The sequence below is a fragment of the Orcinus orca genome, chromosome 16, assembly GCF_937001465.1.
Source record: "Orcinus orca chromosome 16, mOrcOrc1.1, whole genome shotgun sequence".
Lineage (NCBI taxonomy): Eukaryota > Metazoa > Chordata > Mammalia > Artiodactyla > Delphinidae > Orcinus > Orcinus orca.
The window spans coordinates 82,130,623-82,242,905 of NC_064574.1; the positions used below are offsets into that span (position 1 = coordinate 82,130,623).

The 112,283-nt window shown below is 42.6% G+C and overlaps 1 protein-coding gene across 5 annotated transcripts; it reads left to right on the forward strand.

The window, feature by feature from the left end:
• Nucleotides 1-10,454: 10,454 nt before the first annotated feature.
• Nucleotides 10,455-111,888, forward strand: SMURF1 (SMAD specific E3 ubiquitin protein ligase 1). Of its 5 annotated transcripts, XM_004268918.4 has the most exons (19): nucleotides 10,561-10,858; nucleotides 83,335-83,373; nucleotides 84,522-84,630; nucleotides 86,291-86,424; nucleotides 86,581-86,646; nucleotides 87,891-87,966; nucleotides 89,454-89,695; nucleotides 90,407-90,491; nucleotides 91,133-91,210; nucleotides 92,127-92,273; nucleotides 93,305-93,503; nucleotides 94,928-95,031; nucleotides 100,825-100,939; nucleotides 102,069-102,247; nucleotides 103,205-103,342; nucleotides 104,288-104,408; nucleotides 105,358-105,559; nucleotides 107,008-107,092; nucleotides 108,619-111,888. In XM_004268918.4, the coding sequence occupies exons 1-19, from the start codon at nucleotides 10,804-10,806 to the stop codon at nucleotides 108,716-108,718; spliced, it is 2,274 nt and encodes a 757-aa protein (XP_004268966.1). In that variant the 5' UTR covers nucleotides 10,561-10,803; the 3' UTR covers nucleotides 108,719-111,888. The 5 variants fall into 5 exon arrangements, with proteins under 5 accessions (XP_033282479.1, XP_033282480.1, XP_004268966.1 ...); XM_033426588.2 differs by lacking the exon at nucleotides 91,133-91,210 and having other exon boundaries at nucleotides 10,455-10,858; XM_033426589.2 differs by lacking the exon at nucleotides 91,133-91,210 and having other exon boundaries at nucleotides 10,455-10,858; nucleotides 107,017-107,092.
• Nucleotides 111,889-112,283: the final 395 nt, after the last annotated feature.

Here is a 112,283-nt window from a genome sequence, read left to right on the forward strand (position 1 = left end):
TTAGCTATTGCTTCCAAGAAGCAAAAATAGGATGCTGTTTAAAAAAAACCCAAGAACAAAAAGTACTCTTAGAAATTAAAAATACGTAGTAGAAATGAAAAACTCAACAGTAGGGTTGGAAGATGAAGTTGAGGAAATCTCTCATAAAGTAGGGCAAAATGATGAAGATAAAAAAGGTTATATAAATCTTGGAATCCAGGAGGTCCAAAATCTGAATAGAGCTATTCCAGAAGTAGAGAATGAAAAAATAGAGAAGAAAATTATCACAGAAATAATTCGAGTATTTCCCAAAGCAGAAGGAAACATTTCCAAACTGAAAGGATCCAGCAAGGGGTCCAGAAAAATGCATGAAAATTAACCGATGCCTAAAGCACATCACTGTGAAATTTCAAAACTCTGGTAAAAGAAAAGATCCTACAAATTTCCAGAGAGTAAAAATAAATCATGTATAAAAGATCAAGAATCAGAATGACTTTCTTCTTACTCAGCTGCTGGTCATGAAACCTTTTATCAGACCCAGTCAGCTAATCTATTCATGGGAGAATCCTAATGGGAACGCATAGATGTATATATATAAGAAATCTGAACCAACTGTTCAGAAAAATTAACCCAGGCTCCTGTTGTTAAATTTGCATGATCAAGCACAAGAAGAAAATCAGCATGATGAAACAGAAAGGCCAAGGTGAATGAAACAACAACTTTCGCTCGAAGACATATAATTCAGAGAAGGTAGGGGGAATTAAATCTCTAATTTATATTCTCAACAGATTTGAGAAGCTAGATATTGCAACCATAAAACAAGAAGATTGTGTGAACCAGAAGCAATCTGAGAAATTGAATGATTACCAGGAAAAAAAATCCAAGAGAGTGGTTTGAAGATAAAGATAAGGAAATCTTTCAGACTACTGACCAGAAAGTTACAGAGAGATGAAAAAGTTGGGAGAAAAATAAGAGACAGGATCGATTCAGGAGGCCCATCATCTGAGTACATGGAGTTCCAAAAAAAAAAAAAGACAAAGGAGAAAACACAGGGAAAGACATTACCAGAGATATCATGAAAGAAAACTTATCAGAATTGAAGGAATCTCTAGGTTGAAGGGCTCACTGGATGCCAAGCAGAATAAATAAGAAAAAGACCAATACCTACATTCAATGCTGTGAAATTTCAGAACGCCAAGAATAAACAGAAGATCTTTGTGTGTGGGGGGAGGGGGCAGAGAATCATAACATTTAACAATTATTAAAAATTAGGGGAATTTTTATTGTTTATAAAGTCCTGGTCATTACCTGCACATTCAGTTAAATAAATACACTTAGGAAACCAAAATCCCTCTCTGGAAGCTTGCAGGTTTAGACACAAATGCCCCTAGATTAAGAACAATCACAGGACACCTTAACAGAGTATTTTTATAGACATGTTCCATACCAGTAATGCTGATAATAACAGTATGTTATTGGTATTATATCTATTTTATAGATGAAGAAGTTGAAGTTCAGAGATTTAAGGGAATCACCCAGGATCCCACAGCCAGCAAACAAGGGAATATTTAAACCCACTCTGCTGATACCAAGTCTAATCCAGCTCATCTGCCTAACGTGGTGATTGCCAGGGACTTAATTGCTCTGGGGTTTATCCTGGTTCTTACATGCCTTGGGTTTTTAGTTCTCCACGCATTTTGAGGGAAGGAAGCTCTGATGATTGTTAAACAATTCATGGCAAGTCTCTAGTTTTGAGGAAAGGTGGGGAAAGAAATGTTGGGGTGATCAAGAAATTAGAATCCAAAGGAGGCTAGAAAGTGATTTTCATGGGACTTCTCTAGAAGGATTTCTGAGGAGCATAGCCACCCTAATAACCCTGGTAGACTGTAGACATGGGCTTTCTCTTTGACCATGGCCATAAATCTGCCTTCTGAACTAAAAATACTCTTCTATCTAAATCCGAGGAGTGGGAATTCCCTGGCGATCCAGTGGTTAAAACTTGGCTTTCACTGCTGAGGGCCCGGGTTCAATACCTGGTCAGGGAACTAAGATCCCGCAAGCTGTGTGCGGCAAAACGAACAAACAAAAAAACCAAAACAGCAACAACAACAAAAAAAAAACGCGGGAGTTTTCTCATCTGAGTGATCAGGGGCCAAAGCAGCAACTCTTTCTTTGAACTTCCAGACCAGGTCTTCCCAGTAGAAGAGAAATAGCTCTTTGGCAAAACAATCTAGCGCTACCCAAATACCATATTCCAGGCCAATGGCAGGTTCATAGCTTTCCTAAGTCATTCACTGTTGGCGCCGATCCCCTCTCACCCTCTTATCCCACCCACTTAGATACGAAGTATTCTGCAAAAGATTGCATTCAGGGGATGGAAACTCCTTCAGGGAAAGGATGTGTCAGCCAGATGAGTTCCATGAAACATCTCTAATGATACTTAGCCTCACCCTTTTTCCAACACAAGCTTCTCCTAAGACCAGCCCATTAGTATCAAAACATTCCATCCGGATGCAATGTGGTTTATTTAGGATAACATTCAAGTCTCTTAATTTTCATCCATGAGTTGAGAATCTAACCGGAATCCGTAAATTCAACTGCAGTAAGGGCAGTCTGTTTTCTTTGCAGCGAGTACTTTCCAGAGCGAACATCAAACTGTTTTCCCACTTGATTCCAAGGACTCTCACTTTTAAAAGAGACGTATGACAGCCTTGTCCTGTGCTCAGTTAAGACATCACGGACTTTGCTCTCTGAGCAAATTGCAACGTCTACATTGATTATACCTCTAAGTGACAACCTGAGATGAAAATTCACGGCAGAAATAGACGTGGCTTGTTGAGAAAGCTGCTCAAGACTTTTAAAAAGAAGCAAATGTTGGGGGGCTGCCTTATGAGAAATAAAGTTACCAGCCATACCTCCCAAGTATACTTATTTATTTTTTTAGCGGTACGTGGGCTTCTCGCTGTTGTGGCATCTCCCGTTGCGGAGCACAGGCTCCGGACGCGCTGGCTCAGCGGCCATGGCTCACGGGCCCAGCCGCTCCGCGGCACGTGGGATCTTTCCGGACCAGGGCATGAACTCGTGTTCCCTGCATCGGCAGGCGGACGCTCAACCACTGCGCCACCAGGGAAGCCCTCCAGTTTGTTTTAAATCACGGACTTCCTTTCTTCTTGTTAGGCTGTCTCCATCTTCCCATGAGTCAGCGTGTGCTTGGGGAATCAAAAAGCGAGCTCTAAATTATTTGTATCCGTTTAATCAAATAAGAGGGAATGTTAATCTGTGGCTCTCCTTCCCCCTTGTGTTCCTGAGGCAGACATTAGGCTTTTGGGGGCTGTTCAGTTCTCTTTCTATTAGGGAGAAAGAACCTACTGTGTATAGTTTGGGCAGGAGGCAGCACTCCAGTTCCCACTATGCAGGTAAAAGGGGCTTCGTTTTTCCTTCTCACTGTCCCCAGACAGCCAGGCTTTAAACTCAACCAGCTGGGAACTCCTTCTAGAGCTTATAATCTTTTAAAAAAATTTTTTATTGGAGTATGGTTGATTTACAATGTTATGTTAGTTTCAGGTGTGCAGCAAAGTGAATCAATCATACACATACATATATCTACTCGTTTTAAGATTCTTTTCCCATATAGGCCATTATGGAGTATTGAGTAGAGTTCCCTGTGCTATACAGTAGGTCCTTATTAGTTATCTATTTTACATATAGTAGTGTGTATATTTCAATCCTAATCTCCCAATTTATCCCTCCCCCTGGTAACCATACGTTTGTTTTCTGCATCTGTTACTCTCTTAGAGCTTATATTCTTGAGAGATAAGGACAGATGGCATTAATTCCTAGGGGATCAGGGGTGGCATCCTGGCCACACTGTTTCTGATAAAAGAATCTGCTTCTTGGCTGTTCAGATGTGTTGATCATGGCCCATTGTTTAATCACATTGTTTATAGAGCTACTCTATAAACAAAATTACATTTTTAAATGAATAATAGCAGTTCAATTATTTTCTCATTTTCACTCATGACCTTACCTGTTTCTGAACACGGACTGTGGGGTTCAGCTATGATCTTTAAAGAAAGACTTTGGAATTATTTTTCCGCAGTTGCCCCTAATTACTTGGCTGCATCTATTTGAAGAAATAATCTATATCTCAAATAATTCCACAGCCATAAAACAACTACACACCTATCAGGATGGCTAAAAGGAAAAATAACACCACCAAATGCTGGCAAGAATGCAGAGGAGCATTGCTGGTAGGTACGTGAAATGCTACAGCCACTCTGGAAAAGAGTTTGGTAGTTTCTTATAAAACTGAACATGTAATTTCTTTATCACTCAGCAATTATACTCTAGGATAGCTATCCCAGAGAAATGAAAACTTCTGTTCACATAAATACCTGTACACAAATGTCCATAGTAGTTTATTTGTAATAGCCAAAAATTGGAGTTAGCTCAGGTGTCCTTCAAAGGATGATTGGTTAAACAAACGGTGATACATCCATACTGTAGAACACTACATAGTAATAAAAAGGAGGGAACTATTGATACATGTAACTACCTGGATGACCCTCCAGGGAATTATGCTGCATGAGAAAAAACTATCCCTGACGATTACATTCTATATGATTCCATTTAGGTAACGTTCTAAAATTGACAACATTTAAAAATGGAGGACAGGGGCTTCCCTGGTGGCGCAGTGGTTGGGAGTCCGCCTGCTGATGCGGGGGACGCGGGTTCGTGCCCCGGTCCGGGAGGATCCCACGTGCCGCGGAGCGGCTGGGCCTGAGAGCCATGGCCGCTGGGCCTGCGCGTCCGGAGCCTGTGCTCCGCAACGGGAGAGGCCACAGCAGTGAGAGGACCGCGTACCGCAAAAAAAAAAAAAAAAAAAAAAAAAAAAATGGAGGACAGATTACTGGTTACCAGGTGTTGAGAGTGGGACAAAAGGTGTGGGTACAAAAGGGCAACATGAGGGATCCATGTGGCATTGGAACTGTTCAGTATTTTGACCATGGTGGTGGATACTTGAACCTACACATGTTAAAACTGTATAAAATTTAATACACACACACACATCAGTATAAGTAAAACTGGGAAAATCTAAATATCACTGGATTTTATCAATGTCAGTACCCTGGTTGTGATATTATATTGAATACTACGAGTTTGCAAAATGTTACCATCAGGGGAAACTGGCAAAGTGTCCAAAGGATCTCTCTGTATTATTTCTTACAACTGCATGTGAATCTACAATTATCTCAATAAAAATTTCAATTAGAAAAAACAAGTAAAAAACCTTACCAATGATAATAATGTACTAAGACTTGCATCAAGTTTAGGTTGTAATTTAGAGAAAGATCCTAAAGGCTTCTGGGCGTAAAAGAATAAATAAATGTGCTAATTAAACATGATTTTATACACCCTGTTGTTTTAAAAATCTGATGTTTAGGTGAAAAGTAAAAGAATACTAGATGCCAGATCTACGAAAGACCTTAAAGTCCAGTCTGATCTAGCCACTGGCCTCAGAGGCAACAGCTCAGGTCCAGACGCGTCCTCAAGAGGCTTTTTTTTTTTTTTTTTTTTTTTGCGGTACGCGGGCCTCTCACTGTTGTGGCCTCTCCCGCTGCGGAGCACAGGCTCCGGACGCGCAGGCTCAGCGGCCATGGCTCACGGGTCCAGCCGCTCCGCGGCATGTGGGATCTTTCCGGACCGGGGCTTGAACCCGTATCCCCTGCATCGGCAGGCGGACTCTCAACCACTGCGCCACCAAGGAAGCCCCAAGAGGCATTTTTTATAGCTGTCTGTACTCCCACAAGGGATCCTCTGCACAGTATTCCAAACAGATTTCCCTAGGGTAATAGAACTTGCAGGTTTGGAGCAAAGACTAGCACATGCATTTTACATGTACTAATAAGAACTACCATTTACCGAGTGCCTGCTGTATTAGACTGCTAAATCTACACCCAAGATTTAATTTAAGCCTCATGATAACTTTGAGTGAGAGGTATTTTTATCTCCATTTTACAGATGAGCAAAGTGAGACTTGGAGATTTAATTAACTTGCTCTGGCACCAGCTGGTAATAGGATGAAGCTAGGGTAAATTGTAGGTCTGTGTGGATTATAGCTGCCCTCTTTTCAGCATACCCACTGCCTTCAAAAGGAGCTACTGCTCTGCAGAACACATACATATTGGATATTCCCAATGCTATTTGCTTGGTCGTTGCCTTTAGGTTAGGAGTTCTTAATCTAGGGGCGATGGGAACATACAGGATATACAAATTGGCTTCAGGAGATCATGAACCCACTGAAATGGGATGCAAAATTTGGTGTGTATTTGCCCATATGAAATTTTCTGGAGAAAGGTTCCATTGCTGCCGTCAGATTCCCAAGAGGTTTGGGACTCAAAAAGAGGTTAAGAACTGCTGCAGCTAGATCCAAAGAGATTTTTTCCCCGGCTGGAAAACCTTTCAAATGCCCAATAACACTGACTCAGGGAAGTGATACATCTGGGGCAATAAAATCAGCTACTAAATCCTACACAGAAAGCAGGGTCAAAACTACATTTTGTAAAGTCATTGCAAAGAGGATACTTGCAGAGACACTGAATTCCATCTCTGCCTCAGCAGAATTGTTTGACATTTCCCATCTATTTGTTCCAGATATCTTTAGTATAGTCATCCCTCCCTATCTGTGGATGATTGGTTCCAGGACCTCCTGCAGATATCAAAATTTTCAGATGCTCAAGGCCCTTATACAAAATGACGTAGTATTTGCATATAACCTACGCATATCCTCCGGTATACTTTATTTATTTATTTCTTTTGCGGTACGCTGGCCTCTCACTGTTGTGGCCTCTCCCATTGCGGAGCACAGGCTCCGGACGCGCAGGCTCAGCAGCCATGGCTCACGGGCCCAGCCGCTCCGCGGCATTTGGGATCCTCCCGGACTGGGGCACGAACCCGCGTCCCCTGCATCGGCAGGTGGACTCCCAACCACTGCGCCACCAGGGAAGCCCTTTATTTATTTTTTAACATGTTTATTGGAGTATAATTGCTTTACAATGGTGTGTTAGTTTCTGCTTTATAACAAAGTGAATCAGCTATACATATACATATATCCCCATATCTCCTTCCTCTTGCGTCTCCCTCCCACCCTCCCTATCCCACCCCTCTGAGTGGTCACAAAGCACCGAGCTGATCTCCCTGGGCTATGTGGCTGCTTCCCACTAGCTATCTGTTTTACATTTGGTAGTGTATATATGTCCATGCCACTCTCTCACTTCGTCCCAGCTTCCCCTTCCCCTTCCCTATGTCCTCAAGTCCATTCTCTATGTCTGTGTCTTTATTCCTGTCCTGCCCCTTGGTTCTTCAGAACTAATTTTTTTTTTTTTTTTTTTTTAGATTCCATATATATGTGTTAGCTTACGGTATTTGTTTTTCCCTTTCTGACTTACTTCACTCTGTATGACAGACTCTAGGTCCATCCACCTCACTACAAATAACTCAATTTCGTTTCTTTTTATGGCTGAGTAATATTCCATTGTATATATGTACCACATCTTCTTTATCCATTCATCTGTCGATGGACACTTAGGTTGCTTCCATGTCCTGGCTATTGTAAATAGAGCTGCAGTGAACATTGTGGTACATGACTCTTTTTGAATTATGGTTTTCTCAGGGTATATGCCCAGTAGTGGGGATTGCTGGGTCATACAGTAGTTCTATTTTTAGTTTTTTAAGGAACCTCCATACTGTTCTCCGTAGTGGCTGTATCAATTTACATTCCCACCAACAGTGCAAGAGGGTTCCCTTCTCTCCACACCCTCTCCAGCATTTATTGTTTGTAGATTTTTTGATGATGGCCATTCTGACTGGTGTGAGGTGATACCTCATTGTACTCCTGTATATTTTAAATCATCTCTAGATTACTTATAACACCAAATACAATGTAAATGCTATGTAAATAGTTGCTGGTGCAGAGGAGTTTTGGTTTGGGGAACTTTCTGGAATTTTTCTTTCCAAGTATTTTCGATCAGAGATTGGTTGAATCCACAGATGCAGAACCCGTGGATACAGAGGGCTGACAGAATTTTTGACACATCTGATACAGAATGAAAGGGTATCAAGGTACATCTTAAATTCAGTATAAGGGCTTGCCTACAGCCTTAACACAAAATTGTGGGTGATAATTTTTTTTTTTGTGGTACGTGGGCCTCTCACTGTTGTGGCCTCTCCCCCTGCGGAGCACAGGCTCTGGACGCGCAGCGTCCATGGCTCACGGGACCAGCCGCTCCGCGGCATGTGGGATCTTCCCGGACCGGGGCACGAACCCGTGTCCCCTGCATTAGCAGGCGGACTCTCAACCACTGCGCCACCAGGGAAGCCCGGGTGATGATTTTTAAGTGGGCAAATATCTTTTATCATCTCTATCAACTTTTAATGGAGTAGGGTGTAAGGAGAGAAGATCCAGCAGCTACATGACTGCACTTACGCTGAAAACTGCGCTGGGAAATGCATTCACTTTCTTGCCTTTGCGCATGCTGTTCCCTCGGTCTATAATGCCCTTCCCCACCTCTTTGCCCAACAAACTTGAGCTTAAACTTGCCTCTAAAGCCCTAGATCAAGATCTTCTGTGACTCTTCTAAGCTATTCCCATCTCTCTCCTGCCAAGTAGAATGGTCCTATTCCTAGCCTCTGTGCACATCTCTATCACTGTATCATTATCAGTTCTTGTCTGCTTCATCCAACCAACAGAGCCTCGGAAGTGCTGGAGCTCTGACTTATTTATGTTCCTTGTCCCTAGCCATGTATTACTTGTTAATGATAAATGAAATGCAATCCAGTAACCTCCAGAAGTGGTCTGACTCAGCTGTTGAGGAAACAAGAAAAGGCCCAGACATCTAGGAGGGTAAGAAAACAATGAGGTTAAGAAATGAAAGGTTTTCAGGTAAGAAACAGCTGAGGTAAGAACAGGGGCCCACACTCAGGTAAGCAGAGAAAAAAAGACGTTTAGTCTGGTTTACAGAGAAGAGACTTCTTGAATATGCGAACAAAGCAGAGGGAAAAATACTGACCGGACTGAAAGAAGAATGGGGATTACTCGAGGCATTGCAGGCTCTAAATGGATTGATTCAGATCCAGGACCTCAGTGACAATCACCTCAAAGAGAAACAGAGCTGGATTCTGGATCTACTGCTCTGTTGACTCAACATAGTTTGTATTCTTGGATATTTCACTAGAATCAAAGTCTGAGCTGCAAGGGGCCATAGAAACGATCTAGGCCTGTCCTTTTATGTCACTGACTGAGGCTGGGAGAGGCAGCCTTGAATCCAGCCCAGGAGAGAGTCTTGAGCTCAGCCTGAGCAGGTGGACATGTCAAGGGGCTCCAGGAAGAGGGATCTATTCTGAAGACTGTGACCCCAAGACAGGTCTCTGGCTGCAAGGGATGGCTGCAAGGGCTCAGAGCCTGGTTTCCTTAGGACACAAACCAAAAACGGCATTCAAAGAATCAGGTAGTTGGTCAAAAACAAGACTGATAAACAAACCCAGCTTTTCCTCTCTATCAACACAGTATTTCCTCTCTGTAATGGGTTAACAAACAGAGGAGTTTGTTTGCTGGAGAAAGCATAACGGGCTTTTAGTTCTACCCTGCGACTGTGGGAGAAGTGTTAACAGAAGGCAGGGAAACACAGGCCGTAAAGCTGCCTTTTTGCTTGGCTAAACTGTATGCAGATTGGATAATGACAAACATCTTATCTACCTCTTTATCCATCTCTCGCATCTTGTTTACCTTGTCCATATATGGCACTTTCTGCGATTCTGGCAACTTTGTTATGGGTCAATAGAGCGCACTAGTTGCCCAGAACACACCTAGGGGACTTTGTCTCTTTGAGAAGTCCCTCCCTTGAAATTGCGTTGTCTAGACGCTCTTTACTAAAAGTAAATAAACTGGGATTGCATGCCTATTCGTGCAAAGTGCTTGGCGTAGTAACAGGCCACGGTTTCCTGTAAGCCCCCCTTCAACAGCTCTCAGGAGCTCGGAGCCTTGAGTGAGAGACCTGGAAAATCGATTCCGTTCTCTGAACCTCAACGTCCGCATCGGCAAACCGGTTCCCTTCGAGAATGTGGCGAAGCCCAAAGGCGACCACGCGCTGGCCCAGCCGTCCCGCCCGCCTAGGTGTGTGCCCGGCGCTCGCTCCCGGCCCCGCGGCTCTGCACACCGCGCCGGGTTCCGCGGGCCTCCGAAACGCTCGGCCCCAGCACCCGATCTCCTCCTCCCGCCTCCCGGTCTGACGGGTGCCGGGAACCCGGCCACCGGCTCCGGACCCTTGGCGCCCTGGGCTGAGCGGGCGACGCAGCCGCGCGGCGCGCCTCGCCCAGACATCCCCGCGGGCGCGCGCACGCACGCAGGCGTGGGGGCTGCACGACCCGGGCGCGCGCAGGGCCGGGCCGGCACGACGGCGGGAGCGCGCGCGGCTCCGGGAGGCGGTGGCGGCGGCGGAAGCGGCGAGGGCGGCTGGCGTCCGGCTCTGAGGTGGTGGTGGCGGTGGCGGCGGCGGCCGCGGCGGCGGCGGCGGCGGCGGCGGCGGCGGCTCCGGACTGGGCTCGGCTGGGAGCGAGCGAGGGTCGGGGGCGCCGGGTCGAGAGCCGATCCCCCGGCTCGACCAGCCGCCAGCCGCCCGGACGCCTGGGCCGCGGAGTTCGTGTCCCGGCTCGGACCCCGGCGCTCAGCCCGGAGCCGTAACCTTGAGGCGGCGGCGGCGGGGCCGGGCCGGGCCGGGCCGGGGGGCGGCAGCGCTGGATCCGCGGCTGCCCGATCGTTGGCGGGAGATGTCGAACCCCGGGACGCGCAGGAACGGCTCCAGCATCAAGATCCGTCTGACAGGTACGGCCGGCGGGAGGCCCCCGCCGACACCCGGCGCCCACTCGCACCCCGCACGGCCCCTCATCAGCCCCGGAATTTCCCGCAGGGCGCCCTGGGGAAGTGGCCCTCCCCCACGCCGGCCGTTGTCCCAGGACCTGGTCGCCCCCCTCGGCGAGTGCCCCTCGCTGCTCCCTCCGGCCCCGCCCCCTCGCTTCTCCCCGGCCCCGCCCCCTCGCTTCTCACCCCCCCCACCCGCCCTCTCGCTTCCCTTCTTTCCCCCCCACCTGCCCTCTCCTCTCGCTTCCCCCCTCCTGGCCCCGCCCCCTCACTTCTCCCCTCTTGGACCCCCTCCGTCTCCCTCCCCTCCATTCCTCTCGCTCCCTTCCTTCTCCTTCTAGCCCCTCGCTTCTCCTCTCCTGGCCCCGCCCCCCGCTTCTCAACCCCTTCCTCCCTCAGGATTTCTTCCCTCTCCCCTCACCTGCCCCCTCTCTTTTCCCTCTCAGTCCCTCCCCTCGCTTCTCGCCACCTTCCCATTCTCTGGCTCTTCCCTATCTCTCCCCCCACCTGCCCCTCGCTTCTCCCCTCCGGGCCTTGCCTCTCGCTTCTCCCTCCAGGTCTCTCCCCCAACCACCCACTGACTTCTCACCCCATCCCTCATCCGTTCTCTTGCTTTCCCCACCCCCCACTTGCCCCCTAGCTTCTCCCCTCCGGGCCCCGCCCCTTTCTTCTCTTCAGCCCCGCCCCCTCACTTTCCCCTAAACTCCGCCCCTCATTTTCTACCTAGTCCCGCCCCCGCTTATCTCCCAGCCCCGCCCCCTTGCTTCTGTCTGGCGGCCTCCACCCTTTCCTTCAGCCTCGAATTCCTGAATCCTATCTCGTAGCTTCTCCCAGTCCTGTTCTCACTTCCCCTCTGGTCCAGACCTGTTCAGTCTAGTCCACTTCCTTTCTCTCTCAGGCCAGGCCACTACCTACTCTTGACTGTGCTTCTTCAGTTCTTTCCTTTACCGTCACCCCTCTCCCACCCGCCAGCATCCTTGAAAAACCTCCCCCCCACCCCGCCGCCCGCACCCCACGCACACTCTGGAGGCTTTGGCAGCTGCACTAACGCAGACTCCTTGATTCACTCTCATTGAGTCTTCAATGAAATGCCCGTGTCTCCTAGGTGGCTCATAGTGCAACCTTCAAGGGTGAGCGCGAAGCTCTGCTCTGGGCATGCGACGTGGTGGTTCGGGTGTGTGTAGCTGCCAGCGGTGTCTGTCGGCTTGCCCCTCGCTAGCGGGCTCCAGAGATCCTGGACCAGTCTGCACCCTCATCTGCTCTTTCTCGCTCTCCCCATTCCTGCGGGTCTGCTGCCCCGTCTTCCGGTTTAAATTCACACCTGAGGCCAGATTGTAGTGTTACAAATACGGTTCTGCTGGGGGACTTTCCAAACGTGAATATTTCCCGCTCTGGAAAGGAAATAAGAAGTTCAGGCTAATCCCTGTTGGGGATTTTCCCCTGGATTTTTCTGTTCAGTGACTGGTCTGATGATGACTTAAAAGTCAGTCTGGTCAGATTCTTTGAAAAAGAGAATGATCATTTTGGACACTTTATGGCAAATGCATGGCCCTCAATTATTGGTGAAATCCCTGAAAACAGCAATGGGTGATTTTTTTTTTCAAACGAAAATTTCCTCTGAGAGTTCTTAGTTGTTGCATGATCCATTTTTTGTTTCAAGGAAGGGGAAATAGTTTTTTTTGTATAAAGATGTCAGATCAGGTTATGACCAGATAATAAAATCAGATCAATGATTTGGACCCAAACCCAGACTCTGGTTTTGTAAGTGACAAGTATATCCCAGGGATCTTTGTTTCTGGAGAAACATAATTCTTTATTCCAGGGCTGGTAGGAAACTCTCACTCACTATAGATACAGTATATACATTCTTATTTTTATGGTTACATAAAAGCCACGTTTTTGACTTTGTAATGCTTGTAAAACTTTAATTACTGACAACTTTCATTTGGTTCTCATTTACAGTGTAATCTATAATTGACATCAGATTAGTTTCAGTTTTCTTGTTAAAAGCAGAAGTAACTGATTTTGTGAGTTGGGGTAGAAATGTGATTAATGTTTTAGAAGGACTAGGTTTTAATTACAACGTTTGTGTCAGGTGTATTTATATATTAATCAAGCCTAGTTGGCAGGTCTGGATGTAAGCCTTTTCCTCCTGTAGTGGAGGTTTTGTCCTTCCTCCCAAATTATTTTTGGACTCAGAAGTTTAGATGTCATAGATGCAGAAATGCTTTAAAGAGTTTTTGGATGGTGTTTGCTATCGCAGGATCAGGTGATGAGTGTTCTTTCCAAAACTCCTTTTCCCTTTCCCCCAGCTGACGTTACTCATGATCTAACGGGCTTTGTGAGTGTGGTCCTCCCTGCAGCAAGGTTGAGAATTTAGCGTTGATTGCAGACACACTTGATGCCAGTTGTCTGATGAACGTTAATTTCGTGGAAACGTCAGAACTAGATATTTTGTTGGCGGTAGAATAGGTTTTGGCCTCATCTTTGAGCTTGTCGGGGGGAGTTTGAAATCTCTGCACTTCTGGCGTCTTGGGAAGCCATCTTTCAAGAGGTGTGTACTTTTGTTACAGGTTTCAGAGTTTATTTCTCTGTGCGATATTTGAAAAAATGATTTTTTAAAACGAGGGCTGTTCTAACCAGTCCGCGAATACCACACAGGGCACAGTTCAATGGAAAGTATGAAGATGTTGGATTATGAAAGAGTATTTAGAACTTTGGTGTCCACAGTTGTATTAGGCGGTTGGTGGGCTTAGAATTAGGAGACTTGATTCTGGTAAGATCAGCCATTAACTGCATGATATAGAACAAATTATTTAACCTTTCTGGGTTCTCAGTTTCCTAATATATAAAACGAGATTTCAACTCCATTATAACGTTCTTTCCTTCTCAAGGATATGTCAGTTTGTCTGCCGATTTATTCCAAATTACCGTTTGCTTATGCTTGCTTTTGTTAAGTCTCAGTCCTGATATTCAGAATTTGTGTTAAAACACAGCCCTCCTGTTTGATTTATGTCAAGCATTACTTTTGTGTATTGGTTACATTTATGATTTCTTTTTTTCCCCTTCCTCTGGAGCCCTTTCTGTTTTTGAAAACTATTGGGTCGTATGTTGCACTGCTTTGGAAAGCTGGCCTAAACTAGTAGAAGAATGTGTGAGTCTTTATATTGAAATGACTATGATTTTAATGAGTGTCTTTGTGGTATTTTAACAGGAAAATCATTTTAAAATGGTTTCAGTAGGTTTGGAGCATAATATGTACAAAATCAAGTGATCTTGGTTGAAGAGCATTATCTTGCAGACATTGTAGAGTCCCCTGGCAAATCAAACACTTTGGAAACATATTTTATTTTAAATTCAAGCAGGATTTGCAAAAACTTTGTTCTTACATGGTGCACATATGAATCCCAGATACATTATTTAGGTCACTTTGGTAAAAATGGAATTTTGAGCTCAGGGTTCCACAGTGCTCTTCAAACAAATCAAATTTTATTCTAATGTTAACCAGTTAGTTGAAATACCAAATGCCTAAACTTTTTCTTTGGTGCTTTTATGCCTTGAAATACTCTCATATTTCCTTGTGTTTTTATATTTTTTGGAGTGTTGACTGTATATTGGGAAGGGAGAAAAATTCTAATTCCAAGTAGAGAAGGGGAAACCTTCTTGATAGCCTATGGAAATAGAAACTATTTTTAGAGTTATAGCACATGTAATGTAAGGCTGACTTGTTTTTGGCATCCAGATGATCCAGCTTGGAGAGAAGTAGTTTGTAGTCATAACTGTTTATAACATTAATTGATCAATCACAGGTGACCTAATTGATTTGAAATAGGTTTTTCTTAAGAAAGATTAAGAAATCTGTGAAGATGTTGCCTGTGTCAATTTGTACCTGACTTATGTAAGGTGGGCAGAACTCTTGTTTTAACAACTGGAACTGTGATAAGAAGGAATAAGTCGTCACTAGTTACCCAACATTCACCCTCCACCTGAGTTTGCCTAACATTTTCCTTAGCATCGGCCTCAAGTTCATGCAGGTGCAGCCAAGGTACTTCTTTGAGCCGAATCATCTAAGGATGTGGGATGGGCTAGATCAAATGCTACTGCAAAACTTATACTGCAGTTGTACTTTAAAAGCAATAACCCTCTGCCAAGTACACGTTCTGGTATTGATTTTTTGGGGAAAATGTTTATTTGGCTGCTTGGGGTCTTAGTGGCAGCACACGCGGCATCGAGCACGGAGTCTTAACCACTGGACCACCAGGGAAGTTCCTCTCGTGTTGATTTTGTGATTTGGTCACATCTGTGCTGTCTTAAGAAAAACCTTTTTTTCCCCCCCTCAAATCCATTAAAAAAGAATCTTCTTGACCCACCTAACTGGCTTGAGAAATGAACTATTTCATATGCTCTATCTCTCTGTATTTTTCTAGTAGTTGTGATTTATCAAACTAGCATTTTTTATTTCAATCCTATTTCTTTGTCAGTTCAAAAACTCCTATTTTTGCAAACATGAAAGTTGTGTCTGAACTTCAGGTTTTTTCTTCTCTTCTGCAGATTTTCCTTTTCTGTTTGGTCACATTGGCCGGTTCTAATGTGGAACATTGGGTGACGGGGAGGGTCCTGGGGCCTGAGTCACTTGTGAAGAAGTATTTCCTCCTGAATTAAAAAAGAAAGAAAGACTGACCCATAATATTTCAACATCAGCTCACTGATCCAGTTCACTAGCCTGGCTGTTCTGTAACATGTTTGTGGGCACTGGTTAAAAGTTAAAATAGCTGAATCGTGCATTTTATTGAGTACTCAGAGCAAAAAGGAAGTTCAAAAAACCTTCTAAAATGGATGAAATAATTTGGTGCCTGTGCCATGCTCTGATTTTCTGGGTGAGAAACCCTAACATTTAGGATTCTCGAATCAATTTTTTGTTATTTCAAAACCATTTCAGTGACTAAATGTTTTTAAACAAAGAGTTAGTAAAAAATACGTGGGTTTGTTATGTTTGTTTTTTGTCACCGAACAACTCAAATGACTAGTTTGCTTGTTTTGTAAGTGACTTTTATTGAGAGAAAGCCCCTCACTTAAATTGGCTTGTTGTCGCCGCATCTAGCTGCCCAAAGTCCCTAAGGCCATTCTAGTTGAGAGCTGTCGAGCTCTCTCGAAAAAAACCAAAAGCTCATAACCCTGTGAATCAGACATATCTTCTTTTTAAAATGTTAGAATTCCTGTTGTGTCTACAGATGAAATCGAATCCATTTAGATACTTAAACTAAGTGAAATGGTGTTTCCATATTTCTAGATTAAAGGGAAAAAAATCCTCTTATTGTCTTAAAACAAGGCTTAAATAATGTACAATCAGTGCGTCTGGTGATGGCCCCACTCTGTAATTCCAGCTGTGTTCACCTCCATTGCAGCTGAAAGGAATTCTAATTGGCTGAGGAATGTCGGCAGCATCATGTATCACGGAGAACGGACCTATTATGCTGGCTGCTGGGTGATGCATTTCAGATGTTTTAGGCTCCTGAGTCCAACTTGGAGGTTGCTTACAGGGAGTCTGGAAGAGAATGTTGTGAAGCTGTAGCGGGGGTGAGGGGGTTGTAGAAGGCAGCCTGCTTTCTTCTTTGTACATTGGGCATCTGCTCAATTCTCTAAAGGCCTTGGTGCTTTCTTGTGGCTTAACCACCGGATTGGGACTCAGAAGGTCTGATTTTATTTCTAACTCCCAAAAGTGCCACAGTGAAGAAAGGGGGTGGGTGGAGTTATAATCTATTTGTGACTCAGTCTTCCTATCTGTAATGGGAAGTACCTGCCTTTTTATATCAGGCGAGGACTTGATATGGATTAAATATTTTGATGAGTAGTTTTGAATTATTTCTAGAGTAGACAGTGTAAATCCAAAGTCATAGATTCCTGTTATTTCTTATTCGTAAATAATCACGTAAGTGCTAAAGCTAGTGATGTATTTGACACTGAAGAAAATCAATGGAATCTATTGATAAACATGGAAAAATAATACTCAAGAATGAACTGTTAAATTCTCTATGCATTCAGAAAGTTCCTTAGAGAAGTCACGAGCCAAAGCCAGCATCATTTTTTTTTTTTTTTTTTTGCGGTACACGGGCCTCTCACTGTTGTGGCCTCTCCCGTTGCGGAGCACAGGCTCCGGACGCGCAGGCTCAGCGGCCATGGCTCACGGGCCCAGCTGCTCCGCGGCATGTGGGATCTTCCCGGACCGGGGCACGAACCCGTGTTCCCTGCATCGGCAGGCGGACTCTCAACCACTGCGCCACCAGGGAAGCCCGAGCATCATTTTTAATTGTGAAACCTTGGAAGCATTCCCATTAAAATCAGGAGTAACAGGGATGTACACTGTTACAATTGTTATGAACCAGAGAAAGACATCAGAAAGCAAAATTCCTATTATTTGCAGGCAGTATGATTTTATATCTTTTAAAATCCAAAAGAAGCAGCTGAAAAAGTTATAAACCATAAAAAAACTTTAGTAGTTGGATAGAAAATTTCTCCATGGAAAAATAAAATGGATAAAAATCGATAGCCAAAGACAAACTAGGAAAAACAATTTGTAATCTATATATTATGAAAGTCAAGCTTGTTTAATATATAAAGAGCTTTCACAATCAATTAGAAAAAGGCCAATAACCTATTTGGCAAAGGATGCGGACAAGTCACAGAAAAGAATGAAAATGGATTTCAAGCATGTGAAGACACTCAGCCCTATTCATTCCAAACAAAATACCAATTAAAACTAAGGGTGAGGAACTTCCCTGGTGGCTCAGTGGTTAAGAATCCACCTGCCAGTGCAGGGGACACAGGTTCGAGCCCTGGTCTGGGAATATCCCACATGCTGCGGAGCAACTAAGCCCGTGCACCACAACTACTGAGTCTACGCTCTAGAGCCCGCGAGCCACAACTACTGAGCCCGTGCACCACAACTACCAAAGCCCGCGCACCTAGAGTCCGTGCTTCAAAACAAGAGAAGCTACCGCAATGAGAAGCCCGTGCACCGCAACTAGAGAAAAGCCCGTGCGCAGCAGCGAAGACCGAACACAGCCAAAACAAACAAACAAAAAACAAAAAAACTAAGGGTGAAACAGTTTGTCATCTAGCAGATTGGCAGAGACTAGAGTTTGAAAATATGTCATGATGACAAAGGTGTGGAAAAGCAGAAACTTTTACACTGTTGGTTGAGAATATAAATTGGTACAATGTAGTAAGAAGGGCAGTCTGGTATCAGATAATAAATGTATACATCCTTTGATCTGACAATTTTGCCCTTAGGAATTTTTCTTACAGATATATTCACACACTTATGTAAAGGCTTATGTGCAAAGTCATTGTAGCACTGTTTGAAACTGTAAAAGACTGAAAACAAATATGCATTAATAGAGAACTAGTTAAATCAATTATGGTATATCCCCAGGGAGGTGTAGCTGTTTAAAAGAATAAGACAGTGCTTTGTGTTCTGATATGGAATATTCTCCAAGGTGTGTTATTGAGTGGGGGAAAAGCATGATTCAGAAGAGTGGAAATTGTACATACTATTTGAGTAATAAAACAAAATAAAGATAAAAGGGAAACTTATAGATCTATCTGCATAGATATCCCTGGAAGGATTCTGTCGAAATATTGATTGTGATTTCCTCTGGGGAGGAAAACTGGGGTTGAGGGTCCAGATGGGAGAGAGAGACTTGGTTTTATTGTATTCCTTTTACTATTTCATCTCCCCTCCTGCCCCCTTTCTCCCCCCCACCCCTTGAGCGTGTATTGCTTTTCAACAATTAAAAATGTTAAAAACAAACGAAAAAAGAATCTACAACTCTTAAGAAGAAAAGAGTTTCTTAGAGCAACTAGTATATTAATTGCTAATTGTAATTGTTTTCAAATGTAGGTGTTCTGAAAATGCAGATTGTGCCAAATGTATTTTAAAGGGCTAAAATAGCATCTAAGGGTATATATCCATGTTTATATGTATTTCCTCACTAAAGAGTAAAATACATTGCATTGCAGGTCTGAACAGACATTTTTCCAGAGAATATGTTCATTCTGATACTGAGAATACTCCCCCAAAACAAATGCCCTTGTTCTAGCATATTAAAAACTTATTCCAGCCTGAATGATTCTTTCCAGATTCAGGAATCTAATCCTACTTAGACCTACTTTTTATAGAGAGCCTTTTGAAAGACTGGGGTCTTGATTCTGAATAATAGTGCTGGTTTATATCATTTATTTGGAATGTCACTTGGGGTTATCTCTGACCTGTTTTTGTAAAATAACCTCCTCCCTAAAGTGGGATAAAAATGTTGACTTGCATAAGCCAGCAATAATAATTTGGTATATTTCCCAAGTATTTATAATCAATAGGTTTATTTTGAACTTTTAAAAAGACCTGTTTGTTAATTTTAGTGATGCCTAAAAAAGAAATATTGATATCTGACTCTGTAGAAGTAGACAAAGTTATAGCCACATGTAATTTGTTGCCTTTTTATTCTCTTAGATCTTTGGGATCAAAATCTTAGTTTTACTGTATTGTATTTCTACATATATTACCTACAAATCATAGGTCTGATGATTGCTTGATTGGTGTTCGTACGTATGAGTAGTAGTAATGCCTTATATTGTACGGTGTTTCATAGTTTCCAGAGTTCTCATAAACATTTCCTCACCTGAGGCAAGATACAAGCCAGCCTCAAAAAGTTTTTTGGTTTGTTGTTTTTTTAAATGTGTTTTTGTTTCTAGGTTAAAAAAATAGCATGCAATTTGTTTTAGTCTTTAAAAACACATTTTACAGGAGAGAGAGGATAGTTTCTCTCATCCTAAATGGATAATCATTTCACGGGCCGATACAAAAATTCTCAGAAGCACGCTTAATCCAACTCTAATAAATTCGTATGCTTTACAATAATCAATACTCATGTGCAGAAGGCCTGCATGTACTCATGGGATGTGGATTTAACTCTTCTTAGTCTTTACTGAGGATAATCCACACTCACAAAATTAGGCAAGTTTTCTTTGGGGGTGCGGTAAGGTAGCATTTTTTTCTCCACAGTTATTTGAGGTTGGAAACATGACATTCTTCTTCTCCCCCAAACATGCCTAGTAGACTAAGCTTAACGTGTCCAAAACAGTCTTCTTGATCCCCTCTCCCCAGAAACCTTTCTCTCTAACAGTCATCCCCACTTCATTAAATCTACCCAGTTGCCCAAACCAAAAAACGAGCCTCATTGTCATTCTTCGTATCTAATTTATCCTCAAGTCCTCTCATTTCTGTTACCACAGTTTATCTGGAATGTGTCTGCTCTGGAATGTGTCTCCCCTTCATGTCCATTGCCCTCATCCTAGTTCCAGCTGCCACCATCATCAACTCTTGCTTGGACAGCTGCTGCTTGCCCTTTTTTATTCTAGTGTTACTTGTAACCAAAACCCTCCGGCTGCAGTATTAGTTATTTCTCTATTTCAACGATGTTAAATAATTTATGATAAAAGTCCTTGCTTGGGGAAATCCTCAAGTGGAGACGGAAAGAGACTGGCTGACATTGCCCTTCCTCCCGGCCAGTGTGGCTCCTTCACTCCTGCTTCTATGTTCACTGCCTCCGGCTTCAGCTCCAGGTGCCTTGGTGAGGATGTCCAGTTGTCTTTGTCAGGGTTACATGGAGCTTCTCTTGGTCTGATGATTGAGGGATGGCCAGTGACAAGTTGAATTGTGTACTACGGTGGAGCTGGATCAGGAAACCCAGTTGAAGACTATGATTTGAAAGAGTGAAGAATGGGAAACATATAGTCTCTATGGTCCAGAGCACATGTTATGTTCTCCTGTACAAGAAAAGCACGTTGGCTTCCTCTGGATAACTCACAATTTGATCATCCCCTGCAGTCATTCCCAAGATGCTCTGACCCTAGTCTGGCCCATCTTTGTGATGTCTTCAACCATTCGGCTGTTCAGACCAAAAACTTCGGTGCCTTCCTTGGTTTTCTTCTCTCTCGTCCTCTAGAAGTTGTCAGCTCTGCCTCATGTACCATCTCCTGCACCTTTCTACTACTCTCCATCTTCACTTTTACCGCCCTAGTCCCAGGCATCGTCACCTCTCGTTGGATGCTTGCAATAGTCTTCCAAACGGTCTCCCTGCTTCTGTATATTAAAATATCATATACATACAGAAAAAGGCAGTGTACGGTTTGTTGATATCTTATAAGCCGAACACACTTGTGTAACTATATCTTAGATCAGCGGTTCTCAACTGGGGAGTAATTTGGCCCACCAAGGGACTTTTGGCAATGTCTAGAGACATTTTTGCTCATTACTACTTTGTGGGTGTTACTAGCACGTAGTGGATAAAGGCCAGGAATGCTGCCAAACATCCTACAATGCACCAAACAGACCCCCACAGCAAAGAATTATCCAGTCCAAAATGTCAGTAGTGCTGGAGAAACTCTGATCTAGATGAAGAAGTAGAATATTACCAGTGTCTGGAATACCCACAAGCTACCTTCCCAGTTTCTACCCCCCACCCCCAAAGATAGTCACTGTCCTGTTGTAACAGCCTGCTTTTGAACTTCACGTTAATGGCTCCATACAGTAGGCATTCTTTTGTGACTGACCTCTTCAACATTGCATTTGTGAAATTCACCCATATTGTTGTGTGGTTGTACATTATTCATCCTTTTCGCGGTAGAGTATTATGTCAAACTAAATATAATTGATCCCTTTACCAGTTGACGGGCAATTGGGTAATTTCTAGTTTTGGCTGTTACGAATAGTGCTGCTATAAACATCTGAGTGTGCGTCTTCTGGTGAGAATATATATGCATTTCTGTTAGGTATACTTAGGAACGGATTTGCTGGGTCATATGGAGTAGGCATATGTTCAACTTTAACAAAACTGCCAAACAGTTTTCCAAAGTGGTTGCACCAGTTTACATTCCCACGGGCAGTGTGAGAGTTCCAGTTGCTCCGTATTGTTGCCAATCTTGGTCTTTTCTTTTTTCTTTTAACCCTTTTGGTGAGTGCAGCATAATATCACATTTTGATTCTGCTTCTGCTTTCACTTTTCTCCAATCCATATCTTAAATGGAAGCCTAAGACATCTTTTCTTTTTAACTTTTTTTTTCTTTCTTTTTTTTTTTAGGTAAGGTAGAGCTTTGGTGTAAGCATCATAAGCTAAGGTTTTTTTCCTCTCCCAAGAAACAATTTTCACACCCTTCTAGGCAATATTATCCTGTTGAGAATGAATGACCTACCCTAGTGTGTGTCAGAATCACCTGTGAGTTGTTAAATTTCAGATTGCTAGGGCCACCCTCAGCCACTGGCAAATATATGTTTATATTAAAAAATCTAGGTCTGTATTTGGATGTAATGTGAAAAAGGTAAATTTTTTAGTCAGAAACCTTAAAATCTTGTTTCTATGAATAATTTCTAATTTATACGTAGGTAATATTTTGTCTACATACCAGGTTTCCTTCCTGAGATCTCCTGTGTAGGTTCAGACTTGTTTTCTTTGCAAATAACTAGTACTGTATTAACATAATATTAACAGAGAATCGTATAGACTAATATATTACAGACCTAAATTCAATATTTTTGGTCCAAAAAGAAATAGATGCACACGCTTCACACAATTGCCACGTGAGTTCTATTTAATCTTTTATTATCATAAACACATTTGTTCTCCCTAAAGCCCCAAATAAAGTGACTTGCATTTTGTGAGTCAAATATTATGAGTTTTATCTTAGGATTTGTTTAAATGTGATTTAGTCATGCTTTTAGCTTTCTTATTTATTTACTTACCTAAATTGAGGTATAATTGGCATATAACACTGTATCAATTTCAGGCGTACAATATAATGATTTGATATTTGTAGACACTGTGAAATGATCACCACAGTAAGTCTAGTTAACATCCATCACCTTACACAGTTACAAAAAAAATGTTTTGATGAGAACTTTTAAGATCTCCTCTCTTAGCAACTTTCAAATTTGCAAAATATTTTTAAACTTTTAATTGAAGTAACTGTAGATTCATAGGAAGTTGCAAAGAAATGTACAGGGAGGTCTGTGTACCCTTTACTATGCCTCCCCCATTTTTAACATCATGCATACCTATGGTATGATATCAAAACAAACTGACAGTCAGCATTGGTACAATCCCCAGGTCAAATTTCACCAATTGTATGTGCAGATTTGTATAACCAGCACCACAATCGAGATGCAGACCTGTGCTGTGTTGTCCTTGGTGCTCTCCCTTTAAAGGCACATCCACCCCTCCCTCATCCCTGGGACCCCTGGCAATCACTACTCTGTTTGCCATCTCAAACTCTTTTCAAAGCAGAAATTAGATCATGTCATTCCCTTCTTTAAAGTCCTCCAGTGGCTTCCTACTCAGAATAAAATCAAACTCCCTGTGTGATCCTGCCCCAGCTGCCTCTCTGGCCTCGTCTGTGTCATTTTCTCCCTTTGTTCTCGAGGCTGCAGACACCCAGCCGTAAAACATGGCAAGCTTGTTCCTGCTTTAGGGATTTTGCATGAATTATTCCTTTATTTTTCTCTTTTCTTCCTCTTCTTCTGCATCTTCGTTGTTGTCTTCTTTCTTAATGAAATGCTCGAATGCTCTTCCCTTGATTGTTTTTTTTCCATGGTTGGTCCTTCTTGTCATTCAATTCCCAGTCCAAGTGTCACCTCCTCAGGAAGGCCTTTCCTGGCCACCCCATTGAAGTAGCTCCCTCACTGTCACAGCAGCCTTACTTCCTAACCAGCAATCATCACTTCATGATATTTTTGTTGGGTGTTGGTATAACAGCTAGCTGTCTAGTCGACCAGATTTTCTCTCTGCTCCTAGTATGTAAGTTCCATGAAGCCCGCGGCCTTGCTTACAGAGGTCTTGTTTATGTCTGTGTTCCCACTGAATGTTGCTTGGTACACAGCGGTGTTCACAAACAACTCGCTGGTTTGAATTAATGACCTTCTTGTAGATTGGGTTCCATGGCCACATCTGAGTTGGACACTGGAGGAGACCCCTCTTGGGGGCAGAGTTTGTGGGCTGCTTCTTTTTGGCCACAGAGTGAGATAGTGGCTGGGAACTGGGCAATCAGAGCCTGCTGTCAGCTCAGCTTGGGAGGTCTGTGACCATATGACACCCCAAAACCTAGTCTGCTCCTGGACTTTGGGCAATTCCAGGGGTTTGAACCAAGGCCTGAAATGTTCCCAAGTCTAGAATTTGGCCCATCTTCATAACGTTTGGTTTCCTCATTTTCTCCTTTGCTTTTCCCTCAGGGCTGTTGGAAATAAGTGGTTGGATGGAGGGACATCATGAATTTGTCCCTTGCCCATGGGATGTTTTGCAGTAACATCTCGAATGATGTTTCCCATTTTCAGGCTGAGAATACCTCACAAGGGTGTTTGGGGGATGCCTGGGGGTCAGGATTCTTTTGCCCACCCTACCCCACAGTCTTATCTCTTGCCAAGGCTACCACTTCTCTCCCTCTCTTTATCCTGTTTTCTCTCTTCAAATCTCTCGGTCCCCTTGGATTGCGATTTGAAGCAGAAAGGCCCTCTTTTAGCAAAGGCATATTTTCCCCCCTTTTCGTTTTGTCTCCTCAAAGATCCTTACTAAATGCTGTGAGTAGTCGGAACCTTGCATCTTTCCTATTGAGTGCCTTAATGTTCCTTGTAGTCTTGGTGGGCACAACAGGCCGCAGCCTGATGGTTTCTTTTCTCAAAAATAGTTAAATGCTCAGGCTGGGTTCATGAGGTGTTCATTGAATTTTACCCTGTCTCCTTTCTTCAGCCAATTTCACATTTTTACTTCTGTCTTGTATTTACAATACCACACTTCCTGATACTGATTTTTTATTAGTTTTAAAAAACAGAATGCTTTCAGATGTAAGTAGCAGACAACCTAGCTTAAATTGTCTCAATAGAAAGAATTTCCTTCAGTAAATTAACAGCAAAGTGCAAAAGTAGTTCCAGTGGCATGGCAAGGACCTGGTTTTCCCATTTCTCAGTGCTGTGACCTCAGACCGTTCTTGGCTGTCCCTTCCCCTTGTGTTCCAAAGGTAGGACGTGGCTACCAGCAGCTCCCATGGCTATTTGCTTCTGGCTTTAACTAGCAGAGACGTTAAGAGAACACTTCCCCAGTAACTCATGCCTAGAGTAGAAGTTCTGGAGTTGAATCTTCTTGTCTGATTGGCCTAATTTGGGTCATGTGTCCATCTCTGAGCCAACCACTGGCTAGGATGATGGGAATTAGGGTCCATCTTGGAATCCAGTAATGGCGTTAGTCTCACCAAACATATAGGACTAGGACATTTGAGGGAACAGGAAAAGAAATGCTAGGAAGGCAACCAACAAATAAGTAGACAATACCATTTAATGAACTTCTGAAAAAAAGAATGCCCTCTTTGTAGTAGTGTGAATTAAAAGATGTATTTTTGTAGAAGTGCCACACATTTTTGCCAGGTGTTAGGAATGGTAGCTTTATATGTGAACTTACCCCAACAAATTTCATTGTCGATTTGTATTATAGAATGTTTCTGGTTTGTTGTATAGTGTTGTTTTATCTGGGACTATTTCAATACTGATTTAAATAAAATTTAGGTACAGAACATAGGAATACATTCTTATATCATTTCTCTAGAGTTAATAGAATATTTTTAAGGAAGAAAAATACATGTTAATTATAAATTGAATTCAGGATGTATAAAAAGAGAAAAAATTGGTTTTTATGCAAGAGTATAATTTTTCTCAGAAAGGTGATTACCAACCCTTATAATAAAGGCTTTGTATTAATAATTAATATCTGTTCTTGATATCTGGAGCTCTGTATTTTTACTCCTATATTCCTTAAAAAAAAAAAGTGCTTAGAAGATGCTTGGCTGGGCTTCGAACCCATGCTCCAAGGAATGGTTGGGTCTCTCAGACCCTCAAGCTCTTCCCTCTGTGGAGTCAGTGAGGCCGGGTGGTTAAGAGCTGGACTGGAGCCAACCTGTGCCTTTAGACAAGTGACCTCATCTCTTAGTTTCCCCAGCTATAAAAATGGGGAAAATAATTGAAGCCACATCAGAGTATTGTGAGTATTAAATAAAATAATCCACATGCAGTGTCTGGTACACAGTCAGTGTTCAATACATGTTAGCTAATATTAACATTGTCGTATTTTGGTGACTCTAAGATGACTTTGATTGAAAGTCACACCATTGTTTTATATACCACTAAAAAAGAAACACCAGTATTTACACTACAATATGATTCATTTGAAGATTTCAGAGATGTTAAAATATGAAGAAATGTGTCTTAGAATCAATGATATATGGTATCATGGCTGCCTCTGACTTGAAAGTCCTATAAATTGTTTGTATACCCACAATAATGCCATCTGTCTTCAGTTTAAACATAACACAGTGGGATCTAAAGTTTCCTGTCCTTTTTGTTTTTGTCCTAAACATATATTGTATTTGGTCTCACATGTTGCAATATTGGCAATTTCATAATTACTAATTCATTACGTAGGTTGAATAGCGGATGCTACAAGACCCACCATAGGCTTTGCAAACTTGGGTTATTTGCTTTTCATCAGTGATTTAGAAAGAAATTTGAGATACATTTTTGGAATCATTAATATTGGTTGAATAAACCTATTTGGAAGCTCAAGGCAGGTTAAGTGATAGTGCACATTACCTTCTAGAAAAGCACAAGTTGTAGGCAGAAAGCCAACTTAGGAAAGCGCCTCTGGTACACCCAAACACATTCAGTTTAGAAAGAGTAATATTGCTGTTTGAAAGAAATGTGTGGTAGTTGATTTTCCACTAAAATATAAATGCGGACAGTATATTGTAGAACTTGAGAGACAGTCACAGACTATTTAAGCACCAACTTGGTGTAGTAAAAAGTAGCTATGTACTATGCTTAGCATAAATTTAGAAGTAAAACCCGTAAGGATATCACATAACTCGATAGAGTGCTATTTCTCTTGGAAATTCTCTGGTATTTAGAGTGTTGTGAATGGGGTAGTATAAGCCTATTTTTTTTTTTTAAGGCCTGTTTTTGATATTAAAATTGAAATGAATGATAGAAGTCTTTTCGGAGACTCAACCTGTTTACTTATTGCATTATTTATGGCTTCATCAGCTGAATGTCAGCAGGATTCTACTCTTGTTGATGACAACTGAGTGAGTGGAGCAGATGTGCTGTTGGGTTACCTTGTCACAGCCCTAGAGGCAGTCCCCTGGCACATCTGGCACATGAAGTATTTAAATGTTATTTGAGGGTGTTGATCATGACTGGCAAAGACTGTATCTCAGTGCAGTCCATATTTTAATGCATTCTGAAACAGCAGTGTTCTTCTCTTTCAGGGAACCCAGGAGCCTTTGTTTGCTGTATTTTGTATAGAATTCAGCGTAACAGTACCAAAAATAACACTTTTATTTTAGAAAAGGAGGTTTACTTTAGAAAATAAAGGTACCTAAATTGAAATAACAGGAAAATTATTTCCAAAAGCAGACATTTGATCGGCTTCAGTACTTTTCTCATCACCTACATAGTAGTGATGTTTATATTTAGAATAGAGAGAAGCCAGTGCAAGATCTCTCAGCAAGGCTTTCCTAAAGGATGTGATTATGTCAGTGTTACTCCAGGTGTTTAATTTCAGGCAGTGTGAGTCAAGGATCTGGTGTTTCTTATGTTAGAATAGATTGGACTTGATTCAGAAAGAAAAAATCCCCAAACAACCCATTAATTTGAAGTGTATAAATCACAGCCTAAAAATGATTTTAGTTAGAGTTTTAAAATAGATGACCCATGCATGTAATAGAAGAGGGTACCCATTAAAAAAGCCTTTTCCGGGGCTTCCCTGGTGGCGCAGTGGTTGAGAGTCCGCCTGCCGATGCAGGGGACACGGGTTCGTGCCCCGGTCCGCGAAGATCCCACATGCCGCGGAGCGGCTGGGCCCGTGAGCCATGGCCACTGAGCCTGCGCGTCCGGAGCCTGTGCTCCGCAACGGGAGAGGCCACAACAGCGAGAGGCCCGCGTACCGCAAAAAAAAAAAAAAAAAAAAAAAAAAAAAAAAAATATATATATATATATATATAAAATAAAATAAAATAAAATAAAATAGTGATAGTAAGGAATAAACCTCTGTTTCTACATCATATCAGCCTCTCCTGATGGATGTAGCCTGGTTCTTAACAGCTCTGAAATGCATAACACTTGAAGGAACCCAGTTCAGGGTATTTGATAGTTTGTTAAAGAATAAAAGGGCTTCTAATTAAAGAATCATCTTTTTAAATAACCAAATACCAGAGAAAAACATTTTACCCCAGTGTATTACTACAAAATGCAGCATATCTATCTCTGTAGTATTTTTTTTGAGGAATATATAACTATTGAAATATATGAAGAAGAAATATGCATTTTATTATTTTAATGAGGCTTGATTATTTAACATTGAAGCCCATAATTTTCACATTCGAATTTGATGTTGATTTTCTAGTCAGATTACTTCTAAAGGAAGATAAGCCTCAAGCCATCTATACTAGCTTTACTCATTGTTAAGCATGATGCTTAAGGATGAGAGAGGCGTTGCAGAAATATAGTCATCTCTGCCAGGAACCTAACAGTACCTAGGGAAGTGAGACGTTCTCTAGAAACAGTTAAGCTCTGTAGGAAAAGTGCCAGATTGAACAGGAAGCTCCTTGTGGGCCAGAGAAGTGCAGCTGCTGGGGAGGCCCAATTTGAAGTGGCTCTGGAAAGATCTGGATGGGGAGAGGGACCATGCGGTAATAGCACATGCAGAAACAGGTGGAATGGAGCAAGAGAGTGGCCTTTCTGAAGGTCAGACTGAAGTAAGAGATGCCGGACGGGTGGGCCTGGAGGACTCAGGCTGCAGTGGCAGCCTGGATGCAGGTGGGGTCTGGGTAGCAGTGGTCAGATGTCAAGAGAGGTTTGATCAGGAAGTGAGTTGATAAATTCTAATTTCTGAGGCCTGCTGTGTACAAGGGACTCTTATGCACAGAGGGCAGCACGGGATCCAGTGAATGGACTAGGTGGTGGCTGAGAGCCTAGGTGAGGGAGGCCTGGGTTCCAGTCCTGGCTTTGCCACTTTCTTGCTGTGGAAAGTGCTGGGAAGGGTGTTCAGGGTAAGTGCTTAGAGAATATTAGTTGTGATGCCAACTGCCGCTGCAGCTTAGGAAGGAACTTGGTAACAGTGAGAACTGTCTAATGAGGGAATAATTAGAGGGGCCTCATTCTTTGGAGGCCCCTTCACAAAGTAGTGAGTGCTGAGTTACAGTGTTTATGCAAGTGCTGGATGATAGTCTTTCTAGGGTGCTTGATGAAGGATCCTTCGTTGGGGCCAGGTTTAGACTACATGGTCTTCAGAGTTTCTTTTAACCAATGTTTATTGAATAACTACTATGTGCTAGGTTGTCTGGCAAGTAGCATAGTGGACGTTCCAAAGGGTTAGAGGCCAGAGGAACGAAATACATACTGTTTATGCAGTCTCTGCATTGTTCCAAAGCTGACATCAGATTCCCTACTTAGCCCTAGAAAAACCTTCCCAGCCAGAGGAGATACGAAGGGGCTGTGAAGGGAGTGGAGTGTTGTAAGTTCTAAATGATGCTGGATTCCCTGGCGGTCCAGTGGTTAGGACTCGGCAGTGGGCGCTTTCACTGCCGGGGCTGGGGTTCAAACCCTGGTTCCCCCAAGCCTCGCGGCGCGGCCAAACAAACAAAAATACACTAAATGAGGTTGGGCATCCTGATAAAATGCTGTGGGCATTCAGGTGTTTGTGTGGTGGGTTTTTAAGAAAATTTGTTTGTTTTTTGGACACTGGGCCTCCTTCCATTTACAGTCGGGTACTGTTTAAAATCTTTTTGCAGGCAAAGGAGGTCAAACGTAAAGCACACAGGAGGGAATTGCACCTTGGTAGGGGGCAGACCCCGTGGAAGGTCCTGTCCTGTTTCCCTTCTCATAGCTCTGCCCTGGATCACATAGGCTGGGGCTGGGCAACCTTCACTGCCAAAGTTTGGAATCTGTCCCCAAATATTCTAGAATGCGTGTCTGCCAAGCGCTGGCTTTAAAGCGTCAGTGTTGGGATGTCATTCTTTGGAATGCCTCTTCTGTCCTGTGGCCTTTCTTATAGAAGTGAGGTCAGGTATGCAAACTGCGTGCCGTGGAACTAGGGAGATCCCCGTGCTCAGAGTATGGCTTTTGGAGCACAGCTGACCTGGGTTTCAGTTCCAGCTTTGCTGCTCAGGAGCTGGGTGACCCTAGGGAATAATAATCAAGCTATCTGTCCATTACTGGCTTTTTACTACTTGCCAGGCGGACACTATGCTAAGCAGTTTTCATGAGGTCTGTTTCCTCCTCTCAATAAACTTACCAGGGAGGTACGAGTCTTGTCCCCATTTTGGAGATGGTGGAGTGCAGAGAAGTCAGCCAAGCCAGTTCGACTACATACCAGTGGCCTTGGGCAAATCACACCTTTCATCTTTTAGCTGCAGACTGTACCCACCTCCTAAGGTTGTTGCCAAGAGGAAATGAAGTAACCAGGTGCCCAGTGTGTGGTAGGGGCTACCTCCCTAAGGCTTCACTGAGGATCTAGTAACCGCACTAAAGTCTAATTGCTCTGTTACTTTGCATCTTACTTTACAAGTTGGTGTCAACGTTGTTTCTGAATCCGGTTCTTTTCCTGTTTGTTTCCAAATTAAGGCCTTCGTTAAACATCACTCCGTGAGGAACTCCCACCTTCCACTGACCTTCCCGGAAAGCGATCACTTCAGGGGTTGTTATATGGAGGGGGAGATGGCCCTGGCGTTATTGTGACACAGATGAGTAACAATGTAAAAAGCAAAGAGTATATTTGTTCTCCCCAAATTTCCACCACCTCTTACCAACCTAAGATTTCTTTTTTATTAGCCGTTTCCTCCTTGGCCTATACCCCTATTGATTATTCACTAAACAGCAGCATCAACTGTGCGTTATTATTAGTTATCACATATATATTACTGAAATGTTACTCTGTTATTACGATTCCACGGAAAAAATAAGTTTCTGGTGACTTCCAGAAGCTTGCACATTCTTGGTTTAGGCTAACCCAGTGCTGTTTTTCTAATTGGTTTGGCCCCCAGGTCTCCCCACCACCCTCTCTCTGTGAAAGAACTTGGCATTCTGTTCAGTGTCATGGAGCTGGTGTCGCTCTGAGATCGAGCGTTCTGTGGTTTCACGTAATCTGTCTATGAACTCACGAACCAAGTGTAGGAGAGAATTTGCCAGTACGGATAACTGTTGGGTCTTGGAGACATTTTGAACAGCACCCAAACACAACACCAGAGGTGGTCCAAAAGACACAAGAGAAATGATGTGAAATGCTGATTCTGTAAAAAAGATGTATGGTGAATGTCAGTGTGACCGAGTCAGCCTTTTTAGTAGTGCAGGGACCAGGACATTAACATTTCAAAAACACTAGAAAAACGGGTCATTCTAGTTGTTTTCATTGTGTCCTAACAGTATCAAGCCTCTACTGAGGTGACACCGTAAAAGAAACATGCCCAGTGGCACAGAGAGTGGGGATTTCTTCCCCTCCCCTCCCTCCTTCCCGCAGGGAGTAGGTACTGTTGGGAGCTCTTTTGAACAGTAATTTCCCCCTGAAGTTCGAGGAGCTTTCCTTGGGTGTGGTGCTTCCCTCCACCATTTGTATAGTTTCCAGCCTGCTATGATTTTATCTCTCAGCAATGTTCCAGGAGGTTTTAGTGAAAATATAAAATTGCCAAACCGCCTATCAAATGGAGTTTGAAAAGAGACCTCTTGGGAAAGGACAGACTGAGTATTCTAAGTGGTCTACGATCCAAAGCATTTCCTGGGTTGAGTGTTTATCAAGGCTGAGCTTTACTTCCAAACTAAGCTTGAGAAGAATCTGGGACTGCTTCCCAGCTGATTGGGGGCGGGGAGAAGAGGAGGATGCAAATCTGAAGGAACGAAGGAAATCTCACTCTCTGTTTGTCTCTTACACAGTTATCTGCCGAAATCTGTCTAGAGATATGGCTTGCAGAATAGAACCAGTTTTGGAGCATGAAGTAGGATGAGGCTGTTAAATGTTAATTTTAAAATTATATATAATATTTTAATTTTATTTTGGGAATGGAACATTGGAGAAGATTAGCTTTTAAATGGCTCAGCCTTACTCTTCAAGGTTAAAAAAAATGCATAGAAAAGAGCATTATCTCCCTGTTAATTGTTAATCTCAAATCATACCAGTTTTGTTTTCTTTCTTTTTTTTTTTGTTTTCGTTTTTTGCTGTGTCTCTTATCATCTTAGAGTTCAAGGTCTAAATTGACACATTTGGGAAGAGTAAGGTGTTGGGAAAGTAGTACTGGTAAGTAAGTAGATGGTTTTTCCTTCCTGTCTGACTCAGTGTTAGAGAACTTGTTTTCAGACAATATATTGATTTCAATACCTCGATGCCAGATTATATCATGACAGACATCCTGATATATAGAGTAGTTTATTGCTCTCTTAGTAGAAATCTTATAAAGAAAACCTGTCTCCCTTGTTTTACTGTTTCTTTCCCTACAGAAGTTTTTGTAGTCACTACTCCTTTATCGAGAATTAAGATGTTGGTGGTACCAGAAGAAAACTTCTTTGGGCTGATTAGTTCCAGCTTCACTTCCCTCAAGGGTGACACATTTTTCTGTATTTTAAAGTTGTTTAACCCCCCACCCCCACCCCCCGCTATGCTGCTGGGCATGTGGGTTCCCTAGCTGAAGAGGCTGGCATTCTTGGTGAAAGACTTCAATCTAAATTTAGCTGCTTTTCAGAGGTTTCATAGAATACTTCCTTAAATGAAGTCACAGACTACAAAAGCTGCTGCTACGTGGGGCTTCCAGGTTTGTTATTTTTTTCTGCTCTAGAAATAAAGAAGCAGGGCAGGAAGGACCAGCTCTCACTCCCAGCTGCTCCAGGAGGTTCTGCCGTTGTAGCCAGAATCACTAGCAGCCTCTGTAATGAACTTAAAGATGAGAAGATTTGGTGGTAATCTGACAGAAATGGGAAACAGTCATGAGTCTCAGGGAGTCTGGGTGAAACAAGCCCTTTGTTTGGGTTGTATTGTAGGTTGTGGGTGGTAGTGGACACCGATAGGACTTCTTTTTGTCTGACACCTGTCAATGTACCTGGAGACTCTTTAGCCGTGAATTAAAGCAGTATACTTACTTCGGGGGGTTAGGTGATACAACTGGAAGATCTTCAGAATCAGGAGAAAGAGTTGAAAATAGGCCTTTGGACTGTAATTGTAATCATGGGTGTTTTATACAATCTGTCTTTCTTCTGGAATTACAGAAAAGGTCTTTTCAGGAAGGTTCCTTTCGGTATGGAGAGCTCCCTTACCTGTCAGTGCCTGAGGAGCCCAGGTTGAGATCTTAAGTGGGAGGAAAAAGGAGCCCAGGTTTCCTGCCCCGAGGGAGTCAGGGGTCCTAAGGACGGCTTGTTGTCACAGACTCAAACAGCCTTTCAACTTCTTATGTAAGCATCACGCTGTTTATATAATCTTCCATTTGGGAAATGTGTAATTACACTCTAAAAAAGTATTCCGATATCTGTCATTGTTAGATAACCACTTGTAGAATCTCATTCCCAGTTGTTTTCCACCCCCAGCATGGATCAACAACCTTTCCATAAGCATATTTTCATTATATAAGCACCCCTTTATTTAAATTTGTATTCTTTTAAAAAGGTTAATTTGTTTTCTTGGGGGAAAGGTAATATATAATGTGCACTTTCAAATTGCACAAGAGGGCTTGCTTTGAAAAGGACGGTCCTCCACACCTACCCCTGCCCTCAAATTCTCTTCCCCAGGGACAGTTCACCAGTAACAAGTTCGTGTGAATGTTTGCAAAGACATGTTAGGTAAAAATGCTTACATGTATATTCTTCCTCTACCCTGCCCCTACCCACCTTTTTCAAAGGGAGACCATATTGTTCACAGTCTTGCGTTTTTCACTAAATACCACACCTTGGAGAGCTTCCCATATCAGTATAGAGAGAGTTGCCTCATTCTTTTTTTTTTAATTGAAGTAAAATTCACTGTGTGTGATTCAGTGGCTTTTAGTACGTTACGTGTTGTCCAAGCATCACCCCAAAAAGAAACCCAGTACCCATTAAGCAGTCATTCTCCATTCCCCCAACCCTAGCCCTGACAACAACTAATCTGCTTGTTGGCTAAGACTTTGCCTATTCTGGGCATTTTATGGAATCACACAATATGTGGCCCTTTGTGTCTGGCTTCTTTCACTTGGCGTAATGTTTTTCGGGTTTAGTCATGTTGTAGTGTATGTCAACACTTCATTCATTTTCATGGCAGAATAATATTTCATTGTATGGATGTAGTATATTTTGTTTACCTATTCATTGGTTGATGGACATTTGGATTGTGCCCGTTTTTTGGCTATTCTGAATAATGCTGCTGTGAACATTCGTGTCCAAGTTTCTGTGTGACCACGTGTTTCAGTGCTTTTCGGTATATACTTAGGAGTAGAAATGCTGGGTCATATGCAATTCTATATTTAAATTTTAAGGAACTGGTAAACTGTTTTCCACAGTGATTGCATAATTTTACCATCCCACCAGCAGTGTGTGAGCGTTCCAATTTCTCCATATCCTAGCCAACATATGAATTTTAGGATGAGCGTGTCCATTTCTGTAAAAAAGGCAGTTGAGGTTTTGATAGGAATGCCTTTGAATCTGTAGATGCATTTTGGGGATTGTTGCCATCTTAACATTAAATATTAAAGTCCATAAACATGGAATTTTTCCTATTTATTTAGTTCTCTTAAAAATTTTTATAACAATGTATTGTAGTTTTCAGTGTACGGGTCTTGCACTTCTTTGGTTAAATTTATTGCTAACTATTCTTTCTAATGCTAATGTGAATGGAATTGTCTTCTTAATTTTATTTTTGGATGTCCATTGCTGGTGTATAGAAGTACAACTGATATTAGAATGCTGATCTTATCTTCTGCAATTTTGCAGAGCTCATTTATTACCTCTAATAGTTTTTATGTGGATTCTTTAGAGTTTTCTGTATATAAGGTTATGTCATTTCTAAAGAGAGTTTTACTTCTTCCTTTCCAATCCGATGCCCTTTATCTGGCAAGAGCAGCCATTCTAGTCTTATTCCTGTTATTAGGGGGAAACCATTCAGTCTTTGACCACTAAGTATGATGTTAGCTGTGGGTTTTTCATAGATGCCCTTTATCTAGTTGAGCAAGTTCCCTTCTGTTCCTAGTTTATTGAGTATTTTTGTTTGTTTGTTTTATCATGAAAGGGTATTGGAATTTGTCGAATGCTTTTTTTTCTGCATCAATTCAGATGATGTTGCCTTTTTCATTTTATTCTTTTAATATATTACATGGATTGATTTTTTTTTAATTTATTTTATTTATTTATTGGCTGTGTCAGGTCTTCGTTGCTGCGCGCGGGCTTCAGTAGTTGTGGCTCTTGGGCTCTAGAGCGCAGGCTCAGTAGCTGTGGTGCACGGGCTTAGCTGCTCCGCGGCACGTGGGATCCTCCCGGTCCAGGGCTCGAACCCATAACCCCTGCATTGGCAGGCGGATTCTTAACCACTGCGCCACCAGGGAAGCCCTGGATTGATTTTTGATTGTTGAACCATCTTTGCATTTCTGTGATAAAACTCACTTGGATATGGTTATAATCCCTTTAATACACTGCTGTATTTAATTTGCTCGAATTTCATTGAGGATTATTTGCAGCTATATTCACAAGGGATATTAGTCTGTGATGTCTTTGTCTGACTTTGGTATCAGGGTGATACTGGCCTCACGGAATGAATAAATACCATAAATTCTTCTATTTTTGGAAGAATTTATAAAGGTTGCTGTTAATTTTTCTTTAAATGTTTGGTAGAGTTTACCAGTGAAGCCATCAGGTCCTGGGGCTTTCCTTTTTTGGAAGTTTTTTGATTACTGAATCAATCTCTTGACTAGTTTTAGTTCTATTCAGACTTACTGTTTCTTCTTGGGCAGTTTTTTTTTTTTTTTTTTTTTTTTGCGGTACGCGGGCCTCTCACTGCTGTGGCCTCTCCCGTTGCGGAGCACAGGCTCCGGACGCGCAGGCTCAGCGGCCATGGCTCACGGGCCCAGCCGCTCCGCGGCATGTGGGATCTTCCCGAACCGGGTCACGAACCCGCGTCCCCTACATCAGCAGGCGGACTCTCAACCACTGCGCCACCAGGGAAGCCCCTTGGGCAGTTTTGATGGTTTATGTGTTTTTAAGGATTTGTTCATTTCCTTAGGTTGTCTAATTTGTTGGCATACGATTGTTCATACTATTCTCTTATAATCCTTTTTATTTCTGTAAGATTGGTAGGAATGACCCCAGTTTCATTCCTCATTTTAGTGATTTGAGTCATCTCTCTTTTTTCCATGGTCAGTCTAGATAAAGGTTTGTTGCTCTTGTTGATCTTTTCAAAGAACAAACGTTTGGTCTTATTGATTCTCTCTACTGTTTTATACTCTATTTTGCTTATCTCTGCTCTAATCTTTATTATTTCCTTCTGCCTGCTTTGGGTTTAATTTGCTCTTTTTCTACTTCCTTTAGATGGAAGATTAGGTTATTAATTTGAGATCCTCCTTTTTCAATGTAGGCATTCAAACTATAAGTTTCCCTCTGCAGTGCTTTTGCTGCATCTCATACATTTTGATGTGTTGTATTTTCATTCATCTCAAAGTATTTTCTAATTTACCTGGTGATTTTTTTCTTGACACACTTTTTTTTTTTAAGTGTGTTGTTTAATTTCAACGTATTTGTGAATTCCAGATTTCCTTCCTTTATTGATTTCCAGTTTCATTCCACTGTGGTTGTAGAAGATACTTGGAATTGTTCCAGTCTTTTAAAATTTATTGAGATTTGTTTTGTGGCCTAATATATGGACTGCCCAGGAGAATGCTCCACATGCACTTGAGAAGAATGCGTTTTCTGCCATTCTTGGATGGAATATTCTATATATGTCTGTTAGGTCTAGTTGGTTTACAGTGTTAAGTCTCCTGTTTTCTTGTTGACCTTCTGTCTAGTTGTTCTATCCATTACTGAAAGTGGGGTATTGATGCCTCCAACTATTGTTGTAGAACTTTCTATTTCTCCCTTCAGCTCTGTCAGTTTTTCCTTCATATATGTGGGGCTCCATTGTTAGGTGCATATATATTTATAATTGTTACATCTTGATGAATTGACTCTTTTATCACTATATAAGGTCTTTCTTTGTCCCTTGTAACAATTTTTTCTCTTAACGTCTGTATTGTCTGATACTAACATAGCTGATACTACAGCTGTCTTTGGTTACTGTTAGCATGGAATGTCTTTTTCTGTCCTTTCGCTTTCAACTTATTCATGTATTTGGATCTAAAATGATTCTCTTGTATGGGAATTCCCTGGTGGTCCAGTGGTTGGGACTCGGTGCTTTCACTGCCCTGGCCTGGGTTCAATCACTGGTTGGGGAACTAAGATCCCAAAAGCCATGTGGGGCAGCAAAAAAGAAAAAAGAGAAGGAAAAAGAAGAGTCTCTTGTGGACAACATATAGTTGGATCATGTTTTGGTGACCACTCTGTTCATCTTTGCCTTTTAATTGAAGAATTTTTTAAAATTAATTAATTTATTTTTGGCTGTTTTGGTTCTTTGTTGCTGTGTGTGGCTTTCTCTAGTTGCGGCGAGCGGGGGCTACTCTTTGTTGCGGTGCACGGGCTTCTCACTGCGGTGGCTTCTCTTGTTGCAGAGCACGGGCTCTAGGCATGTGGGCTTCAGTAGTTGTGGCACATGGGCTCAGTAGTTGTGGCACATGGACTTAGTTGCTCCACGGCATGTGGGATCTTCCCGGACCAGGGCTCGTGTCCCCTGCATGGGGATTCTTAACTGAGCCACCAGGGAAGCCCCTGAAGAGTTTAACACATTTACATTTATCTACTTGCTGATAAAGAAAGCTTTCTACCGTTTTGATATTTGTTTTCTGTATGTCTTATGTAGTTTTTTGGTTTGTGTTAAATCAGTTGGATCTCTCTGATGGACATGTAGGATGTCTCTAGTCTTATGCTTTTACACATGATTCTGCACTGAATGTCCTTGAATATGTGTCATCTTACACATCTGCAGGCATATCTGTGGGCAAATGTCTGCAACTGGAAATCCAGTTGCTGTTGGAGTGATGCTGACAGAAATAGGAAAACAGGAAGGAAGCGCTTTTTTCTTCCTTTCATCTTTTAGCCTCTCTCTAGGATTTCCCTTTGGCAGAAATGAACAGGGAGCCAGCCAGCATGGGGTCCTGGAAATGTAGATTACAGAGCTCCAGCCCCAGCTTCACAGAGTAGAGTATAGCAGAACGGGCTTAGAGAGGATAGAAGATGGGTAAACAGTTGCACATAAGAAATCATCCTGTTCCCTTAACATCTTATTTCCAAATGTACAGACTGATTTCTAACTTCTTAAAATTCAATTAATTTTTTAATATCATGTTAGGATAAATCAATCTCATAAATTACAGATCACATCACAGACTTGTTAATCTTGTTATTCTGAATCCTATCCCTGGTTCTTACTAACCTTCTCTCTTGATTCAAGGTGTGAATATTACTTTAGACTTGGAGTTTTGTCTTTTGTGACTGAATTGAAAAAATGACTCTGAAAAGTGTTATGCATCTAATGCTACTGTGCCCCTTTTCAAATCAGGGATGAGGAAGAATGCTGTCAGTTCCTGCATTAGTTTATTGGCCGAGCAATATATTTCAAGTCTCAGCCATATTTTACTTTCCTTTTCCCCCTGTTCCTATTATTCTGCCATTATCAAATACAGGCATACCTCAGAGACATTGTGGGTTTGGTTCTAGACCACTGCAATAAAAGTGGATATCGAATAAAGTGAGTCACGTGAACTTTTTGGTTTCCCAGTGCATATAAAAGTTATGTTTATACTGTACTGTAGTCTATTAACTGCAATAGCATTACGTCTAAATAAACAATGTCATACCTTAATTAAAAATACCTTATTGCTAAAAAATGTTAACCATCATCTGAGCCTTCAGTGAGTCACAGTAACATCAAAGATCACTGATTACAGATCACCATAACATATATGATAATAATGAAAAAGTTTGAAATATTGTGAGAATGACCAAAATGTGACACAGAGACACAAAGTGAGCAAATGCTGTAGGAAAAATGGCGCCGATAGACTTGCTTGACGCAGGGCTGCCGTAAACCTTCAATCTGTAAAAACAGGCAGAATCTGTGAAGTGCCGTAAGGCAAAGCACAATAAAACAAGGTATGTCTGTAGCTTGCCTGAGGAGGTGACTTACTGCACGTTTTGGCGTCTAGAGCACAGCAGAAATAATCTCTTAGACCTGGAAAAAAGTTTCATCTGGTGGGAGTATTCTAGAGTAACCATGCTTTCCGCTTCTGCCTGGAGCAATTCTGCTTAACCTTTTGTTTAAACCTATTGTCCTAGCATAGTTAGGTACATAATAGTACCTTTTCTTTTTCTAAAATGGGCTCCCATTTGGTTGATAGGGTCACTTGATATAAAACTTACCTGACTGGTGATCAAGCCAATTTCTCTGGTATTGTTCTATTCTTAGAAATTCTGAAACTTAACTCCTCAGATGTTTGGCTTCGTCATAGATCACCATGCGAAGAAGTCATACAGAGGGAGGCTCAAGTCTGGGGTCGGGATTAACATAGGGCCTGAGGCTAAAGGTGTATGTAGGTACATAGGCATAACATGTACAAGGTCTTCAACATATGTGCTTTGGCAGGACGTACACCCGTACATCCAAATACATGCACATCTCTATAAAGAGATTTTCCTGTCTTCAGTGTATTAATCCTTTAAAAATTGAAAGTCTTGGGCTTCCCTGGCGGCGCAGTGGCTGAGAGTCCGCCTGCCGATGTAGGGGACACGGGTTCGTGCCCCTGTTCGGGAAGATCCCACATGCCGCGGAGGGGCTGGGCCCGTGAGCCATGGCCGCTGAGCCTGCGCGTCCGGAGCCTGTGCTCCGCAACAGGAGAGGCCACAGCAGTGAGAGGCCCGTGTACCGCAAAAAAAAAAAAAAAAAAAGTAAGTCTTGAGTGCAGGGGCATATCAGGGAATACCTGGTATGGGCCAGTTGTGAAGACTCCACGCAGCAACAGTGGCCCGTGTTGTTTAGGTTGTGAGCAGCGTGTGAGTTCCATTATGGTTTGACCAGGTCTGCTTTCCTGGTGCCTTTCACATATTTTCAAGGGATTTTCTTAAACTTTTCAGTGAGTTTGGAGATGTCTGTTATGAATGATTTTTTTAAAATTAATTTATTAATTCATTTTTGGCTGCATTGGGTCTTCGTTGCTGCACGCGGGCTTCCTCTAGTTGCAGCGAGCGGGGTCTCCTCTTCGTTGCGGTGCGCGGGCTTCTCAGTGCGGTGGCTTCTCTTGTTGCGGAGCGTGCGCTCTAGGTGTGTGAGCTTCAGTAGTTGTGGCACTTGGGCTTCCGTAGTCGTGGCTCTCAGGCTGTAGAGCTCAGGCTCAGTAGCTGTGGCGCACGAGCTTAGTTGCTCTGCGGCATGTGGGATCCTCCTGGACCAGGGCTCGAACCCGTGTCCCCTGCATGGGCAGGCAGATTCTTAACTACTGTGCCACAAGGGAAGTTCCCTGAATCAGTTTTTTAAAAGAGAGGAATGACTTTCATTTTTTTAATTGAAGCATGGTTAATTTACAATGTTGTGTTAGTTTCAAGTGTACAGCAAAGTGATTCATATATATATGTGTATGTATGTGTGTGTGTGTGTGTATATATATTCTTTTTCAGATTCTTTTCCATTATAGGTTATTACAAGATACAGAGTATAATTCCCTGTGCTATATGGTAGGTCCTTGTTTCCTTGTTATTTACTATTTTATATGTAGTAGTGTGTATATGTTAATCCCCAACTCCTAATTTACCTCCCCCCCAAAGAAAAATGACTTTTGAAAGTGTTCTCATATAGGCAAATTAGGTTAACAACCTCGTTCTTCATCCTTTTCACAGTTTGGGGATATTTGTCACGTATTTTCTGGGTCAGCTATGGATAAATGCAAATGAGCTTGCTGTTGAGGTGTAATAAAATGTCTCACTCCCCTGATGTGGTTCCTAATACTCAAGAGAGCAAGTGAGATTTTCTTAAGGGTACTTTTTTCTCTGGGAAGACCATTTGATGCCACTTTGGAATTGGCTTTGGGAAGGCTGGGACCAGCTTAACATTGCTTCCTTCCTATAACTGCCCTGTATGGCACAGGGCAGCCCTGCAGCCAGGACAGAATGATCCTTTCCAACTGGGACTGTTGGAAGCCATTATCCACCTTCCTCTGTGTCTGAGAACAGTTGTCTTCCTGTTGTTGTGTTCGGTGCGAGGGATTTCCAGGAACTCCTTATGAGTCTGGATCATGAGGAATCAACCAAGCCCAATCAGGAAGATCACAATGTAGGTTTCATATTTTTTAAAGTAAGGCTTTCGTTTCCAGGAAAGAATGCATGCTTTGAGATGCTCCCACCGAGGGTTCCTCGTGGCAGGGGAGTTAATGGGTCACCCAGTGAGGGTGGGGAGAGCCCTTTCTGTGTTTGATGTGCAGGTGGTGTGGGCAGTGGGTTGTCTTTGTTAAATCCTGTTCCTTTTGGTGACACAGGACTGCACCTTTACCATAAACCGATCACAGAATCTAAGTAGATTATTTCCATGTGGTTAATAACTATAACTACATTTGGATTTCTCCCTACCATTTCCCACAATTACTTATCCAATCTGGGAAAAATACAAAGGGAATGATATGTCATCTTCACTGCAGTGATGAGCAGGTAACAAAAAACATGCCAAGAGCTTCTTAGCTTTGATTTAATCCACAAATCACTTGAGGAAAACCATCTGAAGGAAGAAAAGAGATCTCAGAAGGCAATGGATTCATCACTCGGGGGCTGGCCACCAGCCTGCTTTGCCTAAAGTGAAGACCCTCTGCTGGCTGGCTCTGGCGGCAGCCGGAGTGTAGGCTTTTTCCTTGTGGTTCGTGTGACCTTGTGTTCCCAATATTTACCAAATATTTGGAATAGTTTTCCAAAAAGTTTCCTCCTTGATTTCCCACAGTGTGCACGTTCAGACCATAGAAGCACCTACTGAGATAAAATTTCACAAATGAGAGTCTCCTAATGATAGGTTTTTAGATTTAGATTTACAGGGGCTTAGAGTAGTGTAACGATAGCCTAAGTTTTTCTAAGTCTTTGATAGTTTCCATTTGCTTCCTTAGATAATCCGTCTTGACGGAGAAGTCTTCACAACCTTGATTTATTTCCTTAACTTCAGTAGTCATGAATCGAGCATCTACTTCTTGCAATAACTTTTTTCTATACAGTGGAGGATACCAAACAATAGAAGGGAGTTGATCAGACGTAGTCCCTGCTTTCTAGACTCTTACATGGGGAGGGGAGGGAGGGGGAGGAAAACTAGCAGATTGTAATACATGTTCCACTGGAGGTAAACAGAATCACAAGTATATTGGGGGCCAGCAAATTCATTCCATCTGGATGGGCTTGAGGAAGCTTTGTGGAGGATGTGGCATTCAAACTTGGCATTGCGTTACTGGATGGAAATAGGTAGAAGGGTGAGGGGGTGGGAGGGCATTTAAAGTAATGGAAATAGCTTGAGTGAAGGCTTAGAAGCGGAACAGCACTTGGCATTTGTTTGTGGGGAGGGGGATGATGAGTTCTGTGTGTGGGATCCTAGTCTTGGCCAGAGAAGCTACAGTAGAAGACGGGGTATTTATTGGAGTCCATATGTGTGGTAAGTATCCTCTTGCTGTTTAAGTACCAACGATGACACATAATAATAAAAATGTAGGGGCTTCCCTGGTGGCGCAGTGGTTGAGAGTCCGCCTGCTGAAGCAGGGGACGTGGGTTCGTGCTCCCGTCCGGGAAGATACCACGTGCCGCGGAGCGGCTGGGCCCGTGGGCCATGGCCGCTGAGCCTGCGCGTCCGGAGCCTGGGCTCCGCAACGGGAGAGGCCACAACAGTGAGAGGCCCGCGTACTGCAAATAAATAAATAATAATAAAAATGCAATATTTGAGCAGAACTCAAACATCTGTCATTATAAGACAGAAATCAAGATGCAGTAAATATGGTGGTTAAGGACACAAGATTTTTTATTTATTTATTTATTTATTTATGACTGCGTTGGGTCTTCGTTGCTGCACACGGGCTTTCTCTAGTTGCAGCAAGTGGGGGTCTACTGTCCGTTGTGATGCGAGGGCTTCTCATTGCAGTGGCTTCTCTCGTTGCGGAGCACGGGCTTTAGGCGCGCGGGCTCAGTAGTTGTGGCTCGCGGGCTCTAGAGCGCAGGCTCAGTAGTGGTGGCGCACAGGCTTACTTGTTCTGTGGCATGTGGGATCTTCCCGGACCAGGGCTCGAACCCGTGTCCCCTGCATTGGCAGGCGGATTCTTAACCACTGGGCCACCGGAGAAGTCGCAAGGACACAAGATTTTGAAGCTGGATTGCCTGAGTTTGAATCCTGAATAGCTGTGTGACCTTGGGCAAGTTACTCAATCTTTCTGATGCCTCAGTTTCCTCACACATAACATGGGGATAATAGTACCTACTTACAGATTTATTGCAAGGATTAAATGGCTAACATGTAAAGTATTTACGACAGTGCCTGGCATACAGTAGAGTGGTATATAAGTATTAGCGACTAGTAGTAGTAATAGTAGTAGTACTGTGATGATAACATTAGTATCTTTTTAAAATTAATTTATTTTTGGCTGCGTTGGGTCTTCATTACTGCACGCAGGCGAGCGGGGGCTACTCTTTATTGTGGTGCGTGGGCTTCTCATTGCGGTGGCTTCTCTTGTTGCAGAGCATGGGGTCTAGGCGCGTGGGCTTCAGTAGCTGTGGCTTGCGGGCTCAGTAGCTGTGGCACACGGGCTTAGTTGCTCCACGGCATGTGGGGTCTTCCCGGACCAGGGATCGAACCTGCATCCCATGAATAGGCAGGCAGATTCTTAACCACTGCGCCACCAGGGAGGTCCCTGATAGCATTAGTATTTGGGTATAATGTGCAATTTGAGTTTTTTCCTCTGAGAAAGATTAGATTAGCCTTTCTGTAGGTGATATATTCTGTGTAATTTTGCATTAGTGAAGTTGTAGCATCCTAGGCCTGTAAGTGCACGAAGACGCTTGTGAAGTCTTTATTTACTGGAATAAAAATGTCTGTCTGAGAACCTGGGTGCTTCGCATTGCAGCTGTCTAGTTACCGACTGCTTCCTGGGACATAGCCTCTTGTGAAGGTTGGTTGGTTGTGTAGCTTATTGTTTGTGTGTGTGCAATGGAATAATAAGGAAGAGAATGATGTTGTGTGTATATGTAAAGTGTTTTGGTTACAAGCAACAGAAACTGAGTTGGGCTAATTTAAGCATCAGATAATTTATTAGAAGGCTGCTGAGAACTCCTAGAATGGCTAGAAGGCTAAGCACCCAACTTGAGAAAAGGCAAGAACTGAGTAGCCTGGGTGTTCAGGAAGCACGACAGCCATTTCATAGGCAGATAGCCTGGTCTGTGTGCAGCCCTCGTCAATGTCACTGAGATTTAAGACATCCACCTTCCACTCCTTCCATCTCCTCATGTAAGTGCCCCCTTATAATAGCAAAAAATTGGAAACAGTTTAAATATCTGGAGAGAGGGATCAGAATACATTATAGAACAGCCATGTAATGGAATGCGTTGTGACCCTTAAACATTTTATAGAAGAATATTTACTGACATGGAAACTGTCATACATTCTATTAAGTGAAAATGGCAGGTAGCAAAACTGTATGGGTAGGATAATTATATTTAAAAATTCAGTGAAGTAGCTGCTATTATTATTCCTATTTGTCAGACGGGCACAGGGATAGTAAGTGGAAGAGGCAGGATTTAAACCTGGGAGCTCAGAACTAAGTGGCACTTAGCCACTTCATTGCATGCTCTCTGACAAGGACACACTCCAATTGAAAACAGTCATAAGGGTTGTGGCTAGGTGGTGAGGTTATAGGTGATTTTATTATTTACTCTGACTTCTGCGATGAGCATATGTTACTTCTGTAGTGACCAAACTGACTCTTAAGTTATTATAAAAATTCTAAAGTTTTAGAAGACTTTTCTTCCAGTTATGTGTCCAGAGATGTCCACTGTAAATATGTTACAGGTATGTTACAAGAAATCTCAAAAGTTATCTCCAGCAATTTGTGAATTCCCTCTTTGAACTTGTATGTGTTATACAGTGTGTGTTTACCATTAATAGAACAAGTGATTACCATCATCAAAACCAGAAAACATTATTGGGATTTTAGACTCAGCATTGCTGCATTTTCAGGATTATATCAAAGCATCGATAACATAGTTTGTGTTTTAAATGGAAGATTTAAATCTGTGAAGCTTTTTAAGGTTTGTGTTTGTCACGTCTTGGCACGAGTTTCTCGTTTGTAGTCTGGTTATGAAAAGACTCCAGTTTCCATATGTATATTTAAAATACTCTGAGTCATGGATTCAGTTGAGTAATAGACATTATATCCGTATCAGATTTCTGCTTTGTCATACCTTAACATGAAGGCCATGCATTTATTTTAGTCCTTGGAATAGCAAACATTGAATTGGCAAACTGGGATTAGTTTTAAATACTCTTCCCCATGTTTTTTTGATTACTTTCCAAAAATTACTTTGTTGGAATGAAAATTGATATTCAATTTCACAGGAAGTCAGGGAAAGGGCCCATGTGTACATGCACACAGGCATATATATATGGTGCTGGGTGGTGTGGGCATAGTTGTTAGAAAATTAAAAGCAAATGTCTCCCATTTCCTCATCCTTTTTAATAAGTCTCAACTCAAATCTCAAACCAGATTGATTGTGAGATGTCATTATATGCACCACTAAAAGAGAAAAAATGCTGTGAATTAAATGACAGTGCTTTTTTATTATCTATAATTTTTATTTATACTATTGAAGGAGAGACTTAAGTATAGATTTTTTATCATGTTGTATTCTGCATTATAATTAAAAAGTATAAGTAAAGTAGATTAAAGAATTCCTAAAATATCATCACATTCAGTGTTTACCTCTTCTGAGTGAACTGTTTGACCCAGAGTCAACAATATTTGTGTATTTCTACATGCTAGCCATAAGGAGTGTTGGCAATGGAACTTTTTTGGAAGAGTGGTCCATTCTTTTTTGTTTTCCTCCCTCCCTCCCTCCCTCATTTATTTATTTGAGGTATAGTTGATTTACAATGTTGTGCCAGTATCTGCTATACAGCAAAGTGACTCAGTTTTACACATATATACATTCTTTTTTTTTTTTAATTTTATTTATTTATTTATTTATTTATTTATTTATGGCTGTGTTGGGTCTTCGTTTCTGTGCGAGGGCTTTCTCTAGCTGCGGAGAGCTGGGGCCACTCTTCATCGCGGTGCGCCGGCCTCTCACTGTCGCGGCCTCTCTTGTTGCAGAGCACAAGCTCCAGACGCGCAGGCTCAGTAGTGTGGCTCACGGGCCTAGTTGCTCCACGGCATGTGGGACCTTCCCAGACCAGGGCTCGAACCCGTGTCCTCTGCATTGGCAGGCAGATTCTCAACCACTGCGCCACCAGGGAAGCCCTATACATTCTTTTTGAAATATTCTTTTCCATTACTCCTCCTGGTTTATCCCAGGAGATTGGATATAGTTCCCTGTGCTATACAGTAGGACCTTGTTTATCCATTCTAAATGTAATAGTTTGCATCTACCAACTGCAAATTCCCAGCGCATATCTCTCCTTCTCCCCTCCCCCTTGGCAACCACAAGAAGAGTGGTCCATTCTTATGTCTAAGTTTTTAAAAACCACATTATTGAGATAAAATTCACATACCATACAATTCTCCCATTTAAGTGTGAAATTCAGTGCATTTTAGTATATTATTAATTAAAAACTGTGGTAAAATGTATATAACAAAAGTTAAGTATACAGTTCAGTGGCAACCATCACCACTGTCACCACTCTCTCTTTCCAAAACTTTTTTTAATCACCTCAAACCATTAAGTAATACCATTTCATTTCCCCCTCTCCCAACCCCCCCGGGAACCTCTAATTTACTTTCTGTCTCTCTGAATTTGCCCAGTCTAAATATTTCTTAAAAGTGGAACCATATATTATTTGTCATCTTGTATGTGGCTTCTTTCACTTAGCATAATATTTTCAAGGTTCGTTCATGTTGTAGCATGTGTCAGAATTCCCTTTTATTTTATGACTGAATAATATTTCATTGTATGAATATACTGTAATTTGTTTATCCATTAGTCAGTTGATGGAAACTTGGGCTATTTCCACATTTTAGCTGTTGTGACTAGTACTACCATGAACATGGGAGTGCAAGTATGATTTGAGTCCCCGCTTTCCATTCCTTTGTGTATATATACCTAGGAGTAGAATTGCTGGGTCATACGGTAATTCTATGTTTAGCTTTCTGTTATCTCTCTAAGTATTAATGCTGTTACTTCTGATCTCCACACACACATGGGTAATGACAACTACATCCTAGTTGTCACTGGCTGATTGTAAGTGCATCTCAACTTCAGAGACATTAAAATGCAGGTCTTAGAATTGATATAAATATTGTATTTTGATATTCTGTAAAGCTGAGTGCCTTTAAGGATATGGTGGGTCAACATGCCTGTATTAGAAGATTTTCATCTGAATATATTCTTAAAAATCATTAAAAATAATACGAGTTTCCCATTATAAAGGAATATATCCTCTTTGTACAATATTTGGGAAAAAACAGAAAAATATGAAGAAAAAAGTAACCTGCCCATTCTTCTCTCTCTCACCCAGAAATACTATTATTAACCTTTTACTGATTTTGTTTCAAATTTTTTTTCCGAGCATATATGTTTTAGTTAATATTCTTTATCGTTAGAATCCCTGACAAAAGTAATATACACTCAATTTTTAAATTATAGAATTATTTGCTATAGAAAGTGAAAGCTGCCTGCCTATCCTACCCCTGCCCCACACCGTCCCGCTATTAACCCATGACTATTGATTACAGAGTGAGGAATGTGAGCCTACAGATTTTGTTCTAGGCCTAGATCAACATTTATTGCTGTCATTTTGTCGTCACCATATTCTACTGTCATGGGATCATACTAATGTTTTCTAATTTGTTTTTCATATTAGAAACAGATCTATATGTAGGGAAATCTAGCAACTTCACTTTACTTTATTCTCAAAATTTCTATTTAAAAAAAGTTAATACCTTGCATGTGGTAATAAATAAAATAATAAAGAAGCACAAAAGAGATTAGGCTGAAAAATGGACAATATCGTGCTTCCCTGGTGGCGTAGTGGCTGAGAGTCCGCCTGCCAATGCAGGGGACGCGGGTTCGTGCCCTAGTCCGGGAAGATCCCACATGCCGCGGAGCGGCTGGGCCCGTGAGCCATGGCCGCTGAGCCTGCGCGATTGACAATATCTTTCCCTTCCTTTCTCCTCTTTGAGTTTTCTATTTTTAGTTCCTTTGGTTTCTCCACATAATACAGTATACTTCTCAATGTCTACTTATTTTTGCAGAACAGTGTAGCTACGCTGTGAGAACTTCCAGGTTTGCATAGACTCGGTTTAAAGGTAGCAGGTGTCTGTAGTTTTAGCTTTTGTATGATTGTCCTCCACCCACTTTTGTTTATAAGTATCACATCTGCACATTAGACCAGGGTATAGTCCCTGCTCCATTATTGAATTTCTACCAGATCTTTTCCTCCCTAGTCCTAGGTTTCTTTAACCAGTGACTCCAGGAAGATAGCACCCTTCCCGTCATATGGCATGCCTTTGTTGTAATATTCACATGACTATTGAGTAGACATTTTCTCTTTCAAAACTCTTTAGAGACAGATGTATAGGATGTTAGTAATATATACAAAGAACAGAAAAATATTGAGATGATTCCATTAAAACATCAGCGAGATTTTAGAATTAGATATAGACATTTCAAGTTACTGTTTATAGAAGATCATATTTTGCCTAAATTTTGTGTAGATTATAGATTTAAATGGGATCAGAATCCTAGTATGTGCCTGTAAAAGGCAACTTGTGATGCCGTATTACAAATTTCCAAATGTACACCATAATATCATATTTTATTTACCCCCCATAATAGCATATTAAAAGTCTTTGAACTTGCCTAGATATGGAAATGCAAAATGAGATAAACTAAATTATTCTGTGTTTTTGTATATATCATTTTTTTCTCCTTTAGTGTGAGATTAAAATCTCTGGACCTTCAGATGTGGAATTGCTACCCCCATTTACAGAAATTGATTGTACCTCATACAATAGATTAAATATATGTATTGTGTTTCAGTTTGAAATTTAATTGTGCCTGTCTCCTGTAGTGTATTTATTTGTATGTCTGAACTTCCGATCCAAATGTGAGCCAGGAACATGGTACCTTAGTTTTTAAATTAGTGGAAACTGCATGTCACATTGATGCGACATTCTTATCACTATCCCCCACCCTGGACCCCAGATTTCTTCAGGACATAACAATAGCATTGCTCCTCAACAAGAATCAAGTTCACTGGTAACTTTTCAGAAGATCGAACTGAATTCTAAAATGGAAATAAATGGCTGAAAATTTTATTGAGTGAGATTAAAAACTTCTTCCTCTAATTACTAAAAAAAAAAGTCTCAAAATCACTTTACTAAGTAAAGAGTTCTTTTTCCTACCAGGTTTATCTCTGGCCATTGTTTCTTGGATCTGGATTTAAAATTCGATGCGGATTGTTTTATATCTCTCTCTGACTTTGAAAATTCTTGTTGCTTCACAGGGTGTGGCTGAATTTCATCTCTTCCTCATCCCATATCAGGAAATCTTCTGTTTAAGCCTCAGTTTGATCATTGATAGAATGTTTCTAGTATTAACTTCTAAACTATGGCTATGAGTTAATGATTGTTGTTCTAACAAAGATATAAAACATATTCAAATAAATGTGCTCCTTTATACACATCACCTGGGAAGGCTGGATATATATTTCTATAATGTTGGGCTCAGAACTTGCAATTTGCATTTTTATATTGAGGCTCTTGTTGCTCTCTTCCTTTTTTTTACTAAAGTGCAACATCTTTCCAGGACTAAATTCACAGATTTCCTGCCATCTGGCCTGTTGCTAACCTCAGTATATTTAAGTGACTATTTGATATTTATAAGCCTCAGTTATTAATAATGATCCTGGACCAATTGTTTAAAACAAAAGGCAAATAAAACTCTTTGAGATTTAAGCATAATTTGCTTCAAACCCTCTGAACACAGGAAATAAACGGCTGTACTTCCATTCTGTCCCAACTGATTAAGTTGTTACAGCCCATGTCTTTACCACGTACTTTTCTCCCCCTTTGTTGTTATTTAGCCCACATGCCTGAATAGCTCTGGACTTTGTAAAAACGGACTGTTGATCAAACTGAAGAGCTTAGCTTGGCAGTTTTAAAATAGATTTTATCCTATATATTTAGAAAGAGTATAACATGTTGGCATTATTTAAGGTTAAAAATCTTTCCTAGAGTCATATCTCTGTGCTGTTCACCTCACCTTTGTGATGATTTTTTGGTTCCGTATTCTTCCAAATAAATCTTAAATTGATTGTTTATAGAAGGGAAAACAACCCATCAACACAGATGCCAATTTAGTTCATAAACAATAGGTGGGTACCATCAGATATATATAAAACAGCTTTACTGAGATATAATTCAGTACCATAAAATCCACCTTTTAAAAGGAAAAAGCATGCAATTCAGTGGCCTTTGGTATATTCATGGCATTGTACAACCATCACCACTATCTTATTTTTGAACATTTTCATCACTCTAAAAAGAAACCCTGTACCTGTTAGCAATCACTCCCTATATCCCCTCCCCCCAGCCCCTGAAATCTATTTTTACCTTTTCTGGGCATTTCATATCGAGGGAATCATACAACGTGTGGTCTTTTTTTTTTTTTTTCATTTAGCATAATGTTTTCAAGGTTCATCCATGTCGCAGTATGTATCAGCAGTCCATTCCTTTTTTTTTGCCAAATGATAGAATAATATTTCATTGTATGGATATGCCATATTTTGTTAGTTCATTCATCATTTGAATTGTTTTTACTTTGGGGCTATTATAAATAATGCTGCTAATGAAAATTCATGCACAAGTTTTTATGTTGACATACATTTTCAATTCTCTTGGGTATACACCTAAGTGTGGAATTGCTGGGTCATATGCAACTCAATGTTCAACATTCTGATGAACCGCCAAACCCTTTTCCAAAGTGGCCGAACCATTGTACAATCCCACCAGTGATGTTAAAGTGTTCCGATTTCTCCATATTCTCACCAGTACTTGTTAATGTCATATTTATTGTAGCCATCCTAATGGTTATGAAGTAGTATCTAAATGTGGTTTTGATCTGCATTTCTCTGATGAACATCTTTTCCTGTACTTATTGACCATTTGTATATTTTCTTTTGAGAAATGGCTCTTCAGATCCTTTGCCCATTTTTAAATTGGTTGTCTTTTTATTGTTGATTTGTAAGAGTTCTTTATATATTCTGTATACAGTTCTCTTATATATTTTCAAATAATTTTGAAGTATTCTGTGGATTATCTTTTTACTTATAGTGTCCTCATACACAGAAGTTTTAAATTTTGATCAAGTACAATTTATATATTATTTCTTTTGTCACTTTTGGCATCTAAAAATTTGTATCTAAATAACCACTGGCAAAACCTAAGGTACCTCATAAATATTCAGTCCTATTTTTCTTCTAAGAGTTTTATAGTTTAACTCTTGCATTGAAGTCCATGATCCAACCATTTTGAGTTAATTTTTGTGTCTGGTATGAGGGAAGGCTCCAACTTCATTGTTTTGTGTGTGGATATTCAGGTATCCCAGCACAATTTGTTGAAAGGACTATGGTCTCCCCATTGAATTATGTTGGCACTCTTGTCCTAAATCAATTGACATAAATGTAAAGGTTTATTTGTGGGCTCCCAATTCTAGTCCATTGATCTATATATACGTCTACCTTATGCCAGTACCACACTGTCCTGATTACCATGGCTTTTGAAATTGATGTGAGTCTCCAGTGTTGTTCTGTTTTTCAAGATTGTTTTGGCTTCTAGGTCCATTGAATTCCCATATAAATTTTAGGCTCAGCTTGTCAATTTATGCAAAAAAAAAAAGCTGGAATTTTGATAGCAATTACAATCAATAGTAGATTGCATTCAACTTCTGGAACAGGTCTTAGTTATTGGGAATATGCATAGGAGATTTGTATCTTGGTGCAAGTCCAAGTTTTTTGAAGAAACACTGAACTGGCATTATCTATGTATTAAACCCTTTCCTTGGTTTCATTATTAAAAATATAGATGTGGCATCCTCTGGTCAGGATATTTGCTTTGCAGGTTTTTTAACTCTTCCCACCAATATTTTGAGACAGTGAAAATGTGATAAAACAAAGGCGGAAAATTTGTGAGAAGCAGCGTTCTTCAAGGTCTTAGCTATATATTAGAATGGTGTGAAAGGCATTGTCAGAGTGTACACCATGTGGCTTCTTCTTTTTTTTTTTTCCTTATCTTGAGAAAGGATTTTATGCCTTAGAAAGCAGGAAAGCACTTCATAAGAAATTTAGGTCTTTTTCTCTTAGAGTCAGTTTAGTTCAACATTATCTTCTCTTACTATACCCAAGGCACTGTGCTAGCTGCCGCAGGGGGAGGGAAAAGTAGAATAAGACCTCCTTAGACTTTTCAAACAAACTCCATATAGGTCAGTCTTCCTGCCTCCTGCCTCTCCCCTTTCCTTCTCATTTTCTACTCCAGTACCAGAGTTTATAGCTTCCTAACAAAGTCTGGCTCCTGGTTGCCCAGGTTCTAAAGTCTAAATTCCTGAGCCTTGCAGATAAGACCTTTTTCAGTCTGGCTGTAGCCTTTCCTCTTGCTCCTCAACCAAGCATCCCATAGAAGCACACACTTTGCCCTGAATGCACCGTGCCTCCCAAACATGTCTTCATGTATGTTCCTTCTCTATAGAGTCCCCTCCCCCTGCCCCTCCTGCTCTGCAGAGGCCAGTCCCCCTTCTCATCTTCCTATAGCAGTGTCTTCAGAACCTTATTTGTATTACCCATTTTCTTGTCTTTGCTGCTGCTAAAGAGGCAGAGACTCAATCATCTCTACTTCTCCAATGGCACAGGGTTTGGCCATTGACATCTTATTTAAGGTAATTGCTGATTCATTAACATTTAACTCATGGCCAACCCCTGTGTAAGTCATCCTGGATGAAGCTCATCTAACACACGTGATTTTTCTGTAAGGCACATCACCTTCTTGAGTTTAGGAACACTAGATAGCACTTCAACACTATACCTCGGGGCTATTTTAAATAGCAAACTCACCAACAAAAGCACAAAAGTATGAAAATGTGGCACTAAATAGACCACAGAAAGGACACTTGTATATATTGATAGTATGACACTTGAAACAAGAAGGCAAAATATCACCTGTTCAACCTCAGCTGGGAATGTGCACACTGGGTGACAAGTTACTGCTCATGTCACTCTGCGTGTGTCTATGAATGACAAGAAAAGGGCCACAAGTATTGATTTTGGGGTCACAAGCATATTTTAACAAGTAGGCGCATTCGCAAATACCGAATTCACGAATAATGAGGATTAGCTGTACTTGAAAGGTTAGGATTGGAGTCTTGACCCCACCACTTAATAGATGTATTATCTTTTTAAAAAAATTTCTTTTATTGAAGTATAGTTGCTTTACAATGTTGTGTTAATTCCTACTGTACAGCAAAGTAATTCAGTTATACATATATATATTCTTTTCTGTTATGGTTTATCACAGGATATTGAAAATAGTTCCCTGTGCTGTACAGTAGGACCTTGTTTATCCATCCTATAGATAGTAGTTTGCATCTGCTAATCCCAAACTCCCACTCCATCCCTCCTCCCCCTTGGCAACCACAAGTCTGTTCTCTGTGAGTCTGTTTCCATTTCATAGATAAGTTCATTTGTGTCTTTTAGATTCCACATATAAGTGATATCATATGGTATGTGTCTTTCTCTTTCTGACTTACTTCACTCAGTATGATAATCTCTAGGTCCATCCATGTTGCTGCAAATGGCATTATTTCATTCTTTTTTTATGGCTGAGTAATATTCCATTGTATGTATGTACCACATCTTCTTTATCCATTCCTCTGTCAGTGGACATTTAGGTTGTTTCCATGTCTTGGCTATTGTGAATAGTTCTTCTATGAACATAGGGGTGCATGTATCTTTTTAAATTATAGTTTTGTCTGGTTATGTGCCCAGAAGTGGGATTGCTGGATCATATGGTAGCCCTATTTTTAGTTTTTGAGGAACCTCCATACTGTTCTCCATAATGGCTGTACCAATTTACATTCCCACCGACAGTGTAGGAGGGTTCCCTTTTCTCCACACCTTCTCCAGCATTTGTTATTTGAAGACTTTTTAATGATGGCCATTCTGACCGGTGTGAGGTGGTATGTACCGCATTGTAGTTTTGATTTGCATTTCTCTAATAATTAGTGATGCTGAACATCTTTTCATGTGCCCGCTGGCCATCTGTATTAGACGTATTATCTTAAGCAAGTTACTTAACCTCCCTATTTCTCTTTCCATGTTTGTAAAATGGAGATAAATATAACCTACATCAGAAGTGTGTGAACTTCAGTGAGTAAGGTCACTGTCACATTGGGAGACATAGAGTAAGTCCTTGATAAGTGCTAGTGGTGTTAGTAATAGTTATTAAGATAGGTTAATAATAATAGCAGGTGTCTTTATTGAGTACATCCAGGTGAGGCTGGAAGGTGGTTAGGCAAAGAGGAGTGCACTTGAGGGAGGAAGGTTATACCTGTTGTCCAGAGGTGGAGAAATCAAGGGCAGAGGTAGAGCCCAGAGTGATCCAAGTGATCATACCTTAGATTGGGGTAGAAGTCAAGGGCGGCTAGAAAGAGTAGGCCTTAGCTAGGGTTCAGCTGGAATGGGGATCTGGGCAAGGAACATTTTGGTTTTGAGGAAGGTGGTGAATTTGAGACTCTTTGCTATCAGGTGCTTGTGTCGGTCATCTTCCTGGCCGTCCAAAACTGAACTTGTAAAGAACGGCACTTAAATTTGCTTTCCTGTATGTATTTCTGACCTTCTTAGGTCCTAACGTCTATAGGAAAGTTAGCATTTTGTGAGTGCTCTCTGTTTCTAAAGTTCTCCAAATGACTGGCTTGAGAGTGTTCTTTGCCTCAAAGTCTTACTTATTCCAGACAGGGGTCCTTTTTCCCGGTGGTTTTAGGGAAGGGCTTCTCATACTCACACAGTGTTTTGTAGGTGAAATGAACTGGGAGCCATCCCGGCTCTTGGAGAGCCCTAACTGGCCCTTTGGTAAGTGGAGGTCTTCCAGTGGCACTTTCTGCTCCCCGCTCCCAACAGCGGCAGAGGGGTTTTTCTGAGCCAAAACTCAGCAGAGTGCTTTGAATGCCCAGAAGCTCAGAGACACACATGGAAGTTTTCTATCATTTTCTACTTGTAACCTGCAAACATTTTTCAGTAGACTACAACACAGATTGCTATGAAGATCGAAAGGAAGGCTTCTTGGTGTTCTTGGGGGACGATTATTTCTTACATCTGGTTCAGGTTTGGTGGGTATGTGCTGCATGAGTTTCACTGAATTTTGTTTGTATTTAACATACATAGAAATAAATGAATAAGTAGTCAGAAGCCAGGGTAGTGTTTTGGGGCTATGTTTTTCTGACTCCATGAATCCCCAAGAAGTTTGTCCACTGAGGTTATTATGTATGTACAGTCAGTACTACTGTGCATTTGGAGCAGGTGCTGGCAACCTTCTGAAAGGCCCAGACAGTAAATATTTTATGCTTTGCTGGCCAAGAGTTGGTCTCTGTTGCAACTCTTCAGTTCTACCATTGTAGCCACAGACACTGAGTAAACATACGGGTGTGGCTGTGTTCCAATAAAACTTTATTTACAGAAACAGGCAGTAGGCCTGTTCACAAAATTTGGCCTCCAGACCATAGTTTGCCAGTTTCTGATCTAGAGCATAGCTGTTATTTAAGACCTTCATAACATCTTTATAGGATTAAAGCCTAGTAGATTTTTGTGAATGTGGCATTTTAAAGTTGGCATTATAACCTTGGGCAGTGAAAATAATGTTATATAGAAAACCTATCATCTCTTACGAATTCCATTTTAAGAAAAAGATTCTAATACCAGGGTATTAAGTTCATTGAACCGTTTTTGGTGAGTGGTGAAATTAAATACCAGGAACTCTGACAGCTTGCACATATCATATTAGTTTTTCTTCTAGCACAAGTTGTGCATTTAATGAAAAATTTGGGAGGTATTTAATATATTAGGACAGAAGGTGGAGAATGCTAATTTATTTCCCTCCTATAATGTAGTGCAGTCTCTCTCCCCCTCTTCCCCTTTCCTTTTTTCCCTCTCCCCATCACCCCTATGTGCTGGGTTAGAGGGGTTGCCTGTAAGGGGGTGTGGATTTATGTGGGAGGAAGAGACAAGGGGTCCTGACAGCAAGATGTCCCCACCTCCAACCCTGAGAGAGCTTTAGGCTGTAGGGGAAGAAAGGGGCAGGTTTCCAGCTCTCAACCTGTGATAAGTTGTTTCATCTCCACGGTGGTTTAATCATGATCACTTAGTAGAAGATCCATTTCTGAAGAGCTGTGTTTTCATGCCCCCTGCTCAAAACACTTGAGATGACAGCCAGAGCTCAAGCCACCTGGTCTAGACCACAGAGAAGGCAGGGTGTGTGTTCAGCTGCTGCTGGGAAAAATGGCGCAGGGTCAAGGAGCATCAGCAGTTATCCCCCGGTTTCCCACCACCGCTTTCCAAACTGACTTTTACTAATTCATGTCCATGAACATGTGTGTGTGTGGTTTTTTTTTGTTTTTTAGTTGCCAGGCTTCATAAATTCATGGTTTGGTTTTTTTTTTTTTATTGAAGTATAGTTGACTTACAACGTTGTGTTAATTTCTGCTGTACAGCGAAGTGATTGAGTTCTACATATATACATTCTTTTTCATATTCTTTTCTATTACGGTTTATCACAGGATATTGAATATAGTTCTCAGTGCTTTGTTTTTTTTTTTTTCTCTTCAGGGTGTAAGTCCTTTTATATGCTATCATGTGAAGGCCACACATCCTTTAAGCATTTTGGATAATATTATAATAGGAAGAATGAGCCTCTTTCTGCTGCACACATACTCTCCTGTTGGAGATTTAAGTTGAGTGAGCAGAGAATAGTAGTGTGATAAAAAGATCCATGCAGGTAGGTTTGCAGAAAAGTTAACCCCAAATCCTATCACAGGTGAGTAACAGACTGAAAACAGACTTTTGATGGTGTCTGTGCAAACCTCGAGTTAAGTGGATCAATGCTAGTTTACTTTCCAACATTCTTTTTTATTTTTATTTTTAAAATAAATTTATTTTTGGCTGCTTTGGGTCTTCGTTGCTGCGCGCGGGCTTTCTCTAGTTGCGGTGAGCGGGGTCTACTCTTTATTGCCGTGCGCGGGCTTCTCATTGCGGTGCTTTCTCTTGTTGTGGAGCACGGGCTCTAGGTGTGCGGGCTTCAATAGTTGCGGTTCGTGGGCTCTAGAGCGCAGCCTCAGTAGTTGTGGCGCACGGGCTTAGTTGCTCCGCGGCATGTGGGATCCTCCCGGACCAGGGCTCGAACCCGTGTCCCCTGCATTGGCAGGCGGATTCTTAACCATTGAGCCACCACGGAAGCCCTTTCCAACATTATATTGAAGAATAGTGTAAAAATCTGAAAGGCTTCTGAAGACAAAAAAACTAATCAATTGTATTTTAAAGATTCAATCTGTATCTGTGTCTAGGTCCTCCCAGCGAAATGCAAGCAATTGACACACGAATCCCGGGTATGCCTCCTCGCCCCTGCCAGCCCGCTCTGATCTGACAATATTTCCTCTCCATAAATCCAAAACCTACCCATCCTTTGAAACCCACTTGTCTCACTTACACAAACAAAAACCACCTTTCTTAGCATTCCCACAATAATATTGTGTTTCGCTGAATTCTTGTGATCTGTCTGTACAGCTCATTTTGAAATCTGATTCCATGTGGTGTTTATTGAGCGAGATGTTAATCTTAGATTCATTTCTGTCGTGGATCCTGCTTTCAGTTTAAAATCTGTTTGGAGAGGTATATAAGTAACTAATAAAAAATGTAAGTAACTCAACAGGGCAGTAAACGATAGGGGACAGATGATAGGAGATGGGAGACTTGAACTGGAAGCAGAGATGTGGACGGATGAAGAGGAGGAGGAGGGCAGTGGGAGGGTCTCAAGCAAAGCAGAGCGTTAAAAGAATCACGAGGGGGAGGGGCAGTGGGGGAGGGGTGGATGGGGAGTTTGGGATTAACAGATGCAAACTATTATATAGAGAACGGATAAACAAGTTCCTACTGTATTACACAGGAAACTATTTTCAATATCCTGTGATAAACCATAATGGAAAAGAATATGAAAAAGAATATATATATGTATAACTGAATCACTTTGCTGGACAGCAGAAATTAACACAGCATTGTAAATCAATTATACTTCAATAAAATAATTTTTTTAAAAAAGCTTGAGAGAGGGCTTCCCTGGTGGCGCAGTGGTTGAGAGTCTGCCTGCCGATGCAGGGGACGCGGGTTCGTGCCCCGGTCCGGGAGGATCCCACGTGCCGCGGAGCGGCTGGGCCCGTGAGCCATGGCCGCTGAGCCTGCGCGTCCGGAGCCTGTGCTCCGCAACGGGAGAGGCCACAGCAGTGAGAGGCCCGCGTACCGCAAAAAAAAAAAAAAAAAAAAAAGCTTCAGAGAGATCTGGAAGACAGTACAGTAGTCTGACCGAAGGGGAAGAGCTTTATGGGCCGGACGGGTGATAAGACCAGAAAGCGGGTAGGACAGGATTATGGAAAGCTTTACATGCTAGATGCTAGGAGTTTATACTTTCTTTCTCTCTCTCTCACTCTCTCTTTCTTTTTGCGGGGGCAGGGTGGACGGGGAGGACTTTATATTTTTATTTTGTAAGCAGTGCTGAGCTCAGAGGTTTATGTGTGTGTGGGGTACTAGTGTTTCATTCATTTAGCCAACAAATAATTATTTCATGATTAAAATGAATTCTAGAAAAGAGATGCCAGAGCCTATTGTCATAACCCAGACAGGAGACAAGAGTGGCTTGGAATTAGCAGCAGCAGCGGGACTGGAAAGAACAGATTTCAAAGATATGACAAAGGATGAATTGATATGACTTGATGAGTAATGAACAAAAGGGATCTGCTTTGCACTATTGTTTGTTTTTCTTGTTGATTTATTGTGTCTGTTGAGCTAGTTTAAAGAATTTATTGACACTTGTTATTCCACACAATGTGGCATTTTAAAACAGTGTCCTATAACTCCCTAATAAGATAAAGCTAAGACTGCAGGGTATGTCTTATGAGGAACAAATACCACTTCCATTAGTCCTCAAATCACTATTGCATTTAATTTTTTAATTGATATATAGTTATCATACCATCAACTTTACCCTTTCAAGTGTATGGTTTAGTGTTTTCAGTATGTCGTGGAGTTGTATAACCAATTACCATCTAATTTTAGGATATTTTCATCACCCCCAAAAGGAACCCCCACATACTTTAGCAGTCACCCCTATTCCTCTCTTTATCCCCAGCCTCTGGAAACCACTAATCTACTTTCTGTCTCTATAGGTGTCCGTTCAGGCTGCTATAACAAAATGCCATAAAATTGAATGGCTTATAAACAACAGAAATCTATTTCTCATAATTCTGGAGTCTCGGAAGTGGCACCAGCAGACTTGGTGTCTGGTGAAGGCCCAATTCCTGGTTCATAGATGGCCGTCTTCTCACTATGTCCTTCTGTGGCTGAAGGGGCAAAGGAGCTCTCTTTTATTTTATTAGGGCACTAATCCCATTCACGAGGGCTCCACCCATGACCTAATCACCTCCCAAAGGCCTCACCTCCAAATACCATCACACTGGGTGTTAAGATTTAACGTGTGAATTTTGAGGGAACACAAACATTCAGTCTGTAGCAATGGATTTGCTTATTCTGGACACTTCGTATAAATGGGATCATGCAATATATGGTACTTTATGTCTGGCTTCTTTCACTTATAAAATGTTCAGGGTGTATCTGTGCTGTAGCATAGATTATATATCAGTGCTTCTTTTTATGGATGAATAATATTCCATTGTATGGCTGTACCACATTTTATTTATCTATTCATCAGATTATGGACATTTGGGTTGTTTCTACTTGTTGGCTATTAAGAATAGCGCTGCCATGAACATTCGTGAACAAGATTCTGTGTGGCCATATGTTTTCAAGTCTCTTGAGCATACCTAGTAGTGGAATTGCTTGTTCATACGGCAACTCTATGCTTAACATTTTGAGGAACTTCCAAACTGTATTCCACAGTGACTGTACCATTTTACATTCCCGCCATCAACGTATGAGTGTTTTAGTTTCTCTACATCCTTGCCAACCCTTGCATTTGTCTTATCTTTTTTATTTTAGCCATCTTAGTGGGTGTGAAGTGGTATCTCATTGTAGTTTTTATATGTATCACCCTGATGGTTACTGGTGTTGAGCATCTTTTATGGGCTTATTGGCCATTTGTATATTTTCTTTGGAGAAATGTCAGTTCAGATCCTTTGCCTATATTTTAATTGGGTTGTCTTTTTATTGTTGGTTTGTAGGAGTTCTTTATATATTCTGAATACAGGTCCCTTACCAGATTTTATAAATACTTGATTTGTATATATCTTCTCCCATTCTGTAGTTTGTCTTTTCACTTTCTTTTTTTTCCTTTTTTTATTTTTTTTGCGGTACGCGGGCCTCTCCCTGTTGTGGCCTCTCCCGTTGCGGAGCACAGGCTCCGGACGCGCAGGCTCAGCGGCCATGGCTCACGGGCCCAGCCACTCCGCGGCATGTGGGACCTTCCCAGACCGGGGCACGAACCCGTGTCCCCTGCATCAGCAGGCGGACTCTCAACCACTGCGCCATCAGGGAAGCCCTCACTTTCTTGATAGTATCTTTTGAAGCAGAAAAGTTTTTAATTTCAGTGAAGTCCAACTTACCTATTTTTTCTTTTGTTGCTTGTGGGTTTGATGCTACATCTAAGCAACCACTGCTTTGTCCCAGATGTGAAGATTTATTTAATCAGGGCTATGACTTCTTCTAACTTTCATATATAATGTGAGGTAGGGGTCAAACTTCATTCTCTTGCATGTGGCTACTCAGTTGTCCCAGCACCATTTGTTGAGAAGACTGCTGTCTTCCCATTGTAGTGGCTTGGCACCACTGTTAAATCTGAATTTTCATAAGTTTGACAATACATTCATGAAATAAGGTGCAGACGTCAATTGTTTTACCATATTGACTTTAAGTAAAAATGATTATTTATTGGGTTTGAATCTTACAGAGCTTGCTTCAGTTAGTGGTTATTGCGGATTTGGAGAGCATTGGGACTTTTTCAAGCAACAGCACGAGAACTGCTGTTAGTGTCATGAAACTTGTGTTCCTTTCCAAAGCCACAGGATTGTAGTCAGGAGATGTTATGGCACGAATCTCCCTGTGTTTATGGGTTGGCTTGGCGTTACCCCGATTTCTTCTGATCTTTCTGATAATTTTATGGATTGCTTCAATGAGGATAACTTCAAAGAATTTAGTTTTGGAATTTTCACCAGTGTAGTAAGAGTTCAGGGCTCGTAAGGTGCTAGTGGTGTCCAGTTCTGGCTCCATGTAAACTGCAGGTGGGTGGCACCATGATGGCTAGGTTTGCTGTGGGTTGCACACTTAGGAACTGGGCACTTGCATCCACTACAGTAGACACAAATCCAATAAATGACGTAACCTGGACTAGCCTCGAACCCAGGTTGCATGCTTTATGGGACAAGGTTGGGGTTAGAGAGCTTGGGATACATGAGCCTCTTTCTCCTCCGTAGCTCCCAGTACACTGCGAATCACCCATCTGGCTTAACTGATGGCTGCCACTAAACAGAAAGGCCACCCATTGTCTTCTAAATGGATGATAAGAATTTTCATTAAAGTTACTTTAAACATTAGGTAGTATTACTTCCCAAGGAAAGCAGTATGGCTGCTCAAAATAACTTTGAGTATATTTAAGCCCAATTTGTAAGACATAGAAATGTGAAAAAATAAAAAAACAATGCAAGGGCCACAGACAGGGAGAAAATGTTTGCAAGGGATATGTCTGATTGATAAAAGGACTGATAATCCAAAATAATAAAACTCTTTTATTTTTTCTTTTTCTTTTTTAAAAATTGAGTTATAGTTGATTTATAATATTAGTTTCAGGTGTACAGAGAACGCTTAAAACTCAACAGTAAGAAAACAACCCACTCACCCGCCCAATTAAGAAATAGGCAGAAGACCCGAACAGACATCTCACCAAAGAAGATATACAGGTGGCAAATAGGTGTATGAAAAGATGCACCACATCACATGCATCAGGACAATGCAAATTAAAGCAACGATGAGATACCACGACACACCTATGAGAATGGCCAAAATCCCAAAACACTGACAACATCAAATGCTGGCGAGGATGTGGAAGGATAGGAACTCTCATTCATTGCTAGTGGGAATGCAAAATGGTACAGTCACTTTAGACTATAGTTTGACAGTTTTTTTGCAACACTAAACATACTCTTGCCACATAATTCAGGAGTTGTGCTCCTTGGTATTTAACCAAAGGAGTTGAAAACTTATGTCCACAACAAAAACCTGCACGTGGATGTGATGAAATAAAATTATTTTTAAGGCAGGACAAGAAAAATTTTAAACATAAAATTCTCTCTCTGCCCTTTTGAGCCACTGCCCCCTCCCCTTTAGTGAGCATTGTGCATCTGCATTACACATTAACTAGATCCCCTTAGAAGACACCGGAATGCCTACTCGCCAAAACAAAAAGCAATTTCCCCTGGCGCCAGCAAGGTAACTCCTTAGGAGATAACAGTCCTTTCTCAATCCTGTAAGGCAGGGGTCCCCAACCTCTGCGCCGCACAGCAGGAGGTGAGTGGAGGGCGAGCGTGTGAAGCTTCATCTGCCGCTCCCCATCGCTCGCATCACCGCCTGAACCATCTCCCCACCCCCGTCCATGGAAAAATTGTCTTCCATGAAACCGGACCCTGGTGCCAAACAGGTTGGGGACCGCTGCTGTAAGGGGTCACAGTAACCCACGACTGGCCTTGTTGGACTATGAAACTGTCAATATGTTATTGATGTGTAACCCTTCATCTCAAAAACTTATATAACTGTGCCTTGACCTCTAAAAGGTGGAACAGTCCTCATAGCTTTCTGAAAGACTGTCTCTTGGGTTATAATTCTCAGGTTGGCTCAAACCAAATTGTCTGTTTCTTTCTTAGATTGACTATTGATTAATTCTTTTGTTGACAGATGTTTATTACAGTTTTATTCATAATTGCCAGAACTTGAAAGCAACCGTGGTCCATCCAGACCATGGAATATTATTCAGTACTAAAAGGAAATGAATTATCAAGTCATGAAAAGACAAGGAGGAACCTTAAATGCATATTACTAAGTGAAAGAAACCAATCTGAATAGGCTACGTACTGTATGATTCCAACCATATGATATTCTGAAAGAGACAGCACTATAGAGGTAGTTAAAAACATCAGTGATTGCCAGGAATTAGCGGGGAGGAAAAGATGAATAAGCGAAACAGAATTTTTCGGGCAGTGAAACTGTTCTGTGTGATGCTATGATGGTGTGTACGTCCAACTCCGCAGGATGTACAGCACTGACAGTGAACTCTAAGGTAAACTATGGACTTGGGGTGATAATGATGTGTCTGTGTGGGTTCATCCATTGTAATAAAGATGGCACTCTGGTGAGGGATGTTGATGGTGGGGAAGGCTGAGTCAGGGAGAATATGGGAAATCTCTCTACCTCCCACTCAATTTGGCTGTGAACCCAAAACTGCTCTAAAGACTAAAGTCTACTTTAAAAATACAGTTCAGGGTGGTACAGATATGTGTCAAAGGCAGGAAGTCCTTTAGAAGTTCAGAGAAAGGAGAAATCACTGATGGCCTAACAGGGAAAAAATAAGATTTGAGCTGTAACCCAAAGAATGAGTAGAATTTCAATGACCAGACAGTGGTTCATTGTGTGCAGTCTTGGGCAGGTTACTTCTTAGACCCTTAGTTTCTTCCTGGGGCTTGTGGAAGGATTACAGGAGGTTGCATAGGTGACGTGCTTAGGACAGAGTCTAGCATGAAATAAGAAGTAGAGCTCTCAGCGGGTATTGACTGGACACCTACTCTGGGCCATGCACTATTTTTTTTATTTGTTTTTTTGTTTTTGAATTTTTATTTTTTTATTGAAGTATAGTTGATGTACAATGTTTCAGTTGTACAGCAAAGTGATTATATATATGTAATATATATATTCTCTTTCAGATTCTTTTCCATTATAGGTTATTTTAAGATACTGAATATCATTCCCAACGTTTGTGTATTTTATATATAGTAGTGTGTATCTGTTAATTCCAAATTCCAGATTTATCCTTCCCCCCACCTTCCCCTTTGGTAACCGTAAGTTTGTTTTCTATGTCTGGTGAGTCTGTTTCTATTTTGTAAATAAGTTCATTTGTGTCATTTTTTAAAAAAAATTCCACATATAAGTGATAGCATATGATATTTGTCTTTGACTTACTTCTCTTAGTATGATAATCTCTAGTTCCATCTGTGTTGTTGCAGATGGCATTATTTCATTCTTTTTTATGGCTGAGTAGTACTCCATTGTGTGTGTGTGTGTGTGTGTGTGTGTGTGTGTGTGTGTGTGTGTATATATATGTCACATCTTCTTTATCCATTCATCTGTTGATGGACATTTAGGTTGCTTCCATGTCTTGACTATTGTAAATCATGCACTATTGTTGAACCCACATTCTGGCTCCGAAAAATACTGCTTAGATGTCCCAGAAAGAGGACAGCATGCCACAGGAAGAAAGGCCCAGAGGCAAAAATTGCTACGTGGTGGTCTGGGTCAGGTTCAGTAAAACCATACTTGGGTGATAAATTTGGTAAAGTAGCTCAAGAGAAATTTTATTTTGTGTTTTGAACTCCAAAGAAAGCAGTCTGTGCAGTGGAGACCCTTGAGATATTATCAAAAAGGATTTTGATAATGTTTTAAGAATAATTTGGGTTTGGGTCAACATAGGAAGCAGGGATTTCGGTTGAGACTATTCCAATAATTTTGAAATCATTGTAGCAGTCTTTAGTTGGTTTGTTTAATGGGCAGGTTTTTTGTCGATCTAAAATGTACTTGATCAACATTATAAAAGTAAACAGAGGTGTTTTTTGTTGTTGCTGTTGTTTTTTTCTTTCCCTAGTTTAATATTATGGCAATCAGACTTTGTTTCAGACTAATTTAATGGGAGTTAAGATTTCCAAGTGAATCATCAGTCTTAAGCACTGTCTTTTTGACATTGGCCTAGGGAAATGGACCCTCTTTCCTATTGGGATAAATGAAAAAGTACAAAATGCAAAGGATTTATCTACTCAATAGGGTTCTCTCTGTCTCTCTCTGAGTAACGTCTTTAGTGGGATAGAATTCACATATCATAAAATCTATCCATTTTAGTGTATCATTCAGTGGTTTTTAGTATATTCACAGACTTGTGTAACCACCACCACAGTCAATTGTAGAACTTTTTATGACCCCAAAAAGAAACCCTGTACCCCTTAGCTGTCACCCCCAAATCCCCTCATTTCAACCCCCTTTGCAACCACTAATCTACTGAAAAAGAAATTTAAAAACAATTCCTTTTAAAATAGCATCAAAAACAGTAAAATATTTAGGAATAAATTCAACAATAGAGGGGCAAGACTTACACCCTGAAAACTATAAAACATAGTTGAAAGAAAATGAAGACCTAAAAAATGGAAAGACATCCATGTTTATGAATTGGAAGACTTAACGTTGTTAAGTGCCCAGACTCATCTGCAGATGCAGCATAGAACCTATCAAAATCTCAGGAGGCTTTATTTGGGGAATTTACAGAATTTGATCTTAAAATTCATATGGAAATGCAAAGGATCTAGAGTAACCAAAACAGTCTTGAAAAAACAAGAACAAAATTGGAGGCTCACATTTCCCGATTTCAAAACTTACTACTAAGCTATGGTAATTACTACAGAGTGTTACTGACAGTAAGGATAGAAGTATAAAGCTCAATGGAATAGAACTGAGAGTCCAGAATAAACCCTCACATTTACATTCAACTGATTTTCAACAGTGATGTCAAGACAACTAGATGGGGGAAAGAAAGGTCCTTGCAACGAATGGTGCTGGGACAGATAAAAATAATCGGTGGCAGGGATGCAGAGAAATTGGAACCTTTATACGTTGCTGGTGGGGATGTAAAATTGGGCAGCCACTTTGGAGGACAATTGGGCCGTTCCTCAAAATGTTAAACATGGAGTTACCATATGACCCAGTAATTCTACTCCTAGGTGGATACCCAAGAGAATTGAAAACATATGTCTACGTAAATCCTTGTTATGTGAATGTTTATGCATCATTCACAGTAGCCCAAATGTGGTAACAACTGAAATGTCCATTATCTGATGAATGGATAAATGAAATGGGATATATCCAAATAACTGAGTATTATTTGGCAACAGAAAGGAATGAAGTACTGATACTTGCTGCTACAACATGAATGAACCTTGAAATCACCATGCTAAATGAAAGAAACCAGTCATAAAAAGCCACATATTCTATGACTGTCACCGAGTCCAAGCTCGCTCTGCTCGCCGCACGACAGGCCAATGAATCTGAGACGAGGTGCTGAGGCAAGGAACACGACTTTATTCGGAAAGCCGGCAAACCGAGAAGATGGCAGACTAGTGCCTCTGAAAAACCATCTTAACGGGGTTTGGATGCCAATTTCTTTTATAGCACAGAGAGGGGGAGGAGATGAGGAAGTAAAGTTAAAAGGCCATAAGTTTTGCAGATATCTCCTGGAATGACCAGCCTCCCTGAGGGGATGTGTTAGTTTCTTTTTTCTTGCAGCCATTCACAGGTGGGCAGGGTTCCCTGAGGCAGGACATTATGTATGATTATAATAACAAAAGCAACAAAAAGCAAAGGTTAAAGTCAAAGAAACTGATCCAAAGTGGAGTCGATTTAGCTCTTCCCTGTTACATGACCCTGTATATGAAATGTCCAGGGTGGGCAAACACATGCAGACAGAAAGTAGATTAGTGGTTGCTAGGGGTTGGGGAAGCCGGTAATGAGGGGAGTGACCACTAATGGGTACAAGGCTTCTTTGGGGGATTATGAAAATGTCGTGAAATTAAATGGTGGTGATGGTTGTGCAACTCTGAATATACTAAAAATCATTGAATTCATACTTTAAAAGCATGAGCTTTATAGTTGTAAATTATAATTTAGCAAGTTGTTGTATTTTAAAATGTATCCTTAACGAGATACCACTGCTTTGTAATTATTTTTTTCATTCTCTAGTTAGAAGTAGGATCTAGCAGAGTTAGTTCCCTTTTTACTTTTTTAAGTCATATTTGTTTGCTTTTTAAACAAAAATATGTTTCTCTAGAGTATTCTGGCTTCCTTATGTTGTATGTCAACTTGTCACCATAATTATACCTTTTTGAAACATACTGTATCAGAGTACATGCAGTAGAGAATCTGGGCTCTGGAGTCAGACTCAAGGAGGAAATTTACAGGCTCTCTGGTCTTGGGCAAGTAATTTAATCTCACCTAATCTTGGTTTCCTTATCTGTTGTGAGTACTAAATAAGACATAATCTGAAAAGTTCTATTAATAATGTTTGGCACAGAATAAGCTCAATAAATATTAGCTATTGTTACTGTTAGTTTTACAGTTAATCATTATTAAATCTCTCTCTAGATGTCTAGATGTATCTGTTCATATTAGGGACATGGCTTCCTACAGAATAAAACCTAGAAACTTTTTTGAAAAACAGATCTTATTTTTATTTTTCCCCTGGTTTAAAAAGAAGATAAACAGAAAAAAAAAAAAAAAAAGCACCAGTAAATAGTTCAGATAGCCTCATATCTGTTTAAAAGGGTGGTCTCAAGAGCTCTTCTAATCCAAGATTCTACGAATACTGAGGTTCTTCTCCTGATGTTAAATTTTAAATTTCCTCCCCTTTCCCCTCAACTTTTCTTTCCCCTTTCAAGTTAACCTTCTTCCACTCCTCTGTCCATTTCTTTCTTTGTCTTTTTTTTCTTGGACCTATGAGATTTATTTTTAATTAAGAAACAATATATAAATGCACTCTCCGTAAGGAAGAACAAAAACCTTAGGCTACAGACCCCCTTGCCCACCGGTTCCAGCCCTGGTGTTCTCCTGCACCCTCTCTTATACCCACCCCCCATTCCCCAGGTAACCGTTATTGAATTCTTGCACGTGATCCTGGTGCGCCAGTGGAGGCAATTTTCCACACGCTTGTTAGGATATCAGAGCTGAGAGAGGCTCTACCTTTCCACCATACGGTGGCTTCAGGCTTCACCGAGGCACGAGATCTCTTACTAGTTATTCTAGACTTTGACCCGGAAGTGAGGACGCACACCGCTTCTGCTAGAAGTACTGCAGTCATGTGGTCCAAGCCAACTCGAACCTATACTTCTTTTTTTTTTCCTTTTCCTGTAGTTTCTGGTTTTAGTGTGAGCCTCATAAACTCAGCTGGAGTGGCTTCTCCCCCCATTTTTTTTTTTTTTTTTAATAAGGTGGGAATAGTTTTTATGAGGTGGGAATTATCTGTACCTTGAAATCTTGATAGAATTCTCCAGTAAAACTATCTGGGCTTGGTGCCTTGTTTTTGTGGGTAGATTTTGAATTACCATTTCAGTTTCTATGGTTATTGGTCAGGGTTTTACTATTTGGGGGGGATCAATTTTGACAATTTATATGTTTCTGAAAAAAATGTTAGTTTTAGCCATTGTTTTAAAGTTGTGCCTTTGGTGCATAGAGTCATCAGACTTTTTGACTTTAGCTGTTCTAGCGGGCATGTGGTGGTACCTCATTTGTGGTTTTCATTTGCATTTCACTGATGATTAGTGATGTTGAGCATGTTTTCATGTGTTTATTGACCATTCGTTCTTTGATAAAGTGCCTATGTTTTCTGCCCATTTTTAACTTGGGTTGTTTTTCTTATGATTATTGAGTTGTGAAGAGTTCTTTATAAATTCTGCATACAAGTCTTTTGCCAGATACACCCACTGTGAAGATTTTCTCCTGACTGGGAGAATTTTCTCTTGCCTTTGCATTCTCTTTTTCTTTTTCAAATTTATTTATTTATTGGCTGCGTTGGGTGTTCGTTGCTGCGCGCAGGCTTTCTCTAGTTACCGGGAGTGGGGGCTACTCATTGTTGCGGTGCGCGGGCTTCTCATTGCGGTGCCTTCTCTTTGTTGCAGAGCATGGGCTCTAGGCATGCGGGCTGCGGTAGTTGCGGCACGAGGGCTCAGTAGTTGTGGCTTGCGGACCCTAGCGTGCAAGCTCAGTAGTTGTGGCACATGGGCCTAGTTGCTCCGTGGCATGTGGGATCTTCCCGGTCCAGGGCTCAAACCCGTGTCCCTTGCAGGTGGATTCTTAACCACTGCGCCACCAGGGAAGTCCCACCTTTGCATTTTTTTTTTTTTTTTTTGCATTTTCTTAATGGTACCTCGTGTTTTTGTTTAAGTCTATGTTCCATTTCAAGTCAATTTTTGTGTATGATGTATGGTAAGGGTTGTTTATTTGCACCCCCCCCCCCCAAGGGTATCCCATTTATTTCAACTGGATGACCCATTTTCCAGTCTGGAAAAGACTATCTGTTTTTTGCTTTTTCCTCATTGGATTATCTTGGCACCTTTGATGAATATCAATTGACCTCATACCTATGGGTTTATATTTGGGCTTTGTATTCTGTTCTGTTGATTTGTATGATTGATTTAGAAATATTTAAGTGTAAAGCTCACTGAATTCTCACAAACTGAACACACATGTGTAATCAGTGCCCAGATCAAGAAGCAGAGCCTGGCTAGTTCCCCACATACATTATTCATGATCACTTCTAGTTACTACTTTTCCTGCTAAAGGATAATCACACCTGACTTCAACAGTGTACATTAGTCTGACTGTTTTTGTGTTTTGTATAAATTACATCATACAATATATTTTGTTTTTCATTGAATATTGTGTTTGTGAGACTCATTCATAATTCTGTGTGTAGTTTGCTTTTCTCATTGCTGTATAATATTCTATTTTATGAATGCCACAACTTCTTTATTCATTGTACTATTGACGATCATCTCAACAGTACATGATGAACATATGTCTAAGTGTTTTTCTGTTAATTACATACCTAAGTAGGCATTGCTGGGTCAAGATCTTTTTTTTTTTAATTTAAATGATCTTATGAATCCGATACTGACCATGTAGACTTAAATTTTTTAATGTTGTAACAAATTGTTTAAGTCTTAACACTCAGTCATCTTAAGGAGCATAATTCAGTGAGGTACGTGCATTTCATTCATGGATGGATCAAGTTCTTGTCTCCATCACTAACTTTTCAAGGTCACCTTGAGCAAGTTGTTCAGTCTCCTGCTCTTCTGTTTTTCTTGACTAAACTGAGCATACTAACTTTACCCTGACTTGTGTTGTGATGTGAATAATGATTTGCTTTGTAATTATAGAAGATTTTATGATAAAACCATGCCAAATGATACCTTTAAATACTTCAGTGCTTTAGAAACTAGCACTATAAAATGATAATAAGAAAGCAATGATAAGGGACTTTGAGGCAATTGCGTATTGTGGGTTTTTCATAGCCATGTGTGGGGATATTTGCATGTGTTGCTTTGCTAAACTCTGTCCTCCCCTTTCGGTTTTCTGTTGACCTTTCTATGCATCAAATTAATAAAGCCTCATTTGTCAGCTCAGTAACTGAAAGGAAATGTGGACAGAACTTTCTCTGGCTATGATTTATTAACTATTACTTTTTCCTTGCCTATTTGTTTTAGGTCGGGACTGATTATTAGGTTGTAGATGAGTTTGCTTAACTCTAGCTTTCTTCCCAGGAAATCCCTCCATTTCCCCTTTACCCTCAGCAGTTATCACCTTGTTTAAAATGACTTAGTTAGAAGAGCACAGCTTCATTGTATATTAACAGGTCTTTAGAAGTCAGGTGGGTGAGGATGTTTGGGGTTATGCGAGGTTCTCCTCCCTGTTAACCCTGGATTATCTCCTGTTAATGGAAATCGTTCAGTTTCCTTCTAGGGTGACAATCAAATATCATTCACTTCATGACAAGCTTTTTGGGGTTAAAATTCATCTCCTTCCTGACAAAGTTGAGTTTTATTTTACAGTGTATAGCCTTAGGAAGATAGTTCAAGTTTGAGAAGTCAATTTTAAGCAGTTGTTTAAAAGGGAAAAAAAAAAGAAAAGATGATCTTAGTTTACTTTCCTTAAAAGTCAAACCTTCAGGCATGAGAAGTATCCCAGGACAAGCACCTTTTTGTTTTGTTTTGCTCTTCACGGAATTCTCAGAGCTTGAAACAGGGCTTGGCCAATGGTGCGTCATCAGCGGGTGTTTGTTAAATGGATAAACGGATGCACTACGCAGAAGCAGCAGCTTTTACTAACTGACTTTTGTTGGTCAAGTTATGTGATCTTGTAAAGCCCCAGTTTTCTCATCAGGAAAATGAATATAATAGTAACTATCTCATGGAATTGTGCTGTTGAAAAAACGGGATCATGCTTGTCAGACACGTAGGGTTGTGCCTAATTACCTTGTAAGCATCTGATACATTTTAGCTGCTGTTATTAGGTCTAGGAAGGGGAATTAGATTGTATTTTGAAAGTTTGGCAAAACAATGACAAAGTTTCCAAACCTTCCAAACCTCCCACTGCGATTCCATTGATAGAGTTCATCCAGTGTTTTTGGCAGATGAATTGGTCAGATGGTTGCCTGGGAGACAGTCTGCTTTCCAGGGTGGCTTTGGAAGCTCAAGTTGCAAATTGCTCCTTAGTTCCTGGTTGTAAAATCACCATGAGCTTTTCAGGAAATGAGATACTAGACATCCGGGCTGAAGTCTTGGAGTTTTATTTTTTAAGTTTGGAGTTAATAAACGTTGTCATCACATATGGCTTTTGAATAAGGACACTTGAAAGAAAAGTGTCCTTATTCAAAAGAAAAACAAATTTAGGGAGACAACATTGATAATTAACTGATCAAAGGAACTGATTAATTTTGGAATATAACTTTAATTATTTAGATAAAACTTTCTCTAATGAAAACCTGAATTTTCCTATATTCTTAGCAGGGGAATATGCTTCTACCTAGAAAATCCCCCTAATTCTTCTTGAAGTCTTTGTTCCACTCTGATGTGGTTGAAAAACATCCCATTTGGTTTATTTAAGACAGAAACAGGATCTGGAGATAGAAATTAAATGAGCTACTTTTCTTATCTTCCAAGGCAAAGGTGCTTAGCCTGTAATACTTGGGAAAAGAAAAATCAAACAAAAGCCAACAGTAGCTTTGGAAATTGCTTCCTCTGAGGGCTGTCGTCTTCCTTCACCCAGGAAGAAGTTATCCTCCTGTAGATTTTGTGGGGCAAATCCAGGATGTCAAGAAAAGCACCATTCTAAGATTAAACTTTAAATTTTTTTAAAATTTAAGTTTAAAAAAATTTTTAAAATGTCCCTCAGTTATAGATTTTCTTGGAATGTAGTATCCTCATCAGTCCTTGAAAATCATCCCTTAAGTTGTAAAAATGACTTCGTTCATTAATGAGGGCTTTGTGCAAATAAAAAGTTCCAAACGCCCTCTGGACTTCATTACTTGTTTTTAACATGTACTACATTTCTCCCTCACTGTCATATAACCTTTGGCTTGGAACTGCAGGGGGACATTTTTATCCTTAGTGCCAACCAAATGTCACTAATGATACCTTATGAAATAGCATAAACTCATTCTGAAGAACACGATCTATCAGGTGGCCGAGTGTGTGAGCAATCTGCCAGGCCCTGGACCCCTGGTGGAGTATGGGGTGGCAGTCAGACACCACAGTGGAGGCTCCAGCAAAACTATCTCATTCATTCATTCATTCACTCATTCACTCACTCATTCACTCACTCATTCACTCACTCATTTATTTCAGCAAACGTTTATTGAGCATTTAATTTATGCCAGGTCCCGTGCTCCGTGCTAGGAATGTAATGGTTCAAAAAAATAGTTTCTTCCTTCTTAGTGCTTATGTCCTAGTCAGTAGTTAGACAGTAAAGGAAAGGGGGGGGAAAGGTTATTACCTAATAAACCTAATGTTTACTCAGCAAATATTGTAAAAGTTAACCTTTCTGTGCCAGGCACCATACCAAGCTCTGGACACAGTAGTGCCTACGAAGGACACAGTCTTTGTTTCTGTGGACATTTTTGTGGGGGAGAGGCAGACATGAAGCGACATAAAAATAATAGAGGATTTAGTTTCAAGCTCTGGTAACAGCGACGATGCTGCTGTGACAGTGTCATATGGAATGGGGTAGAAGTGGGGCTGGCTACTTAATCCTTCTGAGTCTTAATAATTTAGCCAATGAAAGTGGAGAAAGTGACAGCTTCCCTTCATGTCCACTTGCCTCATCCTGTAAAGGTTAGGTGGAAAACAAAGTAGGTGAAAGCCCCAGGGGCACAGGCATAGGAGCGGGCACAGCCCCTGGTCTTTGGAGCTGAGCACTGCCCCATGAGAAGAGGCAGAGTCTCTGCCACAGCAGCCCTGCCTCACCCGCCCCCCCGCACCGCCCCCAGCAGGGTTTGGGAGTATGGGCTGAACTCTGCCACACTTCTGAGCTCAAATAATTCACGGTATTTTGTCACTTATCTTTTACTTGAATACACGTATAGAAGATGAAGCTACAACACGTTTGGAAGCCCATCTAAGGGCTGTCAGGTTCCCAGAGTAACCCTCACCTCCAAAGCCAACAGGGACAGCCTGTGGTTGCTAAAGTGTGTTTTGTTAACTTAGACCATTTTCCCTGCAGAGAAGAAATCATTTTATTTATTTAAAAAAAATTATTTTATTGAAGTATAGTTGATTTACAATGTTGTGTTAATTTCTACTGTACAGTAGAGTGATTCAGTTATACATATATACATACATTCTTTTTCATTTTCTTTTCCATTCTGGTTTATCACAGGGTATTGGGTATAGTTCCCTGTGCTCTACAGTAGGACCTTGTTTTTTAAGAAATCATTTTATCATCGAATGGTATCTGAAGAGTGGAAACGTGTATGTGTCTTGTGTGTGTGTCTAAACTTACAGAGAAGGATTTATTGGTAAGAAAGAGTTGTTTATTTCATTAAGCAAGTAATGGAACAGAGTTCAGCTCTGTATGGATTGACGATTTTGGCATTTTGAGTCTGTTGATATAACTGAAATGTGATTCCCCCCCCCCCCACTTAATGTAAATTTGAGGATTTCCTAAAGTATGAGAATTGATAGATGAGTGACTCTGGCCTAGAAAATGGCATGTTAGTGAAAACACACTAGGTGTGGGAAATTATCCTAGGTGGGAAATTATATTTCCTAATGAATGAAAATTTCACTTAGATGTTTAAAGTTATCGAGATATGTTAGTTTTCTATATTTTTATCACTGTTTCTCTCTTTGGCTTTTTGTTTCTGGTTCATCATAGTCTGTGTTACGTGCCTGTTGGGTGGCCAGCACCACGTGAAGCCCATGTCTAAAGGGGTGGAAGACAGGGTTGGGGCAGGGGTTCCTTCAGAAGAACTTAGCTGGGGGCACAAAGCCACCTGAACGCAGAGACCTTGAGCGCTCAGCTCTGTGGCCCTTCCAGTAAATGGGAGCAAAAAGAAGGAAGAGATTGCTGGTGGTTAGAGAAGGGATTCCCAGATCAGTCAAAACATTTATGTAGGGCTTCCCTGGTGGTGCAGTGGCTGAGAGTCCGCCTACCGATGCAGGGGACACGGGTTCGTGCCCCGGGCCGGGAAGATCCCACATGCTGCAGAGCGGCTGGGCCCGTGAGCCATGGCCGCTGAGCCTGCGCGTCCGGAGCCTGTGCTCCGCAATGGGAGAGGCCACAACAGTGAGATGCCCGCGTACAGGGAAAAAAAAAGAAAATTTATGTAATTGTGGCTATCAACCTAAAATTGCCAACTTTTTGTCATGCCAAGTCATTGTTGAAATTATCACCATTTTTTGTTACCTCATTTCATTAAGGGGAAGCTATTTTAACATGAAAAAAAGAGAAAAGACATTACACTAGAACAAAGGGCGGGCATTTAAAATAAATTAGTTCAGTTTTATGAAAACTTCCACGATAGTGTCCTTATCTTTTTAATTTTGGCACTAGTGAAAATGTTATCACAGATTGATATTAGGGGAACACTGGCCTGAATGAGACGTCACTGAGAAAGCGGGCTTTGCCCAGACCAAGCACAGGGAAGAGAGAGGGATTGTCAAGTGCATCAAGGAGCGAGAATAATCACCTAGAGGTGGGAATGGCTGGGGCCCACAGGAGGGGCAATGAAGGATAGCGGAAATGTAAGTGATACTAGGGGATGGGGCACTTTAAAACCCAGGGAGAAATTCAGATTTGCCGTAGAACACAGTGCAGAGCCATTGGAGCGTTTTGAGCCTCAGAACATGAAAATGGCATTTCAGAAGATCGACCTGGTGGCTTAATGTCATGTGAATTTGGGAGGCTTGAGTGGGGGCTGGGGGCCCTGTAGCTCTTAGATTAAGTTGCGAGTGGGTGGAGCCCAGAATAGGAGAGTGGGTACACAGGTAGGGGAAGGGTCAAGTTCAAGAAATTTCAGAAGAAAGAAAAGATAGGACTTGGTGACACACATAAACATAAGAGGAGGGAGGACTGAAAATTACAGCCAAAGTTTCTAGCCTTGGGGAACTGAAAAATAGTGGAAACATTGACACAAATTAGAAAATATGTGTAATTTTATTTATTTATTTATTGAAGTATAGGTAATTTACAATGTCATGTTAGTCTCAGGTGTACAGCACAGTGATTCATTTATATATATATAGTTATGTATATGTACATATATATGTTCTTTTTCAGATTCTTTTCTCTTACAGGTTGTTACAAAATATTGAGTAGAGTTCCCTGTGCTCTACAGTAGATCCTTGTTGGTTATCTATTTTATATATAGTAGTGTGTATTTGTTATTCCCAACCTTCTAATTTATCTCTCTCCCCGACAATTTCTTAGTTGATGTAATAAAGTACTAAATTTGCGTTGTTGTAGCTTATCCTGGGAGTGGGTTGAAACCACAAATAGTATTTTGGGGACCCTATGCTTCTGTCAGGGACCTGGTAAAGAAGCTTGATTTACTAATTGAATGTTAGCAAAACATTTCCTTCCCATGTGTTTTCAGAAGCTAAGTGAACATTATGTACTTTGTTCTTTCTTTATCCCCCCAAATTAGGAAACTATGGTATGTGATTAGGAAATTACGGGATTTAGACATGATTTGTCCAAAGTAGAGGGGCACTTCAGAGTTGGAGCTGAAGAAACCATGCGGTAGTATACTCTGAAAAAATAAGCTTCATTTTCTCTAAGAGCAAATGTCTCTTTTGCTCACTGTTGTATCCCCAGAATCTCACTCATAATTGGTGCATAACGTATTTCTTTAAAAATGAGTGGTAGATCTAGATAGAGTGGGATTTTATGCTGTGTAATAAATTATCTTTTATCATATCTGGTAGAGAGGACAAAGAGAATTCTATCTCAAGATCACAAAATTTTTCTACTAGGAGAAATCATATGCCATGAACTAAACTCAGTGTGACCCTAAATGATCTTTGCACAAAATCGAGGCAAAGTTCTCTTTGTGCTGACTCTATTGAAACCCTCTCCACTTTTCGATATAACCAGATTCCACTGGAATGACCCTTAAATTAAGACACTGCTAATCTTGTACATATGAACAAGACATTGCTAGTCTTATACATATGAACATATGTACATAATCTTTTTGAGATGTTACCAGAATTCTTCCAGTCAGAAGCAATCCAGCATCAGCACCTTGGAAAAACAAGAGCCCCGAGCTGGTTGGATAATGTTTGAAGCTGGAGGTGAGGGAAGTTGGGCTCAGAGCCTGACAGGTCTGGAGTTTTGCAATGGGAAGCCACTGGGGAATTTCTAAAAAGGAAAGAGACATGAGATTTAAATTTTGAAGAGATGACTTTGTGATAGCTGATGTTGGGAGCTTGAACAAGGGTGGAGATGGTGAGAAGTCAGCACCCCTGAGAGAGGCTGGGAAGTCAAAGCGCGGCGCACAGATTCTGGCCTGTGCAGCTGATGGTGTTGCTGATGATCTGAAGTCGTGAACCCTGGGCGAGGACCAGGTTTCTAGGCAGATTGCGAAGATTTCAACTTAAGTTTTGGAAGCAGCTGTGTAAAAGCAAAGGGAAGTGGAAGGAAACAAGACATCACAGGCCTATTTGAGGAGAGCTGAAAAAGGTGGCAGATTTAGAATTATCGTAAGAAAATCACTTTCCTATAACCAAATAACAATTGAAAAGTGCAATGAAAAAAAAGAAAACAGGTATCTTGACGATTTAAAAAAGGAAAAAGAAAGTGCAATGAAAGGAACTCTTCCATTTACAATAGTAACAAAAACCGAAACACTTAAGAGTAAACCCAATTAGAAATGTGGAACACGTTTATGAAATATGTTATGAAAACATCACTTAAAGCCATTAAAGAAGAATTTAATAAATGGATAAACATGCTACATTCAAGAATGGGAATACTTAATATTGTAAAGAGGTAAATTCCCCTCAAATTTATTTATGAAGTCATTTCTTTTAAACTTGCTGAAAATAATTCTAAAGTTAAATGGGAAAAAATAAGCGTGTGAGACTAGCCAGGAAGATGCTAAACAAAGAGTAATGATGAGGTTTTAGAGGCATGCAGTTTCTATTCACACATTTGTGAGTTTTCATATTTTCATAAGTACATATGACCTTTGTAATTAGAGAAACAAGAAATAAAACACTAACAGGAGCTGTAATAAATTATGATCTAGCCACAAAAAAGATGGAAGAGTTTGTATGTGTGTGTGTGTTTCCACTGGAAAGCAATGGTATAAGGATTACACTGAGGAGGAAATATTAATACTGACTATACAGAAATAAAAAGGATTATCAGAAGATACTGTAAACAACTGTGTGCCAACAAATTGATAGGTGAAATCGACAAGTTTCTAGAAAGCCATAATCCTACCAAAACTGATTCGAGAAGAAATGGAAAATCTGAATAGACCTATAAAGAGTAAATAAATTATAGATTAGTAATTGAAAACACTTTCTACAAAGAAAAGCCCAGGCACGGTAAAAGGATCAGTTATGCACCATAATCAGGTGGACTTTATTGGGTTGGCCAAAAAGTTCGTTTGGGTTTTTTCCATAAGACGTTACAGAAAAACCCGAACGAACTTTTTGGCCAACCCAATATCTCAGACTGTTAGGTTGGTTTAACATTGAAAATCAGTTAATGTACTACATATATCAATAGGTAAAGGACAGACACCAGATGATCATCTCAAGAGATGTAGAAAAAGCATCTGACAAACGCTAACACCTCTTCATGATAAAAGCACTCAATACGCTAGGAACAGAAGGAAATTTCCCCAACCTAATAAAGCGCATCTATGAAAAACCCACGGCTCCCGCCATACTCAATGGTTGAGAAATTGAATGCTTTCCTTCGAAGATCAGGAACAAGACAAGGATGTCCACCCCTTCTATTCAATATTGTATTGAAGGTACTGGGCAGTTAGACAAGGAAAAGAAAGAAAAGGCATCCAGATTTTGAAGGAAGAAGTAAAATTATCTTTATTTGCAGATGATGTGATCTTATATATGAAAATTCAGAAGTATTAGAGATAATAAAGGAGTTCAACAAAGTCGAAAGATACAAGTTGAATATACAAAAGTCAGTTGTATTTCTGTACACTAGAAATGAACAATCTGAAAATGAAATTAAGAAAACAGTTCCAGTCGCTGGCTCGCAACTTTGGGGAGTTTCAAGCAGCCGCAGCGACGGCAGCAACCCTGGACGCAGGAAACGTCTGGTCCAGCTCTGGTAGTGAGAGGCCCTGAGATCCCAGAGGTACCATATGAGAAGTCTGGAATGTGTTGGGGACTTGGCTTCCTGCAAACATTGGTTAAGAATCCGCCTGCCAATGCAGGGGACACGGGTTCTATCCTTGGTCCGGGAAGATCCCACATGCCGCAGAACAACTAAGCCCATATGTCACAACTACTGAGCCTGCGCTCTAGAGCCCGTGAGCCACAACTACTGAGCTCACATGCTGCAACTACTGAAGCACACGTGCCTAGAACCCGTGCTCCGCAATGAGAGGCCACCGCAATGAGAAGCCTGTGCACCACAACAAAGAGTAGCTCCCGCTCGCCGCAACTAGAGAAAGCCTGCGCGCAGCAACGAAGACCCAACGCAACCAGAAATAAATAAATAAAATTGATTCTTTAAAAAAAAAAAACTGTAACTTTGTTTGAATTACTCCAAAGTTGATATTTTCTTCAAAAATAATAAAGAAGAAATATTGCAAAATTAAAAAAAGGAGAACAATTCCATTTATAATAGCATAAAAATAATAAAATATTTAGGAATAGATTGAATAAAAGAAGTATAAAATGTATACTCTGAAAATTACAAAACAGTTAAAATTAAAGAAGACATAAATAAGTGGAAGAACATCTTTTGTTCATGGATTTGAAGATTTAATCTTGCTAAGATGACAATACTCCCTCAATTCACCTACAGCTTCAGTGAAATCCCTATCAAAATCCAGGCTGGCTTTTTTGTAGAAATTGACAAGCTGATCCTAAAATTCATATGACGGTTGAACAGATCCAGAATAGCCAAAACAGTCTTGAAAAAGAACAAAGTTTGAGCACTCATACCTCCCAGTTTCAAAACTTACCACAAAGCTATGGTAATTACTGTGGTCTGAATGTTTGTGTCCCCCTCAAATTCATAGGTTGAAACCCTAACCCCCTAAAGTGATAGTATTAGTAGGTGGGGCCTTTGGGGCAGGTATTTAAGTCATGAGGGTAGAATCCTAATGAGTAGGATTAGTGCCTTATAACAGAGATGCCAGAGAGATTCCTAGCCCCTTCTGCTCTGTATAAATAAAACGAGAAGTCTGCAAACTGGAGGAAAGCCTTCACCCAACCATGCAGGTACCCTGATCTTGGACTTCCAGCCTCCAGAACAGTAAGAAATAAATGTTTGTTGTTTATAAGCTACCCAGTCCCATAGTATTTTGTTATAGCAGACCAAATGGACTAAGACAGTAATCAAGACAGAGTGGTCATGGCATGAGGAGAGACCTGTAGATCGATGGAATAGAATTGAGTGACCACAGATAAGCTCTCACATTTACAGTGAATTGATTTCCAACAAGGGTGTCAAGATAATTCAATGGGGAAAGAATAGGCTCTTTTTTTTTTTTTTAAGAATAGGCTTTTTAACAAATGTTGCTGATACAGCTGGATATCCACTTGCAAAGGAATGAAGTCAGACCCCTTCTTCACATCAAATACAAGAACGAACTCAAAATAGATCATAGACCTAAATGTCTATTTAAGAGCTAAAATTATAAAAGAAAGCTAAAAGTATAAAACCCTTAGAAGAAAATATAGGAGTAAATCTTTGAGACTTTTGGTTAGGCAAAGTCTTACTAGACATGACACCAAAAGCACAAACAACCAAAGAAAATAGATGCATTGGACTTGATCAAAATTAAAAACTTTGGTGTTTCAAACAAAGTATAAAGCCAGCCCGCAGAGTAGGAGAATATTTGCAAATCACGTATCTGATAAGGATATTTTATCCATAGATACGTAGATATTTATATACAGTTGTCTCTTGGTATCTGCTGGGGATTGGTTCCAGGACCACCACCCCCACCCCGATGGATACTGAAATCCACGGATGCTCAAGTGCCTTATATAAAATGACATAGTATTTGCATATAACCTATGCATATCCTCCCATATACTTTAAATCATCTCTAGATTACTTATAATACCTGATACAATGTAAATACTATATAAATAGTTGCCCGGGGTACAGCAAATTCATTTTGCTTTTTTGGGACTTTCTGGAATTAAAAAAATATATTTTTTCATTTCATGGTTGGTTGAATCCATGGATGTGGAACCTGTGACATGGAGTGGTGGCGGGGTGCAACTGAATATAGATATCTATAGATAAGGGTATTTAGAATATACAAAGAATTCTCACAACTCAATAATAAAAAGGCAAATAGCCCAATTTAAAAATGGGCCAAAAAAAAAATCTAAATAGAAATTTCTCCAAAGAAGATATATCAATAGCTAATAAAGCACGCAAAAGGATGCTCAAAGTCATTAGTCATCAGAGAGATGAAAATTAGAACCACAGAGATATAAAACCACGGAGACCGACAATACCAAGTATTAGTGAAGATGGGGAGAAACTGGAACCCTCATACACTGCTGGTGGGAATTTAAAATGGTGCAGATGCTGTGGGAAACATTCTGCCAGTTCCTAAAAATGTTAAACGTATAACTCAGCAACTTCATTCATAGGTTTACAAGAGAAATAAAAATATAAGTCTACGCAACAACCTGGACAGCGTTATTCACAATAGCCAGAAAGTAGGAACAAGCCAAATGCCCATCACCTGAGAAGTCGATAAAGAAAATATGGTATATCTATACAACAGAATATCACTCAGTCATGAGAAGGATTGAAGAACTGATTCATGCTACAACATGGATGAACTTTAAAAACATGTTAAGTGAAAGAAGCCAGGCACAAAATACCACATATTCTATGATTCCATTTATGTGAAATGTCCAGGAGAATCCAGAGACATAAAGTAGATTAGTGGTTGCTAGGACTGGTGGGGTTTGAGGTTAAATAAAGAGTGATTGCTGATGGGTACAGGATTTCTTTCTTGGGGATGATGAAAATGTTCTAAGTTGATTGTGCTGATGGTTATACACCCCAGTGAGTATGTTACAAACCAATGAATTATGCACTTCAAATGGATGAATTGTATAGTGTATGAATTATATCTTGATAAAAATTGTTATATAAAAAATACTAAGTGAAAAGTTTGCAGAACAACGTATAATATGAATATATTTTTGTGAAATAGTGTAAGTTCATAATAAAACACTATATTCTTAAAAATTAGCAAAATTTGTGAAGTTTGCGTAAGTGTAAGAGACATTAGTGATATAGTAGCTTTAATCATGTAACAAATCTGGTGACAAGATTTCTTACCAGTAATCGATCCCCCCTCATTAATAAAATACTAACAACACTTAGTATTTATTGCATTCTTTCTGTATGCCAACATTGTGCGAAATTCTTATCATGCATTTTGTCTTTCACAACACTTGATGATGGCCCCGTATTTTCTGTAACTCTCCCCTTTCTTTCTCCAACATACCAAAGTTTACATTTACAAAATTGTATTATTTATCAGAATATCAAAAATGGACAGTTCCTTTTATTGTTAGCAGTAGCTATGAAGGTAAATACTGTAGGTCTTAATTGGAATTGGTATTAATGTGATCCTGTGAGTTTTAAGAGCACATTGATAAATCCATCTGCATGTGTTTAAAGATTTTAAGTTTAAACTAAAACATTTTGCATTTGTTATAGTTGATGCCCAATGGAAGGAGAAAAGACTTTTTGTTACTTGTCAGCTTTTTGTTTAATGTAACGCTAAATTTGAAAGACAATCTATGGCAAAGATAATTTTGAGGGTTTTTTTTCCCCATTGCAAATATAGGCTAGTGCCTCAGTCAGTTTGGGCCGCTATAACAAAATTCCATGGACTGGTGGCTTAAACAACAAACATTTATTCCTTGTAGTTCTGGAGGCTGGAAAAGCCGCAGATCAAGGTGCTGACAGATTACGTTCTTGGGGAGGGCCCTCTTCCTGCCTTCTTTCTTGCTGTGAGAACAAGCTCTGTGGTCTCTTTTTTATAGGGGCACTAATCCCATCATGAAAGCCCCATCCCCATGACCTCATCTAAACCTAAGCACTTCTCAAAGACCCCACCTTTAAAAACATCACATTGCAGGCTAGAGCTTCATCATATGAATTTTGGGTGGGGATACGAGTCCGTCCATAGCAACTAACTATGATGGAAATCTTGTCCATAAGTGCTAACCCTAGCATTTTTTTGTTTGTGTTTAGTATTATGTGCCAAGAACCTTGCAAAGAAAGACTTCTTCAGTAAGTAAAACACCCATTTTTGCTCTCTTACAATATTAATGTTCTTCACATATTTCTGAAATTTAAAACTTAAAAAAAAAAGCAACCCTGGGAGTATTCTCCTAAAAGTCCTGCCCTTTGCTGACTAGAAATCCACAGTTTGACAAGCTTCCTTTCCCAGTTGACTACCACATAGAGACTCCATAGCTCCAAGGCACAGAATTTATAACTCATACGAGAACAACTCTCTCTCATTCCCTATTCCAGCCACCACCCTGTTTTCTGTCTTTCCATCCATTAATGTATTGCTTTTTCCTGGGTGACGTATCGTCAGCTCCAATACAGACATTTTTCTATAAAACGTCTGGGTTTGAGTAAAATTGTTGGTCAAATTTGATCAATTAAATCACACTTTAAAAGCCTTGTAATTAAAGGAATTGTAATAAAAATATAAATGGAGGATCCTTTTCTAACGGAAGGAATCACCTCACAAGTTCACCTACTATAAAGTAGGCCCCTGCAGCATGATATTTTTCACACTCTTTCTGATCCTCACAAGAATGCTGCTCCGTTCCTAAGTGGTTCATCTCATGCTTTAAAGGTAAAGAGACTTAGGTTCGCAGGCTCTATTCAAGTAGCTAAGAAGCTCCAGAGTGATGGCTCACGTCCAGGTCTATCTCTAAAACCCTTACCTGGCCGCCTCTCTGATCTTATAAACCTGTCTGATTCATACTCCAGCATTTAGCAACTTACCTAAGTAAAACCCGGTGAATACTTGCTTCCAGAGATAAAACAGACGAAGACCAATGAACAAGATTTCTAGGTATTATTATTTTTTAGAAAGTATAAATATAAATAATTGTAGACACCTTTCCCTCCATTTAGCTAGCCCCACTGAGTGATCATCAGAAATGGAAATTTGAATTTAAGCCTATTTTTAGAGTTTTCATTTCTAGCCTCTAAAAATCTGAGGAGGATGTCATTCTGGGTTGTCTTTCTTAGAAAGCTTAATGGAAAGAATTTATTTTGCTGATTGACACTAACCTTAAACTTGAGAAAAAAATATACCAGGGTAGTCTTCTTAATCAAATAGATGACCTTGAAGCTCACTTTACTTGCAGGACTGGGTTCTGTCTTCTCATCCAGTGTGGCTGTCCCCTCTCCTCTAGGACTCCCTGACCCTTTTGCAAAGATCGTTGTGGATGGATCTGGGCAGTGCCACTCAACGGACACTGTGAAGAACACGTTGGACCCAAAGTGGAACCAGCACTACGATCTGTGAGTTGATTATCCTATAAGCCACTTGGGGAGCGGCAGGAAAGTTGGTATCTAACTTGTAAGAGAAGCATTTAATTATTTTTTTTTTTAAAGGGATTATTAAACTTCTTACTGATAACAAACGTGGATGGCCAAACAAATACATACTGCCTACTTTTAGAATTCATATACTTGGAAGTTCTTGTGTTTGACATTTTCATATATTTTAATGGTTTGCTTCTGTAACTGTGGTCTTCAAACTTTCAATCTCCTGGCCATACTAACAGGAAAAAAGGGCCATAGTTCAGGTCCTCTATATGCTACTGTTTTTTTCAGCAAAACCCAGAACATGGTTGTAAAATGCATTATTTGAAATACATTATTATTATTATTTTATTTTTTTAGATGTTGGGGGTAGGAGTTTATTAATTAATTTATTTTTGCTGTGTTGGGTCTTCCTTTCTGTGCGAGGGCTTTCTCTAGTTGTGGCAAGCGGGGGCCACTCTTCATCGCAGTGCGCGGGCCTCTCACTATCGCGGCCTCTCGTTGCGGAGCACAGGCTCCAGATGCTCAGGCTCAGTATTTGTGGCTCACGGGCCTAGTTGCTCCGCGGCATGTGGGATCCTCCCAGACCAGGGCTCGAACCCGTGTCCCCTGCATTAGCAGGCAGATTCTCAACCACTGTGCCACCAGGGAAGCCCCCATTATTATTATTTTACATATTTATGATACAAATATATAATATATATATATTTCTGTTGATTTTTTAAAAATTTTGCTTTTTAGTACAAATATATTTTCTGCAAGAGAAAATAAAGTTTGGTATGACTGGAGGTATGTAAGCCCACACACCATCAGACAGTTTCTTATATTCATTTGTTAAGTGGATCGCACTTTGAAAATCTATTTTTTAGGCACCTATGTTTTCATGTCCCTGCTAAGAAATTTTTGTCCAAGTAATGCTGAGTGATTATTACTGGCTTTTTACTAACACAAATTGAACTGGGTTTGAGTGGGATTTTTAGTAGTTGGATCCTGAGGCTCATTTGCAGTTACACTGTGGCACTGGAAGTAGCCTGGAAAGTAGTTGTCAGTCCATGTCCCGAAAACTCCCTTCTGTGGTTGACCTACACTGAGAGAAAGCGGCACGTTTCCTGTCTGAGTTAGTGCCCTTTTGTGTACTTTGGATGGATGTAAGTAGTCCTTTGCTGCAAATTAGTATTCTCTATTAAGCCTAATTGCTGGGGTTTTGTTTTTGTTTTTGTTTTTTTTTGGCCACACCATGCGGTATGCAGGATCTTAGTTCTCCGACCAGGGATCGAACCGGTGCCCCTGCAGTGGAAGTGCAGAGTCTTAACCACTGGACCGCCAGGGAAGTCCTGGTGGGAACTTTTGAATCCTGCCATTATCCTCTGGAACTATAAAAATATAGTAAACCTCTGTTATAAGATTATTATCATTATGTGGTTGTCTGCATGTGTTTCTTACATAACCAGTTGTAGTCCTTTCCCAGCCCATTGAGTTAGTAGATATATACTTATTAAGTGCCTGTTAGCTGTGGATATAGAGCAAAATTATTTTAAAAGGATTCTTCTGGACTAACAAGTCAATCAGATAAAATCTCAATGGGCTATCGCAATTGAGAAATACAATTAAAAATGAGTTTGCATGTTGGTTTCAGATACGTTGGGAAAACGGATTCTATAACCATCAGCGTGTGGAACCACAAGAAAATTCACAAGAAGCAGGGAGCTGGCTTCCTGGGGTGCGTGCGGCTGCTCTCCAATGCCATCAGCAGATTAAAAGATACTGGATGTAAGAACCCAACGTTTTTCTGCCTCTTAATGCAGCTGAAGAAGGCTTATGGGGCATCATTTTTTATTTTATTTCTTTGAATACTGAATACAGAATTCCTGCCTTCCTCTCTAGCTAACATTTCCCTGGGTTAAGTTTTGAATTGTTTGTTTGCAGACCAGCGTTTGGATCTATGCAAACTAAACCCCTCAGATACTGATGCAGTTCGTGGCCAAATAGTGGGTAAGAACTTTCTCATCTGTATAAAGAGATAATTTTTACAGACTTAACCTTCAGCTCTGCATCACTGAGAAAACACATAAAGGCACTGAGCGATGGTGACATACTTCGAAGGACAGGCCCCATACAGGGGCCATCTCTCCAGGACTAAACAATTTCATCTTATGTGGTTTTTATTATTTTATCTAATTCCCTTCATTCTGTCATTCAAGGTGGAGTTAAAATGACTAAGGTACAAAGAGATGTAGGGTTATAATTTGTAATGTAATTTTAATCATCACATGAGTTGACAATTTGTCATGTTATCCAAATGCAGATGATAAAAATGGTGGCCACATATGCAAGAGTTAAGAAATAGTTTCTTCAGGACCCATCATATATGTAAAAGGCAAAGAGAATTTCTGAAGACTTCCATGTAATATGATTTTACAGAGGACTGACTTATTTAGAATGAAGAAACAAAATGTGCTCATGTCATAAAGCGTTGACTGGAGGTATTCCATAGGAAGTAATTTATCTGTTAAGTAGCTCATCCTGTTATCCATCCCATTTTTATTAGCATTTCAGGGTAACCCAAATATTGACTGTATGCATTGCAAGCAATCAAAGAAAACAGTATTTCAGCAGCACACCAGAGTGACTTATGGCCCCAAATCTTTTAGGTATTGTCTTATGTAGACCTGAGCCAAGATAAATGGACAGTGGATATCCATCTGAAAACTCCTGTCACGACAGAGTTCCCACTTACTGCCTTTCTATTTGTGATTTCTTCTTTTCTTGGTGGAGGGATGTGCCGGGGAAAAATGAATAACTGGAAGCAGCTTCATAAGTGTCTTTGTTGTTCATAGTAGGGACAGAGAATCGACACGTAGGTGCATCCAGACCTTGCACATACTGACAGTGCTCTCTGTGTCCTTATTAAACATAAGTCAAAATCTTCTTAAAATATAAGGTACCTTGGAGGAAGTGAAATTGTGTTCTGTTATCTTGATGAAGAGCACAGACAACACAGCATCTCTTTCTGCTCCACGTTTACAAGGAGTGTTCCAAGTGGTATGCGTTCTGTGCAGCCAAGGAGTGAGATGCTTCATACTTGAAAGCATAGGAATGTATATGTGTATGTATAGACATATGCCTCACTTTTTAAAATAATATCATACATAAATTACACATTTGCAATGGCTCACTGTGTTACAGTTGTATAAAATACCACTGGATTTTAATGCAGGATGTTCTTTTCTTTTTAGTCAGTTTACAGACACGAGACAGAATAGGCACTGGAGGGTCCGTGGTAGACTGCAGAGGGCTGTTAGAAAATGAAGGGTACGTATCACTGCAGCGATGCCCACTGAGTTCTCTGCTGCCCAGGCTCTCGCACTGCATGAAAGTTTCCTTCACACCTTTTCAATGCGTTGAATACTTGAGGTGCAGTCTTGGGATAACACTGGGATCCAGTTTCCTCGTTTGTAAAGGAAGCTGTCAAAACTAGTGGGGTAGTGCCCCAAAGGCTCAGGATCCAATTTACAGAGGTTCCCGCTGGCCAAAGAGCATCAGTAAAGAATTATAACTGCAGTGGATTAAAGCAATCCATTGAGTTCATAATGATACAGGGAGAAATAAATTCTAAAAAACCCCAAAACCGAAAAACACCCTCAAAAATTCTCATTGGTCACTATCACAATTTTTCAATTCCCCAATGAGTTAACTATTAATGTCGTTAATACTTGCTGACAACATCATGAAAGAGGGATAATCTGACATGAACTTACATCTTGGAGGTCCAGGGGACGGGAATGGGTTGCACAGCCCCGGGGAGAAGCTCCATCCAGAGGGGGGCACCCTGTAGAGTGTCGCAGACAACCTGGTGTCTTCAACAAATACACTGCAAGAAAAATAACTAAAAAGGAAGGAAGAGAACCTATAAGTTAATAAAAGAGATTTAAGGGACACACCTATTAAATGCGGTGTATGGACCTTGTTTGGATCCTGATTAATGAGACAGTTGACTGGAGAAATTTGAACACTGACTGGTATTTGATGATATTAAAAAAATTAACGTACATTTTTGGGGTCATGATAATGGTAAAAGGCCTATCTTCCAGAGGTCTGTGCTGAAATATTTAAGGATGAAATGGTAAAATGTTGGGATTGGTTTCAGAATACTCCAGCTCAGGGGGGAGGAGTTGGGCGCGTGGCCACGAGACAATCACTGGAGCTGGGTGATGAGCCCAGGGCATTCACTGAACTAGTCTCTCAATTTGTGTGTCTCTTTGTACTTTTTCAATGTAGAACGTTTTTCGGAAGTACTTGCTTATAAGGGAAGATAGACTATTAAGGTAAATTGTCTCCACAGTTGTTCAGGGGATCAAGATTTATGTTAAAAGTCACTTTTAAAGTCATTGTGGTATTTTATGTAACCAGGAGTTCTATTATAGAATAAAATGACAAGGAAAATGGAATGTTTGGATATGATTCTGAGTCAAGAAAACTGAAATCTCACTTTCTGAGCTCCTTATAGAACAAGGTTGGTGTTTTCCAACCGTTTGCCTCTGCCTGAGGTTGAAATCCTACGAGTGGCCTCAGTGGCACTTTACACATGGCTCCCTTTGGTCACGGGCTCCGCATGAAAAAGTCTGGCTTTCCAATTAAACAGGACAGGACGGATTATATGAAACTAAGCACTGGGGACATTCTATCATATTGCTCAAGAAAAGCAAAACAAATGGAAGTGAGAGCGTGGCATGGAACTTACGGGTGCTTCTCAGTCTTCAGCCGGCATTGTGATGTGGGCTGTGGTCTTCCCCTTCTAGAACTGCGTACGAAGACTCAGGGCCGGGAAGGCCACTCAGCTGCTTCATGGAGGAACCAGCCCCTTACACGGATGGCACTGGGGCTGCTGCTGGCGGGGGTGGCTGCAGGTCTGTGGAATCCCCGAGTCAAGATCAAAGACTTCAGGCCCAGCGACTGCGAAGTCCTGAGGTCCGAGGGTCACTCCAGACGCCGCAGAACCGACCTCACGGCCACCAGTCCCCGGAACTGCCCGAAGGCTACGGTGAGAGCATCCACCCCGCTGTCCCGAGTGCGATCGGTGATGTTTCAGACAGCTTTAATGTTTTCAGCTTTTTTTAGTGACTCGTACCTGCCAGAAGTGCTGATGTTTGCAGAGGTGTGCCCCACGATGGTTGTGTCAGTGTAAAGAAGAGTAACCCGAGATGGTTGACAAATCTTTCTTGTCATGAATTTGTCCGCAATGGCTCCAATCTCCCAGTGTAGCAGTTGGGTGAAGATTTTAGGCAAATGAATGTCAAAGAAAACCGAGAGGAGTGGGGCAGGGGCCTGGATGGGGGTATTTGTAGTGCCCTGGGATTTGAATGTGGGGAGGACGGCCTTGGGTACGAGTGAAAGGATGGGATCTTTTGACAACCACAGAGGGAGCACCTAAATGCAGGAGGAATCCAAGTAGATATGGCAGATCAGACCGGAAGTAAGAGCTAATGCAGGGGCAGAGGTCAAGGTAGGGTCAGTCCCAAGGTGGCAGGTCCAGGGGTGTGGCCGCCCCTCCAAGTGGGAACAGGAGAAGTAAGGTCCACCAGGGCTTGTGACTCGCAGATGCCAGGCAGAAGTTAACTGCTGCGCTTCAAACCCTTCTCTCGGTGCTTTTAAAGACTGTTGGAAGGAAGCTGGGACGCTGTGCTTACAGGATTGGTTGAAAACTCTCTTTGGAATTGAATGTAACTACCGTATCCCCCACTTTCTCATGCAGAACAGAGAACAACGGTGCAGGGGCAGGTTTACTTCCTGCACACGCAGACTGGAGTTAGCACGTGGCACGACCCCAGGATACCCAGGTAGGTTTCCTAAAATTCTCACCATCAAGGCCCTTTTCCAGCAGTTGCCTGGACCCCCCACCCTGGACTGTGGGTGATAAGAGCCCCTGTGGTGTGAAGATGTGAACTTGGAAGAGCAGCAGCACAAACAGAGGGACCTGTAACAGGGTTGCTGGACTCAGACTCTCTGGGCGACCGTCCCAGCTCTGATGCCCGCCCCCCCCCCCCCCACCGCCCCTGACTCTCTAGCTGGTAGATCAGCAGCTGCTGTAATGCAAGGGGGCCCTTTAGAAAGCAATCCTGGATCTTGAAATTAGATCACGTAACTGCAAAAGACCCTCACCCCTAGATTAAATCAAATGCACTTACTTAAAAAACCGATAAACCCTCAAAGATGTGTTGCTCTCATTCTAAACTAAAAATATTGCTGAGCGAAATGATATGATGTCTGATGTGATGCTTTAAATAATCGGGGTGGGGAAGCCAATAGGGGAGCATTGGAAACAGGTTGGCGATAAGCTGGTAATTGTTAGAGCTGGTTATTCACTATGGTCTCTCTCTATTTTTTTAATATCCTTAAAATTTTCCATAATGAAAAGCTAAAAAGGAAATATAAAGACTCTATTACCCTCTCTTCTACTTTACTCTTCCTATTGCCTCAGTCCCTTGGGGACTATTCCTGGGGGAGATGAAGCTTTTCTATACCAATTCCTTCTACAAGGCCATACATCTGAGCCCAGGTCAAAAAGACCCCTGCCCCACCCCCACCCCGTAATGGAGTTAAGTTTCTTTTTTTCTCTTTGCTTTGCTTTCCTTTTTTCTTTAAAAAAATTTTTCCTTTGTTTCAGAATAGCGTTACTTCCTAATAACATTTTTAGTAATGCTCATTTCCTTTTTATTCATAATTTGTTTCATCTGAGAACAAGCTTCCTGTCTTTGATTTTCCAAATCTATGTTGAATTTACAATTCAGTACCTGTAATTAGAATGGAAATATTACCTGCAAATGAATGAGGTGTCTCTTTAGTACCCACTGGAAGGAATGTCAGGCTTTGGTCCTGATTAGAAAAGCATCTTGGTCAGTAATGCTGTGCTCCCAGATGACTGTGGAGTATACTGAAATAATGAATCAAGAGGTTAGAATTAGAAAGACTTGCTTATTAACAAAGCCAACTCAAAAAGGAGTTGGCCTCTTCCCGGTGCAGATGTCTAGAATTGGAAGATTTCGAATGCATGTTCATACGTCCCCATCAGCTTGAAAAAACGTGTACTGTTTTTGGGAGCTTTTCCATGCAGAAACCTTTCTGACCTTGAGCATTTAATTGTGAATCCAGAGTTTTCCAGCAGCCTTCAGATACTTCCTACTATTCTGGCCCTCTTTCGTGGAAGGAATGGTACTCCCCGGGCAGACCGCATTCCCTATCATGGTCACAGGCTCTGAGGGGTGCGGCTTATCTGCGGGACTGTGCTGCTACCTGCGGCACAGAGGCCTGGGCTCAGTGCAAGTCTGGCGTAAGTAGCGCCGCGACTGTCCCTCTTAGCAGGACCGGGACACGGCCCCTGGATAAGGGGATGCCCCGGGTTCTCTCACGGAAGTTTTGGTCTTAGGCCTCCACACACAGATGGACAAACCTCTCTGTATCTTCCATTTTGGTAGAGACCTTAACAGCGTGAACTGTGATGAACTTGGACCACTGCCACCCGGTTGGGAAGTCCGAAGTACAGTTTCCGGGAGAATATATTTTGTAGATCATAATAACCGAACAACCCAGTTTACAGACCCAAGGTTACACCACATCATGAAGTAAGACTTTTACCAAATCTTTGTTGACCTCGTTAAAATTTCATGTTTTCTACTAACTTTTTTCTTCATTTCTTGATTGCATTGTTGGTTAGCAGAGAATACGCGTAAGCAAGATATGATAAATACTTGGTGGACAATTGCGTTTTAAACCCTCGAGCCGCTGTGAGCAGTCCTGAAGTCCTATGTTGTTGTCACCCTGTTCTAGCTTGCAGCCTAAATAAAATCCCCTGAGCTGGCAGTGTGGGGCAGCTTCACTCACGAAGCTTCCGTGGGCAGCACTCTGATGGGATACATGGCCTTAGAGAAGCAGTGAAGTGAGGCTTTCCTTGGTGCCCGCCCGCTCACCGCTGTCCGGGAGGGCTGGTCCAGAGCACTGCTTGCTGGAACCTCTTCCCGGGCCATCATTCCCGGGGGCTGTGGACCTGGGTATGACCTTGGCTCCCACACTCCGCGTTCCAGGTTTGCTGTGTCCTCAGAACATGAGAGCCCACGGGGCACTTGTCATTGACAGCTGATAGAACCGGCAAAACTTGAACAGGACAGATGCTACTGTGTCCAGAAGGTCTGGACTTCTGCCTTTGATGAGTGGGCTTGGAGATCTCTTGGTTATGAGTAGGAGTAGTTACCACTGCATCTCACTTGTTTGCTCCTGTGCATTTTGCCCCCCTCCACGGTCATCTGCTTTGAAAGCTCTCTCGTCAACTCCATTTAACTCTCACCCCCAAGGCACATCTAATAGCGCGTTGGTCAGGCTCACAGATACGCACTAGATGCGCGATGAATGCTAGCAGTTTCTGTTTTTACTTATGGCAACGATAATGTATGAGATGCGGAGATGGAGGGTCTCCTTGACTGAATCCTAGACATCTATTTAGCCTGAGGGTGGCCACCAGCAGTTTTTCCATAAGAAATATTGACTAGCAGTTCGGTGAAATGACTTCCCCTCTCAGTCCCTTTTGTGTGGGTGCACTGCTGGCAGCAACCTTGGCCGCCGCTCTTGGGGTGACCTCGATGCTTCTGTTCTTCTCCAGTCACCAGTGCCAACTGAAGGAGCCCAGCCAGCCGCTGCCACTGCCCAGTGAGGGCTCCGTGGAAGACGAGGAGCTTCCCGCCCAGAGATACGAGAGAGATTTAGTCCAGAAACTGAAGGTCCTCAGACACGAGCTCTCGCTTCAGCAACCCCAAGCTGGTCACTGCCGCATCGAAGTATCCAGAGAGGAAATATTTGAGGTACGGGGTTCGGGCACAGAATCTTCCTCCCTGTCAGTAGACAGTGAGTTCTGCTTTCTGTCTGGTGTTTCGGAGATTGATTTTATCGCTCAGTGAAATGCAGTTCCCTCTCTCTGAAATGAAATGCAGAGAGAGGGAACTGTATTTCCTCCTGTGGTAAAGGTTTAAAAATCGATGACTTCTGAGTGAAAAGGTAGAGATCTGTACAGAAACTAGTACTAAATAATATTGTAAATCCCTGTGCGCGCGTTGTACAGATTCTACTTCCTGCCATCCGCACGGTTTCCTAGAATCAAGCATTCCTTCTGCTGCAGCCTTGCATGCGATTTCCCCTCGTGGCGTTGCCTCCTCAGAGAAGCTAAGTGGCCTCCCTGTTGTCCCTTCTGGAAGGAGGAAGAACTGATGGTTCCGGGCAGGGTTCTGGCCTTTGTCCAGCTCCCCTGCGGGATCAGGGTCCCTAAACAGGCAGGGCCTTTGGTAGGCAGGGCCTGTTTCTCGGGCCCACGATCATGAGTAGAATCTCAGCTGTGTTTGGGCCTTTGTGGAATCCTTGGCAGAAATGATCAAACGAGACACAGATTCTCACTGGGCCACAGCAGCTGAGGGGGCCGCGCAGGGACGGAGGCTTGGGCACAGCCCGATGAGTGGATCAGCTGAAGTGCCTGATTTTGCCCACTGGGCATCGTAAATGTTTGCCGGGGACAGAGAAGAGCCGAATTCTTGAGGTGCTGCCGCCAGATCGTTTCCACTCAGCATCCTCTTGCCTCTTGGGACCCAGCTTTTGAATTACATTAAATTTGAAGCAAGAAAAGATCCTTAAGTGCCTTTCCACTGAAAATACCTACAGACATTTAGCTGGTTCCACTCCAGATGCTGAATCTGAGGGACTATTAGGCTGACCGCATGTTTTCTGTGTCTGGTAAGCTGCTTATGTCTTACTTAAACTCTCCTTGTTTTTTCTTGACTCCGTGGGAAAGTGTGATTTTTGACTTCAGTTGTAAAATCAGGCTCAGAATTCTTTCAGTATTCAGACTCTCTTGTGATGTCTTCATTTTGGTTAAAATATATCAATTATTTATAGGACACATTGGAATTAATTTGTGCAGAGAAAATCAACCCTAGCGAGGATGTTCAACTCTTAAGTCATGATTGTGCTGAGAATAAATGTGTGTTTCCTTTAGGTACAGTATCACCTGCCATGTGCTTTGCTGTTTCCGAGGGAGAAAAAGTGAAGGAAGCAGCAATGTCCTAGATGCCAACTAAACATTCTCAATAGGAACCAGACAAAAATCAGATTCAAAGGCTTACAAATAAGCTCAGATGCTTATTTGTAATTGAGCTCCATTATAAATAACCTTTCATCATTTTATAACTTTAAAAATAAGATGAGCTCTTCTCCCTGAAACTGTAATTTTGATGTGCAGGAGTCTTATCGCCAGATAATGAAGATGCGACCAAAAGACTTGAAAAAGCGACTGATGGTGAAATTCCGAGGAGAAGAAGGTTTGGACTATGGCGGGGTGGCGAGGTGAGAGTCTTGTGTACCCCCCTCCCTGCTGCGTGGATTTGAGCGCACCTGTGAGCAAATATTTGCAGAGAAGTCGTTTGCCCCTTTCTGGTGCTGGTCTTGGAGCAGTCAGGACTTCAGGTGTTGCCATCAGAGAGCGTTCTTAGAAAAAGAATTCCTAAGAGCGTGTGCCACGCTAGCATCTTGCCATGACCCATAAGAACGCGCGTGCGCTTCACCATCACTTTCCTTCTTAGAAAGAATGAATTATTAAACTTCTACCCTTACTCCCTTCTCCATGTGGCCCGACTGAACCCGAAGTTAATACGGAGGCAGCCTTGCTTCTCTCACTAGAGGACTTTCAGGGGTGGGAGGAAGGCATATACGTTGCATTTGTGTCAAACAAGTTTTGTAAAATGAGATTTTGGTCAAAATAGTTCATGCAAATGATTTTAAAGATAGTAGCTTTTCATGATTATATTCTGTTTCCTGTCTTACCTCTTTTCACCTTTGAGACAACTGTTCTTCTGCTCTTTTAACTGTTTCTTCTAATATAACCAACCATCTAGATCACCAACTCGATCAAGTTCTGATGTTATCTACTGATTTCATGATGTATGGTCATAGGCACAGATAGACCAGGTAATGGTTGTGGTGAGGATCTAATTTAATACTCCTCAGTTTTGTAATATCAGTATTTTTAGTTCTGTCATTGTCTTTGTAACTTTCTATAATGTTTTTTCACCATTATTTTTTCATGGTCAGCTAGAGACATTATCTCTTGACCTCTCTTTTTCATGCGAAAAGGATATTAATTCTCCTGACTTTCCCTTCAGCATTCCAGCATTCCTTCCACCTCTTACCTCTTACATTCTGTCATCTGTAGTATCACTTGTATATTATCAAGGTTGAAGATTTACATTTTGTTCTGTCACCAAAATTAAGTTAGTCGCCTGTGCTTGTCTACCTATTATTTACAGGAGTTGAAAAATCAGTACATTGTTTTATATTATTATGACAATGTAAATATTGTTCATTGAGGGATTAAGTGGTATTCTATCATTTAGTTTATCCTTTTGAACAAATTTTAATTTTCCCAAGAATTTCTTCTTTTTCTTTCTTCTTTTCTTAAAGCCAGGTCTTGTCTCTGTTGCCCCATTAAACTTCACCTTGGGCCATCCTCACCCGCCCCCTTTGCTCCATGCATCTCTCTTGTGGAGACTCTGTCCAGACTGACTGTTGATTCTCTGGACCCGCTGCCGTTGTCTTCAGGGACTTCACTGCTTTCTTGGCTTAGAGCCATTGCTGTACGGGTCCTATGGCTTCCTCTTCTTGGCTTCCTCCATTATGTTACTGGAATATATCCTCAAGTAGCTTTCTTAGAAGGGGTGTGTGTGGGGGGGAGGGGGATTTTCTAAGATCTTGAGTCTGAAAATGTCTTATAATCTACAGTTTGACTGGTAGTTTAGCCCTTTATAGGCTTCTAGAAGGAAAACAGTTCTCATTTAGAGCTCTGAAGACACTGCTCCGCTGCTTCTCAGCACCCAGGGTCACTGTCAGAGAAGAGTGTGGCTTTGGGCACGTCTAATTCATTTGACCCCATCCATGGCCACCCATCATCCACAGGTTCCACCACCTTTTTTCTGTTTTTCACGCCCCTCCTGTCTTCACTTCCTCCTTACCCGTAATCCACCATCATAATCGCTCCCTCATGCCCCCTCATAACTTCCTTGCCTCTCTTTCCGTTTGCTGTGCTTACCTGGCAAAACCCCAGCTCTGAAGATCCCCTCCTTAGGCTGCTCTGAGCATTGCCTGAGCAGCTGAATGTGGCTGGAGGCGAACACACTTCCATGCTGCTGGTCTTTCTCTGCATCGACAGCCACCGGCCGCAAGGAGGGTTCAGCACCTACTTCAGTTCCCCCGTGGTTCTCTTTCTCAGATCTCGGGCGTCACTTCCGCCCATCCTCACTCTTAGCTGCTGACTTTGCTTCCTATTTAACTGAGGAAACAGAAGCAATCTGAAGGGTCTTTCCTCACCGTCACCACCAGATATCGAGTCTGCCGTTGTCTGTACTTGTACGGTCAGACTTCCCCACCGTGGCCCTGCGTGGCGCATGCATGTCCCTGTATAAGAGCAATCCTGCCCCTGGCACAGTGCATCCCAGGCCCTTGTGCTTTTCCTGTTATTTCACATCTATTTCTTTTCATCAAAATGTCCCTTAAAGTCTCTTGGGTCATACAAATGTGCTACGGCAACTCCCCTTCTTAAAAGAAACAAACATGCCCCCACCCGCCGCCAAACCTTTCCTAGATACTATATCCCCTTCCTGTTGAAGCTACAATAAAGGAGGCAATAAAGGCAAAGAAAGCACAGGAAAAAGAAAAACAATTAGAAACTCCAGGAAAGACAGAGATGCGTTCAAGAACGCATAGCTCAGTCATCGCCCTGTTCCTCTGTTCTCTTCGTAGCAAAACCCCTCAAAAGAGTTGTGTGATCCCAATTCCCGCTTCCACATCCTCGCTTTCTCTTGAACACATTCTGAGCAGATCTCTCTGCCCTCTGAGCCCTTTGTGTCGAGGCCCCCGCCTGACCTGCGTCTCACCAAACCCAGTGATGACGACTCAGTCTTGGTCTGTCAGCAGGACTCGTTGTAGTTGGTGGCCCCCTGCTTCTCGAAACACCTTTGCCACTTGGTTTCCAGGGCACCTGGTTTCCCTCTAATCTCCCTCTCAGGCTCCTCTGCTGTGCGTCCCCCTCCTCCTTCCCACTGGACATTGTGGGCATCCGAGCGTAGCCCTGGAGCCTCCTGGCCGCCCCTCCTCGCCCCTCCTTCAGCTCCAGACTTGTTTACCAGTTGCCTCTCATCTGTGCTTGGGTATTTAGCCCCTTAAACCTAACAGTTCAACATTTCGGGTTGCCCCTCCCCCCAACTGCTCCCTGTTCTTTCCCGCCTCACTGAACCGCCCACCCAGTCCCTGTGGCTCAGAGGCGGGTGGTCCTCACAGCCTCCCTCTGTGCTGCATGCCCCCCCTCCCCGCCGGAGCCAGTGCACCCTCGGGCCCTCAGAGGGAGTGTTTTCTGTATTTATTCATTAACTGGTAAGCATTGAGACTCCACCGCAGACTGGGTACTTGGGATACAATGTGGGCAAAGCAACGTGTCCCCTGCCCCCTTCACCCCCCCTCCCCCCCATGCAAAGGAGTCCTCAGCCTGACGAGGTCCAGACATTAATCGTAACTGCACAAGTGACCACACCGCTGGTAGATGCTGCCAAGGGCCCTCGTTCCTGTGCGGACGTGTGATAGTGGCCCGGCCTTGGGGGCCAGGGGACAGGAGAGCCTCGTACCCTCACAATTTAGAAAACACAAGTGGATTCTCCACGCTGCAGCAGTCAGCACCAGCAAAATTAGGTTCTGAGAAGCATTCTAGGGGGTCTCGTCAGGTTTCTGGGTGGAATTGGGATTTTTTTCAGCAGCCAAAAGTAAATAATTACAAAAGCCACGATGCGCCCTTGGGCCCCAGAACAGAATCATTCCTCCAGCCTCTTCCCATCGCTGTGCTCCTCAGGTGATCTCGACTCCGTCTGGGATGAGGGATGCAGAAAATCCCGGCCTTCCTGATAGCGCGCTTGCACTGGTACTGCCTCTCCATGGGAAATGCTTTTCCTTTCCAGGTTGTTCCAAGTTTCTTCCTTGATCTTCTCAATATTGATTCTAGGAACCATCTTTCTTCTGGCGAATGTCACTTCTGTTTGCCCTTGAAAACACGAATTCCGTTTCCTGACTAGGGGTTTAGGCTTTCCGTCCCCCTTTTCAGGGAGACTCTTCCTACTTCCTCATTCATATTTGTCCTAAATTCAAATCAAACTACTTCCATTTTCTCTTCTCTACCTTTTCCTTTTTAGTCTCGCGATATCTCAAGAGTCAGTATCCTGAACTGTTTTACTTTATGGTTGCTCCCGTGCACAGCTGGGGTTATAGGTTCCTAGGCACGCACGTGAATAGCTGGGTTAGGTTTGGTCTGGTTAGGAGTTCGCTGTCCTCTGCATTTCCCGTGGTTATCAAGTCTTTGTGTAGCTCCTTTGATTAACATGATGCTACAGAGGGAAGAGCTGAGAAGCCCTGCTTTTCTGCCTCCAGTCTGATCTCACATTGTTTCAGCTGAGTCTTCCTCGTGTCTGAGTGGCTCACACCTGTCGTGTAGGGCTGAGGAGAGATGTCAGTTACATGTGTGTTACACATACGTGTGTGTCTGTGTCCCTTATGTTGGTCGATGGGAATCAGTCTGTGCTCATCTCCTCAGTGTTTGGCTCTGAACCTTTTCCTTTCTCTCCCTCTTCTGCCTGTGTAGTTAGCTCTTCCCTGACCACTTCCAGAACATACCTCGTGCTCTGTACCTTGTCCACAGCTCGGTCAGGATGTTTGCTTGTATTTTAATCACTTCCTGTCTAGACAGTGGCAGGTCCTTGGCATTTATGAAAACAATTCTTCGTAAATCCAAACTCCAAAACTTGGGGATAAATCAAAGCACCAGAGTTGGGAAATTCTGCCTTCCTAGTAAAGAGGCTTCCTAAGATTTGGTGTCTGTCTCATCTCTTCTGGTAGTTCCTTCCTGTTCTTTTTTTTTTTTTTTTTTTTTTCTTCCTGTTCTTTTGAGTTGGATACACAGCTTTGTGTTGGTGTAATCATTTTGTGTGTATTTTCACAATTTTCTCGGACAGATGATTTGCATTTGTGCTTATTATCCTTTTCGTATTTTCTCAATTCTGTCTTTTCTGTTTGAAGGAGTAAGAAATTCCAGAGTAAAACTTGGGGCAGCTATCTTAATAAGATTCGTCCATTTAAAGGAGTTTTGAGTAGAAAGAATAAAAGGCTACACCGTGTTGTACAGACCCCCACACCCGGGCTTATCCCAGTCTGGCCGCAGCAGCTGAGCCATACGGGGTCTGCTAAGTGCTTTTTTTGTTTGATTGGTTTTGATTTGGGGCTTTTTTATAATGAAATAATTCAAACATAAAGGAATTCAGAAAAGAATCCATTTTATGTACCCTATCCAGATTTTTAAACTCTTAGAATTAACATTTTAAGATTTTAAACTAGTCCTTTAAATTATAAAAGTGATAACGCTTATGGCAAAAAATAAGAATTCAACAGGACAGAAAATTATGAGGGCAAAAGTCGTTCTTAAATAATCCCTGTCTCCCTAGACTGGGAAATGTTTTCTCCTTATTTAAACATTAATAACATGATACCATCAGAAATCTAAAAACTAGAAAGAAGTGAAAAAAAATTAAAACGCCCAGAATGCGAATTCTCCAGTTAGCTACTGTCAACATGTTAGTATAAATTCTTCCCATCTTTCTTTATGCTCTGCATATATATTTTTTCTGTTTTGTGTATGTGCACACGCATTTTTGACAGCTTTCTGTTGCACTTTTGTTGGTTTTTACCACATTGTTAACATCGTCACCTGAGATCTTGATCTCTGCAAAGTAGCAGAGAAAACCTTAGTTGGGGTGCAAGAAAGCTGACGGACTGCGGAGCACACTGTGCCTCTGAGCTGGTACTGATTCCAGGCAACCACAGTTCTTTCTCAGCTTCAGAGTTACTGGACTTTGGGCCAGAAAATCCATTTCTGACACCACCAGAAGCAATTTTTTTTACTTCATTAAGCTTATTTGCCCAATCGGCACAAATCGCATCCTCTCAGAGCCAGGCAGCCTTACCAGTTTGGGTTTCTAGGACACGGTGAATCAGTCCTTTCGTGAAGATCGGAAATTAGGAAGTTTTAAAATGTCTTGTTGTTGTTTCTAGGGAGTGGCTTTACTTATTGTGCCATGAGATGTTGAATCCGTATTATGGACTCTTCCAGTATTCCACGGACAACATTTACATGTTGCAAATCAATCCCGATTCTTCCATCAACCCTGTAAGTATTAATGACTAAAGAGGTCGGAGACTTAGTTGGAGAATTTCTTAAATGGATTTCCAGTTTCAATCTCAATTCTTGGTTGACTCATTGTAGACTTACTCAAAGTCTATGGTAAATAAACATTGCAAGGTAGAGTGAGAACTGGATTAGGATGGATGGTTTCAATCCCGTATCTTCGGTGGCTGGTATCAGTGAGTATGTCGTGTCAGGGGAACTCTGGCTTGACGGCTGTATTTGTTGATGGTGTCATTCTGAGAAGTGGGTGACGAGGTACATCCTCCTCCCAGTCGAAATGGGAATATTCCCATAATTGGCCTTTTTGGCCACCGGTGCTGATGCTCTTAGCTGCTTGTCAGAGAGATGAGGAAACAGGCGGTGTGTGTGTGTAACTGGTCCGAGGGTGGCCAGCGGGTAAGAGGAGGGCTCTGACGTGGGGCCGCGTCCTGCACGTGGTCCCTGACGAGCAGTCGATGTGACAGGACCTTTTACCAACATGGGAGCTAACTCTCTGAGTATAATTTCAACCTAAAAGTAGAAACAGGAGGTTCCCTGGTTACAAACCAGAACAGCGCTGGTTTTAAGATGGTTCTCTTACTTGGGTTGCTCACAGTTATTTTCCTCTGTGTCCCTGCCTCAACTCCCTTGGGATTTTTTCTCTGCTCCTTTTTTGTGGGATGGGGGAGGGATGGCAGAGGAAGAAGGGGGATTACCTTTTGCCCTTTATTTCCTCGTGGTGCAGTGGGAGGGAGGGGCCGGCGGCAACCTGTGCCAGCACCGGGCGCTGTGTTGAGAAGGGACCAGGGTTGGTTGATTCTCTGCCGTCACCATGTTGATATTCTCAACTTTTGAATAAGGGGTTCTGCATTTTCATTTTGCACTGGGTCCCACAAATTAGGTAGCAATTCTGAGAAGGTGTTTGAACCAAGGGCATAATCTAAGGTATCCTTCAGATGACCTCTCCAAAAGTCATGCGCTAAGTTTGACCTCCTATGTAGCCGTCTTTCATCTGGTCATGAGTGCAGCCCGTGAGTAACTGATTCAAGAAACCTGGAGAAAGTACAAGATACCCATCTGCCTTGGCCGGTCATTTTTCTCACGAATTCATGTTCTCTGGTGCCCCCTACAGGACCACTTGTCTTATTTCCATTTTGTGGGTCGGATCATGGGTCTGGCTGTGTTCCATGGACACTACATAAACGGGGGTTTCACAGTTCCCTTCTACAAGCAGCTGCTGGGGAAACCCATCCAGCTTTCTGACTTGGAGTCGGTGGACCCGGAACTTCATAAGAGCCTAGTGTGGATTCTGTAAGTACTGACTCAGTTAACTGAAAATGCATCGATCGTCACCCGTCTTAGCGTGCCCCAAATCCATCTGTGTTGTGTAGCGTGCACGTGGGTGTGTATTTGGGGGATGGGTGTGAAATCGGAGAATAGAAAAACTATCAGAAACATAAAAGTAGGTTCAACAACAATACTTAACTGACATTTTCCGCGTAACGTCTGCCCAGTTTCTCATCACATGGACTCGTTTCTTTTGCTGTTTCCTTGACTTAAGTTATGACTGTGAATGTTAATCCCCAGGCCTGGTGGTTGGTTGGTTTGTGACACTCTGGGGTGTCTCCAGCCAAGGAGGTATCCAAAATCACCCTAATATTTAGGTGCCTTTGTTTTAGGATTACCCTAAAACTCTCTTAAAAGCAACAGGTACAGTTACATGGTCACCGTAGGTGTCGGGGGTCCTCGTGAGGACCGATTTCACGGCAATGAGAGGTCCAGGCTCTGGGACCGGGGGACAAGCCGAGGACTCGATCGTGTCCTGTGTTCTGTCCACCTCCTTCCACGTGTCCCAGCTTGAAAGGCAGGTCTGCGGGGGGCCAGGGCCTTCATCCTATAGAGAACCTCCCAGTCTGTGTTTCCAGAAACATGGCAGGTGAAGGAGCCAGTTCTGACTTTCAAGTGCTTCCTTGGACTGATGCCCTTGGAAGGCTGCCTGGAGAAGGCGGCGCCGTGTTTTCTTGGCGAGGCTTCCCTTTGACTCAGTTGCCCCTTCATGCTTCCCTCCTGTCCGCTCAGAGACTCAGGGGACAAAGCAGCCGGCTGGCTCTGTCCCAGGAAGTCACAGGGCGGTGTCACTACTGTCACCCCTCTTCTGCAAAGGAGGAGCCGGTCCCTCTTCCTACCGATTGTTGATTCAATGTTCCATGTGCTCCCGTGCGGTGGCCGAGGCCTAAGTGACATTCATCTTCTGTCCTAACTTCCCAGAGAGAACGACATCACCCCCGTGCTGGACCACACGTTCTGCGTGGAGCACAACGCTTTCGGGAGGATTCTTCAGCATGAACTGAAACCCAACGGCAGGAATGTCCCTGTCACAGAGGAGAACAAGAAAGAATACGTCCGGTAGGTAATGCTCTGGGGCCCCTGGGGGTTACCGCTGGGACTGGCGGGGCCTGGGACTGTCCTGGGCACGGGGGGGCCATGTTTATGTCGTCAGAGCGCTTGGACCAGAGTCATGGTAGCGGCAGAGACTTCCAGAAACCGGCAGGGTCAGCGGTGGGCTCCAGGGTTGACCCGTTAAAGGGGGATTCATGACCCAGAGCCCAAGGGGTAGCTTTCCAGTGACCGCCTGATTGTGGGTGTGAAGGTGGTATAGCCACAGGAGGGAGGAGTAGGCCTCCCTCAAGTTTGGGGCAAGCTTCCTTGAGCTTGGTGTGATGGGAGTCCACCTCTTTATAGTCTGTTTTCCCACCTCTTGAGGCAAATAAATGACTAGTGACTTCCATGGGAAATTTAGACACATGGGCATGTCTGTGCTCAGGCTGTCAGACTGGTGTGTAGTTCTCACTGTGCCCTGTATTTTCTTTTCAAACATATTTTTAAATTATGGCACCTGTAACAGGCCAGGTTACATCCTACTGCTATTTCAAGCGAAGAATCAGAACATCTGATTTATTTTTTATTTTTTATTTTTTTTTTTGCGGTATGCGGGCCTCTCCCTGTTGTGGCCTCTCCCATTGCGGAGCACAGGCTCCGGACGCGCAGGCTCAGCGGCCATGACTCACGGGCCCAGCCGCTCCACGGCATGTGGGATCTTCGCGGACTGGGGCATGAACCCGTGTCCCCTGCATCGGCAGGCGGACTCACAACCATTGCGCCACCAGGGAAGCCCCTGATTTAGTTTTAACCTGACTCTTAGGCTGGGTACTGCCCGCCAGTGGGGTTTTCCTCCCCATTAGGGGAGGATGGTGGGCAGGGTTCAGCGGATATCAGAACCAACTAATGGAGAAAAAAACGACGTTCACGAGCCATTTGATACTGCTTCCGACGTGTGAATTTTTCTTTCAGGTTATATGTAAATTGGAGGTTTATGAGGGGGATCGAGGCCCAGTTCCTGGCTCTTCAGAAGGGGTTTAATGAACTCATCCCTCAACACTTACTGAAGCCTTTTGACCAGAAGGAGCTGGAGGTGCGTGAGCGCCGGGGGAACCGGGGCGCGTGACGGGCGCTCCTCGGCTGCTCGATCCCCGCAGGCCCAGGGGCCGCCGGGGCTGCAGGAGAGCAGAGGCAGGGCTGGGGGCGGAGCGGGGGGTCGGGGAGGCCTGAGCAGTTGATGCCAAGGCCTGGTGCCCGCCTGGCGGCAGGGATTCCGGGTAACTCTTGCGACATCCTGCCGGGCGTTGTGCGGCTTGTCCTGTTGGGTGGGCAAGCTCCCCGCAGCACAGCTTCCTAAGCCCCTCCTGGGGGTCACCTCAGATGGAGGAAGTTCTCATGACCAGCTGCTTTGTTTGATTCTGGCTGTTACTAGGCCCAGAACCAAGTATTACTGTCGCTTCTGGTCCCTCTTCATGGGCGTGAACAAAGCCATTCCTGCGCACCCCATCCGCTTCTGGTGCCAAGTAGCCCTTGCCTTTCAGGCTGTTCCCGGCCTTTCTGGCCCCAGGGCGGTGCCAGAGCTGTGGGCCCCGAGGTGCCTCCCTGGGGGGAGCGATGGCTCCGGAGCAGGTCACAGCAACAAGCATGTCCCTGACCTGTTCCCTCCTCCTCAGACTTCAAGCCCCACGCGTCCCCGGGAGGCGGCCCCACTTTACGGGTGGCTCCATGCAGCTGTTGTGGCTGGTCCTTCGGTCCTCCATCCTCCCCAGTGCAGTGCACACACACACACGCACACGCACACACGCACGCGCTGCTAAGGAAACGTCACATGAGTAGCCACACCAGCGTCCTCGGGGTGGCAGCCGGCCCGGAGGTGCAGACACAGAGCGTGGGCCTCAGGCCCGCTGTGTACGTGTCTGTCGACTTGTCTGAATGCGTGTCCGGTTTGTCGGGACGTGGTTTGTAACGCTCTCCGTGTCCTGGGAGCTGGGCACCCGTCGGTTTGTACGTCGGGGAGGTGACCTGCTTTCACGCCCTCACAGCTGATCATCGGCGGCCTGGACAAGATCGACCTGGACGACTGGAAGTCCAACACGCGGCTGAAGCACTGCGGGGCTGACAGCAACGTGGTCCGGTGGTTTTGGCAGGCGGTGGAGACCTTCGACGAGGAGAGGAGGGCCCGGCTGCTGCAGTTCGTGACGGGCTCCACGCGGGTCCCCCTCCAGGGCTTCAAGGCGCTGCAAGGTGACTGACGTGGTGGTGGGGCTGGTGCTGGGCTGGGGCGCGGGCGGCGGCGGGCAGTCGTCCTGGGGTGTCGCCAGGAGACGACATGGCCTCGGGTCCTTCATGACAGACACTCGGTGCTGCAGGGGTGTTGCCTGGCCAAGGGGCTGGAGAGACCCTCTTCCCTCCACACGAGCCGTGGCCTTCCGGTTGCCCTTCTCTCTGCTGCCCCCAGGGCTTGAGGCTCTACTATCCTTTGCCCAAGGTGAAAGAAAACATCTGGAAAGATGTAGGAGGGCATGTCCATCACACAGAGCCCCGCCCACCTCAGACCACCTTTCCCAGGGCCTCTGAGCCACGTGACACAGCAGTGGTGGGTGCCGGCCGGCTGCTGCCCACACAGGGCTGGGTCTGGAAAGACCTGAGCCAGGAAGGCCCAGGGGAGCCGGGGCCTCCGCTTCCCTCCCTCAACAGAATTGGTGACAGAGAGGGGGTACAAAGAGTAAGGCTGTGGGGAAAGAAAGCCATTTAAAAATGCACCATGGGTTAATTTTTGAACTTTCTGACAGCAGCTCTCTAACTGCAGTCCTGAGTCTCTAAGAGCACACTGCTGCCGTGTGGGTCACAGCTCCAGGGGTCCTCCCGGGCCCTTGGTTTCCTCATCTGTACAAGGGGCCTGCCTGAGAGGCTCCCCTGTCCAGTTAGGTCCCTGTCCTCTCATGCATCCCTTCCGGCTCTGGCTGGGTCTCTGGCTCACCTGGGTCTGGAGCTGGGGGCTGGAGGAGGAGGGGGTGGGAGGCTGTCCACAACGAGGCTTCTGAGCCTCTGGAGGGGCTCGTGGTCAGCACAGCCAACTGGGAAAGTCCTTGAAGGCCTCTTTAGGGCTCTGTGATTTGTAAAATTAGGGGGTTTTGTCACTTGGTAACCCTGACAACCGGCAGGAGTAAGGTGAAGAATCTTAATATTTTAAAACTTAGTGGGAGCAGATAGATTTCACGTGTACGTTCCCTGTAGACGACTCCTCCCTCTTGGAGTGAGAGAAGTTACTTCTCGTCCTAGGGCTTTGGTCCCAGCCTTTGTGTCTTTCTTTTGCCACTGGGCCTCTGCCTGGGGAGGTTTCCTGACTCCATATCCTGCTTGCTAGACATTTCTGTTAAAAAAAAAAAAAAATCACTGGCGATTGAAAGATTTTGCTTTCAGATAAGCGCCCTGGAGCAGGCTCGTGGTCGGGTGAGAGGAGAGCGGTCCCCGCCTTTGCTCTGCCTTGCTCCTGTGATTTTCTAAAATGTCTGGTGTTAGTCACTTAATGGTCACGGTAGGTGCATCCTGAAAGCAGGCAGAGGCTCGTGTGGCCGTGTGAGCCCCGTGACCTTCTGGCAGGACGGCCGCCTGGCACCAGGGCCTCGGGGTGGCGACAAGGGCCCAGCCTCGGCCTCTGAAGCGTGTTAACTAGAATGCTGTCTTGTAAGGCTCTACAGGCGCCGCAGGGCCGCGGCTGTTCACCATCCACCTGATTGACGCGAACACAGACAACCTGCCCAAGGCCCACACCTGGTAAGGACCAGCGCCCTGGGAGCCTGTCTCCGTGCGTGACTTTTCTGAGCTGTTTTCTTACTTGGACTCTGCAGTGGACAGCACGCACGTGAGGGTCAGCACGAGGCTCTTTCGTGAACCCAGTTTTGTCTGGAGACGTGACTGACGTTGGAGCCGCTCCCCGGCCCCAGTCGTCACCTCGCTGGGTCCTGCCGCACATGTGCGTGCGTGTGTGTGTGTGTGTGTGTGTGTGCGCGCGCGCACACACGTGCAGTGTCAGGAGGGAACACTGCAGTTTTAAGTTTGGAGCTATTGGTCTCCTCTCAGAACTCTGCGTATGACAGATGCACCTTGTGTATTGAAAAATGTTTCCTCCCTTGATTTTCACTTAAACAATACCCGTAGTGGGTTATTTCCTTTGTGGTTTAAAATCAAATCACTTACATGCACTTTGGGAGCCATTTCTTGAGACGAGAGCCACCTCTGGTTCACGAGAGTCAGTTCCAAATGTTGCCGGGATGCATGGTGATGTGATGGGAGGTTCTTGGTTGGGAACCAAGGCTGTGGGTTCCCACGCCGTCCATGACATCAAACTGGGTTTCCATGTCCTTGAGATAGAGGACGCGCCCTCCCCGGGCCCAGGGTCTGCGCCCAGGATGGCCGTCCCGGGGTGGCGCATGCTAACGCACAGGGCTGCTCCCGCGCCAGCAGGCTGTGTTCTCTAATGGTTTAGTGCTTTGAGTAAAGCGGACGTGAAGAACGTCCAGTGCTAAGCCCCCTGAGAAGCCTCCACACCGTTTAGCCCGACTCCTTCTTGACAAAAGCCATCCTCAACCACTTAACCTCTAGTAATTCAGGAGGCACTCTGTCCTCTCAGTCAGGATCTTGCAGTTTTTGATTTGTTATGAGGTAATATCGTCTACAAAGGTGTCTTCTGGGCACAGCTTTGGGAATGAACTTCCCTGAGGAAATGCTAACCCGGTCGTTTAATCCTCTATCAGGGATTTGACGTTTTATTATTTTTGAGATACAGTTTCTGTTTTTGCAGGAAATACTCCAGACTGCCCCGTTTTGCTCTCAGATCTAAGTCACAGGGGATTAGATCCACAGGCAGTGAATTGTTAGTGGTGATTTGACTGCAGCCAGCCTGGGCTGCAGTGCTCTGCAAACGTGGTGTTCCTGGGTCTGAGAAATAACTTCTCCCCAAAACAACAGTAAAAACAAGTTGAGAGCTTTGTCCTAATCTAAGCAGTACATACTCACTTGGAAGATCTTATAAGATTTGTTTTGCTGTGTGTTGACTGACTGAAAATCTTTGCCTAAGAAGCAGAAAAGCACCAGAGGAGAGGGGAAAACTCTCCTCCATCTCCCAGAACCAGGTGGATGAGATGCTTTCCCGTCCTCTCTGCCCTGTCCCCACCATGTGTGTGCTTGTGGCCGCAAAGGCTCTGCTGTGGCCTGGCCCTGACCCTGACCCTGTCCTGGGAGCAGGTCCTCAGGCCAGGCGGCACCAGCAGTGAGTCTCTCACCTTTCTGTCCCGTTCCAGCTTTAACCGGATCGACATTCCACCCTACGAGTCATATGAGAAGCTCTATGAGAAGCTGCTGACAGCAGTGGAGGAGACCTGTGGGTTTGCTGTGGAGTGAAGTGCAGCCCAAGGCAGCAGATGCTAGCTCACGGCCACCAGACCCCAAGCGATGCTCTCTGTGTGCCTCCGCGAAGCCGGCTGAGGCCCTGGAATCCTAGAACACCCGAGGGAAAGGCTTGTCTCCCCTGCTTCTCGTTGGGGGAGCAAAGGGGGCGGGGGGACTTCAGTTGGTGGCTCTCACCCATATTTTCCTCCTGACAGAACCCCCCCACCCCTTCCATCACCCATCCAATAAAACGCAGCCAGGTTTAGCACTGCTTCGGTCACACAGGATATTCTGCTACGGTTGTAACGCTTCTGGTGACAGGCTCACTGCCCTGGGGGCTTTAGAGGAGTCTTGACTCACAGTTATGGAGCTGAGCGGGGCTGCCTGAGGGTTCGGCCCTGGTAGCTGGACTAGCTCTTCTGTCTCCAAGCAGACCTGAGGTTTTCAAGTTCAGCAGCTCAAATTCCAAATTTCACATCCTAGCAGCCTGCTCTGGGTAGCAGATTAATTTCTACCTGAACAATAACCGTATAATATATGCTTATTGGAATTCTGCCACTGCAGGAAGCTGGCATCAAAACTGTGCTTCCCTTTTGGAAAGGTAAGGGAATCGGGGCAGCTTGTGCTGGAGGCCTGGGTATTTATTTCTTTTCAGGGTTTCCTGGTTGAAAAATCTGTTTTGCATAAAGAAAAATGATCTTTCCTTTTAAGAGTCCCTTTAGCCACGTTATCTATCCAGTTTGAAATATTTTCCCAGCGAAAACACCACATAACAGAGCTTATAAACAAGCAGCCCAAACCCAGCTTCAGATGCTCGCAGCCAGGCGCAGGCTGTACTTGGAAGGGCGTCGACTGGGCCACGTGCATGCTAACAAACCGTTTTGTGGAAAGCACTAAACTAATAGAACAAAATTCCATCATTGTAGCTGCTGGCTTGGTGCAAACTAGCTTGAAAGGGAGAGAGAGAACGGATAACCTCCATGACCTAAATCCACCCCGGGTTACTCGTTTACAAGAAGTAGGTCGTGGATGGAAACCTGAAGGCAGAGAGGGGCCACTCCACCGTGACACGTTCAGCCCACTTCCCCAACGTCTGATGGTGACACTAACAACTGCTGCTCCATTCACTTGTCCAGATATGAGCAAGGCCAAAGCAAGCCTTGACCCTAGGTTTCTACCAGCATTTTCCAATTATTTGCACAGAAGATCAAAAAGTATTTTAACAAAGTGGTTTGATTTCAGATAAAGTTCAGCAGAAAAACAGCAGTGGCAGCAAGTTCTCCCGTATGGTGGTGGTTTTTGTTTGGGGGGCGAGTGCAGGGTAATTCATTAGCAAGACCTTTCACTGTTGAAGTTTTGTTGTAAGGTTCCGAGTTCAGTGCTGGGATCCAGCTGCGGGTGTGAGGTGGGTTTGGAAGGAGCTTTCTGGCCGACTGTCCCGTCTGTTCTTTCTGTTCCTAACGCCTGTGGACGGTGCTAGGTTTGGAGGCGCACTTACTTACCCCCTGCACCTTGCTGTGGTTCTTCGGCTCGACCGGGAAGCAGCCAGTGGTCTGACGTTTGGCAGGCCGGAGTTCGCTGGCTGGAGGTTCCAGGAGCGAGAGAAAGCCGTGCTTCTGGGTGACTTGCTGAGGTTCTAGAATAGGAAGGATGCCTTGGCTGCAGAAGGAGAATGTAATCCGTTCAGAACGTCCAGGATGGACTGCGGGCTGAGTCTCTCCGAAGTCCCGCCTTGCCCGTTGGGCTTCTCCTGTGTCTCGTTCACCATGACACCTTCTGGCGTCCTGGAAGCTGGCTGCCGTGGGTCCTCCTCTGGAGGAATGAGGAAATGAATGATACAGACAGACCGCCCCCCCCACCACCACTCTCACCCCCCAGACAGGTCTCCTCTGTAACACGGACCTAAACCGCAAGGAGGAGACTGCCATCCGGGAACTGAGGCCCTCAAGACTGAGGGGGGAAGGCCCACCCAGTTATCCTGTGGTGTCGGCCAAAATCCGCAGGAAGTTAGGAAGGAAACAAGGGTCTAGTGGTTGGAAAGACTTGGAAGCAGGAGTGTGCCATTTGCCTCCTTTAAAGCGGCCTTCCTGCTGATGGCGGGCGCTGGGGGTGGGGTGGGCAGTGCCCCTGCCGGCCCCAGGCCACCCTCACGTGTCAGGTGTCACCTCGGCAAGCTCCAGAGGCTCACGTCCTGGCTCCTCCACGGGCTGCTGGGGAAAGTCGACTTACCTGCCCGCAAGGCCTGGGTCTCCGCTTTCGTACTGGGACGCGGGCACCTCACCAGCTGCGTGGGTTGTTGTGGAGCCTGGCACAGCAGAACCTTCCGGAGCCCCAGGTCACTCCTGCCAAACAGGGCTGTCGGTGGCACTGCTCCTAGAACCGTAACTGTCCACAGTGGGTTGGGCCTTTGGAACACTCCCCACCCCCCGACCACCCCCACCAAAGAATAGTGTGGCAAGCCGTGGGTTTTGGGGTCTGCGGGAGCCTCCCCATCTGTCGCCCTTCTCGGGAACCCCAGCGACCCACCTGGTCCCCTCAGCTCTCTGCCCAGATGCTTCAGGGCCCGACTTCCAGGCTTGCCTCACCAGCGGTCATCAGCCGACCCTCAGGGATGTAGCAAACCACCGCTCTGCCAGTGCTGTGGGGAGAACGGAGGGGCCCCGGGGTGACAGTGGGCGGAGCTCTCCTGACTCCCGCAGGGAGAAGCGCCTGGAACTGCGGCCCCAGAGCTTGCCGGGCCGCGTGGTCCAAATGCAGGTCAGGTGGTCCTCCGATCGGAGCTGTCCGAGAAAACGCCCCTCCGCCCCCGTCCGCAGCCAGGTGTGTGCTGCACGGCAGCCTTCCCAAAACATAGTATGAATTTTAAAAATTTGTTTATTTTTGTTTCTCAACCACTTTATAATGTATTTTTTAATTTATTTTGTAATGTCTTGTTTTTAAGTATTGCTGCTATCCTTGTTATCCTTCCCACTGTTTTTATTGCTGATTTATTTTGTGAAAGTTGTACACTAAATGTTCTGTTTTATGTCAAAATCAAAAGTATTTAAAGAAATACTAGTTCTATTTAATGTGGTTATAGAACCAGCTGGAAACACAAAACAAACAGTGATTGTACAGCAGGCTGGACCCCGGCGGTCAGGTTCATTTTGTTACATATGCAATAAACTCACAACTTTACGTTTCTGGCGCCTGTTATTTGGTGTGGAACAGCTGTTTTTTTTTTTTTACATCCCATAAGACAGGAAGTCAGCGGTCTGGCAAGGGTCTTCTAAAGAAAAGGGGCAAACTTACAGTCAGAATTGTAGGAGAGATTGATAACATTTTGGAAAACAGTGGAGGGTCCTCAAAAAACTAAAAATAGAGCAATCCCACTCCTGGGCATATACCTGAAGAAAAGCAAAAACACCAATTTGAAAAGATACATGCACCCCCATGTTCATAGCAGCATTATTTACAATAGCCAAGATATGGAAGCGACCTAACTGTCCACCAGCAGACGAATGGATAAAGAAGATGTGGTACATATATATATAAAATATACATATATATAATGGAATACTGCTCAGCCATAAAAAAC

Excerpts from the sequence above, each read along its gene's own strand:
- SMURF1 (XM_004268918.4), top strand. The coding sequence starts at position 10,804 with ATGTCGAACCCCGGGACGCGCAGGAACGGCTCCAGCATCAAGATCCGT. Across the intron at positions 91,211-92,126 it reads GGCCATACATCTGAGCCCAG|AGACCTTAACAGCGTGAACT; the intron begins GTCAAAAAGACC and ends CCATTTTGGTAG. Across the intron at positions 102,248-103,204 it reads AAGAGCCTAGTGTGGATTCT|AGAGAACGACATCACCCCCG; the intron begins GTAAGTACTGAC and ends CTAACTTCCCAG.